The sequence below is a fragment of the Arvicanthis niloticus genome, chromosome X (assembly GCF_011762505.2).
Source record: "Arvicanthis niloticus isolate mArvNil1 chromosome X, mArvNil1.pat.X, whole genome shotgun sequence".
NCBI lineage: Eukaryota > Metazoa > Chordata > Mammalia > Rodentia > Muridae > Arvicanthis > Arvicanthis niloticus.
Genome location: NC_047679.1, coordinates 119,369,753 through 119,513,931, shown reverse-complemented (window position 1 = coordinate 119,513,931; position 144,179 = coordinate 119,369,753).

The following is a 144,179-nucleotide window of genomic DNA, read 5'->3' as shown; positions in this document are numbered from 1 at the left end:
TACAACATTATACTTTGGGTATTTTGAAATGAAAGAACACTACTTAGTAGATGATGGAATTACAAAGTGTTTCTCTGATAATTTTCACAGTAGTCACTGGACTGAAATCATCTTTTAAGACTGGATCTCTCCTCTAGCTTCTTTGATATCTCTAGAACTCCTCGGAGATTTGCCTTATCCATCTCAAAAACAAAATATTCAAGATTAAATATATTTGGATACATATTAACCATTGTGTAAGGCGAGGCCCCATCTAAAGCACTATAGTGGCCATCAAGAACAAGACATGTAAAAGGCAAAAGATATGGATCTCGTACATACAAGAAAGGCCATCTACCTACACCTAATTGCATCTACCAGAAAACAACAATGGTTCATAGAGAAAAAATATTCCAGTATTTTATCCATGCCTACAATACAGCAAGCAATAAGAGGGGCCAGTTCTATTAGCTATCTTCTCATTGTATTTTCTTATAAAAATCAACTTCAAGATAGGTCAACATATGGACTTCAAGGAATATTATCTACCTCTCAGCTCAGTCTTATTATCCCCTCATTGAGGCTCTGACTATTATTCAGTGAAGTGTGGTAGCTTTCTAAGTGCTATAGGCAGAATGCAAGTGAAGTGGTAGTGAATGATAGACTCTTAAATTTCACAACATCAGTGATATTTGTTTTATCCTTAGGCATGTTACAACTACTTGGAGTAATAACTGGTATAGAATAGACATTAAGAAAATAATAAAACAAAGTCCTGATAGTAGCTCACAACAGATAAAAGTTTAAATATTTATATAATCTAACAACAAAAAACAATAAATCTCACAGAGATGAAAATTCCCCTAACCCAGACATATAGTTCTTCATATCCATATTCTCTTTAGTATTGCCTCATAAATGATCTTCATTCATATCATATGTATTGTGAATAATTTTCTTTATAGTAAAAATTAGGTTTGAATCCATCATCTGTCATTGTTGGTTATTCTTCATGGGGTTGTGCAGAAATATTTGACCAAAAACAATTTAAAGGATGTTTTAAAAGGCTTAGTTTAACTTATGGTTTCAAGCAACAGTTCTTCATGGGAGGTGAAGAACAGTGTTGAGGTACCTCTGTTGACCTTGGTAGAAGTATAAATCAGTAGCTCTGAAGAACTGGGGATATCAGGAATTAGATAACAGCAGCTGGAAACCAAAGTAAGCATCACCTCAAGCCATGCCCCTACTTTTGTCTGATAGTGGCAACATCATCTTAAAGTTTCCAGTATCTTGGATGGAAGGCCACCAAGAACCAAATACTTAAATAAAAGCCTGAAAGGAATATTTAGATAAAAACACACTATACACACACTATTTGGTTAATGTCACATATTAAACCACTGCTGTTATGTTTCTACTCGGAAAAGAAACAACATCTTGTGAATATATGTATATTTTGCAATTAATGTTTTGAAGATGCTAAATTTATGAGTTCTAATTTTTGCCCTATAATTTATTAGTTAAACAACTTTGAGTCAGTTGTCTAAAGTCCCAGAATGCTTAAATCCCATCCCTTCAAGAACTACCAATACCATCTACCTAATCAGGTTATTAGGAGGAATTAGGAAATTATACTTTTAAAGTGCTTATTAGCCTTTATAGTAGGTAATATGTGATTAATCAATTAGTGCTATAATTATAATAATTAATATTAAGACTATTATTTAAAGATGAAGGAAAATGAAGATACAAAGTAGAGTTACTTATGTCAGAGGTTGAATAAATGATAGTCTAATGCAAAACATAAGATCCATTCTTAATATTTAATGACTGACAAGCACTCAAGATATAGTATTTAATCCAAACCTCTTTGATTGATTTGATAAGAACTGTTCTTTGAAATGTTACAGAATTCAATAATGAAGGAATCAACTTTTGGATTTTCTGACAGAAATTTTATTTCCTGGCTTGGTCCTTCATAGCATGGTCAGGTTTTCACATCGATAATTCAGGTTTGGTAGTTTATATGAGTCTAAGGAATGATGAAAGAAAAGTATTATTTTTACATACATTTTAGTATCTGCATTATGAATAATCCTTAGAAAATATAAATAAAATCTCCATGTGATACAACATCAAATGTGAAAGGCAGCATACTGACACATATATAAAGGGAAATTATTTATAGAGCCTGGGTAGAAATATATAAGCTAGTAAAGCATTGGGGTGAACACAGTTTCTCAAAAGCTAAAGGAAAGTAAAAGTATTATATTATCTAGCAATGTTTCTACTAAAGACATAAAGAAATAAAATAAGAACATCAAAGAGAGTCTCATACTATCATGTTTTTTTACTGCAGCTCTGTTCATAATACCTGACATGTAGAATCAACCTAAATGTCACTTCATAGGGAAAGGGAAATTTTTATGAGGAAAATCTGTATAGACAAATGGTATTATTTATGCATAAACTGTAAGAAAGGGTATCATTTGTATCAGCATGTAAAATCCAAGAAACATTATATCAAATGAAATAAGCTAAAAAAGTAAAACAAATGACACTCAAGCCTATTCTTATGACAAATCATCAAATATTGGTACCATAAAACTATCAAGTGGTTACCAGAAACAGAAGGTATGAGGGATGATAGAGATAGTGAAAGGTTGACCAAAGAATAAACAATTTCAGATAAATACAAATTTTGACTCTCTCCTATGTTACATACCTACTTCATTTCTCCTCCTTCCCTTCCTCCCAGATCATCCTTTCCACCACCTCCTTTATCCCCTAGATCCATCTCTCTCCCTTTTCCTTCAGAGACATGCAGGCTTCCCAGAGATATCAATCAAATCTGGTATAACAGGTTAGAATAAGCCATATGATGGCTGGACAAGGCAAGTCAGTGGGAGGAATGGAGTTACCAAAAAACAGACAAAAGAGTTAGAAACAGCTCCTGCTCCCACTGCTAGGAATCTCACAGGATGACCAAGCTACACAACTAAAATATATATGCAGAGGGCCTAGGTCAGTCCCATACAGGCTCCTTGGTTCAGTCTCTGTGAGACTGAGCCCTGTTTAGTTGATTCTTGTGAGCTGTGTTTTTATGGTGTGAAGTGGAAACTTCTGGTTAATTTGGAAAGTCAGTTATATCAAATGATGTTTTTGCTGGGACACACAGGTAAAGGATGTCATGCTAAAGGAGTCACATGAAAGAATGTTTTCCTGAAGCATACACAGGTGAAAGGATGTTTTACTATATCAAACATGTGAAACAATACATAATATTCAGAAGAAATATGACCCCACAGACAGTAGGAGCTGGAGCATTGGTTTGCTTTGCTCCACTTCACCATTCTTCACTAACAACACACATATATTGGTTTGCTTTAAATTGCATTATTGGGCTTTGCTTGTGGTGATGCCACAGAGAGAAACTCCCCTAATAACTTTTTGTGAGGTTGATGGTGCTTCTTGCTTTCACTACCTCAGACTGGTTAGTGAGCCATGTGCTTTCTCCTAGGTTGAACTGCCCTTGCTGGTTTGTGTGGGGTGACTGATGAGTGGATTGGACTGCAGTTACTGATTTGTATTTGGTGTTTGCTACTGTACTGAACTGTTGATATCTTGACAAGGAAGATTGGACTCACCCATAAAGAACTATTTCTAAACAAATATACTACCCCCATGACCTAATAACTTTTTTTCTACTACCTATGGTGGTTGGTGAACTAGAGAAGTGGTTGAAACCTTATTAAAATAAAGTAGGTTAAAAAATTTATACCTATAGTTATATCCTTGACCCCAATTACTCTGCCTAAAGTTTGGCTGTAGGTCTTTGCATCTGCTCCTATCAGTTGCTGGATGAAGCCTCTCTGATGATGATTATGCCAGGAACTGGCCTACAGCCAACTAATGTAGCACAACATCATTAGGAATCATCTCATTGCCTTTTCTCTTTTCTGTTCTTTTCTTTTCCCTCTTTTCCTTCCTTCCTTCCTTCCTTCCTTCCTTCCTTTCTTTCTTCCTTTCTTTCTTCCATTTTATCCCAGTCATGCTTTGTCCTATTATAAATCATTGGGTTATCTAACCTCTGGTTTCTGCTTTTTAGGCAGTGTCATGAATGAACCCCATATCATGACATGAGGCTCAAGTTGGACCAGTTATTGGTTGACTGCTCCCACAAGGTTGGTTGACTTTTACCCAAGTAAGCAAGACAAATTGTAGGTTGAAGGTTTTGTGGCTGGTTTGGTATATCAGTCCCTTCTTCACTGGAAGCAATCAGACTTGGTCAACTATGCTCATAGCAGCTTTATTCAAAATAGCCAAACTGGAAACAATCCAGACATCTCTCAACCAAAGAACGGATAAAGAAAATGTGGTACATTTACACAATGAAATACTATTGCACAGCTGTTAAAATCAATGACATTGTGAAGTTTGAGGGAAAGGGCTTTTTTATTCCATTTTCATTTCAGCTTTAGTCCTCTTCCATGTTTCTGTATGTTTATTTAATTCTCATCTCAAGTCCTGGATTTTCCTTATCATTTCCATCAGCCTTGTGTTTGTATTTTTTTTGACAATACATACCGTTACCTTCTTGGAGTTCAGTGAAATGATTATTCATGTCTTCCTTAAATTCCTTGAAATTTTTGTTTAAAAATGTGTGAACAGTCCTTTTAATTTCTGTGTTCCAGAGTTCACATAGGTAGTTCTCATATGAAAGTATTTCCATAGCATCAATTTGTTTGGGAGGAGATGTGTTGTCCTGATCATTAGTGCTTTGTTGTTTTTGGAATTGTACCTGGATTTCATTTTTAGGTTAGGTATCTTATGTGATAATCTGGATTTCCTTATTTTGGGACCATGCTGAAGAACCAAGACTTGAGCTTGGACCGAGAAATCTGGTGTATATGGTATTTTATTGAACTAGTTGATGGTGGCTTCCAAACTAAGAATCTGCATTTGTCCTGTGGTTGCAGATATGGGAGTGGACAGAGAAAAAGTTTGAGAGAGTAAAAGAGCCTCTCACCAATCAAAACTATCTCTTTACCAAAGCAGAATATCAATATAAAATTTAGCTATTGGGGTACAGATGGCTATATGTAGGTCTTGGAGGGGTTGTACTCAGGAACAAAGAAGGTGCAGGTCATGATGCAGATTGTGGTTTTGCTGATGCTGGTGGTTTGGGGAAATTGAAGGTAAAACAAAGATGTGTAACACTATTATTAAAGGGAACAATAAAAATGGTTTTGGCTTATAATGGAGTGAATTTAAGAGATTCCAGAGTGATTGATATTAAAACAGCTGGAAGAAGTGATGAGCAGAGTCTTACAAAGAAATAATTCTTAATACATCATTATACGAAGTAGACAATGTATAAACTTGGGAAAAGACTGAAATCGTGAGTCAAAAGATCAGAGTAAAGTCACTAATTTGTCAGAACATATAAAAAAAAGTTTCTAATGAAAGTTAAGTTGACCTGGTTAAAGAAGCCAATATTGATCAGATCAATGGTTAGCTGTGAGCATCTGCCTCTGGATATGTCAGACTCTGGTAGACCTCTGAGGAGATAGCTATATCAGGCCCCTGTCAGCATGAACTTTCTGACATCCATATCAGCGTCTACCTTTGGTGACTGCACATGGGATGGATACCAAGGTAGAATGGTCTCCAGACAGCCTTTCCTTGAGTTTCTGTCCCACACTTTGTCTCCATATTTGCTCCCTTGAGTATTTAGTTTCTCCTTCTATGTAGGACCTAGGCATCCTCACTTGTTCTTTCTTCTTCATGAGCTTCATGTCGTCTGGTAGTTGAATCTTTGTTGTTTCAAACTTTTGGGCTAATCTCTGCTTATCAGTGAGTAAATACCATGTGTGTTCTTTTGTGATTGGGTTACCTCACTCAGGATGATATTTTCTAGTTCCATCCATTTACCTAAGAATTTCTCAAATTCATTATTTTTAATAGCTGAGTAATACTCCATTGTGTAAATGTACCACATTTTTTTGTATCCATTCCTCTTTTGAAGGACATCTGGGTTCTTTCCAGCTTCTGGCTATTATAAATAAGTCTGCTATGAACATAGTAGAGCATATGTCCTTGTTATATGTTGGAGCCTATTCTGGGTATATGCCCAGCTGTGGTATAGCTGGGTCCTCAGGTGGTGCTATGTAGAGGAACTGCCAGACTGATTTCCAGAGTGGTTGTACCAGCTTCCAATCCCACCAACAATTGAGGAGTGTTCCTCTTTCTCCACATCCTCGCCAGCATTTACCATCACTTGAGTTTTTGATCTTAGCCATTCTGACTGGTGTGAGGTGGTATCTCAGGGTTGTTTTGATTTGCATTTCCCTGATGACTAAGGATGTTGAGCATTTCTTAAGGTGCTTCTTGGCCATTTGAGTTTCCTCAGTAGAGAATTCTTTTTTTTAGCTCTGCACCCCATTTTTAATAGGGTTATTTGGTTGTCTGGAGTCTAATTTCTTGAGTACTTCGTATATATTGGATATTAACCCTCTATCAGATGCAGGATTGGTAATGATCTTTTCCCAATCTGTTGTTTACCATTTTGTTTTATTTACAGTGTCCTTTGCTTTACAGAAGCTTTGCAATTTTATTATGTCCCATTTGTCAATTCTTGATCTTAGAGCATAAGACATTGGTCTTCTGTTCAGGAACTTTTCCCCTGTGCCTAGGTATTTGAGGGTCTTCCCCACCTCTTCTATTAGTTTCAGTGTATCTGGTTTTATGTGAAAGTCCTTTATCCACTTAGACTTGAGCTTTGTACAAGGGGATAAGAATGGATTAATTTGCATTCTTCTACATGCTGACCTCCAGTTGAACCAACACCATTTCTTGAAAATGCTGACCTTTTTCCACTGGATGGTTTTAGCTCCTTTGTCAAAGATCAAGTGACCATAGGTGTTTGGGTTCATTTCTGGATCTACAATTCTATTCCATTGATCTTCCTGCCTGTCTTGGTAACAATACAATTCAGTTTTTATCACTACTGCTCTGTACTACAGTTTGAGGTCAGGGATGGTTATTCCCCCAGAAGTTCTTTTTTTGTTGGGAATGGTTCTTGCTATTCTGTGTTTTTTTGTTATTCTAAATGAATTTGCAAATTGCTCTTTCTATGTCTATGAAGAATTAATTTGGAATTTTGATGGGGATTGCATTGAATCTGCAGATTGCTATTGCAAAAATATTTTTTATTTATTTACTTTTCATCCTGCTCACTACCTAATTTCTGGTCACCTCCTCCCACAATCTTTTACCCTCCTCCCTCCCCTTCTCCTCTGTGAAGATTGAAGCCCCCTATGTATCTCCCCATTTCAGCACTTCAAGTCTCTGCAAGGCTAGTTGTTTTCTCTCCTACTGTGGCCAGACAAAGATCACTTAGAAGAACATATTGCAGTTAAAGGCAATAGATTTAGGGATAGCCCATGCTTTAGTTGTTTGTGACCCTAATAAAGATCAAGCTGCACATCTGTTACATATATACAGGAAGGCCTAGCTCCAGCCCATGTATGACATTCTTTGGTTGGTGGTTCAGTTTCTGAGAGTCTCAAGGGTCCAGGTTAGTTGACTCTGTTGGTCTGCCTGTGAAGTTTCTATCTCTTTCAGTTCCCACAGTCCTTCCTCTTATTCTTCCATAAGAGTCCCTAAACTCCATCCACTGTTTGGCTGTGGGCATCTGCATCTGTGTCAGCTGCTAATTGGAGTATCTTTGAGGACAACATGTTCCTGTCTGTAAGTATAACAGAGAATTGTTAAGAGTGTCAGAGATTGTTGCTTGCCCATGGGATAGGTCTCAACTTGGGAAGGTTATTGGTTGGCCATTCCCTCAGTCTCTGCTTCGTTTCCCATGCCTGCATTTCTTTTAGACAGAGTTAATTTTGGGTTGAAAGTTTTGTGGGTGGGTTAGTGTCTCTACCACTCCACTGGGATTCCTGCCTGGTTACAGAAGGTAGCCTGTTCAGGTTCCATATCCCCAATCTTGTGAGTCACAGCTAAGGTCATCCCCAATGATTCTTGTGAGCCTCCCTTATCCTAAGTGTATGTCTTATCCTGGAGATGTTCCTGACCTCCTCATCCCCTAAAGTTGAAGATTTCCTTTCATTTTCATGGCCATCTAGCCTTATCTCCTGTCCTTTCCCACACTTGATCCTCAATCCTTCCATATGCCTGATCCTAACCCCCCATTTTCATGCCCACCCTCACTCTCTCAGTTCCATCCCTCTGTCTGCCTCTTATGACTATTTTATTGTGTGGAGCTTTATTAATATCAGCTCCAGGTTAAAGGAGAATGCTGAACTTCTTAAATATCTGTACATCTTCATCTCCAAGTACAGTTCCAATTTCTTTGGTGAATTATATGCATTCCAGATATATTCCATCTCTTCTCAAGGAAAAGAATTTCATTGTGCATCTTTCAGTCTGATTATATGCATTCTAGGAGGTCTACATTCTATACTTCTTAAAATGTTTTTATACACTATTATGCATAGAAATTCATGTCTATCTTTTTTATGAGTTTTGGCCACCATTTCCCCACAGTTTCTTCTATTGTAAGTATGGATTCATTGTATAGAATTATAATTGTAATTATACGATCTGTGTATACATGTATGATATGTATTTGTATTTGTTCATATTAGCCCTTTATTGTGCCCCCTTTCAGCCTCTTATTGACACCCTTATTCTTCCCAAATAATATCACAACTATGTTCATGTCTTATGATACATTTTATTCTAGATTATTCTATTTTGTAGTGTATACCCATATTATCCATCCTTTAGAGTCATTTATTTTATTTATCATAATAATTCTATGTCCACCTTTTCCCTATTAAATTATGTTTTTCTTCTCTATTAGTAAGGTAAATTCAATTGTATTTATGTACATATATATATATAATATTTTCTACATCAATTCATATGTTTTTAATAGCCATTCCATCAATAAATCTATTAATATTCTCTAGAGTTTTTGGTAGGTCTCATACATCAAAACATATAACCAAATTAATATTGGTCGAGGCTCAGTTTGTGAAATATTTGCCTAGCATATATAAAGAAGGCAATGGATTTAATCCCCGGGTATGGTGATATATGCCTATAATCTCAGAATACAGGGAAAATAGCAGCCTAATGATCAGAAATTTAAGATAATGTTCAGCAACAAGGTGAATTGGAGGCCAGTCTATGATGCTTGAGACCCTGTCTCAAAAATACATGTTATTAAGAAAGACTTAGGCAAACTGTGATAACCAGTTTCTTCATGACAGTCACAGTTTACACCTTTAACCCAGACTTCCTATATAATTCTCATATATTCCTATATTTTATGTTTGTAATATTCCTTCTAGAAACCACTACCATCTTTCTAAATTCAATGATGAATGACTACAGGACCTAATGTCATGTTTTGTGTTCTTCTGTGAATTGTTCTTTGTTTATGTATGCCATTAATTCAAGGACCATGTCATATTTATTTCTTGATGCCTCTTAAGAACTCAGTGCAGTGGAACAGATACAATATACTACCAGATGAATGCACACACACACTTATAGTGTCATCAGGGCTTTAGCAAAATGTACCAGTTTCCTATTTCTACTAACTACTAATTTTTGAATGTACACATATTATATTATGTTATATCTGAGGTCCCTAGAAATAAGATAAGACATATATATCTAGATGTGTCTGGTTGAATGTGTTACATATCAGTACTAGAGTTGCCAGATTATACATCTGTTTCAGGAAAATGAGTGAGAACCATCCACTTTGTTGATGTCAGGAGACCAGGGGATTTAAAAAGGTACAGGAAAAACAGACCAAACTTCTTCCCCCAATATTTACTCTCTTTTAGTCTTATCCACCCCCACTCTTCCTCCTCTCTTTACATCCCCTTCCTCCTCTCCTTCTCCTCTGTCTGTCTCTCACTTCATCTCTTGCTCCCAGAGACCTCACCATCAATTTCTCATTGTTTTTTTTTTTTTGCTCTTATTGCTCAATCTTCTTTTTTTCTGCTCTCATATATTTGTCCTAGTTATTTTTAGATCTTTCAATCTCACAACTTAGACAAACCCCACCTCCTCTGGATCTCAAGCATTCACATTTCAGCAGATGCATTATACTTTATTGATTTTGATTTTCTGGTGATTCTTAATATGGGATTTTGGTATAATTCATCATGTGTCTTCCCCACACATTGAAAAAGCTATGAAAAAAGGTTTATTCTATTGTAATCATTCTCAACATTATAGTTAAAATCTTAGTTCATAACTGATATTTAACATATATTTATAGAATAAAAAATGTGAAACAGGAGATGGTTTCTGATATAATAAAGCTATATACTATACTTGGTTTTAAACTCAAGAGGTTTATATATGGAAATAATATATAATTTATAATTGACCTATAATTTATAAATGGACCTGGGATATTTGTGAATATTTGCAGTTTTAATTATACAAAAAGTTATCAAAGAAATAATGGAGTAGGTAAAAGTGACAGCCATACTTCTACAAATGTGTGAGGCAATTTTTAAAATATTTTTCGACCTCTGAAAATTAGCCAGGGTTTGAAAGAAATCAGAAGAAATTTTATTCAACCCAAGAACTTACTTTTTATTAAATTAGAGATATTGGTGGCATTTATTTTGTCTTTCTTTCAGTTCTGTGATTGCCTCAGTTTTGAAATTAAGTAGCAGAAATAGTTGTACAGTTCTGAGAATTATAAAAATAAATATGATGTACCAAATATATGCCACTAAAACTGTTGCAAAAATAAAGATGCCCAAGTATATACCACTAAAATTATTACAAAAATAAGGAAGGCATATGAATGATCAATTTTTAAGAGGCTATAAATATGGGAAAGGAGTTAATGAGTTCTCTTGAGCTTGATGACAGTATGTTGAAATTAGAAAATGGTGAACATTACATGGGTATTAAAAGCCAACTAGATGTACCCCCTTGAAAAAGTGGTATTATTTTACATGAATTATAATTTTATAAGGCATTTTATAAGAAAGAGATAAAATCAAATTCCTTATAGTTGATAACCAAAAATTTCACAAATTTTGAAATGTCATATCACCTACATTATTTTGTAAATTCTCTGTTAATCTTAGGTCTTAGATACCATTAATAATAAATTGAAAAATGATTAATATCATACTTCCAATAACACTTAAATTTAATACTGAATTACAGTTTAAAATTCAACCCTTATATATTTCAAGATTTAATAAAATAATTAACTTGTTTGTATGCACACTCACCTATTGAAGTTCTGTGACCTCCACAGCTGTATATAAAAGTAAGTGTATAAACCTATAATACTTCAAATAATACTTGACTTTTAATAAACATTGTTTTAAAATTCAATACTTATATGTATTTAAAGTTAAGAAAAGTTAGTTCAAGATTTGTTAAAATATTTTTTGTCTACATACCTATTAAAGTTCTGTGTCTTCACAGGTGTGTTCTCAAGTAAGTGTACATGCATTTATAAGCCCCACACATATATATGCACTTCCACATATATACACATACTAATACACACACATGTGCACACACATGAACACAAAAATACATACACACACAGACTCATACAAATCATCCATATACTCACCACCCACATTCTAAGAAATAAAAATAAATAAGTTAAAGGAATGCAGATTTTTTTGGCTCATGTTGCAGAATTATAATACATTGTCAACAACTTTTACACTTTCATATCTGTGGCCAGGAAGAAAGATAATGAAATCTACTGGAAAGCAAAAACATTTACTAGATGGTAGCTAGGGAGCACCAGAAAGATACAGAAAGGAAAAGGACAAATAGAAGTATATCCTTCAATGATACACCATGTTATTTTGTTTCTACCTATCTGACCTCACCTCATAATATTTCTATGATCTCTCAATAATATCATCACATGTGAATCCATCATTACCCTTAATGAAATCCATTGATCAAATCAGAAACCTCATAACCTCATACACTTCTCCAAATTCCGATATCTGGATGACATTGAAAACCAAGCTTTCTATAGACAAAGGTTTAGGGTCATCCTCATTGACCAAACAGAAGTTTTGAAGTTTTAATGAATATATGAAACTTAATAAAATTTTATATGGTTGTGATAAAATGATTACTGTGATTAGGAGTTAAGTGTTAAATAATTAATATTTTAATCATATGCTAAAACAAGATTATAGAGTGGGCTAGTTGTAAATTAATCTGGGCCACCCACATAAAGATAACTATATGGGCCTTATTGCAGTACATCACATTCCTTTACTGACTAATGATCTGTCTTTATTTTCTTTTTTTTTTCATTGAAAAAGAATCTTCTCTCATATAATACATCCTGACCATAGTTTTCCTTCTCTCCACTTCTCCCAGCTATCCACCCTCATCTCCTCTCCCCTAGATTTACTTCCATTCCATTCCCCTTCAGAAAGAAGGACTCAAGGAGACAACAACCAAACATGAGAAAACTAGATAAGATAATACTTTCAAAACAAACCAACATAAGGTCTCTATCATAAAGTCTACTCAACTTAGTGATATACCAACTGTAACATTAAATGTTGTTGCAGCCCGTACTGCCCGTTCCGGTCTGAGGGTCAGGGTCTAGCAAGAGAGAGAGTGGGGATAAAGGGGAAGAGACGCGAAGAATGGTGACAAGACAGAGATTCTGATCAAGTCTCCTTTATTGAAGGGAATTCTGAGCTATTTATAGGCTCAAGGCGCGTGGATACCACGTGCCTTGCAGGTGTTGATATGACATAAGCCTTACAGGCGTCTATAGCGTGGACAGCACATGTACCGCAATGCCTTGCAGGCTTGGATAGCACGTGTGCCTTATAAGCATGTATGGCGTAGATAGCACGTAGACAGCACATGAACTGCAATGCCTTGCAGGCATGACTACCACGTGCACCTTGCAGCTGGGGGCAGTAAACAGCAACACAAAATATGTGGGATATCAGAGTGTGCTTCAGCTGTTGTAGGCTATTGAAAACCAAATCTTTCGTCAGGGTATATGATTCCAGATGGCTGCAAAGTTGATCTAGCCACTTTCTGCTAAAGTCGGCTCCCAACAAAATGTCTTCTGGATAGCAGTCAAGAATCGTCAAGATTATTGAGGCATGAGTAATCTAAGATAAAACTGATTATTCATTTTTATAAATTAATTAAACTCAAGGGAACAGAAAGAAGTCTTGTTAGGAAGAAAGCTTGTTTGTGCTAAGAGATATGTACAGAAGAATTATTTCACCTCTGATTTATCTTTTTATATATTTTAAGAAGTTATTATTATTATTATTATTATTATTATTATCCAAGAAAGTATTTATTCATACTGTAACCAGGCCTACCTCAAACACACAGAAATCTAATTGCCTGTACCTCCTCCAATGTTGGGATTAAAGGTATATGCCACCACTGCCCAGTAATCTGCAATTTATCTTAAAATATCACACTGTATTTCCTTTAGTTAAAATAGATTGTAAAATAAACATATAGAAGATCCAACATTTTCCTTTAAGAGTTTATATATGTGTAAGACATTCAAAGAAAGGAATTTAAACTGTTGTTATAGTGAAGCAATTTAGATGCTCTTTATTTTATAGAGTATAATGTAAGGATAGAATTGAGTGCCATCCAAATGACAGTTCAGCATCATGAACATTTTCATTGACTTCCTCATCTACCATAATTTATGAACATCAATTACATAATGGACTGCTTTGCTTGTTTTTATACAAATTACAATTTGAAACTTTGGCATTGATGCAACAAAGCCTTTTCTGCTGTGTAAGGATGATGGCCAGCCAAATGAGCTGCATAAAATTCCTTCATCAATCTGGAATGACAGGCACTAACTGAGTCCTTTTAGAAACTGTATCCAAGTGATTGGTAACTCACCATGTAGCCATGTACTTATTTGTTCACACATTTCTGGCCAGGCAGAGAACTCAAGGTTGAATTATTATGACAACAGACATGAAGCTCAGATGCTCAGGAATAAACAGTAACACCACTCATAGCATCTTTGAAGCATAGCACTTTTTGTGAAGCATAGCACTTTGAAGCACCTTTCTCATCCACAGCCAGTGCTTGGTTAACATATCACATATGTACTAGTATATCACCTTAATATATGTAAATCTTTAATCTTCAAATTGATTTTTGTCTTTGGCATCTCCTTAATTATACCATCATACAAAAACTCAGAGTGGCATTAAGCCCCCTTTCAAGTTGGTTTTTGATGTTGCTGTTCTTAAATAGCCCAAGAAATATGAATAAAAAGTGTCTCAGACTAGAACCTAAAATCATCATAGAAAACATATGCCTTGCCCTATGCTAAAACTGCCAGAATAGTGAGTTTTTTACACCATTTTTACTTGTATTTAACTTTAGTCCAACCACAGAGTATATAACACTGTCATATAACGTAGTTTCTGTTTGAACTACTAGTTCTTCTTTGATGCCTGAAAAAAAAAACCCAATACACTCTTCAATGTTTATCAAGAAACAATCACACTTCCTAAATTTTGAGTACTCATCTTGTAGAACCATCTGGTTTCTACTCATTCACACAGTAATGTGCATAGACAAAGACTTTCTTTTATGTTGGTTTCCAAAAGGATTAACAAGTATTATTGACATACATTGTATCTATGAATTCATTTAACACTCCGCACTACTTAGAAAGAAGATACTGTAGTCATCCCTGGTATATACATGAATACAAAGAGGCATAGGGAATTTGGGTAGCATTCACATATCACTCACAGTTAACATAATGTCAAAATCAGAATCACAACTTTGGTTGTGAACTTAATCACTACATTATACGAAGTCCTATTGTGCAGGTATACGCATTAGGAATATTTGCTCAAGACTGCTGCTACTCTTGTGATCTAGGTTAGACATTATTGTTAACAGCAGAGAAATAATCATTGTCTTTGTGGTACTTCATCTATCTTATACTTGAATTACCTATGTGGGTTCCAAGCCATTAATATAGACTTATTTTTATTGCTCAGTTTTGGTTACAGCTAAAACATTTTGTTTTTGATTTTGTTTTTGTAGTGACCTTTTATGAAGCTGCAAATGTCAACTACCAAAAAATTAATAAGATACTTCAAGTTAGAAAAAGCATGTTTGGCTCTCTGCTCCTCCCTGTTCCAGAGATCGCTGCATCTTCTTGTGCAGTACCAGCCTCGTCCCATAGACAAAATGGTGAAGGTCGGTGTGAACGGATTTGGCCATATTGGGCACCTGGTTACCAGGGCTGCCTTCTGCTCTGCAAATGGCAAAGTGGAGATTGTTGCCATCAACGACCCCTCCATTGACCTCAACTACATGGTCTACATGTTCCAGTATGACTTCACCCATGGCAAGTTCAATGGCACAGTCAAGGCTGAGAATGGGAGGCTTGTCATCAATGGGAAGCCCATCACCATCTTCCAGGAGCGAGATCCCGCTAACATCAAATGGGTGATGCTGGTGCTGAGTATGTCGTAGAGTCCACTGGTGTCTTTACCACCATGGAGAAGGTCAGGGCCCACTTGAAGGGTGGGGCCAAAAGGGTCATCATCTCTGCCCCTTCTGCTGATGCCCCCATGTTCATGATGGGTGTGAATCATGAGAAATACGACAAGTCACTCAAGATCATCAGCAATGCATCCTGCACCACCAACTGCTTAACTCCTTGGCCAAGGTCATCCATGACAACTTTGGCATCGTAGAAGGGCTCATGACCACAGTCCATGCCATCACTGCCACTCAGAAGACTGTGGATGGCCCCTCTGGAAAGCTGTGGTGTGATGGCCGTGGGGCTGCCCAGAACATCATCCCTGCATCCACTGGTGCTGCCAAGGCTGTGGGCAAAGTCATTCTAGAGCTGAACGGGAAGCTCACTGGCATGGCCTTCTGTGTTCCTACCCCCAGTGTGTCTGTTGTGGATCTGACATGCCGCCTGGAGAAACCTGCCAAGTATGATGATATCAAGAAGGTAGTGAAGCAGGCATCTGAGGGCCCACTGAAGGGCATCCTGGGCTACACTGAGGACCAGGTTGTCTCCTGTGACTTCAACAGCAACTCCCACTCTTCCACATTTGATGCTGGGGTTGGCATTGCTCTCAATGACAACTTTGTAAAGCTCATTTCCTGGTATGACAATGAATATGGCTATAGCAACAGGGTCGTGGACCTCATGGCCTCCATGGCCTCCAAGGAGTAAGCAACCCTGGACCGCCCACCCCAGCAAGTACACTGAGAGCAAGAGAGAGGCCCTCATTGCTGAGTAGTCCCTGTCCCCCACACTGAGCATCTCCTCATGTTGGGGGCCTACTTTTAGCAGAAAGTGGCTATCAGCTTTGCAGCCATCTTGAGCCATATACCCTGACATGAGACTTGGATTACAATAGCCTACAACAGCTGAGCACACTCCGATAATCTTGGTTTAGATACCTTGGGTGTGTGAGATTAAAGGTGTGTGAGAGTAAAGGTGTGTAATTTAGATGTGTAGAGATCAGAATTAGAGACAAGACCTAAGGGCATGATTAAAGGTGTAACTTAGAGGCGTGGCTTAGAAGTAAGACATATAAAAGGCAGAGACAGAACAGATCAGAATCAGACATTAGGGAGACACAGAAGAGAGAAAGAGACACTTCAGAGAGTACAACTTGGAGTACAACTTGGAGTAGGAATTAGGCATTAGGTAGCAGGCACTTGGAAGAGAACTTGGAAGAAATAACTTGGAACTTGGAGGCACTAGGGACTAAGAACTAGGGACTAGGGACTAGGAACTCAAGACTTGGGACTGGGACTAAGAAGAGAGACTGAAGAATAAACGGGACTAAAATGCACTCTGTCTGGTCTCCATTCTTCGAGTCTGTCCTCACTCTCTCTCTTGCTGAACCCTGACCCGCGGACTGGAGCGGCAGCTTGGGCTGGAATACAGTGGTCGCCCAAACTCGGGGCAGCCTGGGCCTCAACATTTTGCTCGGGCCTCGACATATTTTGGCCGACCGAACAAGGGATTAGTGCGGTTCTCAACATTTTTTGGCACCCAACATGGGGCTAGTGTGGCTCCCAACATTTTCCTCACAATTCTCTTCCCAGACCCCCACAACAACAGGAAGGAGCCTAGGGGGCCCTCCCTACTCTCTGAAATGCCATCAATAAATGTTCGCTACACCCCTCCAAAAAAGCATGTTTACAACTTTTTACTGGATTATGAGAAGTTTGAATGTATTTAATAAGCTGATATAGAATAAAACAAACAAAAATCATATACATACATTCACATACACTGTTTAAGTACAAACCAATATTAACATTTCTTGATATTGCCTAATGTGTATTGCTTTCCCTTTTATTGAAAACAGAATTATTTTTTATATAATATATCTTACAAGGATTTCCCTTTCTCTTCTCCTCCCAATTCCTCCTCTCTTCCCTTCTGGATACTCTCTCTCCCTCTCTCCCTCCATCTCTTTCTCTTGAAAAAATAAAGCCCAATATCTTACATGTCCACCCACTTCACAAAATGGAAACCATACCCAACAGTGCTTGGGTGAACAAGAACTTGAGTATAGATAAATCAGTGAACTAGGGATAATAATAATAATAATAATAATAATAATAATAATAATAATAATAATAATCTACTCAAAGAACATATCAATGAAATGACTCCTAATGACATATCTCATAGTATGTCTCATAGATCATACACTTCTTGCCCAACAGTTCTCTGAAAAGCTTTCTCCTGCAGAAGATAGAGAAAATTACACAGAGCCAGAGCCAGATATTATACAAAGAGTGAGAAACCTTAGAACATTCTGTACTAAACAGGACATCTCCAACAAATCTCTCCTTTCAAATCTCAGACAACCCTGTAAAAGAGCATAAAAGGGTGTACAAACCAGAGAGGATGAAGGACATCAAAAACACAAGGCCTTTACATCAGTATGACTGATGCACATGTGAACTTATAGACACTGAGGCAGCAGGCAGAGGGCCCACACAGATCAGTTTTACATTCTTAATGATGCACCTCTGTGTCAAAGTGAATATATAAAAATATGAAAATGCTAAAAACTTTAATTTTTGGAGTTTTGTCCATTCTTGGTTTGAAACACATCTTTCAAGTATTAATACAGTATAAATATTCATGCCTCAAAACATACTAACATTTGTTAATGAGGTAAATATTTTTATCCTTGACAGATATTTCAAAATTGTGAAATTGCTGTCATGGACTAATCATACAATTTAAACCATCATGTGTCTCAGGATTAATTTTTATTGTGTTAGCTTACAGTGAGATTATAACAAAGAATTTGTGATATTCCTATAATATACATCCATAGAACTTAACAATGTGAAAATATAAGACACACATGAATTACGGAGCATCCTACAAAATAATTAGATGGTGGTCTCAAAGTCTAATCATCAAAATACAAAGGAACATCAGGATTTACTCCAGACTGAACAAACCAAAGAGAAATGAAAACTGGATATAATTTGACCCTTACTTTTATTGGTATCATTATAAAGAACACTGTTGTTTTGATTTGTGCAGATTTAGTGGGACTCTATTCCTTTAGGTTGGAAATTGTTTTAGAATGTCAATAATGTAAACTATGTCACATTTCACAATTTAGAGATAAAAGGAAAAAGAGCCCTTCATATGAAATTGTACAGGATATTTGCTGTGAGCTTTGTACAGTGCTTGGGGTTCTGTAGATAGAAAGATAGTGAAAATACAGATTACACATAAAGAACAAGTGCCTCAAGAAGGAAATTGATCTTTGAAACTACAGATACTGTGATAAAAATATTACTTCCAAGGCAAAACAGCCAGGGATTTAATACTACTAACAACATACATCTCCTCCACTGTATCCAGGGAAGTTATTAAAATAACTACCTCAATTTACTTTTCTGACAATCAAAATTATATAAAAATTGTATCGAGTTTGTTGCAGAGATTAAAGAAAATGATAATCTAAAATAATCAGTAACATGGTTTCAGGCTCTCAGAAAGTAATAAATAACCAAATATATATATATAAATATTAATATTGAAATAATCATAATAAATTATTAATTATATTTGCTAATAACAAGAGGATAGTTGATATTTGATTATAACATAAACTTTGCACACACACACACATATATATATCCAAAGCTTAATAGGACCAGAAAGCAAAAGGTATTTGCTCAGGTTTAGAAGACTTGAGGAGAACTGAGGCTTCAGGTCTTCAAATTGTCCATCTTTTTTAAACAGCTTAATTGCTGTATATCTTAAGAAGAGCTTTATGTTTTTACCATTCATAGTTATCTTTTCTTTTACTTGTGGTTTATTCTTGTCTCTAAAAACAAACCCCAGTCTTTAAAAAAAACATATATTTGTTATCTTATTATTTATTAATTTATTTTGTTTTAGGTATTTTAGCAGCTTATATATTTGTGTACCACATGTGTGGCTTCTACCATTTGATTTCCCTAGAACTGGAGTTTTAGATGGTTGTCAACTGCCATTTGAGTGGTAGGAATTGAATATGAGTCCCCTGAAGAGCAACACATGTTTTTAATGACTGAAACATCCAGTCTTGAGGTCTGATGACAATTATCATCTCTCCTTTAGGTCTGGTACTTTTCCTTTGAATCCCATTCAGATGGATAGAATTATTAATACCTTGCTTCTGTTACTAATAACTTCTCACAATACAACACGGATTTTATTTTCTCTGTTTCTGGACCTAGAAGCTATGATGCTCAAATTAAGAGATACATACAACTTTGTGACTTCCTCAGAAATATACAGCTATGTCCTGTGGGTCCTTCCATGAATACTGTGTGTCTAAAACAGACTTGAACTTTATAGACATATTTTGCTAGATTCTTCAATTTAGGATAGTGTGATATTAAAGAGTATATGGACACATAGGAGATAATCTTATATAGATATACCTGAATAAGAGGCATTACAGTATTATTGATTAACTATTGTAAAAAGCACATCTACTTGTTCTCCATGTATGACTGCCTGTGTAGAGAAATATGTTGTTAGGCTACCTTTCAGTGTATAAGTTCAAGTTAGATACATTTAATGCACTTATCTGGGTGGATTCATTAAGGTATACATGTGTATAATATCAAATATATATATATATATATATATATATATATATATATATATATATATATATATGGGTTCTCTGCTGGGTTCTTTCTTCAAGGGTTCATAAGGCTAAGGTGTATATATGAATGATATGATATTTTAAAGACCATATGTTCATGGCAAAAACTGGATTTGTTTAGTTATAAAAATTTGCTTCCATTTATATATTTGTTGTAAGCTACAGTTTATTTTTAGTTGACAGGAATTGTCTTGAATAACTAATCTGATAATTGTTACACAAGAATGAAGCTTACTATCTCAAAGAAATCAGAAGAATTTATTGTGCTACCCATGTATTTCTGGATGCAGAAACATCTATTGAAGTATGGTCAGATTACTAGGGGTGACACCATAAAACAACAGCAACAACAATAACAACACCAACCTTGACTCTCCTTTTCAGAGAAGCCATGAACTCTGTCTATATAATTCCTCATACAGGAATGAGGGTTTATGAACCCTTTCCCATTCTATGCTAGAACATTGCTTTATTTGATTCTTTACAGGCAGTCATAGCTGCTGGGACTTCATGAAGTTTCTGTTACGTTACAAGACCCAGTTTCACTCCAGTCTTCCCCAGTTTCTAGCTTTCACGTCTGTTTGTTCTCTCTTTCGTGATGGTTCCTAAGACTTATGAATAAAATGTTGCATAGCATCCTATTTGTACCTCATCACTCCACAGAGACATAGTCTGTGCAAGTTGATTGGTTATGATTTTCTGAATTAGCCATCTCCTGCTCACTGCTCAATGACTTCTCTAATAACATGTGAAACTGGCAATAATACATGGGTATAAAAGGGTGAATTTTATACTATGTTGATTTAGTAGTAAGTTCAAACTTGGGCCTACAACTCCCCAACTATTTGTTCTGAAGCATATTTACAATGCTAGCCAGTTTCCTTATCTAGATGACACTCTAAATTCAATCATATAGTGGTACTTTATCCACATAACATTAATACTACTATTATACTCATGAATGCATTTTACCATGTTGGTAAATATTGCAGCTTACAGAGTTCACAGGTGATTGATAATGCTGAGTATTTTACTTCTCCAGGAGCTTGCATACATAGCATCTTCCCAAATCATGGGATCTAGCAAGTGTAGAGGAAATTTCTTTATCTACACCAACTTGATTTCTCTGTGTCCTGTGACCAATGTACATAGTATATAGTACATAGTACATATATTGCACTATGTACATATAGTTAATTTTTTTCAGTTGTAAAAATTTACTTCTGTTTATATGTATACAAAATGAGGTCTTGTAATATAGTACAAAGTACATAAGCAATAGGGTCTTACTGCCAAGTTCTGGCAATCAAGAGTACTAGCAATAGTCTCTATTATATGAGGAGGTCTCTGGACAGACTCTGACTAACACCTCAGGGTGAGGCACTGATCATTTCATTTGCAAAACCTTTATTTTCTTGGGTGAGCAAAAAACCCTGTATTGGTTAACTCAAATTAAATTTATTTGTTTGTTTTGCTTTTTTCCTTGTCTCTGTCTTTCTGTCTCTCTCTGTCTCTCTGTCTCTCGTTCTGTCTTTCTATCTCTGTCTCTGTCTCTGTCTGTCTGTCTCTCTTTCTTTCTGTTATAGCTCGTAGAACAGGTTTCCATATGAATTTTCAAAAGCCTTTAGGGTTAACTTCTCTCCCCCATTCCATTTCTCTGCCCCAACATTCTATCCGTATTGCCATTTAACCGTCCCTCTTCATTATCCCCCTTTCCCCACATATTGTGTGTTCTACTACATCTCTTCCTTAAGATATTTCTGTTTTCCACTTGAATTTAGACTTGAATATTTCCTAATTTAAATTTGACATTGATAAAACATTCTTCTTGATAGCATTTTTACCATCTAACTTACAGAAACACATAAGCATAGACTTAAATTAAGCAGACAATAAAACTGATCAATGCAGAAAAGACTGATATATGAAGGAAAAAAATAAGGCCAGGAAACAACATCTTAAGGTCATGAATTTAGATAGTAGCTATATTCAAGAATGCAAGAATATAAATGATGTATAGTCTAGCTCTGTAAAGGATACAAGCTCCTCACCCTTTTATTGGTGTACTTTGTCTCTATTGGAGTCTCTAACCTTGACTGTAAATCAGAATATATATTTTCCTTTTCCAATATGCTCCATCCTAAAATGGTTCTATGACTTTCTTTTATAAAGTGGAATCTGCTGGCAACATGTCATCTCACGGTGGGAAAAATGAAAATAAAATAGTGGCAAATTATCACACTCTCTGTGTCATTTTGAGAAAAGCAGTGATTTTAAATCTCTTTTTAACAAACTGTCACTTGTAAGACTACTTATATATTATTTGTGAAAGTCAATAATATTTTAATATTGATTATTTATAGGTTTAATGAAAAGAATTGTGAATTTCAACAATCCTGCTGTCATTATTTTGATAAGTATGATGAAAGAATAGGGACATTTTTCTTCATAACTGAATATATTTTGAATGCTTACTTTGGTTAAATGGTAAAAACACATCACTATACATATAAATATATGATTTTGCTGTATATTCATTAAATTATTCATTAATGTAAATGACATAAAAAAATTTATGATCATGAAGATTTGTTTGTGTGAATTTAATAGCCAAAGAAAGTGATTAAATAAAAAATTATATTTAATACATTACTAATATGCACATATGAACTTACAAAGGATAACATGTACCAAAATGAGATTTTTCTAAGATTGAAAAAAATCTGAAAATGTAGATTTTGAAAATTTCAAGTAATTGTCTTATTAGGCAAAGAAAATTGGCTCTTATAACTCAGGCTAAGCATTTCTATATTTCCATAGTATAATAAAACTTATGACTTATGGGAGTAATGTTAGCAAGAAGGAAAACAGAGAAGCCCCAGGCTCCATACTACTCATAGAAATACTAAATAGAATCCATCTGTAGACGAGAATGCTCAATGAAAATTCTAAGAACCTAGAAATAAACAAAACAAATAAAAAGAAGCAAAAAAAAAAAAAAACCCAAATAAGCCAAAACAAAACACGACCAATAAAAAACCAGAACAAAGCCATTCTTAAGCCACTTCCATGGTAATTATACCACCTTTATTTTAACTTTTCTCTTCCTCACACAAGACACCCCATTAGCCCTTGAGTAAAAGACTCTCCTAGTCATTAAAAAGTAACCTGGAAAACCCACTCAGCTTCTCCTGCATTATCAATTCAATAGTGGCACTTATGCTTCACCTCACTATACACATTAGAAAAATACACAAGGAAAAATATTTTAAACCTGTTACTTCCAAGAAAAAAAAAAGCAGAGTTCACAAATACCACCATGCATATCTTGGCAGTAGCATTATGTCTCTGCTGGCAGCTTTGTCTAATCAGAGAGACCAGCCAATGGCTCCAAATGTCTGCTGAGCCAAGTTTGAGATCCTCTATGGCCAACTACCAAGATCAGCAATTCAGGCAGGTTAGAATTCTTAACTGAGTCAGATCTGGCCATGCACATAAGCAAAATCCTTACAAAATTGTCAAGCACAGCCAATAGCCATTCCGGATGAAGAAAATGCTTAGAATAGTGCTGTAGCTTGTCATTTGTTCTACTCTGAAAACTAACTAGGAACCCCACCTAAAAGAAGGATTAGTTCATGACTGATGTAATCTTAACATCTAGCTGGCAAGTCCACTCCACTGTACAACATACCAGACATCTCAGATGGAGAAAGACCCTTTCCAGTTAGAAATATTTTACATTGCCACCCTAGATAGATGCTAAGCTTGCAACCCCAACTAACATTTATACACACTCAAAGGAGCATTATGCTACTCTAACATATAAAACAATACTGTTGTTGAGCCAAGCTCTTAGGATTAGCTGAATGTATATTCTAATAAATTATAGAATCAATAAGAATACAAACTACAACCTCATATGTCAACATGTATCTTGGTTACTTTTCAGGTCACTGTTATACAATATACAGAAAGACAACTTAAGAGAGGTGAGAATATTTTGTCCCAATAAAAACTTGTGTGTGTGTCTGTGTGTTTGTGTGTGTGTGTGTGTGTGTGTGTGTGTGTGTGTGTGTGTGTGTTTGTGTGTATGCATTTGAAGGACAGAGGAGGGCATCAGACCTTTAAAGCTGAAATTATAGGAGCTTGAGAATTGTCTGACAAAGCTACTGGGAATCACAATGAGGTCTACTAGATGAGCAGCAAATGTCCTTAACTATTGTTGACTCATGGCTTAAAGGCAAGTAGTTCACTATTACAGAAATAGATTACAATAGGATTACATGGTAGATGGACTAGAAGCTAGAGATTAAAACAGAAGTGATGCTACTCTACAATTCTTAACATTCATGTCCAATGCCAATTAATCCCCATGCCTTACCTTCATCACTTCCTAAATATAAACTGAAAAAAGATAATACCAGGGACATGCCAAAGTGGATGGGAGAAAGTCCATGATTTCATAATGCTACATAATAATCTACAGGAAACTAAGGATGCACATAGAAGGAGAAATGGTCTTCCAAGCAAAAAGCTTACCAAATGGCTATCCAATAACAAATGGTCAACACTGAAACATACATAGAAGAAATATCATATAGACTGAGAAGGTTATATTTAGAAAAAATACATATTTATATATAGACATATATGCATACAATAGAAAATCATAAAAAATGAGGCCACAAATTTGAGAGAGAGCAATAAGGGGAAAATAGGAGGGATTGAAAGGGCCCAAAGAATGAGAGAAATGTTTTGTTTATATTATAATATAAAAATAAGTAATTTTAGAAGGAATTAAGCTTTGTCTTCACAAAATCTTTATTTTATTCATGTATGAAATTATCAAATAGCAAATAACAAATAAATAATGCACACAACAGTAGATTGAATAAAGCAAAGAATAACTTGCAGGGGGAAAATTCCAGATATTTGATAATATCTGAAAACAATAAGTAAGCAAATGGTGATTGAAAAAAATGTGAAAAACCTTATAAGGTAGCTTCAAGACAAAAATATCATACAAAATAAGAATTATAGAAATTTGAATGATAAACGTGAAACATTTATATAAAGAAGATATTTATATCAAAACACATTGTGATAAAATTATCAAAAGTCAAAGAAAGATTTTTTTAAAGCAGAAAGGCAAGTGACTTGCCATGTACAAAATGATCCTGATAAAACTGTCAGATGATTTTTCCCACAGAAACTTTGAAGGTCAGGATAGTGTAGATGATTTATTATACATAATATATGATAAAACCTGCCAACCAAGAGTATGACACATAGGAATGTCCTGATTCCAAATGAATGAGAGGTATAGAGTTTTTATAACAAATAAAAACTGGTGGGATGTATGGACTCTTGGTTTACTTTACCATTAAGTTTAAAGAAATTATTTGTGCTGATATATAAGATGTTGACTACGAATCTAAAATAATGAATCATACTCATTCCTTAAAGTGAGTATATAGTAAAGCTCAGATTTTCAACTATTGTGACGAAGGTATATAATTCGACTACAAATTCATCAAATAATTTTAATTACAAGTATTTTTATGCATAAAGAATATATAAATATGGAAATTATAAAATGAATCTGACAGGGAGTAAATATATAAGAATTAGGTATGACAATAAATTACAGTTTTGGCATCTTAAACAAGTTATTTTATGTATAGTTTATGCACACCTCTGATAATCTCAAATGAGGCCTGTACTTAATACACATACAGATAAAATTAATAATTATCCAAAGTACAAGAGACATCAAAACACATGGGAAGATAGCCAGTAAGAAAAAATGACACACAATCATAAACACTTTATGAATTAAAAAATAGCCTGATGGGTGTTTAAAACTACAAAGTTTTACTCTATGTTTTATATAATATACTTACATTAGCTTAAAATATAGGCTTAAAGGGAAAGATACTTCATATAAATAATAACTAATACTTATAATAAACAGATAATTGATTATCAAAATTTATAACATTATAGTATTGAGATAAACATATCAGAATATTCAAATAGATTTATTTATTATATTTTATATGTATGAGTGTCTTATGTATGAATATGCATGTCTTGTGCCCTCAGAGGTCAGAAGAGGTAAGAACTGAAGTTTGGATGATGTGAGCTATCTTGTGAATGCTGGATACCAAACATGGGTACTCTAAAAGAACTATTTAAGTGCTTTTAATTGCTGAGTTCCCTCTCCAGCCCCATGTTTCACACTTTAAATATATCATTTATATGTGAAATATACATCAATACAGTTATGATAAATAACAAAAGAAAAATAAAATATTTGGAATACATATTTCATGATAATAAATATTAAATCAATCTTTTTATTTAAAATATATATTTTATAGTGAAATATTTCAAGTATGTAGACAAGTATACAGAATTATTGATAATGAAAATTAAGGACCCATAGAACAACTTTATCAAGACTTTATCAAGAACAACTTTATTTTTAACATTTTCTTTAGAAGTGTGTGTGTATATGTACATGTATATGTATATGTGAATTAAACAAATCTTATAAATACAGTCATGGATGTCTATAGAGCCATTTTATATTATGCTTTTTAAATAAATTTTATGATATTATAATGTAGTGTTATTATTTTCTCTTTCTTTTTTTCAAACCCTTTCATATACTCCTGTGTCTTCTCTGAAGTCAATGTTCTCTTTCCTTCTTCATTAATTGTTCTTACAAGCATATATGTGCATTTAGATATACATTCATAAGTTAAATGTGCTTTGTCTGTTTAATATTAATCATTTTCACATTTGTAGGGATGAGTATTTGGTACTGGGTAATCAAATGGTGTGTTCTTCTCTGGTTTCTCCCCCTCTTACCATCCCTTAGTTCCCTGTGTCACTTTTATTGTTTTGTAAGTTTTATGAGCATGTATATGTAGGCCTAAAGTATCAAGAGCTTTTCCTAATCTACTTTGGCATGTCCACTGTTATCATCCTTGTTCAATTTGTGTTTAGGTAGTGATAATGGTAAGAATACTGATATAGCTTCTGATGCTACTAGAAGACACAATCTCACAGCAAACTTCCTGATCTGGCTCTTAAAAATTTTACTGCCACCTGTTCATCAATGTTCCTAGATCTTTAGATGCTGTAGTGTTTTGTATGCAAACACATTGTATCAGATGTAAGCTATCTTGTAAACTGATGATAAAGTATTATTTTTTCCTTCTTTTATAGAGTTTATAAAGAAACGGGGCTAAGAATCTCTTTTTATACAGCTGTTTTCATGTATCTTCATTGAGTAAGCTTAAGAATTTTCCCATAGAATTATATTTTAAATATAATCACTTTCATAAAAAATAGCTGGATACAAAATTAATTCAAAAAGAAAAATCAGGAGAATTCTTATATATAAATGTCAAATGGACATAGAAAATCAGGAAAACAACATACTCCACAATAGCCTTAAACAATATGAAATATCTTTGGGTAATTGTAACTAAGCATGTGAAAGATTCTGTCCTGCCTGGAAAATATGCTGGGTCTATGGTGGTACAGAACTTGTGAGAGTAGCCAATAAATGTATAATTTAACTTGAAGCCCATGCCACACCAGAGGAAGAAGCCCATATCCTACAATATTTCGATGGCCAGGAACCAGAGACTGTATTGAACATACAACCTGAATGGTAAGGAACCTGAGACTGTATTGACCAGAGACCTATGATAGAACCAAACACTACTGGAAAACAATCAATGCAATTATTCCTAATAATATTCTGCCATTCTACTATGCTCACAATTTAGTGTGTTTTCCAATTGTCATCAGAGAGACTTCTTCCATCAGTAGATAGGAATGGGTGCAGAAACCCACAGCCAGACATTATGAGGAAAGTCTAAACTGGTGGTCCTGTCAGATCTCTCTTCTAGGACCACATAAAACTCCACTGAAGAGGGGGAGGAAAGATTGTAGGAGTCAGAGATGATGGAAAGCACCAGGAGAACACAGCCCTCTGAATCAACTAAGCAGTGTTTACATGGGTTCACAGAGAAGCAGAGTTTATATGGATTTACAGAGATTGAAGCAGTAAGCACAGGACTCACAAGAGAGTGCACCAGATCCTCTGCATATATTTTGTTATTGTTAGCTTGGCATTTTTGTGAAAGATGGTGTATATCTGATTTTCTTTTAGGACTCTTTTGCTCCTGTGTTGTCTTGTCCAGCTTTGATATGATGGTCTTTTCCCTTGTCTTTCATAACTTATTTTGCTCTGTTAAGTAGCTGTCTCCTGGAGACTTATTCTTTTCTGAAGAAAAAGGGAGGAAGAGTGGGGATCTAGGGCAGGAAGGAGATAAGGGAGATCTGGGAGGAGTGGAGGGAGGGGGAAGTTTGGTAGTGTGAGTGAAAATCTGTTTTCAATAAAGAAACAAAACTCCAGAAAATATATTTTATACATAAAAAAGTAATTCTTAATCTATTTGATATTATTTTTAGTTTGGAAGACTAAAATTAATTTTAGTTTAGGATACCCCAGGGCTTTGGACATCTTTGGCATATGGGCTGCCTTACTTACTCTTCTCGTAGAGTATTTTAGTATAAAATAGATGGCAAAGCAACATACAAACAGCTCAATAAATGAAGTTAAACAAGATGAATTAAAATATTCTCAATGCAATATATTAAACTGAATACTCTCTTGATCAAAATTTAGAAAAAACAAAACTATAAGTACTTGCAGAGTAGTACTTATAATATTAATATTTATGCTAAATTGGAAATATTTATATAGACAAAGATGTGGTGCAAATTCTTGAATATAAAAATACAAATAAATACAATTTCCCAAGTATTTTATTAATCAAACAAAAACAAAAATAAAAGTAATAAGAAAAAAAAATATAAAAATAATTACAGTTTGTTACTAAATTATTAGATACCATTTGTTCTAGTAAAATTAAGTAGAAATATAATAAATTTTGTTCATAAACAAATATATGTAAAAAGCATCTTAAAAGAAGAAAATGGGAAAAATTAAGAATTAGGAAACTTTGTAAAGTGCCCTTGTGAAAACTGCTTCCTGAGTCAGCCTAGAGAGGCCAGTGTCCTCAGAGAGGCAGACACCCAGCGGATCGGCACCCTTGTGGAAACCATATCCTGAGACATCCTAGAGAGGCCACCAACCTCAGAGCAGGGGACACCATACCCAGAGTCATCCTAGAGGAGCCATGGGACCCAGAGAAGCAGTCACCTTATCCCGAGACATTCTAGAGGAACCACTGCACTCAGAGCAGCGAACACCTAGTTGGTCTGCTCTCAAGAAGACACCTTACCCTGAGACATCCTAGAGGAGACACTGCACTCAGAGCAGCTGGAGCTCAGGATCACAGGATCACAAAGACATCTGGACCCTGAGGAGTTCTGACACAAGCAAGATAACTGGAAAGACACTCGCCAATCAGAACCAGTGAGAGAGGGTAGCACTAGAGTTAACCAAATGGTGAAAGGCAAGTGCAGGAATGTAAACAACATAAACAAAAGTTACTTGGCATCACCAGAACCCAGTTCTCCCACCATAGCAAGCCCTGAACAGCACATCACACAAGAAAAGCAGGACACAGAATTAAAATCACTTCTCATGATGATGATAGAGGACTTTAAGAAGGTCATAAATAACACTCTCAAAGAATTTGAGGAGAACACAGGTAAACAGATAGAAACCCTTAAAGAGGAAACATAAAAATCCCTTAAAGAATTGCAAGAAAACACAACCAAACAGGTGAAGGAATTAAACAAAACCGTCCAGGATCTAAAAATGGAAGTAGAAGCAATAAAGAAATCTCAAAAGGAGACTACCCTTGAGATAGAAAACCTAAGAAAAAGACCAGGGGTCATAAATGCAAGCATCATCAACAGAATACAAGAGATAGAAGAGAGAATCTCATGTGCAGAAGATACCATGGAAAACATTGACACAACTGTCAAAGAAAATGTGAAATGCAAAAAGCTCCTAACCTAAAACATTCAGGAAATCCAGGACACAATGAGAAGGCCAACCTAAAAATAATAGGTGTAGATGAGGGTGAAGACTCCCAACTTAAAAGGCCAGTAAATATCTTTAACAAAGTTATAGAGGAAAACTTACCTAACCTAAAGAAAGAGATGTCCTTAAATATACAAGAAGCCTACAGGACCCCAAATAGAATAGACTAGAAAAGAAATAACTCCCGTCACATAATAATCAAAACATCAAATATACAAAACAAAGAAAAAATACTAAAAGCAGTAAGGGAAAAAGGCAAAGTAACATATAAAGGCAGACCTATAAGAATTACACCAGACTTCTCACCAGAGACTATAAAAGCCAGAAGATCCTGGACTGATATCATACAGATCCTAAGAGAACACAAATGCCAGCCCAGACTACTATACCCAGCAAAACTCTCAATCAATATTGATGGAGAAACTAAGATATTTCATGACAAAAGCAAATTTATACAGTATCTTCCCACAAATCCAGACCTTCAAAGGATAATGGATGGAAAACTCCAACACAAAGAGGGAAATTACAATGTAGAAAAAACAAGAAAGTAATCTCTCAACAACAACAAAAGAAGAAAGTTACACAAACATAATTCTATCTCCAACAACAAAAGTGACTGGAAGCAACAATCATTTTTCCTTAATATCTCTTAATATCAATGGACTCAACTCTCCAATAAAAAGACATAGGTTAGCAGACTGGTTACAAAAGCAAGACCCAGAATTTTGCTGCATACAGGAAACACACTTCTGTGACAAAGACAGACACTACCTCAGAGTAAAAGGATGGAAAACAATCTTCCAAGCAAATGGTCCCAAGAAACAAGCTGGAGTAGCAATTCTAATGTCAACTAAAATTGACTTTCAACCAAACCCAATCAAAAAAGATAAGGAAGGATACTTTATACTCATCAAAGGAAAAATGTACCAAGATGAACTCTCAATTCTGAACATATATGCCCCAAATGCAAGGGCACCCACATACATAAAAGAAACTTTGCTAAAACTCAAAACATACATCACACCTCACACAATAATAGTGGGGGACTTCAACACCCCACTCTCAGCAATAGACAAATCATGGAAACAGAAACTAAACAGAGACACAATGAAACTAACAGGAGTTATGAACCAAATGAATTTAACTGATATATATAGAATATTTCACCCCAAAACAAAAGAATATACCTTTTTCTCAGCACCTCATGGTACCTTCTCCAAAATAGACCATATAATTGGTCACAAAACAGGCCTCAACAGATACAAAAAGATTGAAATAATTCCTTTCACCCTATCAGGCCACCATGGACTAAGGCTGATCTTTAATAATGACAAAAACAATGGAAATCACACATACACATGGAAACTGAACAATAGTCTACTCAATAATGGCTTGGTCAAAGGAGAAATAAAGAAAGAAATTAAAGACTTTTTAGAATTTAATGAAAATGAGGACACCTCATACCAGAACTTGTGGGACTCCATGAAAGAAGTACTAAGAGGAAAACTCATAGCTCTAAGTACCTACAAAAAGAAACTTGACAGAGCATACATTAACAACTTGACAGCACACCAGAAAGCATTAGAACAAAAAGAAGAAAATATACCCAATGGGAGTAGATTACAGGAAATAATCAAACTCAGAGCTGAAATCAAACAAGTGGAAACAGAAAAAAACTATACAAAATATTAACAAAACCAGAAGCTGGTTCTGTGAGAAAATCAACAAGATAGATAAACCCTTAGCCAGACTAAAGAAAGGGCACAGAGATGGTATCCAAATTAATAAAATAAGAGCTGAAAAAGGAGACATAACAGCAGAAATTGAGGAAATTTAAAAAAAATCATCAGATCCTACTACAGAGGCCTATACTCAACAAAATTGGAAAATCTGGATGAAATGGACAATTTTCTAGACAGGTACCAGATACCAAAATCAAATCAGGAGCAGATAAACCATCTAAACAGTCCTATAAACACTAAAGAAATAGAAGAAGTCATTAAAAGTCTCCCCACCAAAAAAAGTCCAGGACCAGATGGTTTTAGTGCAGAATTCTATCAGACCTTCAAGGAAAACCCAATACCAATTCTGTTCAAGCTATTCCATCGAATAGTAACAGAAGGAACACTACCCAGTTTGTTCTATGAAGCTACCATTAGGCTCATACCCAAACCACAGAAAGACTCAACCAAAAAAAGAGAACTACAGACCAATCTCTCTTATGAATATCAATGCAAAAATACTCAATAAAATTCTCGCAAACAGAATTCAACAACACATCAAAACAATTATCCATCATGATCAAGTAGGCTTTATCCCAGGAATGAAGGTATGGTTCAATATTTGGAAATTCATCAATGTAATCCACTACATAAATAAACTCAAAGAAAAAAAACCACATGGTCATCTCACTAGATGCTGAGAAAGCATTTGACAAAATTCAACATCCCTTCATGATAAAAGTCTTGGAAAGATCAGGAATTCAAGGCCCATACCTAAACATAGTAAAAGCAATATGCAGCAAGCCAGCAGCCAACTGAGCAATTAGACAACAAAAGGAAGTAAAAGGGATATAAGTAGGAAAGGAAGAAGTCAAAATTTCATTATTTGCAGAAGATATGATAGTATACTTAAGTGACCCTAAAACTTCCACCAGAGAATTACTAAACCTGATAAATAACTTTAGCAAAGTGGCTGGATATAAAATCAACTCAAACAAACCAGTAGCCTTACTCTATTCAAAGTATAAACAGGCTGAGAAAGAAATTAGGGAAATGACACCCTTCACAATAGCCACAAATAATATAAAATATCTTGGAGTGAATCTACCCAAGCAAGTGAAAGGTCTGTATGACAAGAACTTCAAGTCTCTGAAGAAAGAAAGTGAAGACGATCTCAGAAGATGGTAAGAACTCCCATGCTCCTGGATTTGCAGAATTAACTTAGTAAAAATGTTCATCTTGCCAAAAGCAATCTACAGATTCAATGCAATCCCCATCAAAATTCCAAATCAATTCTTCATAGAGATAGAAAGAGCAATTTTCAAATTCATTTGGAATAACAAAAAACCCAGGATAACAAGAAGTATTCTCAACAATAAAAGAACTACTGGGGGAATCACCATCCCTGACCTCAAACTGTACTACAGAGCAGTAGTGATAAAAACTGCATGGTATTAGTACAGAGACAGGCAGGAAGATCAGTGAAATAGAATTGAAGATCGAGAAATGAACCCGCACACCTATGGCCACTTGAACTTTGACAAAGGTGCTAAAACCGTCCAGTGGAAAAAGGTCAGCGTTTTCACCAAATGATGCTGGCTCAACTGGACCAGCACCCTACATGGTCAGCATGTAGAAGAATGCAATTTAGTCCATTCTTATCCCCTTGTACAAAGCTCAAGTCCAAGTGGATAAAGGACCTTCACATAAAACCAGATACACTAAAACTAATAGAAGAGAAGGTGGGGAAGACCCTCGAATACCTAAGCACAGGGGAAAAGTACCTGAACAGAACACCAATGGCTTATGCTCTAAGATCAAGAATTGACAAATGGGACCTCATAAAATTGCAAAGCTTCTGTAAGGCAAAGGATACTGTCAATAAGACAAAACGGCAACCAACAGATTGGGAAAAGATCATTACCAATCCTACATCCAATAGAGAACTAATATCAAATATATACAAAGAACTCAAGAAATTAGATGCCAGACAACCAAATAACCCTATTAAAAATGGGGTACAGAGCTAAATAAAGAACTCTCTACTGAGGAAATTCAAATGGCTGAGAAGCATCTTAAGAAATGCTCAACATCCTTAGTCATCAGGGAAATGCAAATCAAAACAACCCTGAGATACCACCTCACACCAGTCAAAATGGCTAAGATCAAAAATTCAGGTGATAGTAGTTGCTGCGAGGATGTGGAGAAAGAGGAACACTCCTCCATTGTTGGTAGGGTTGCAAGCTGGTACAACCACTCTGGAAGTCAGTCTGGTGGTTCCTCAGAAAATTGGACATAGCACTACCTGAGGACCCAGCTATACCACTCCTGTGCATATACCCAGAAAATGCTGCAACATATAACAAGGACATATGCTCCACTGTGTTCATAGCAGCCTTATTTATAATAGCCAAAAGCTGGAAAGAACCCAGATGTCCTGCGACAGAAGAATGGATACAAAAATATGGTACATTTATACAATCGAATATTACTCAGCTATTAAAAATAATGAATTCAAGAAATTATTGGGTAAATAGATGGAACTAGAAAATATCATTCTGAATGAGGTAACCCAATCACAAAAGAACACATATGGTATTTACTCAATGATAAGCGAATATTAGCCCAAAAGTTTGAAACAACAAAGATTAACTAACAGACCACATGAAGCTCATTAAGAAGGAAGAACAAGTGTGGATGCCTAGGTCTTACTTAGAAAGAGTAACAAAATACCAAAGGGAGCAAATAAGGAGAAAAATTGTGGGACAGAAACTGAAGGAGAGGTTGTATGGAGACCATTCCACCTGTGTATTCATCCCATGCAGTCACCAAAAATAGATGCTGATATGGATTACAGAAAGTACATGCTGACAGCAGCCTGATAAGGCTGTCTCCTTAGAGGTCCCCCAGAGTCTGACATACCCAAAGGCAGATACTCACAGCTAAACATTAATTAGATCAAGGGTTCCCAATGGATAAGTAGGAGAGAAGACTGAATGAGCTGAAAGGGTTGATGCCCCCATGAGGAGAGAAACAATACTAACCAACCAGAGGCCCCCAGGGTCTAAACCACCAGCCTAGGAGCACATTGGGAGGGACTCATGACTCCAGCTGTATATGTAGGGGAGGATGGCCTTGTTGGGCATAGGTGGGTGAGGAGATCTTTGGTCCCATGAAGGCTGAAGACTGAGTGGGGGGGTCTGAGTGTGGGGAGGTGGGAGTGGAGAGTAGGTGTGTTGCACCCTCATAGAAGCAGGAGGAGGAGGGTGGACTAAAGGGTTCCTGGGTGGTAGGGGGAATGGAGTAAGAGGATAAAATTCTAAAGGTAAATATTATATTCAAAAAAGGGGGGGGAGAAAAGTGGTTAGAAGCAGCATCTTTAAAAAAATGTCAGCCCTCTAAAAAAATTATCTTGATACTAAAATTTGTTATGAGAATTGTACATTGCAGAATACACAGCCTTGGTGTATCTATACATCAAGCAAGTTATGCAGACCTGCTGAAACCTATGAGGTCCTGGAATTCCATCTGGATGCAGTGAAGACACACCATTAGAGGCTTATCAATTTACTCCCCCCACCCCTCTTCCAATATTTCAATGCCCATGATCAGCTTGAAGAAGTTAATGAAGAGTCAGTGCCCCTATTCCTTGCGCTTGGGGACGAAGGTGGTTAATATTGGGCTGTCTTTCTAGGGAAAAGTAGTGATTTTGTGAGAATAGGGAGGATTAGCTAGGATTTATTGCATAGCCATAAGCTATTGGTAGAAATCTGTATAATTATTATCAAGATGAAGTTATAATTTCTTAAATGGTACAAAATTTACCTTGACTTCACATCTAAGGTTTTCATTGGTACAAGCTTCTTATTGACATAAAAGTGAGCTGAATATTGATACTCTCATAGGCATTGTGCCTATATAACACATTTAGGAATATATATAACACATTTAGGAATACAAGGCCTAGACCCAGTCCTTCTTTAACTTTTTCAACTGATTTGAGATGCTTAGCCTGTGAGTTAAGGGTCTATAGCAAATTCATGGCTTGGAGTTTATTGTTAGGGTGTTTTCTATATTTTATTTAGAAATAGTTGAGAGGAGTTAACAAACAACAATCCAGATTACCTTACATGGATAGTTGGTTTTCTAAACATCAGAAGTCTACAAAATTGACGTTATAAACATTTCTGTATTAATGTTCATTTTGATTAGAGACCTGTCTGCTCCTGACAGCATCCTGTATTGAATTCTAAGAAGAAATTGAGCATCTTTGGAGTTACTCCAGTTGTGGTGAGACAGCCACTAGGCAAAAATTGCCTCTTTTCATCTACAGACAAATTACTGTCCAGAAAAGGACACTCTTGCAGAATAGTCGACTGATTATATCTGCCTAGACAGAGTAATCAGCCCTTAATAATACTGCATCACTAGGTCTGTCAGATGATCCTGGGCCAGAAGGCTGAAGATCAGATGCTCCAACATTTTGAAGTATAGGGAGTGTCCAGGTGTTCAGCGGTCTTTATAAATTGGCTAAGTTTTAGAAGCTATGTTTAGTGCTTCCCATAATTTCAGTTAACTCAGTCATTCTGGATTTCTGACAGGGTTGAAAACTTATAGTCTCATAGCCAATCCCGGCCATTTACTTTAAGAGAAAAGATTTGAGTTGGATGGTTTTCAGCTGACATTCATTCATCATCATAATATTACTATTATTATTAATGGCCAGTATTATTGTTGCTATTATTATCATTAGCCTGTATTTCAGTATTTGAAATCATTTTGGTTGTTGTTGTTTCCTAATGTCAATACAAGTCACTATTATTCCTAGTTTACTATTCATTATTTTTCCTTTTTACAATTCAAGATTTACATGGAAAAAATTAAGTGATTGTAAATTATCCTACTACATATTAAGTTTCTGGTTTATGTGTTTTTTCCCTAATTTCAAAGTATAATTTCAGATGATAAGAAAGTTGTAACCAACTGAAAACAATGTTTCACATTTAACTGATCATACTTTATAAAGAAATTAATTACTAAAACTTGATGTGAGTAATAAAAATACCTGGACTCAGTACTGATACAGTACTTTTGGATATCAATAAGGTGACAAAAACTGTCCAAAAATATGGAGTATTATTAATTTTTAGTAGCATAAGTGCAACCACTTAAAGCTACATCATTAGAAAAAATAAGAGGGTTGTGACAAGGCACATTATTGGGATGTGCTAAAGATGCAGAAACAGGAGGATCAAAATTCTGATTCAAGCCTAAGCTATACCTTTAAGGGACTTGTGAGTTGGTTTAGCAGGTAAAGGCACTCAGGACCTGAAATCAATCTTCTAAACTACAAGGTGAATAAAGAGAATTAGCTCCTGCAAGTTGTCTTCTAATCTTCACATAAATGACATGGCATCATGTCAACACACACACAAACACACAAATACACATGGCCACAAAATAAATTAAAATGTAAATTAGAATTAAAAGGCAATAAAGAAAAATAAGTAAATAATAAGTAAAACAAATAAAAGTCCTATTTTACTTTCCAAACTAGCCAGTAGAATTTTTAACAGTACTTCATTAACTGTTCAGTGTAAGGATGGAGACGCAAATGTCCAAGCCTATTCTGAACCTTAATTAAGGAAAATAGTAAAGAGAGAGAGAGAGAGAGAGAGAGAGAGAGAGAGAGAGAGAGAGAGAGAGAGAGAGAGAGAGAGTAAGAGTAAGAAAACAGAGGAAGAGAAAGAGGTATGGGAGACTTTTTAGTTTTGACTCAGCATTTCTCCTTCTAAAAGGAAAAATAACATTCAGGAACAAATATATTTATACAAGAAATATTCATCATAATTTTCATGTTACTTTTAAGAATAAAAAATATGAAACACAACCGATAACCACTCTTATGGTAGTATTTAACATTGGTATACATTAACACTTCATATATTTAATGGTTGCAATATTTGTAAGGAATTACCCATGCTATAATTTGACTGAAAATAAAGCAAAATATAATTTTGTACACGAAGGGATAAGTTAGGTATAAGTTTTATGATGCCTAAAGCTTTAATAATTTTAGGTGAGAAACAAATTTATGAATATGAAATTACATTAGCAGATGAATATTTATAGTAAGTAGAGAAAATAAAAGTACTAGAAAATTTATAATGATAGCAAATACCAAAAATATATTGCTATTTCACAAACAGTTTTTCTATTTGTCCCCATTCGCTATCAGCAATGTCATTCAGAATGTTAAAGGTACTCATCCGTTTTGGGTAATTTTTGTTACATCTCTTTCCTATACAAGCCACTATGAACATGTTCTCTTTACTGACACTGTATTTTAACACCCTATAAACACAGAAGTTCTCATTATTTTAAATGATTTCTATTTCATGAAGTTTTTATAAGATACTTATACTATCTTTTTTATTTACAATCCAGCCGTTGCAATGCCTATCACCCCTCCCACAGTCCCTCATTCCATTCTTCCTCCTCCATATCGCCAATAGGATCCTCTTCCTTACCCCCACGAGACCTTTTCCCTCCCTGGGGCCTCAAGTCTTTCTAGGATTAAGCACATCTTCTCCCACTGAGGCCAGATCAGGTAGTTCTCTGCTGTATATGTGTCGGGGGCCACGGAACAACAAGAGTATGCTGCCTGGTTGGTTGCTCAATCTGTGAGAGATCCCAGGAGTAAAGGTTAGTTGAGATTGCTGTTCTTCCTATAGGGTTACCCTCTTTTTCTGCTTCTGCCATCCTTCCCCTTATTCACCATAGAGTTCCCGACTTCACTCCAATCGTTGATTGTAAGTATCTACAACTGTCTCAGTCAGTGGCTGGTAGGGCCTCTCAGAGGACAGCCATGCCAGGTTCCTGTGTGTAAGCACATCATAGCATCAATAATAGTGTCAGGCCTTGGTGCCATCCTTTATGCTGTTAACATTTCAATATATTTTATAACCATAATTTACGTCCATTATAACATGTAATGTATTGAATGATATATTTAATATATTATATATTAGTGCACTGTAGTGAACTGAAAGGTCTGCTACAGAATATTAGTCAAGATAAGTAGTTCAAGATGCCTTTGACTGTTTTTTAACCACTATTTCTAACACAAAGAGAAAGAAAGTTATTTAATCTGATGACTTGTTTTGGTAAGCAAATAATTCTAGTTTCTTTTTTTTCTTTAGTATCGAACAGTAGTTGTTCATTTTATTTATCATTTAATTTTAAATTGTCCTCCTTGAGTTTATACAGTAAAACAAATAATACATCAACATCTTATTTCTATTAATATTATTCTATAAAAGTGAGTTTCATGCTGGAAATGTAGTTCTACAGATAAAAGCATGGGTAAGTTTTGCAAAAGACCTGGGTTCTATTCCCTGTACTCATTTTGTGGCTCACCACCATCTTTATCTCCAGTTCCAGGAGATCTCCTGCCCCCTTCTGGCCTCTGCAGGGACCAGGCACACAAATATGCATTCAGACAAATCACCTGTATATAACAGAAATGTATTTCTATGCATAGCCTTACCCCCACACGTGAGTCTATATAGTGCTTACATCACAAACACATGAGATATCTATTCAGAGTTAAAAGATGAGTGAAAGAAGGAATACATGAGTAAATGGAGATCCAGTTGGCAAGAGAAGATATCCTGAGTCAATGCCATTTCGAGCTTTAGGAAATCGCTGTTTCTATAGTAATGAATTTTATGTAAAACTGGAAAATATCAGGTACAATATTTCATCTTAGCAGTGAGAAAAAGGAAGAATCCCAGATCCTGAAATACTGAAAGATGAGGGAATATATGAAACACAGAGGAGACTATTCATTGCTGGCAGAGGGTACATCACAGAAATGCATACGGACTGCTCAGAGTAGGGCAACAGGTGTAGGCAACAGACAGAATTCACCTCCTGCCTCCCTTTCTGCCTCCTCCTGAAGTTTAGGAAGATGAGGACTCTGACTTGAGGGATGATTCTAAAGTCAACCAACAGAATGCAGTGGGAATAGGGTCTCAGGAGCAAACATGAAGACCTTGAAGAGTATTGAGAATACCTCTGGAATTAGACATGGGAAAGAAGTATGTGTGCATATGTGCACATGTGAGTATATGTGTGTGTGTGCACATTTTGTGTGTATGTACATACATGTGTGTGCTTCCAGTATCTATTTCAGTTGTGCAACAAATTTTGTAGTGCCTGAAGATGAAGTATTAAATTGGGCAACCATATTCCGTAAGATTACCTCTTAGTACCTTGATGGGGAACAGTAGTAAATCTGTCTACTCATAGACTTTTCTGTTCTCTTTACCTCTGTCATTCCTTCATTCTCATTACTCATTTGAGTAACTGTTTCTTTACTGAAACAATTTTATCACCTTTTACTCTGATGAAATTCCATTTGACAGTTCTTGCCATTTTATGACTTACTGGAGTCTTGTTCCTAGCCTATTCTTTAAATATTATATTTCTTTTATTAGTTTCAAAGTTTTCAGTTGCACATTCACATTTGAACAATTCTTAACTGCATTTGGTACACACTGCTAGATATTGATCCACTCTGAGTCTTGGACATGTAGATGTCTGCTTTTACCAGCATTATTTGTTAAAGAGGCTGTCAGCACCACAACATATATTTTTGGAACTTTGTCAAGAAACAGATGGCTGTAGTTTTGTGAGTAAAATTCTATCCTTTAATTCTATTTCACTGGTATACATTTCTTTTTGTGCCAGTACTACATATTTTTCCTACCATTTCTCTTTAGTATAAATACATATCAGAAGTATTTTAAGACAAGGTGTTATAGTATCTCTAGCATTTCTCTTTCTGCTCAAGATTTCCGTGGCTACTGGGGTGTGTTTATAGTTCTATATGAATTAGGGGGAATTTTTTTTACTTCTGAGTATAATGCCATTGAAATTTTGATAGTAATTTCATTGCTTATACAGTTTTAGTTTACATGGCCATTTTCATAATTCTTTATTTCATGGACACAGGAGGGCTTTCAAACTTATACTGTGTATTATCTTCAATTCCATTTCTTCTTTTAATTTTTATCACAAAGTTTTATACTTTCAAATGGTTATCAGTACACACAACTATAATATGTAACAATTTCTTGAGTCTTCGTGGAGTAATTTTAATTAAAATAAACTAAGAGCTAGCCAAACAATTCCAATAGTATGCAATGTTCTTACCCTTAGCAAGAATTAATTACTTTAAGGCTGGCTGATTCCTCAAATAGCTATTACTTTGTCATATATAAAGCTCCTGACATTTAAGAAAGCATAAAGGGAAAGTTATTTAACTCCCTTTTACAAATGGCAGTTGTCCATGTGGACATATGTGACATTTAGCTTCATCATAGAGGGCTGTGACACACAAGTCCTTGAATTAGGAGGCTACATTTGGTGGAAAATGGCTCATCTTGGCTTGTATCAGGTTTAATTAGTAATACTACAAAAAAAAACCAACATCATTTATCACTTGAAACTGAATCTCTTATCTCAAATATAGGTAGCTGAAGCCATGCTGGCCATAAGTTACATCTTCTGATTTCTCTAGACCATTGGAGGTAGATATAGGGGAATTCTGGAAACTTGGAGGCAGAGTCAAGTTAATATAAGGATGATGGTAATTATTTCACTGTATTTTGAGAAGAGAAGCATGAGAGAACATGGAGATAGTTGTTCACTCTCTTCAGAAGAGACTTACCAAATCCACACCTGGGTGCCAGCACTAGATTTTCAAAAGGGTCAGTGGGAGTCAGTGTTCTAAGAGTTCCAGATAAAGATGCGTGAACTTTGCAAAACACTCTATCTATATAGTGAACTTTTTAAAGATTTATTTATTTTTATTTATTTGAGTATACTGTAACTGTCTTCAGACATACACCAGAAGAGTGCATCAGATCCCATTACAGATGGTTGTGAGCCATCATGTGGTTGATGAGAATTTGATTCAGGATCTCTGGAAGAGCAGTCAGTGCTCTTAACCACTGAGCCATCTCTCCAACCGGCATGAATTTTTTAAATTATAGTAATTGCTATAATATGCTATTGATACCAAATAGTAGGTTATGTTTGCATATGTGTAACAAATATAGTTTCTTTTGAATCTTGACAGATTCTTGTCCCTATCTACTTCTGTAGCCTGCCACTCTCTACATAAACTCCTAAAAATTTAATGTGGGTTATTTTTTTTATTTTTCTTAATGATGAATCCAAATATAACAGATAAATAAACACTTATATAAGAGGTAAACAAATACATTTTATTTTGGAGATTATCAAATAATCACTTAGATGATAATATTAAGATTATTTTTCTTAAAATTCAAAAAAACATGTTAATTATCAAGAATACTGTTTATATGTCAAGATATATATATATATATATATATATATATATAATTTATTTATAAACAAAAAATTTGTGTTTATATACCAAGATTTTTTAATCAATTCATTAATTGACAGGGAACCAGTCTGCAAATGAGTGGCAAAACCATAACTCAAATGGAGGCATAGATATTCCAGACACTATTATTATTTCATTAGTTAAGGTAGTTATATCAGTACTTAAAAAGAATAAATGAAAACTGCTCACAGATACACACCATGGTAACAGACACATAGGGGAATAAAGTGCAAGTCCACTGAATTGTGATATTTTATATCTAGATAATGGTTATGGTTTTCTAACATAGTAATTGCTAGAGTAGTTGACTAAGAGAAAAGAGCACTACTACTGGTCTTCATAATTTCACTAACTCCAGAGTGTAAAAAAGTATATTCAAGGAATGCTCTGTTCTATAGGCTTTTTATGTCCTGAACAATGCCAGGTACTACTGGAACTAAGCCACATTTAAAAGATGGATTCATGAACAAAAGTATCATCTAATTCTTTGTCACATTTAAAAAAAAATTCCTGTGGAAAATTGTGGTTTTATTTGCTTTTTGTTTGTTTATTTTTATTAAATCATTTATTTCCTAACTTGTAATTTTTATTTTCAGTGTTCTAGATGAGTTGATTAACTTTCTTGATAGACCCCCACAAAAAAGGATTTTAGAATGTATCAGCAAAATGCTTTGGTCCTGGCCTTCTTTGGAATTGAGTAGATTTATTGAAATTAAAACTATTTATCACGTTAATGCACTCCTGTCACGTTCAGTTAAAAAAAGAAACATTTTCTATCTTTTAAGAAAAAGCAACAAGGTAAAATAAGGCATCAACTAGTGACTCTAAAACGTTAATTCTATGGACAATGTTCACACTATATGGAAGACTTCTCAATTAAAGTTTTGCATTAAAACATGTTGCATTCTGGAAACAATAATTATTCATTAAGGCTCCAAGAGAATAGCAGTTTAATGCAAGTACAACCATTGGGCTATTTTTAAGATGTATAAAGGTGAAGTATAAAGACTGCATACTATACAATTTTGTTTTTACATTTTTTAAATTCTTTAATCAATGCCTAACCCAATTGTCATTAGAGAAGCTTCCTGCAGCTGCTGATGGAAGCAGAGGCAGAGACCCACAGTCAAAAATTGGACTGTGTTACATATAATTTTATAATCCAGACTTGTTCCTTTTCAAGAGCTACCCCCGCCCCCGTGGTATCTTAACCCCTTGTTGCTAGCTCCACTAGCCTCTAAGTACCGCTCAAGCCTCACTCAGCTCCCATGGCTACCTAATGATTTTTCCACAAACATTGGAAGCTTTGATCACTCTATACTGATCTTCAGACCATGTGGCTGGCGCTGGGACTTCCAGATACTGCCCTGTGGCTGTGTGTTAATTCTCTCTCTTGCCCACCTAAGTCGTTGCAGATGGAAAACACAAGACAGTCTTAATATTTAAAATTAGTCAGATGTCACAACCTCTGGGCACAGAATCTATTTTCCTAAACTCTTTAGCTCTCCTGATCAGGAATTGTCTGGTGGTGGAGGCTGCCACTGGTTATAATAGCCCCCAGGCCTACATGGTGTGTGTCTTCTCCCCTCCACAGCCTGCCTGAAAAAACTTCATCTATTTGGTCTACTTCTCTACTGACCCAGAAAACACATCTCTGTATCTTTGTCCAGTGATTGGCTTCTGCCATCTTTATTTACCCAATCAGACAATTTAGGGAATTTCCTTTTACAAGTTGGTGTATAAATAACCTCAGAAGAAGGTGAAGGAGGATTGTAGGAGCCTAAGGATTGAGGACACCAGGAGAGCATGGCCCAAGCAGGTCTCATGAGGCGCATGGAGAAGGAAGCACCAATCAAGGAGTCTGAACAGTTCTGCTCTAGATCCTCTGCATATATGTTGGTGTTCTTCAGTTTTCTATTTTTGTGGAACTTCTACAGGTAGAAGTAAGTTATCTCTGACTCTCTTGACTGTTCATGGTGTTCTTTCTCCTACTCAGTTGCCTTTTTCTGCCTAGCATTATTGCATTTTATTATGTTGTTCTGTTGATATCCCTGGGAAACTTGATATTTTCTGAAGGGAAACTGAGGAGCAATAGATCTGGGAAAAGTAGAGATGGGGGCAGAAGACTGAGAGGAGTGGTGGGAGTGAAGGCTGTGATCAAGATGTATTGTATGAAAGAAGAATAAACAATTAGAAAAAAATAAATGAAACAACAGCAAAGGTGGTTACCCTTGAAACTCCATATGCACATTCATCAAAAATTAAAAATTGGACTTCTGTAAAAATACTCTCTAATCTTTCCATATCACATACTACTTTTTAAAATACCAGTGTCATGTCAATGTATTTTGCACTTTCTCACCTTGACACAAGGCTGTCCTTTCTCCTTTGAATGTCTCACGTTAAATTTCATCCTTCCCAGTATGTTTTCTTTTTATTTTATAGAAATATTTCCATTTTCATTTTACTCTCTAATATTTAACCCTAATGTCTTACTTAGTTCATGTTTCTATTGGTGTGATAAAACACCAAAACAACTAGAGGAGAAAACATTTATTTCTGACTCAACTTCTACATCACAGTACATCATTCAATGATGCCCATATAGGTATTCAATACACAAACCAGGAGGCAGAAACAAATTCAGTTGTCAGGAAGGAGTGATGTTTACTGCCCTGCTCCCATTGTTTGGTTAGCCTACTTTCTTATAGCACACAGAACCACCACAAGAGCCCTGGTTTCAGTCTCCTGGGACCATTTTCTCAATTGAGTTTATTTCTTCCAAAATGACTCTAACTTGTATAAAATTGACATAAATTTAACTAAGATAGTTATTTTTATTTCAAAATACTAATCAGAACATTCATTGTGTATTCAGCCCCTTTTTTGTCTCTGTTGCTAGAACCTAGCTAAGTTCTACAATAAAAACGTCCTGATCTTGGCTCAACTGAATACAACTACAGATGATGATTACACTGCAGTGTTATAACTTCTTGTAAGCATGAACACAGAATACTATTCTACAGGAAATGTTCCTTTCATGATCTTGTCCTATCAGAAATCTTCTTAAAAAGATAATATATCTAGAGAACTAAGCAGTTAGTTGATGGTTGAAAGATTAAAAAGAGGAACAAAATCTCTACCAAAAATAAGAATAAGACAGAATAGAAGAAGTAAATAGAAAACAAACAAACAAAACCTGGAAGCCTGAACCCAGTATCATCTGTAACTAGACAAGGCTTACAACAGAGGGATTAGAACAACGACCTAGCCACAAAAACTTCTATCTAAAATTTGTCATGCCTGCAAGAGGTACTTGGGCAGAAGTGGTGCAGAAATTGTAGGAGTTGACAAAAAAAATGAGTATTCCAGCTTGAGACCCATACCATAAGAAGGAGCACACTACTGACACTGCCTAGAGGACCAGAAACCAGTAATAACCCAGAGACCTAGGATAGAGCAAAACATGACTGGAATCTAAAAAGGCAATGAAACCACTCCTAATTATATTCAGCTATATTCAAAGGCTGGCACATAGAATAATCATTCTAGAGGGGCTTCATTTAGCTAGTGAAAGGAGCAGACACATAGATATACAGCCAAACATTAGACAGAGTTAGAGGAGTCAAGGACATCACAAGAACACAGCTCATAGAAATCAACTAACACCAGAGATCATAGGGGCTTTACTGAGACTGAACTGCCAAACAAGGAGATTTCATGGGACTGACAAAGGCACTCTGCACATATGCTATTAGACGTGTTCCTTGGTCTTCTTGTAGGACTCCTAACATTGGCAGTGGAGCTGTCTGTGATTCTTTTGCCTGTTTCGGGACCCTGTTCTTCCTAGCGGATTGTCTCATCTAGGTTTAATATGCAACTTGATACGCCATATTTGGTGGATGTTCCTCAAAGGCCTGCTGTTTTCTGAAATGAAAGAAAAATGGAGGGAATAAAGGTGATATGTCAGGGGATCTAGGGACAGTGGAGGGTGGGGAAACTGCAGATAAGATGTAGTATTTAGGCTATGGAATACTCACAATAAGGGACTTATCATGACTTTTTGGGTCTTATCCAAAAGACCCAAAAGCAGCTGAAAGTCAGATGCAGATATTTGCACCCAACCAATGGACAGAAGCTGCTGACTCCTGTGGTTGAATTAGAGGAAAACCAGAAGAAGCTGATGAGGAGAATGACCCTGTAGGAGGACCAGCAATATCAATTGACCTGGATTACCAAGATCTCTCAGACACTTGAATAGCAACCAGGCAGCATACACCAGCTGATTGGAGGCCCCCAACACAAATACAGCAGAGGACTGCTGGGTCTGGACTCAGTCAGAGAAGATGTACATAACCCTCAAGTGACTGGAGGCCCCAGAGAATTTAGAGGTCTGATGGGGAAGAGGTAGAGGGTGGGGACATCATCATGGAGATGGGGGGGGGGCAGGGAAAAGGTATTGGATGTGGAACAGTCAGAAGGTAGACTTGGAGGGGAATAAAATCTGGAGTTTACAATTAAATGAATAAATAAATAAATAAAACATTAATTTAACCCAATGAAATAGAGTACTATAAATATAAAATTATGTACACACATTTTTACTTCCCTTGAGCTTCTTCTTGAGCACACTTTTCTTTTCTTGACATCATAAGTACTTCCAATGTCAGCAGTGTGATGAAAATGTATCAGAAATTGTGGTAGGTGATTTCTGTATGTTGGAATTCTAGCAAGAAATGAAATGTGTTCCCTTGACTTAGTTGGGAGGGAGTATCAGAGAATTATAAACTCCTTTGTCATTGAAATTAAATTTCTAGGATGACTAGAGGAAAACTGCAAAATCTTTCATAATCATTCTGAATCCATACATTATTAGGTCTTTACTTCAATGTTTTGCACTGATCCTGGTTGACTTGCTGAGTGATAATGCCTGTTATAGTATCTGAAATGTATGACATTGGGATAACATAGTAAAATGGGACTTCTTGATGGATAAAAAACAACAACAACAACAGAAACCAATCAAACAAAAAAAAATACAACCTATATGCAAAAGATTATGGGATTGCTTTTTCCAGTCTTGTGTAATAGAAAATCCTAAAGAAGATGTCTTGAGGAAGCATCAATGAAACTGGCAGACTAACAGAGTATCATAAAAATCAGAACATTTCATTTCTATAACACAAGAACCATGCTATTAGAATCCAAATTTTTTATTTCAAAATGGCAACACAGTGAGATGATCTTTCTGCTTCTCTAGTAATATATTAGTGATGAAGGAGTATGATGAGGCATTAGTAACTGCTTCTGGAATTACAGAGAACTAAGGAGGCTGCAACTTTTCATTTCTGTCACAGATTGCAAGCATAATCAAAATTTCAAGACAGTCAAAATGGCAGACTATTTGGAAATTCATCTTTTTAAAGTGGCATATACACAAAGAAATACATGCAGCCAAGTCCAAGAAATAGAGTAAAAGCAGCTGCAAAATGGCAAACCACATATCTGTCTGCTTAAGGGCAGCATTCATATTAGCTATACAATAAAAAAGCAAAACAAACATTACCGGAACACACCTTTGTTTTTATGGAGACACCAGAAAGGGATCAAAAAGATTCGGTTTGGCAACATGTGGTCCTGAAATCAAGCCTCAACTCTAAGATGTAAGAGATTTATGATCCCAGAAAAATTAGCTTATCTAAAACTCTCCTTTACCTTAAAATAAGAATGCTAATATGTGCATATGACTATGTATGTCATGTGTAAGATAGAGAAATCTGAATTCATATCATAGAAATAGTTGATAATCTATTACCCACTATAGAGCATATTCTATCTGACAGGCCAAAGGCATTACTGGAAAAGTATGTGGAATCACACATTGCAATCAGATTTTTCTTTATCAAGCAAAGAAAAGGATAACACATAGTATTTACAAACAAGAACACAACTAAGCAGTTAAGGAAGTAGAGCAGTAACTGGCAGGAGTAGAGACTATGGAAAGACTGTAGAATGAAAGGAACCTGCACCCTGGTTATATATTTCCGTTTGCCAACTGTAGACATATTCATATGTTTATAGCTCAGACTGCTGTAGATATCAGGACCCTTATGATCCTTCATCCCAAGAATGCTTACTGGGTTGTGAATCTGTGGGTGTGTTCTGTGCCTAGAGCCAGCCTCTGGTAAGTAGAGCTTTTGACACTCTGAGCTGGGAATAATTGGCCCCTATGGGGCCTTTGAGAGAACCACTTAGGGGAAGCCATTGAAAGTTGGGAAAGAGGAATGCACATAAAATCTAGGGGATATCTGATTGTTTTTGTGAATATTTACTCTTCATCACACCATGAATCCTGCTCAGAAATTTGCCCAATAAACATATTGACTACAGGTCCAGATAGCTTTTACTTCAATCAGGTAAAATGCCCAAATTATCTGTCATAATTCAGAATGGCCTTGAAATGGATCCACAGTTAATCTAGACCCCAGAATTGGCCAATATGTGCCTGCTGCCAGCAGAGCTGAGTAATGTGAGTTCTTTACCTCTGCATACTCAAAAGCATATCTGGCAGTAGCATAGATGAAAGCTTTGCAGCCCAAACTCCTGTTAGAATCTCCATTTAATCATTTGTGAACCTTAGCTTATTTACTTTAGGACAAGAAATCCCAGAGTTCAGTGAGATAACCAAAATATAATTTGTGGAGATCTCAGTAAGTGATATGAATGATAATGCTGTTATATGATATAATCTTTGAAAGACAACAATTATTATAGATTGATTTCCTATATGTAGGGATTCAATTAATCCACTTTATACTTTACACACATACTCCTGCCAGTTATTGTTTCACATCCTTATCTGCTTAGTTGTGTTCTTGTTTGTAAATACTATGTAGTATGTAGTCAACTTTGAGGAAGAGCATTCCTGAGCTTTATCCTTTGTTTGTCCCTCATCCATTGTTTTGCCTTCCAAAATAATATCATGCAAATCATATTAACATTATGTCACTTGCCTAAACTTTTTCTTAACTACACTCTAAATTCATTTATATAAATTGCATATTTTACATTAATTATTAAAAATAAGACTATCATATGTAATGTTGCAAAGCAAGAAGATTTATCTGCATTCCCACTCTTCAGAGAGTGTCAAAATTACATATAGCATTAGACAGGGTCAAATCAACTGTGTGCAAAGAACTAAATGGAAAAACTGCAAAGTTTATTTCAAGGACCAACACAAGTTCAAAAGACTATAATGTATAGTGACTAAAATCTCAATCTCCTATAGCAAGATATATGTATAGTATCACAGAGTAAAACGCTTTATGTAAATATCTTTACTATTTGAGATACATGCCAGTAAATTCAAGTATATTCTGTCCTACTTTCTTTTATATAACAGTTGATGCTGGTTATGAGTAACTAAATTGATACCTGACAATACGAAACAACTCCAGACATACTGTGAGAAAAACTTGCCCTGATCTTATTGAAAGACACATACTCATGAGCATGGGTGTCATTTTGTGAGTGAAGGCAATCAAGTAATAAATATTCTCTAAGAGCATGGAAATAGGACCCAACTATCTACACCACCTCCAAACCAGTGTCTGAAGTAACAAATAAGTTTCTTTGAGATAACATATCTGAATGAAACTCTGCAAACCACTGTTCCTGGTCTCCACACAGAATGTGATAGTCTCATATAATACTGCACAGACTAAAACAATGGAAGAATGAGAGCGAGTCATCTAGTAAAGTACCTCAATCTCACAACTACTATACCTACTCCAAAAGTTGCTACAGGTACAACGCCATCACTATGATTGAAATTCTTGCAAATACAATAGGATGATATGCCAAAGTTTGGTTCAGAAATGTCATCTGAAAATAAATTTTACAGCAGGTTTATTTTATTTTAGAAGACAATTTTTACTATCTTGGTGACAATTCTAGTAAATTATATCCTAGCTTTCTATGTCACTACCACAAGTGGTATCTATTTGGTCCTCTGCATCACAACTTACACTGCATATATCATGCTTCATAGAGTATTAAGCAAAAAAAAATTACTTCCCAGATCATTCATCTTATTAAGGTTAACATATTACTTGAGGATAGAGGACCAAAGCAACATATTTCTTTTAGATGTTTGGCTGGAAGTTGCTATCCTGTCTCTGAAGTTTGCCTAAGCTTCCCTACCAGCTGCCTTTTAAAGCTGACCATGTACATGTATAGAAAAAAATGGTCACTGTTTAACTGAATAACTCAGAGAGAGAAAACTTGGGGAGTGAACTAGAATCTTACTTAGCATACACACTACAGATATTTCTGTCTATCTCATTCTGAATAAAATTTAGCTCATTTGCTTTCATAGAATATTAATAAATGTATATAAATGGATGACACTTGGAGAAACAGAATTTATAATAAAAACTCTATTAAAACTAGTAGGCCATATCGTGGGTATATCATAATAACTGATATGTATGGAACACTGGAATGACAGTGACTAAGACAACCAACAGCCAGGCTTCAGAATGTATAAACATAATGGCATACTCACTTATACATATTCCTCTGTGTCTAAGCTCTTTCATAATTCTTTTGTGAAGGACAACACAAAATTTAGAGCAATTTACATGTATTTTTCAATGTTAGTGAAAAGAACTAATTTATCTCCGATATCTAGAAATATCTAGATATTTATAATATATATGTAGAAAGATAAATATAATTGAACTCTCCACAATATCTTAAGCTACATTCAATTCTATCTTGAAGATAATAGTTCTAAAACCACGCTTTCAATGTTTTTAAATATTAAAGAGAATTCCTCATGTGTACACATGAAGGTGAAAATGAAGTATAGTTGTGAGGGCTAATTGTAACTGTCCATTTGGCATGATCTAAAGCAATAAGAGAAGGAATTCTCAATGAAAAGTTGTCTAGATTATTTGAACCTGTGAGAAAAATCTATGTGTGTTTTTAAAATTGTATACCATTAGGAGCAGCATATTTTTTGGATAAAGAACCCTGGATTATAAAAAAGGGGAGAAAGTAAACTTAATACTAGTATTCAAGCAATAATGCTTTATTCTCTACTTCTGATTATAGATGCAGTGTGACTAACTGCTTCAAGTTCTTAATGACTTGACTTTCCCAAATTGATAAGCTTTACATTAAACTGTGAGTCAAATAAAACACTCCATGCTTAAGGTTCTTTTGTTAGAGCATTTTATTTTAGCAATGAGAAAATAAGACAAAAATACATAAAATAGAAGATTAAATATAGGTAAGCATGTTATTGAATATAATGAGTATCTGGGGCAACCATGTTACTAAATTATGCATTTTTATATTTATTTAACTTGTAATGAGGGCTCTTAAATATTGTAACACATATGTAGAAGTCAGAATACTATATGTAGAAGTTTATTCTTTCCTTCTGATATATGGGTTCTGAAGGTCAAAATTGTGTCATCAGGTTTAGTAGAAACTCTCATTCTTCCACTGACCCATGTCACCAACCTTAAGATATGTTCTGCTATTGGTGCCTACTATTCATATTTGATTTCTCAGATTGCTCATAATATTCTCAATAAATATGGTTTTTCAAAAAACTTTGAAAGGTAAATATAAAGAGGTATCAGAGACTCTGTGTTCAAGATAAAGTCACTGAAGCACGGTTGTCCTGTGCAATACCTAAGATTCTAAGCATAAGTAGTGATGGGTAAACTTAAATCTTTGCTTTCTGAAGCTCTTTTACTATAGAATTAAATCACCATTTGAAGTGTATTTGCATTCCATTTATGTAAATGAAAAGCCTTGGAAATGTTTCATAGTGTTGTAACAGAGAAAAATGCATTTAATTTTTAACAAGTTATGGACATGAAATTTAATCCAAAATTTTAATCTGATGTTGGATTCTACTATTCTAGTAAATTTCAGGATGACTTCGACAAACAGAAACACATGAACTATTTCTATAGTTAGTAAATACAAAACTTATAAGATATAAAATGTTTTAAATAGTATACATTGAAGATTTAGAAAATCGCAGCTTTTACCAATGATTAAATCGATTTTAAAGCCAATTAGATAATATACGAGATTATTTAAAAATAGTTCTCCAATGAACTCTGAATTATTTTGAGAATGAAAAGTATTTTCTATTATATTGAGTATAAAACATAAAAGGTAAGAGGGTAGCATGATAAAGGAATGATGAACTGTATTTTGGGAGGATTTTTTTCCTATAGAGAACTTTAATAAAAATGTTTTAAATGAATTTAATATTTCTACTTTAATTTAGGAAAATTCCATTATGAAAATCCTCCAAGTAATGAAGAAGATTAAAATACATCATGCATGGTAACAATCCAGGAAAAAATAATTGATTGGAAATGTGAACATTATACAAAATACTCAAAATATTCTAATGTGAATCAGTGGTACATGGTTAACATGTCCATACACTGAAACATGTCTCTTCAAAGAGTCAAATTGTTATGCAACAATAAATAAAATTAGCTATAATATGTTTATTCTGGTATAGATATTGTACCAAGGTTGTATAACAATAAGCAATGAGTAAATAACAATTGGGTTAATATTGTAACAGAGCATGTACAGTTTTTACACATTAGGTTTAAAATAATCCATAAAAGTATTCTAAACTAGGACAATGATCTCTACTATTCAATAATTGCCATTCATTTGCTATGCCTGTGTTATATTTATGTATCTGTATTATATAAACATATCTCCCCCTCAAATACTCAAATACATGGGGAAGTATATATAAATATATATATATATATACATATATATAATTTATTTTAATCAATTGTAAAATAAATGTGTAAATTTCGTAATGTTCTATCAAATTAGTTTTATATAAATGTTCACTAAAAGTGATAAAATCAGACAAGATCATTTACCAAATACAGTACTAAATCACCTTTTCAAATGTTGTTTTCATTTTACTATGTGGCAAGTACAGTGTGGCAGATGTGAGTGCCTTACAAATGTGACATTTTCAGGTGAAAAACCATAATTATTAGGACAATTCTCTATCTAAATTTACATTTTTCAGAAACCTTTTATGTTATCCCTATAAAAATTGCAGGGCACTTGTTGTGATATTATGTGTCCAAGTAATATAAGAAGCTTCATTGCTAACATCTCATCAACATGACATCTCAAACATGAGCTGAGCAAACAGTGAGCAACCTAAACATAACCAGAAAAGCCCAAGAGGCACAAATTATATGATATTTTAAATGGAGGGAACTTATTATGACTATCTTGCCTCTTTCATCCCATGATGAACACACATATGTGTATTTCAGACTTTTAAATAGGAAAAGGTATATTTTCATTTTATATAAGCTATTCAGTTTATGATATTTCATTGGAGCTAACAAAATTGGGTAAGACACCAGTGTTTATAATTTTATTGAATATTTTTATTAACATTTCAAATGTTATCCCATTTCCCTATCCCCCCCAGAAACCACCTTGCTATTCCCCCTCCCCCTGCTCCTATAAGCGTGCTCCCCCACCTACCCACCTACTCCTACCCCCCCTTGCATTCCTCTACACTGGGGCATCAAGCCTTCACAGGACCGAGAGCCTCTCCTCCTGCTGATGCACAAGACTATCCACTGCTACATGTGAGGCTGGAGCCATAGGTCCCTCCATGTGTACTCCTTGGTTGGTGTTTTAGTCCCTGGGATCACTGGGGGTTCTGGATGGTGGATATTGTTGTATTTTCTATGGGGTTGCAAACTCCTTCAGCCCCTTCAGTCCTTTCTCTAACTCTTCCATTGGGAACTCCATGCTCAGTCCAATGGTTGGCTACCAGCAGCCTCCTCTATTTGTCAGCCTCTGATATAGCATCTCAGGAGACAGCTATATCAGGTTCCTGTCAGCATGCACTTCTTAGCATGCACAATAGTGTCAGATTATGGTGATTGTATATGGGATGGATTCTCAAGGGGGGCAGTCCCTGGATGGCTTTTCCTTCAGTCTCTTCTCCACATTTTGTGTACCTATTCACTCCCTCCAGTATTTTGTTCCCCCTTCTAAGAAGGACCAAAGCACCCATACTTTGGTCTTCCTTCCTCTTGAGCTTCATGTGGTCTATGAGTTGTATCTTGGGTATTGTGAACTTTTGGGCTAATATCCACTTATCAGTGAGTGCATACCATGTATGTTCTTTTGTGATTGGGTTACCTAAATCAGGATGATATTTTCGAGTTTTACTCATTTCCCTAAGAATTTCATGAATTCATTGTTTTTGATAGGTGTGTAATGCTCCATAGTGTAAATGTACCACATTTTCTGTATTTGTTCCTCTGTTGAAGGACATGTGGATTCTTTTCAGCTTCTGGCTATTATAAATAAGGCTGCTATGAACATAATGGAGCATGTTTCCCTGTTATATGTTGGAGCATCTTTTGGACATACACCCAGGAGTGTTATAGCATGGAATTCCTCAGAGATTACTATGTCCAATTTTCTGAGGAACTGCCAGACTTATTTCCAGAGTGGTTGTACTGGCTGCAATCCCACCAACAATGAAAGAGTGTTCCTCTTTCTACACATCCTTGCCAGGATATGCTGTCACCTGAGTTTTTGATCTTAGTCATTCTGACTGTTGTAAGTTGGAATCTCAGGGATGTTTTGACTTACATTTTCCTATTGACTAAGGGTGTTGAACATTTCTTTAGGTGTTTCTTGGCCATTTGATATTCCTTAGTTGAAAATTCTTTCTTTAGCTCTGTATGAGTTCTTTGTATATACTGGATATTAGACCTCTATCTCTATCAGATGCAGGACTGGTAATGACCTTTTTCCAATCTGTAGGTTACAGTTTTGTCTTATTGACAATACCTTTTGCCTTACAGAAGTTCTACAAATTTTGAGGTCCCATTTGTCTATTGTTGATCTTAGAGCATAAGCCATTCGTGTTGTGTTCAGGAAATTTTCCCCTGTGCATTTGTGTATGACACTTTTCCCCATTTTTCTCTTCTATTAGTTTCAGTGTATCTGGGTTTTATGTGGAGGTTCTTGAGCCACTTGTGATTGAGCTTTGTAAAAAAAAGATAAAAATGGATAAATTTGCATTCTTCTACATGCTAACCTCCAGTTGAACCAGCACCATTTGTTGAAAATACTGTCTTTTTCTCACTGGATGATTTTAGCTTCTTTGTCAAAGATCAAGTGACCAAAGAAGTGTGGGTTAATTTCTGGGTCTTCAATTCTATTCCATTGATCTACCTGCCTGTCTTTCTATAATATAGCTTTTATACAATACAATATAGCTTTTATCACTATTCCCCTGTAATAAAGCTTGAGGTCAGGGATGGGGATTCCCCCAGAATTTTTTTGTTTGTTTGTTTAGAATATTTTTTGCTATCCTGAGGTTTTTTTGTTATTCCAAATAAATTTGCAAATTACTCTTCCTAACTCTATGAAGAATTGAGTTGGAATTTTGATGGGGACTGCATTGATTCTCTAGATTGCTTTTGGCAAAATGGACATTTTTACTATATTAATCCTGCCAATCCTTCTGTTTCTAATTTTGGAATATTTTGAAGAGTATTGATCTTAGGTCTTCTTTGAAGGTCTGATAGAATTCTGCACTAAATCCATCTGGTCCTGGGCTGGTTTTGGTTGGGAGACTTTTGATGACTACTTCTATTTCTTTAAGAGTTATGGGACTGTTTAGGTGGTTTACCTTATCCTGATTTAACTTTGCCACCTTGTAGAAGAAAACTAACAGGCCAGTGATAGAGAGATAAGCCAATACATTAATGAAAATTTAAAAAGTATTATGGTCTTGAGAAAGCTCAATTACTGATTGTCTTAAAATTATTTTGATAGTAAATTCTACCTTGAATTTAAAATTATCTTTAATGCAACATGATGTTTTGATGTAATACAAAGTTTTATTAATTGTGTACAATAGCCACTAAATATTCTAGAAACATTAGTCTAGTACATCAGATACTTGTTAATATACATGTACAAAATGATAATATATGGTTAATATATTGACTATAAAAATCAAAAATCCTCAGAATACACCATATAGTTTTTATTTTATTGTGATATGCTCATTAGTATATAATCAGTTTAATTATATAGTAATTAGTATTTACATTTATGCACTTATAATTATGCTAAGTATCCTGGACATTTTTCAGCTAAAATTTAATGTGTAGATGACATAAACATTTTATCTAAACAAAGCACTGAGCTGACTCTCTAGTCAGTGGTGTGGGACTGTTAGCTCGAGGGCATATGGGCTGGACCAGCCTGCAGCTGAAAGGCATGTGTATGTGTAAGAGAGAGAGAGAGAGAGAGAGAGAGAGAGAGAGAGACAGAGAGACAGAGAGACAGAGAGACAGAGAGACAGAGACAGAGAGACAGAAAGAAAGATAGAGAGAGGCCCCAGCAGCACCCAGTGGTAGAGACTCTTGGTTACAGCACTCGCTTGGCTTGCTTGGATAGCTTGCTTGAATTGGCAGCCTTCACAGCCAGAACTTAGAGAAGTCCTCAATGGGAAATTAAGCAGTGGCTCTGTAGTCTAAGGCCCCAAAGACAGGAGGAAGTCCATGGTTTTCAAAGTTTTATTGTCATGGCAGAAAGTGAATGTGGATGCACCCCCTCCCCCGGACCTCAGGGCAGACCTGAGTTAAATAGAGAGGGAGGAGGGAGGATGGTCTGGGAAGAAATGCTTAGTTTGCTATGCTCTCTGGCCTTTAGGTATCTCATTAATACGGAAATCTTTTGGGGCTGAGGCCTGTAGTCATGCCCTCTACCTTTGCTGGGTGACAAAAACCTCTCTCTGAGAGGGGTTGTAGAGGGCTGAAGCTAAGTGAAAGGAACCAGGGGCCCAGGAGCAAAGATAAACACCTGCCATCCCATTAGGGTCCAGGGTTCAAGGCCTGTGCAAGACCAGGTGCCCAGCTGCCTCTCATAGCCCACCACCCCACAACACCACTTTTTTCTTTTTTTTTTAAAAGAAGGTGTGTCACTGGAGTGACTATGTCATTTGTAGTAAAAATTTTGGATGAGGATGTCAAGAGAAAACACAGCATTTTGAGCTACAACAATTGTGTTTGTGTGTGATATTTGTGTATTGTCTATTCAATCTACTAGAGTATAAATGAAGTTGAGAATATTATTAATGATTGGATAAGGAGTGATAGATCTATCCTATTTAGCTTTACACCCTGAATGTCAAGAAAGTCTTTAATATATGCCAAGAAGCATATAAAATGTGGTTTAACAAAAGAACAAGAGAGTTGTATAAACATTAGCACTTTATTTCTGTGTAACAAATTATTAAATTTTTTCTAACAGGCAGAAATATTAGACTAAATGATGCATTATTTGGAGGATTAGAGAAAAAAAATATTGAAGGAAATCATAGAGTTCCTCTTGAAGCTGATGAGACAGCTCAGTACTTAAGAAAGATATTCTATTCCTGCAGAGGAACTGAGTTCAGATCCTAACACTCATACTCTATGGAAGTTCAGGGCCTTTGACACCATATGCAGTTACATGTTACAGATTCTCTCTCTCTCTCTCTCTCTCTCTCTCTCTCTCTCTCTCTCTCTCTCATCTCTCACACATATACAAACACTAATAAAATTAATGTGAAAACAGGTGTCTCATTTTATTATGATAGCAAGGACAAAAATATAAGAAGCAAAGTGAGAACGAATAACTGAGGGAACTGAGGGGATATTTATTTTGTATAAAAGGTACAGTTCTCTTATTATTGCAATAGAATAGTAAATTTTTGTCACTATAAAAATGTCAATTTCTAATCCATGGTATAAAAGAATCTATGGGTATGTTAGACAGAAAATGTAGATAATAGAGTTATATACAGATATAAAATATAGAGTATGATCATAATCATACCAAACAGTTTGAATTACTTGAAATATACAAACTGCTTCTCTATATAATGATTCCATTTTTAAAAATCTCATATCTTTTACCTTTAGTCATTAAATAATTTTCATTTAAAATAATATGATTCTTTTCTGGACCCTCTCTAAATCCTATATACAGGTCAAGACTATAATCATTCTAATATGTTTATATTTCTCAGAGTAAAGCAGAACATTGTTATTCAGTCATTATACATGATTCTCAGTGCATCAAAAGAGAAATGCTGGTGGGTATTTAGTTCCATTTTGAAAACTTTTTCTGCCTAAGTTGCAGGATATTTTGTACACATTCTGACTTCTCATACTTTGTCCCATTTTTCCAGAAAATTATTAATATTTAAATTTGAACTTATACCTTTCAGAGTACTGAGAACTTAAATGTGTTACAATCTGTATGCATTAATATCAAATTCTTTATAATTAGGGAAAACATGTATATTTAATAATACATATTTCATATGTCACTACACTGTCTAAGTCTTGCAATGATACCAGGTCCCTTGATAATCTCATTTTTTAATTCAAAATATATTAAAACAATTTTAACACAAAACATTATTTGTGAAACAGAACCCCCCCAATCTGGTACGAATATGGACCATATATTTCCAAATGAGACCATGAAACAGATCAGTTTGCTACTACTTTGAATTAATTTTCTTCCTTGAAGATACATTATTTCCAATTACATCATTAGTAATACTCTAGGCTGCTGTGGTCTCTAATGCATAATGGCTTGTGGTTATTCTGGGATATATGCCAATTCCTTAAGTAGCCTAGAGTGACAGTTATCAATGGTTTCTTATACAAATCATCCTACTTCCTATTTAAATTTCCTCATTCTCATATGCGTGGGATAAATGAATAGTTGTCTTCCCCATTTATTTGAGCAGTATTTGAACTTTGCTGACCTAATATCATTAAGACCAATTGTTCTCATTTAAGGTAATGTATTACAGGACATGTGAAATCAAGTAAATGACATATTCCTGCAGCATTTTTAGGTAAAATAATCAGCCTCAACCCAATGTATTTTGAGGTCAACATTATTCTGCAGATTTAATTAGCTCATTTAGGCTACAATTTCTTCATATTGTACTCTGAATGACCAAGATTATGTATTTGAAGTTGTATGCATAAAGGAGAATTTGAAAATCTTATTTGAAAAAAAATTGCATTATAGATGCACAGTTTGCAAAAGCCATATTTCTGTCCTATTTCAATATACAGGCTAGCTTTCTTTCATTTCAAATGAATAACTCTTCAAACATTTTTATACTTCTACATGTTCTTTTCTGCTGTCTCAATGAGTTCAGGTTTCACAAGGACTCATATGAGTGTTCTCATATGATCACTTCAAAAGGTACTTCAAAAACAACTTTTGTGTCATGAAATATTTCAAGTGAGGGCATTTAAAGGGAAAATTGATAATACAACTTATGTAGAGGATTTTATGTCCAACTCATGAAGCAGAAGCAAACCAAAGTAAAAGCCTTTGTGTTTATCTGTAGATTAAGTCTGTCATAATCCTTGAGAGAATAATGGTGAGGTGAACAGTAATATAAGAAATGATTTCTGGAAATTTTTATTTCATAGCTGATTCTATGTTTGTCAGATAGTGTCCTCTCTAATATGGGTAGGCAGGAATATGACCTGATATATCTCTATGAATTATAGTTTAAATTTTTTGGTACACTGGAATATTTGTATATCAGAAGAGATTTGTGATTATGTTTACTATTACCAAATCTTGTATTTATAATAACTTATGAAGTATTCTTATGGAAAAAAATAAATAGTTTTCATTTTCTCTGATGGGAAATGTCAATGTATAATAAACTCTGCTGTGTTACTGTCATCTGAAACCTTTCTCATCATACAAATGAGACAGACCCTAGTTTTCTTTTTGTTCATGGAAGTTTTACCTAGGGGCATAAGTATGCTAGGCAAATGCTCTTCTAGTGAGCTATATACCTATACATAACCTATTATTTTGATGTCTCTCACCTCTTTCACACATACCCAGCATTTTTCCACTTTTAAAAATACTTATTTAGTTCAACTTCTGTTTCACAAATACTGTTGTTTTTGTGGCCATCCCCAAGAGCAACATCAACTTATCATTGATAATACTCTAAAAAAAACTGAGTCAACTTTTCTTAACAAAAATTAGGTGGCAATAGCTCGTCAGCCAGAGATAATGCTCCATGCCCACCTTCGTTATCCATGTGGAAACTAGTGACATCTTACACCGGTCTTGTACATGATGTCACGAGCACTGTGCTGTTATATGTACCACTGCCTTGTTATGCAAGGAAAGAAATTTTATTTTAATAAATACTCCACCACCACTTGCTCTTAAACTATATTTTCCCTCATTTAGAATGATTCTTTATTAAGGGGTGTATAAAATAGATACCAAATTTAAAGTTAAGTACTCCTCAGTCTTTCAATCTCTGAACATTGACCAGGTGATGGTCTCTCTGTTTATCACCACCTACTTTAAAAAAAAGCCTTTCTGATAACAGCTAAGAGATACATTTATTTCTGTAAAAGTAAATTATTAGGCATTGGTTTAATAATTTATTCATTTAGCAGAATAATAGCAACAAGTTCTGCCCAAGAGAAGATGATCAATCTATTATATATACAGCTTTTAGTCTGATATCGATGGCATGCATGGTTGTGGTGTTTTGAATATGCTTTGCCCAGGGAGTGGCACTATTTGGAGATGTGGCCTTGTTGGAGTAGTGTGTCACTGTGAATGTGGGCTTTAAGACACTCATCCTGGCTGACTTGAAATCAATATTCTGCTAACAGCCTTCAGATGAAGATGTAGAACTCCCAGCTCCTCCTGCACCATGCCTGTTTGGATGTTGCCATGCTCCTGCCTTGATTATAATGGACTAAGCCTCTGAACCTGTCATTTAGCCCCAGTTAAATGTTGTCCTTATAAGAGTTGGCTTGGTCATGTTGTCTGTTCTCAGCAGTAAAACACTAAAACAGTGGTTTTCATGCTGTGTATTTGGACAAAAGTCCAATTAGAATATGTACAGGCACATTATGGGCCTCTCTCCTCTCTCTTCTCTCCATGGTGCTACTTGGTATGTTCTCAAGTCTCAATATAACCTCCCTAATGGAATGGAAGAAACTGCTTCCTGTGTGCTCATCTTTATCATCTAACTCTCAAAGCTCATCAGTAGTCTTTCATAAGTTTTCTTTCTAAATAATGGAGTCAGAAAAGAGTATGATTTCACAGGAAAATACTGGCTTTTGCTGGATACAATAAAAGAGCCAGACCACTGGTGTGGAACAAAAGTATGTCTGTTAAATGATGAGTGTTAGAACATTAATTTTCTTTACATGTTCATATTCAAAAGACTCCAGTTGCTCTGCAAGGAGAGAGATAGCCCTCACAATCAATGAATCAGAAGATTTCAGGAAAAACTGACTTTCAAATGACAGGCTTCCCATCTTCTTAACTTCTCTTCTTCCCCTTAAGTGTTTTTGTCCTTTAAAGGAACAGGTAATTCTCCAGGTTTTTCAGTCTGTGGAATCCCAACTATGCTCTATCCCTGCCTTCCACATTTTCTGTGGCCATTTTTGGATTTGTATCACTTACACTTACATCTCTCCTTTCAAATGAACAGTACAAAACAAACATTTTTTCCACTATTCAGTCTGAAAGCTTACTTCAATAGATCCTTAACAATCAGGCCTTCTTGAATTTCTCACTCAGTAGGATTGATATCTCTGGAATTAACTAACTGGGAATCCTCTTGTGTGTTCTCTTGGGGTTAGGAACCCAGAATGAACATTTGTTTTTTTCAGATTTACTTTCCTCTTTAGAGACAGTCAGAATTGATTTTTCCTCTTTTCCTTCCAGCAGTCATTTACCACTTTTATTTAAATATAATCAGTCTTCTCTGCAAGATAGAGAAAATAGAGTGGGACTTTGTATGCCATTAGCTCCACAGTTGCAAGGCCCTTCTTTTCACAGTGTGTTTTCCTACTGAAGTCAGCTATATTAAATGACAGCAACATGCTATAAGAAATAGCTCGCTCTAAAAATGCAAAAGAAGTATATTTGTGGAATAGAAAAGTGACTATAAAAACATTTTGTCTAAATCTGCATGGCTAGTGGTCATACAAAGAGAGCAGTTTTTTATTATTTTTTGGTGAAGTTATTGGAGCATATTATAACTTTTCCTTTAACTTTTTCTATTATCAAGAAAGACAGTTCAAGTAGTAGGTCCTAATATTTGTGACAAGGTGTAATGAAAGAAAAATGTATAATACATTAGGAGATGTTTTGATCTCCAAAATAAAAATTCTAGCAAGTCTCTTAGACTGGTCATGTTCAATTATTCTTTCATCTCTCAAAGATTCATGATGTTATTAATTTAATAGTTTTAAAATCATCTTGCAAAACATTTGTATACACAAGAACATATTATACCATAAAAGTATTTATTTAATGGATCATATATTATTTCTTAAAAATATCATTTTTATTTCTCTTAGTCTGACTCATAATTATTGATTTTTCTAGTGTGTGTTAAATATGTATAGTTCTATATCCTATGTCTATAACAATAAAGATGATTTTCCAACTATTACTTCAGTTGTAATGGAAAATGACAAATACTAAAAATAATGCATGAGGCGTAGTGACTGTACAAAGTCAACTAAAACAAGAGTAATTAATTCAAAGTATAAAGGTATGATCAAGAAGACATGACTTACAATTTTAATTAAGATGCTCAGAGCATTTCTAAGTATTGGAAATTTGAGTAGAGACAGAAAGTACATGAAGGAATAATGAAGTATGTGCATGTAAAAGGAGCATTCTCTGCAAAGGGCATTGATAAATAAGGTCCTAAGAGAACAGTACATACCACTTACCAATGTTTATGAAAGATAGAGTTCTTGTCTCAAGGTAATAAAAGAGATGCCTTATTCTTGAGCCAGATGTAAGTGACCATGGCCCAGGAACACAAATTTAGTTTACCTAAAATACCTTCTTCTAAGGAGGTAGCAATTTCATAAACTCCTTATGAAAGATTCATTATTTATAATTGTGTATATGTGTTGGGAGGAGTATCTCTGTATGGGTATTGTGCACATGAGTGCTGATGCCCATACAGGCATGAGGCACAGAATCACATTGAGGTTAGAGGTGTTTATGAGGTATCCAAGGTAGGTATTAGGAATTAAAGTGGAGTCCTCTAGTCATTCTTAACCAATGAGCAAAGTCTCCAGCCCCCATCACAAACTTCTTATACCAACAATTAAAAACTCATAAGATGACACACATTTATAATACATTGGTGTGTGCATAAGGTAAACAAGTCACAGTAAATCAGGGAAAACCTTCCTATATGACAGCATTCTTTGTCCTTGCATGGTAGATGCCTTCCAAAGAAGTAACCTTATGATGACAAACCAAATGACGTTGAGTCACTTATAGAGGAGGGCAATAAATGTCTACTATAAGGGCTAAAAATGACCCAATATACTTGGCTTTAGACTTGCAATATTCCAACCTCTCCAAATCATTGAAGTTCTAATCAGCCAGTCAGCCAGCTCAGATACCTCTTCTTTCCAGGAATTCTCATTCGTACAAAGGAAAAATAAAGAAATTATATTAGAAAATGAAGTCATAGCAGCCACTAGGCTATTAAGATCACAGTTTGAGGTAAGTCAAAAAATGTATAAAGATAGCTAAATGTCTGATCTAATGTTATAGCCTTATCTAGAAAAAGGTACCCTGATTGTCCACAGTTTATAGAATTGCCTTGATTTAAGAATACAGGTTTTACAGAATATACCAATATTAGCATGATTAGCCATAAAATACTTATTGGGGATTATATTGGGGTGGTTTTGATATAGCTAATGTAAGAGCAGAAAGAATATTGGTCTGTGGAATACTGATGACAAAAAAGGAAAACAATTTCTGAAAAGGTCAAGGGCTACAAAAGTTGTCTTTGTCAGCTTTAGATTTCTGGTGTTAAGCTTTAACATGTGACTGCCAAATGATCTCAACTAATAACTTGGCATTCATGGAATGTGCAGCTGTTAAGCCCTGTAAATTGTTTAACCATGAATACCTCATGGTTTCTCAGTCTTCTTCTGTTATTAAGACTCTAGAGTGAAATGCATGTTAAGAATATTCATTGAATGTCATTTAGGGAAAAGATCAATACTAAATATTATTCTGACAGAAAGGTACAAAAAATCTAAAATGGAAAGCCTTTTACCTCGAGTTAAATACAAAGCACTTTTCTGTGTATAAAATCAACCTCCTCTTCTGAGTGGATTAGAACACTCAATTGAATAGTTTGAAGTACTGCCTGCTTCTAAAGGCTAATGATGATCTTTATCAAAATATCTTTAATTGTATTGCAATAGTCAAAAATATTTTATTGTGAAATTACATTTAAATAAACTGTAACTTAGACTAATGAGATGACACATACTTAAAATATTCAAATAAGATGCAATTTAATTCTGGTAAGAAAAGTAATAGAAATAATTTTCCCTTAATAGCCAATTTTTTCCAATATTTTACTAATAAAATAATTTTATAAACTATCTTATTGGAGGCAAACATTGATGTCAATATTTCACTTGTGTATGTGTCTGTGTGTGTGTATGTGTGTGTTTGTGTATGTGTGTTTATGTGTGGGTGTTTTACCTCTTTGTGCTCCATAGTCCCATATTAATGTCTTATGATGAAGCCTTCCAGAGAACTATGAGTATGAGCCATGACAAAGCTGACAATATAAATGATATTGTAATACATGCATGTGTAAAGATCCTGCTATATTTTAGACACAGGAACACACATTCTAAAAGAATTTATGTTAGATTTTTCTCATGTGTAATTTTTCAATGTAATGCCATATGTGTTAGAATATTTGTCACATGTATTTCATCAATTAAGTAATTAGGCTATAGCATTATATTACATCTTCCGCCACTGGAATTGTGAGCTATTTTCTTTTAATTGCAATAAAGGAACAATGTATCAAGTTTATCCAATTAAGGATTACATTGCAAAATATTTTTGAGGCTTGTTTAAATTGTTTATTGCAAATTGCTTCTCAGGAGAAAACACTGCAATTATACGATTCAGGAGGAAGCACATATATTTTATGAATGCTATGTTGTCTAAGGGCTTATCTTCCTACTTCAGTTCATTTCAAGGGGTAAGAGATGGTTGTTTCTTAGAAACTTTCAACTTAAGTACCATGTTATAAGTTTCTCATATTGTTGTTACAGTATCAAACTCTTTAAATCCATAAATCCTTTCATTCTTGTGATATTGTTATATTATTTTATCTTCCACTTTGCTGTTTTAATGTTCTTCTCCAGACTCCTGACATTAATAGAGCTGAGTTGAGGGCACAACTTCAGCTCCTGACAGAGAGGTTTAAAATCCACTCTTACACATGAGAGTAAAAGTCCACCAAATTTACTTCAATTTAGGGAATTATTGTTTGATATTATAATAGTTCTCCCAGAAGTAACAGGAGAAGGAATTTAAATCAATACTCAGAAATGTCACAACCTAGAATTATTTGACAGAAAAAAATTGTAATTTCAAAGGCCATTTAAATAAACAATTTGTTGGCCACCAGATGGGAATTTATCAGAACAAGTTAAAGTATTGATATGAAAAAAAGCACAATTAATACATGCTAAATAGTATATGGAGTCTGACAAGAAAGACACCTCCAGAGGAGCCATTTTTTCCAACAATACAAAGACCACTTGGGATAAACCTATGGTTCAGAAAATTAATCATTCAAACAAATGAAGAAGAATGGTATTAAATGTTTAATTTTATTTTTCTAAATTAGTAAACGTAATTCTACAGTGATGGCAGTAAGTGAAAGTGGGGCCCCAACAATGCCATGCACATCCCGATAACACTGTGATTTACAGTTTGATCAAGATAGAGAAATTATGAATTACTGAACTTTATTTTTATTATTTGTGAAAAGTATATAAAATAGTCACTTGTGAGTGGTGATGTGTAAATTGAGAGCTGACATGTAATTGTCTTGTTTAACTCATTGTTTATTTTGTCAATGTTTAACTCATTGATGTGTTTTCCTAACTTTGATTATAGACCAAGTAAAATTTTTGAGAAAAAAACAATAAACAAACATTTAGAATTTTATATGACTTTAGATCATAGGTATATATGTTGTTTTCAAATAAGTGTTGGTAAAACTGGACATCCAGGTGGAAAATAATATCCACCCTTGAGATATACTATGTTATCTTAGTATGGAGACACTGGAATAGTTCAGTATTGTTCTGAAAATATAGCAATTACTTAACATGTGAGAAATTGATGATGTTCCCTCAAATTTTAAAGAAAAGAATATAATTGCACCTATCAATTTTGATATCCAAATCATAATTTTCATTTAATAAAAAGTATAAAAATAAGTTGTCACATATATTAAAGAAAATATTATTCATTCATAGAAGTTAATTATGAGCATATGATAAAAATATAGATTACCTTCAAATACAAAATTCTGAGTATTTTGTAGTTTTGTTTACATGACATAGTAGAATAGATAAGCCTATTGAAACACAAAGCAAATTTGTGTTTACTGAGGTATTGGTTGGTGAATGGCCATGGAATGAGGGGATAGGAATTTACTGATTACTGCATAAGAAGTAAGATGTTAAGTTAATGATCATGTTCTGAATCTTGATAACGGCAATAAATCTCCAAAATGGAAAAGTACTAAATGTAAGTAGATTATTAAAATAATGAATTATGTGCTGTATGAATTTATCTATATTAAATATTGCTATGTACATATATTTTAATTCTAGATATTTGTTTCTATTACAGCATGCTAAAAATATATTAATAAAAAAATTTCTAGGCTAAGTTTTCTCCATTGTAAGAATTTAATATAATTTACCACCAAATGAAAAACTGGAAAAGTTCTCAGCTAATTATATTATCAAAATTTGCAACTTTTAGCATCTGTAGCATATGTTGTGAGTCCTTCCTATACTCTGGGCATCATATGGAATATATCATCTTTATATGTCTATAATCTTTCACACATTGCTTACTTTTCTTACAATATATCCTCTAAACTTAAAAAAATTAAGATTTGGTTGGCTGGCTGTATAATGATGGCTCTTCATTTTTTTTTTTTTTTTTTTTTTTTTTTTTTAGAGATTGTAATATATTTACATCATGTTTCCCTTTTAAATTTTCTCCTTTCAAATTTTTCCTTATACCACTCCTTGCTCTATTTCAAATTTATGGCCTCTTTTTCATTAATTATTGATACATATATATGTACACATACTTATATGTTTAAACACTTTAGAACAATGTGTACTGATACATTTATACATACACGTACTTGTATGTCTAAACACTTAACTTGTTCTGTATAACGTTACACATATGCATGTTTTCCACATTGACCATTTGGTATTGAATAACCAACTATGTGCTCTTCCCTCAGAAAGAATATTTCTTTCACCCTCTGCACTCCTTAGTTGCCTGTAGTTCATTGTATTGGTGTGAGGTTTCCTCTTCTAAATCACCATAACTTTTGGTGGTATACTAGTTCAGCTTATGATTTTTATAGAGCCATTTTGGTGAGACATTATAGGTGTAGATTCTGACATTTTTTAGAAGATATACTTTCACAGCAAATTTCTGATTCCTCTCACTCACATTCTTTCTGCCCCCTATATTCCAGGGTTCTCAGAGCCTTAGTTAGATGCATTTACCTTATCTATTGGGACTGGTGTTCATAACTCTATGTTTTGAATGTGTTTTTCTGCAATGCTCTCCATCTGAAGCACAGTTTGTTTGTTTGTTGTTGTTTGTTTGTTTGTTTGATTAGAACTAAAGACTGAACTTATCTGTTGGAATAAGAGTAAGTATTCAGAACATAGTTAAGGGTTGTGCTACTTCAAGACCCATGGCTTTACTAGCCTGGGTAGCTGACTAAGTTTCCAGTACCAAGCAGCAGTAGGAAGATTGAGAACTATTGATTTAAGTCATGTTAGAATCAAAAACTCAAGTGACAGCTCACAATAAACATGGATCAAGGTACACAAGTATTGAAAGACTTATCATTCTTCAATTTTTATAGTTTGGCATCTTTCTCAAAATCCCAGGAGTATAGATTCACTGGTTCGCTTCTATGTCTTGTGTTATGCTTCATTATTGCCAAATTATTCTCCTTTTCCACTATGGCATTTTAATATGAATTTAATTAATGTACTATGATTCTTTCAGCAATGTCTATTAGATTGCTCATTTATTTACTAAGTCATTTTTATTTCTATTTAAATTTGATATTCTTCATATTTTGTAGAAAATAATCCTATCACATATATAGTTAAATATTTTCTTCCATTCCTTTTGCTATTTCTTTACTGTTTATTTTCTTAACATTTAATAATTTCTTGTTTGGGAATTTTTGCTCTTATTTTCTAACCTGTTGTAAATGAGTATATCTACAATAGAAATCAATATAACGATACTTGGAAAGCTGGAAATAAATTTGATAATGCATTACTAAAATCCATGCTACTTACAAAGTAAAAGTCAAAGGATGGCAGCAATTCTGACATGACTTACAACAGTGGTTTCCAACATTCCTAATGCTATAACCTATAAATGCAGTCCCTCATGGTTGTAGTGACTCCAACCATGAAATATTTTTGATGGCTCTTTATAACTGTACTTTTGTTACTATTTTGGATCACAAAGTAAATATCTGATATGCAGAATATTTGATATGAGACCCCTATGAAAGAATTGTTCTACTACTAAAGAGTTTGTAACCCACAAGGTGAGAACCAGTACTTTTAGAGGATTTCTCTCAAATGTGACATGAACATTTTAGATGCTGAACACTGATACTCATAGAAGAATTTATTCCTTATAGAAACTCTATAATTTCAGTTATAAAAATATTCTCTAGACTAACCAAATATTTTTTTGTTTTTACTTATTTATTGAAGCTAAAAACATTTTTTGTTGGCTTTATTTCTCCATTTGGAGCCCATGAGAATGCACATCAAATATATGTATATATATAGATATAGATAGATAGATAGATAGATAGATAGATAGATACAATGAAATCATGTTAAAAACAACTGATGTCTTATATTCAAAAACTTACAAGCCCATTCCATTTTTAATTCTGCTACTGAATACTGAAATAATGTCTCTCTCTGGAGAACCATCAATTGACAAGCACACAGCAACAAACTGAATACTTTATCTGTTCTTTGAGTTAATTTGTATTAATCAGCAAAAAATCAGTTAAAACAGTTGTTGCAAAACTATTTATTTCAAACAACTGCTGATATACTTTATGTTAAATATTCTAATGATTGTTTCCAAAAGAAGCAAAAACAATGGAGAGGGACAGGAAAGAAGTGCAGAGGGTCAGGAAATTAAATAGAAATATGTAGCAGTGTGGGATCGGGAACTAGAGGTAGTCACTAGAAAGTCACAGACATCTGGAAAACTAGAAGCTCTCAGAACCCAACTGGAATGAATTTAGCCAAAATGCCTATCAAAGGGGACATGGAACCTATAGAGACTACCTCCAGTAGATAGACATAGCACCCAGTTGAGAGATAGTGCCACTCAATCCATTTCTAAATTTTTAACCTAGGAATGTTTCTGTCCAAAGAAAAAGCAGGGACAAAAAATGGAGCAGAGACTGAAGAGAAGGCCATTCAGAGACTACCCCACCTAGGGATCCATCCCAACTGCAGACACCAAAACTCTACACTATTGCCTAATGCCAAGAAGCACTTGCTGACAGGAGCCTGGTATGACTGTACTCCTGAGAGGCTCTGCCAGAGCCTGACCAATACCGATGCAGATACTCACAGCCAACCATCAGACTGAGCATGGGGACCCAAATGGAAGAGTTAGGGGAAGGACTGAGGAGTTGAACTGGATTGTAATCCCATAGGAAGAAAAGCAATATCAAATAACGGGACGCCCCAGAGCTCCCAGGGACTAAACAACTAACCAAATGCTACACATAGAGAGACCAATGGTTCTAGATACATATGTAGAAGAGGATGGCCTTATCTGATATCAGTGGGAGTTGAGGCCCTTGGTCCTATGGAGGCTTGATGCCCCAGGATAGGGGGATGCTAGAGCAGTGAGGCTGGAGTGGATGAGTAGGTGGAGAAGCACCCTCATAAAGACATAGGAGAGAAAAGATGTGATGGAGGATTTGTGGAGGGAAAACCTTCTAGAATTGGGGCTATCAACTGGAAAACTTCTGTAAGTCAAAGGACATATAGCCAATAAGACAAATCAGCAACCTACAGATTGGGGAAAAATATTCACTAAACTCTCATCTGATAGTGGGCTAATATTCCAAATATATAAAGAACACAAGAAGCTAACCACCCAAAAACTCAAACAACCCAATTAAAAAATGGGGTACAGAACTAAACTAAGAATTCACAACAGGAATCGCAAATGACTGACAAACACCTAAAGAAATGTTCAAAATCCTTAGTCATCAGAGAAATGAAAATCATAAAGACCCTGAGATTCTACCTTACACCAGTCAGAGTGGCTAAGATGAACATATGTTGGAGAGAATGTAGAGAAAGAGGAACACTCCTCTATTGCTCGTGGGATTGCAAACTTTTACAACCACTGTGGAAACCAATCTGGAGGTTCTTCAGAAAATTGGAAATAAATCTACATGAAGACCCAGCAATACCACTTTTGGGAATATACCCAAAAGATTCTCCACTATGTCACAGGAGCACTTGTTCCACTGCATTCATAGTGGCCTTGTTTGTGATATCCAGAAGCTGGAAACAACCCATAAGTCACATGACAAAAGAATGGACACAAAAAATGTGGGTCATTTACACAATGGAATACTACTAAGCTATTAGGAGTGAGGACATTCTGAGTTTTGCAAGCAAATAAATGGAACTAGAAAATATCTTCCTGAGTGAGGTAACTCAGACCACCCAAAAAGATACACATGGTATGCACTCACTAATAAGTGGATATTAGCCAAAAAAAGTACAGAATATCCAAGATACAGTCCACAGAACTCCAAAAGTTCAACAAGCTGCAGGGCCCAAGTGAGAATGCCTCAAGTCCCACTTCGGAGGGAAAAGAAAGCAACCACAAGAGGGTAGACAGGTAGGGACCTGAGAGGGAAAAGGAATAGGGAGTGAGAGGGGAACATGATCTGGTACTGGGTGGGGGGAAATACTGAAATCCTTGAGGACCAGTAGAAAGAATGGAAACAGGCAACCTCGGGTGGTAGGAAGTTGGAGGCACCCTCCAGAATGTTACAGATAGCTTGGATGTAAGAGACTCTCAGGACTCAAAGGGAGGAACCTTAGATGACCCCACCTTCTTTGGAAAGGCAGGTCATCAAGTGAGGGATGAGGTTGCCATTCCACAGCCAAAACTCAGACCCTTAATTGTTCTTGTCTAAAAGATCTGCAAGGATTTAAATGGAGAGGAACCTGGAGAAAAGAAGGTTAAGCAACAGGCCCAAAGTGGAATCCAGCTCAAGGGGAGGCCCCAAGGCTGGACACTGTTACTGGGGCTATGGAGTGCTCACACAAAGGGACCTATCATGACTACCCTCCAAAAGACCTGAGGAGCAGCTGAAAGAGTCAGATGCAGATATTGTACCCAACCAATGGACAAAAGCTGCTGACCTCTGTGGTTGAATTAGGGAAAATCTGGAAGAAGCTGAGAAGGAAGATGACTCTGTAGGAGGACCAGCAGTCTCAACCTGGACCCCTGAGATCTTTAAGAGACCGGACCACCAACTAGGTGGCATACACCAACTGATATGAGGCTCCCAATACATATACAACAGGAGACTGCTGGTCTGGGTCCAGTCAAAGAAGATGGATCTAGACCTCAAGAGACTGGAGGTCCCAGGGAGTTTAGAGGTCTGGTTAGGTGGGGGTAGGGGGTGGGGCATCATCATGGAAACAATGGGGTTGGGAGGAGGTATGGGATGTGGAATAGACAGAGAGTGGACTGGAAGGGGAATGAAATCTGGAGTTTATAATAAATAATAAATAAATAAATAACAAAAGTAAATTATAAATGAATAAAATAATTAATAAAAAGAAAGTGGCAAAATATATAAACATGGAAAATCTGTTTTTATGGAACTTCATAAATCTTGGTTAAAAAAACATATCTTACACTGAATGAATATGAAGTCTGACAACAACAATAATAACAACAACAAAACGTTTGTTTGGTTTCTGTATTAAAGCAGTAACTATACTGATGTAATTTTAGGCCTAAAATCATACATATTAGTGTATTTGTATACGTCAGAAATTCGAGGGTCTTCCCCAACTTCTCTTCTAATATTTTCAGTGTACCTGGCTTTATGTGAAGGTCCTTTATCCACTTGGAGTTGAGCTTTGTGCAAGGGGATAAGAATGGATTAATTTGCATTCTTCTACATGTTGACCTCCAGTTGAGCCAGCACCACTTGTTGAAAATGCTGTCCTTTTTCCACTGGATGAATTTAGCTCCCTTGTCAAATATCAAGTGACCATAGGTATGCGGGTTCATTTCTGGGTCTTCAATTCTGTTCCATTGATCGTCCTTTCTGTCTCTGTACCAATACCAAGCAGTTTTTATCACTACTGCTCTGTAGTACAGTTTGAGGTCCGGAATGGTGATTCCCCCAGAGGTTCTTTTATTGTTGAGAATAGTTCTCGCTATCCTAGGTTTTTTGTTATTCCAAATGAATTTGTAAATTGCTCTTTCTATCTCTATGAAGAATTGATTTGGAATTTTGATGGGTATTGCATTGAATCTATAGATTGCTTTTGGCAGGATAGCCATTTTTACTAAATTAATCCTGCCAATCCAGGAGCATGGGAGATCTTTCCATCTTCTGAGATCTTCTTCAATTTCTTTCTTCAGAGACTTGAAGTTCTTGTCATACAGATCTTTCACTTGCTTTGTTAGATTCACTCCAAGATAATTTATTTTATTCGTGGCTATTGTGAAGGGTGTCATTTCCCTGATTTCTTTCTCTGCCTGTTTATCCTTTGAGCAGAGGAAGGCTACTGGTTTGTTTGAGTTGATTTTATATCCAGCCACATTGCTAAAGTTGTTTATCAGGTTTAGGAGTTCTCTGGTGGAAGTTTTAGGTTCACTTAAGTATACTATCATATCATCTGCAAATAGTGAAATTTTGACTTCTTCCTTTCCTATCTGTATCCCTTTGACTTCCTTTTGTTGTCTAATTGCTCTAGCTAAGACTTCCAGTACTATATTGAATAGGTAAGGTGAGAGTGGGCAGCCTTGCCTAGTCCCTGATCTTAGTGGGATTGCTTCAAGTTTCTCTCCATTTAGTTTGATGTTGGCTACTGGCTTGCTGTATATTGCTTTTACTATGTTTAGATATGGGCCTTGTATTCCTGATCTTTCCAAGACTTTTAACATGAAGGGATGTTGAATTTTGTCAAATGCTTTCTCAGCATCTAGTGATATGACCATGTGGTTTTTCTCTTTGAGTTTATTTATGTAGTGGAATACATTGATGGATTTCCAAATATTGAACCATCCCTGCATTCCTGGGATAAAGCCTACTTGATCTTGATGGATAATTGTTTTGATGTGTTGTTGGATTCGGTTTGCGAGAATTTTATTGAGTATTTTTGCATCAATATTCATAAGAGAGATTGGTCTGTAGTTCTCTTTCTTTGTTGGGTCTTTCTGTGGTTTAGGTATAAGTGTAATGGTAGCTTCATAGAATGAATTGGGTAGTGTTCCTTCTGTTTCTATTCGATGTAATAACTTGAAGAGGATTGGTATTAGGTCTTCCTTGAAGGTCTGAAAGAATTCTGCAGTGAAACCATCTGGCCCTGGACATTTTTTGGTGGGAAGATTTTTAATGACTGTGTCTATTTCTTTAGGCGTTATGGGACTGTTTAGGTGGTTTATCTGCTCCTCTTTTAACTTTGGTACCTGGTATCTATCTAGAAAATTGTCCATTTCCTCCAGATTTTCCAATTTTGTTGAGTATAGGCCTTTGTAGTAGGATCTGATAATTTTTTTAATTTCCTCTGTTTCTGTTGTTATGTCTCCCTTTTCAGTTCTGATTTTATTAATTTGAATGCTGTCTCTGTGCCCTTTGGTTAGTCTGGCTAAGGGTTTGTCTATCTTGTTGATTTTCTCAAAGAACCAGCTCCTGGTTTTGTTGATATTTTGTATAGTTCTTTTTGTTTCGACTTGGTTGATTTCAGCCCTGAGTTTGATTATTTCCTGCCGTCTACTCCTCTTGGGTATACTAGCTTCTTTTTGTTCTAATGCTTTCAGGTTTGCTGTCAAGTTGTTGATGTAAGCTATGCTTTGTGCTTCCCACAATTATAGTCAACTCAGTCATTCTGGATTTCTGACGGGGTTGAGAACTTATAGCTATTTACCTTGAGAGAAAAGATCTGAGTGTATGGTCGTCAGCTGACATTCATCCTAAAGCCAGGTTCAGAACTAAATGTTTTAGTTAGGAGAGATGACAGAGGTGCTGGTTAGTCAACAAAAGAATGGACTGGGTATTAGGACTATCTTGTACCTCACTGGTACACATTGGCATAATTATGCTCTAATTGTATTTTGAGAGAAAAGTTTCCTTTTAACAGGAAGGGTGATGTGTAGGAGGAGCTAAGGTGGGAGGAGTACTGAGAGGAAGAAAAGGAGTAAGAAGAGGAGAAGAAGAAGGAGAGGAGAAGCTAGGTGATGAAAGAGAGATAGAGGGGGGAGACAGGGAAGCAGATGTTCATGAATCTCCACCAGTCAAAGATAGTAGATATATCTAGGTTGGGTAGTGGGTTACACCTCTGATTGAACAATACCAAACTTATAAAGCCTATGATTAACATTTTTTTAAAAAATGTATAAATGCAAAAAGGAAAAGGAGACATGGGATAGGGGTTTTCTAAGGGGGGGAATGGGGAAAGGGGATGGCATCTGAAGTGTAAATGAAAGATCTAATAAAAATATATATAATAAAAAAAAAGAATATGTTACATGAAAAAAAAAAAAAGAAATTCGAAGTTTTGCTGTCCTTGCCTAAACATAGTGAGTATACTCTATTCTTGGCCCGTATATGTTACTAGTCTTTAAACATATGTTTAAACATATATGTATGCATATATGTTTAAACATATATGTACATGTACATATATGTAAACACATATGTACATGTACAGATATATTATATTTTATTTTATATATTTCATATATAATTTTATACCATAATATACAAAATGAATATATATGTATTAATGTTTTATATATAAATATACAAGTTTATATATATACATATAATTTTCTAAATAAAATATATATTAAGCATTTGAATCAGAAATACATTTACAAACTCCTTATAGTGGATTGTTATATAGTTAATATTCCTTAGAATTCAGGTGATATCCAGTAGAAAGTGAGTATTTGTTAACTAATGGCTTTACAGGTCTCAATTGTTCATACATACATCTCATTTTTCCTGCAAATACAATTGTTCAGCAAGTTTGACATTGTGTCTTCTAGATATATCAGAGGTTGCACCAATAAAATCTAACCAACATGATTCATTAACTATGAGCTGAACAAGGATGACACCAATGGACATACCAAAGTTGACCAGGAAAAATCCACAAAGCCTCAATATTGCACAAAGAAAGATAGGCAATGAGGAAAATTTGGAGTTGTAGACATGGTGTTCCATGGAGAAGAGCACATCTATTTCTTTCCCAGTGTTAATTGGAAAGCCCTGAAAACATACACAAATAACATTATATGGAATCAATAGGTTATATTTAAGAATGTGTATATATATACACACATGTATGTATATGTGTGTAAATACATATATTCATGCACATAATAACAATTAGTGATAAAAGAAACAACATGAAGGAGAATGAAGAGAGGTACATGAGAGTGTATGGAGGGAAGAAAGAGAAATGGAAGGATGTAATTAATCCAAAATAAAACATAAAAAGAATGATTAATGTGTGTTATATACAAATTTAAAGTGACAAATGGTTACAAATTGAAAAAATTAAAATATTTCTGGAACATTTTATATATATATATATATATATATATATATATATATATATATATATGTACATATATATATATATAAATGTCCATCATTGAGCAGTCCTGAGACATTACTGACTCTTTTGTTCTATGACAGTTTTATGAGTAACAGCTTCATTCAGTGAGCAGCAAAGGAGAACAAAAAATTCTTCCAAGATAAAGCAAATCACATTAGTATTTGGCTGCCTTAAAATTTCAAGGACTTCAAAAGTATTCAGATGCTCAAAGTACTGTCCTGACAAGGGCAATATTTCATGTTGTAAAAATTTGTATACATATTTTGTTTTTCACCATAAATTGTCAGTTCTTAGTGATGTTTGATAGAGAATGAAACTGTAGATTTCACCTATGCAATTGTTAAGAATCATTTCCAAAATTATGGGCTGAATGTATAAGAATTAGACAGGACTCATGAATTGCAGACCTATTTCATACATTAGTAACAGATTTTTCTCCCCCCCCCAAAAAATGTAAAAATTTCATCAGTCATACCAACAATTGTTTTCTCGATTTTCAGACTCTGACATACATAGTCATGTCATTCTTAATTTTTTGCTCTCCAAAATCATCTTCAGTTTTTTATAACAAAGCCCTCTTTCAAGTAAAGATAATATCTGAATCTGAAGAGTTTTAGTTGAAGTTAGCAAACATAAATTAGATATTGTCACAAGCAAGGCAGTGGTGCAGTTCTCATGTTTATACATTAAATAACCTTTCTTTTGTTGGTGGTTTAGTCCCTGGGAGATCTGTGGAGTCTGATTGGTTGATGTTGTTGTTCTTCTTATGGAGTTCCAAACCCTTCAGCTTCTTCAGTTCTTTTTCTAACTCCTCCATTGGAGATGCAGTGTTGAGTTCATGGGTGAAGAGGGAGTGGGTTAGAAAGTACCCTCTTAGAGGCGAAAAGGAGTGAGGTTAGGACTGGGGTTTTGTAGAAGGGATACCAGAAAGGGGAGCAATATTTGAAATGCAAGTAAATAAAATAAGCAATTAATTATAATAAAAAATATTTCTACATTTATTTAGAAGAGCTAAAATAAGTCCTAAGAGTGTCTCATCTACCCTGGGTCTCTGGTAATTTCTAGAGAGTCCTTCACCTTGCCTTCCATGAGGTTACTTATCTCCATTCATTCTCTTGTCCTTCTGGGCTTCTCTCCTATCTCCTCCTCCCATATCTGATCCTGTTCCCCTTTTCACCTCCCTCTCTCTGCTCCCACCCAGGTGCCCCTCCCTCTGCCTATCTTGATTATTTTCTTTCCCCTTTCTAAGTGGGACTGAAGCCTCCTCACTTGGGCATTTCGCTTGTTACATTTCTTAAAGTCTATTCTCAGGACTATTTGAAGGTGACTTTAGCCAAAATGCCCAACAGTGGGGAAAGGGAACTCAAAGAGTTCACTTCCAGTTGATAGACAGTTCCTCAAGTAGAGTGACAGGGTTACTAACCCACAGTCAAAATTCCTGACCCAGAATTGTTCCTGTCTAAAAGGACTGCAGAGACAAAAATGGAGAAGACACTGAAGGAAAGGAGGTCCGAAGATGGGCTCATCTTGAGATCTATCTCATGAGAGGATACCAAGGCCTGACACTGCTATGCTATGACGTGCTTACAGACAGGAGCCTAGCATGGCTGTCCTCTGGAAGGCTGTACCAGCAGCTGACTGAGACAGATGCATATACTTATATTCAAATATTGGACCGAAGTCAGGGCCCCATATAGTTGAGTTAGGGGAAGGATTGAAGAAGCTGAAAGGGAGGGTGACTCCATAGGAAGACCAGCAATATCAACTTACCCAGACACCAGGGAGCTTCCAGAGACTGAGCCACCAACCAGGAGCATACATGGTCTAGTCTGAAGACCCTGGCACATACATAGCAGAGGGCTGCCTGGTCTGCCTCAGTGGGAGAAAATGCACTTAATCCTTGAGAGACTTGAAGCCCCAGGGAAGTAGGACGTATGATAGAGGAGCTCCATACCTTGTCAGCAAGAAAAAGAATAATGGGATGAGGAACTGTAGGACTGGAGACCGAGACCCAGACAATAACTGGAATTTTAAAAAATAAAATAACTTTTAAAAAGGGCTAAGATGATGACACAGAAATACTGTGTACTTATACAATAATAATTCTTCATTTACTTTCAACATTGTTTACCACAAGCTCATCAAAACAAATAATGCTATTTTTTACTATAATATTTAAAATGCAGACTTCCTCATGATTTGGACTTACAGCTCTGGGATCATAAAATATTTTGCATGTGTTCACTAAAATATGTTTATTAGATTATAAATCCATAGTATAAAGTATAGGAAGACAATGATTAATGTCAGGTTTTCTAAGTCATGAATGGTTTATTCTTGCTCTAGTTTGCTTTTATTGCTCTGATAAATACCATGACCAATAATAATTTGGGTAAGAAAGCATGTATTTTCTACTACAACTCTCAAGTCACAGTCCATCACAAGTATAATCAGGAAGAAATTTCAAGGCAGGAAATGGAGCCAAGGCTCTGGAAAATGCTGCTTTCTGTATCGCTCTCCATGACTTGCCCAGCTATCTGTCTTATGAAAACCCAGAGTTATCAGTGCAGGGTTAACACAGCCCAGAGTAAACTGGACCTTACTACATCTATTAGCGGTCAACACAATACCCCACAAACTGTCAGGGCCATCTAATGGAGACAGTTTCTCAATTTGAGATTCTGTCTTTCAGGCATGATACAAGACAATCGCCTAAACTCAAGTTGACAACATTAAGCATTCCAACTTCATAAATGGATTAATGCTCATTATAAAAAAAAAACTAAAGTGTTTTGAATTTGGCAACATTTTCTCTTGCTGTTTTGTTGCACTGGTTCCATGAGATGACAAAAAGTGTATCCTTTGCAGGTATAAAAACCTAAACCTTGAATTCCCCAGTCTCCAATAGTGCACAATAATAATTTGTGCTGATTTTAAATCACTTAGTTTCTGGTGTTTTATTATAACACCATAGAATGCCAAAGGAAATACTTTTGGCTTAGTACCTGGGTAATTTCATGACATTTCAGTAATATAAAACCTGTGTAGTATGTATCCTACATAAAGATATTTTAGTTTATAGTATATATCCATCCTTAACTCCAAAAATGTAGAATAAGCACACAATATAAGCTTGGTATCAATATTTAATGCTGAATTGAGAATCTAAATTGAAGATGTCTACTTTCTTATTCAGAACCCTTATATGAAATCTACATCATGCTTCCTTTCCCGTCTCTAACCACAAACCTCACTTCTGTGTTTGAGTGTTGGATATTTTACTCATTTATGAGACAGAAATAACTGACAGAAGCAAGTTAAGGAAGAAAGGTTTGTTTTGGTTCACTGTGCACCTATATTGTCCAGCATGGCCGAAGAGCCTTCAAGACAGAAAATTGAAGCTGTTGCTCACATTGCATATCCAGTCAGGAGGAAGGAGATACAAGCTGGTGTTGACCTATTCTCACTAACTTCAATGGGCCCCTAGCCTATTAGATGTTGCTAGATCAATTAATCCAATTTTTAAACTCTGTCAAAGACATGGCCAGAAGTTTGTTTTTCCTGTGACTTAAAATCCCAAAAAGATGGAAAAATCACATGTCACATCACGCTTCCTCTCATCATGCTTAATCACTTGTTTCTGAAGCCAATCATAGTGTAGGACAGTTTGGGTAGCAGTAAAGTACATATACACAAACAATACCAGGGACATGTTTATGGTTGTGATGTGAATTTCCATTATTCAATGTTGGACTATAATGGTAAGAACATTGTTTTGTGATGTGATGGAATAAATTCATAAAAAATTTGTACTATATGAAAAATAAGTCACAAAATAAGCTTTAATTTTCAAACATTATACATTGTTCATTATTCCCCTCAACTAATATCCTTTTGAATATATTTGTTCCTTTTTCTCAATGTAAGTTTCACATTGAAAAGAAAATATAGCAGAATTTTGATCTGTTTTTTCTGCTAAATTTTCATACTAAATTTTCAAAAATTTAACAAGTGTATACTTTGTCTCATGGTACTCTTTTATGATCCTTATATTCTTTCCATTATATATCTATATCCATATCCATGTCCAATCTCTATCTCTCTATCTCCATCTCTATATTGTCTATATCTATCTCATCTATATCTATATATCTATATCTATCTATATATGCATATATATATAAATTTTTCTTATATAAAAATTAAACAAAATATTTTACATAATCAATATATGCTTAGGACATTTATTACTCTATTCATTGAACATTCTATTGCCACCTACCTTGTAGTTTCAATGGTTAGAGTAGGTTAATTATTCTTCAGGATAATGATCATAAGGAAACTTTTAATAGAGAAAGTCAATATTTTATAAAGAAATATGGGAAATGGTGTATGTAGAGAATGAAGGAGCACAGAGCCTGTTACTTGGTGAAAATCATCAATTCACTATTGAACTAAGTAATAAATTTTAGGTCAGTAGTCTCAGGAAGACACTGGCAAGTGAAGATAGCTCTGTAAAGAAAAGAGGTGAAAGAGTTATAGCTTGAAGGGTATTACTGTACAACAATAAAACCTTTAGATTTTCTTAAATAGGAAAATTGATTAATAATTCTTTAAAAGTTTTATCTAACTGAAAACTAGATTTGAAAGTAAGAAGATTGTGAAGGCAAGAGGCTACAACAAAAGAAACTATTCCTTGTGGAATAGTTCACACAGTAGATAATACCAACATAAATGACTTTTTTCTGATACTAATTTATAAACCATCACCATAATGATTTTGATATTCAGAAGTTAACAGATATGTTGGATGTTTAATAACTGGAGGGAGGGGAGATTTTTGGTTGCCAAAAGACTATCAAAGAGCTTTAATTTAACAAACACCTGGCATTGTAACTAAGGCTAGGGTTAAAATTCTGAGAACTAAATCTCTAGTGAATGTGTCTTTACTTGCTTATTTCTAGTATAACCATTTGGAACATTTTATTATCAACTCTAACTCTCAAGCAAAAAATACTTTATAAGCTTCAAGATGAAACAGAGCATTTTTGGCTACATGAGTGACAATGGAGTGGTTTTGGACTTATGAAAAGTGAAACTAGAGTATATTTATACTATAATGCACAAACATAGTAGCAAAATAAAAAAGAAGTAAGATTGTTTGAACTGCCTCGTTGTAGTTAACATTATAAACAAGAAGGCAGTGTGCTTTGGGTAAAACTTTATGTGGTATATGTCTTCTCATATACAATGTATCTTAGCAGAGTTGACCCCAAATGCATCCTAAACAAGCATATATAAACAAGCATATATATATATATATATATATATATATATATATATATATACACATATATATGTGTGTGTTTGTATATATATATATATACACATATATATATGTGTGTATATATAATATTTTCAAGTGGAAAGTTATTACAACAGAATATAGTAATAATAAATATAAAAGTAAGATCACAGATATATGTGAATTATTTAAGTAACATGGTAGTTAAGTTAAGCAAGTCAATTATTTAAAGATAACATTCTTCTGGATATGACATAGCAGTTGCAGTCAATTACTTATGACACTGTAATTACTTGCAAAACGTTGTGCATGGGTAAAATCTCATGAGGACCTTCTCTGATCAGTAAGTAGCTGTTGGGAAGTGAGATGGCATTTTTTCCAGTGGTGTAACTACTCATAAGTTGCACATGCTCAAGTAACTAACTTCCCACTCATGATTATACAAAAAAGCATAATTAAACATAGTAGGTCACATATACCAAAAGATAAAAATGAAGAAGCAAAATTTGGTGGGAGGAAGGGTTTCATCAGGAGATATAAGTGAATAAGAGAAGGTACTGGGAACAAAGAAAACTCAAATTCATTATATGCATATACAAAATTTCAGAAAGCTCATTTTCTGGCTCACAACTGTGTTTGAATTCCCAGAGGCCTGCCAATACCAGGAATACACATGAGACCTGTCCCCACCAATTCTTTACCTGCCAGGTCCCCTTGGGGCAAAGCCCAGCAGCAGTATGCTGCTCTCTATCCCCTTGAAGTCCACTTTTTCATCCACAGTTCTCCCTGCATTCTCAGAGGCCTGCTGGTATGGAGTGCAACCAGGTTAGACTCTTCAGTCCAATCCCATGCCAGCCTGGTCCCCTGAGGCAAACCCAGCAGCAGTAAACTCTGCCCTATCCCCTGAAGACCATTTACCAACCCACTGCTCTACTTATATTCAAAAAGGCCTGCTAGTACCTGAGACAAACAAACCCAGGTCCTTTGCTTGACTGGTTCCCTCAGGGCACAGCCAGCAGCAGTAAACGGTGCCCTGTCCACTGAACTCCATTTTATGTTCCACAATACCACCTGCATTGCCAGAGGCCTGCCAGCACCATACAAAAACACACTGCTAACAATCAGCATAAGAGTGCAGTCAACAAGAGACAAGGCAATAGAGCACCATCAGAGTCAAGATATCCTCTTAGAGGATAAACCCTGAATACTCTAGCAGAGCATGAAAATGACCTTACACACAATCCAGTGAAGACAATGGTTGCCTTTGAAGAAGAAATTAATAAATTCCTTAAAGAATACAGGCTAATACAATCAAATTGATCAAAGAAATGAATAAAGTTGTTCAAGACCTGAACATGAAAGTAGAAGCAATAAAGAAAACATGGAGGGAATCTTAGGAGGTGGAAAGCAGACACAAGCACCACTATCAGAATACAAGAGATAGATTTGAGACTCAGAGTGTAAAGATGTGATAAAACAAATCAGTACATCTGTTAATAAAAATGTTAAATCTAAAAAGACTGTAGCACCAAACATCCAGGAAATGTGAAATATTATGAAAAGACCAAACCTACAAATTTTAGGAATAGAAGTAAAAACAGATTTCCAGTCCATCATTTTGTTGACTAACCAGAACCTCTGTCATCTCTCTTAACTAAAACACTTAGTTCTGAACCTGGATTTTTTCTTGGCTTTAGAATAAATGTCAGCTGAAAAACATCCTCTCTAATCTTTTCTCTCAAAGAAACAGCTGGGATTGGCTATGAGACTATAAATCTTCAACGCTGTCAGAAATCCAGAATGACTGAGTTAACTGAAATTATAAGAAGCACACAGCATAGCTCATAAAACTTAGCCAGTTTACAGAGACCACTGAACACCTGGACACTCCCTATACTACAAAATGTTGGAGCATCTGATCTTCAGCTTTCTGGCCCAGGATCATCTGACAGACCTAGTGATGCAGAATTATTAAGGGCTGATTACTCTGGCTAGGCAGATATAATTAGTCAACTATTCCACAAGTGTGTCCTTTTCTGGAGGGTAATTTGTCTGTAGATGAAAAGAGGCAATTCTAGCCTAGTGGCTGTCTCACCACAACTGGGGTAACTCCAAAGATAGTCAGTTTCTTCTTAGACTCCAAGACAGGAAGCTGTCAGGAGCAGACAGGTCTGTAATCAAAATGAACATTAATACAGAAATGTTTGTAACATCAATTCTGTTGACTTCTGAGGTTTTGAAAACCAACTATCTATGTTAGGCAATCCGGATTGTTGTTTGTTAACTCCTCTCAGATATTTCAAAATAAAATATAGAAAACACCCTACCAATAATCTCAGAGCCATGAATTTGCTACAGGCCCTCAACTCACAGGCTAACCATCTCAAATCAGTTAAAAAAGTTAAAGAAGGACTGGGTCTAAGCCTTGTATTCCTAAATGTGTTATATAGGCACAATGCCTATGAGAGTAACAATATTAACCTCATTTTCACATCAATAAGAAGCTCGTACCAATGAAAACCTTAAATTTGAAATCAAAGTAAATTTTGTACCATTTAAGAAATTATAACTTCATCATATTAAAAATTATACATATTTCTACCAATAGATTATGGCTATGCAGTGTATCCTAGCTAATCCTCTCTGTTCCAACAAAACCACTACTTTTCCCTAGAAAGACAGACCAATATTAACCACCTCAGTCCCCAAGCCCAGGGAATAGGGACATCGACTCTTCATTAACTTCTTCAAGCTGATTATGGGCTTTGAGATATTAGAAGAGGGGCAGGGGGAAGAGTAAATTGATAAGCCTCTGATACTGTGTCTTCACTGCATCCAGCTGGAATTACAGGACATTAGAAGTTCCAGCATGTCTGCTCAGCTTGCCTGTTGAGTAGATACACTAAGGCTGTGTATTCTGCAATATACAATTCTCAAAAAATTTTAGTGACAAGATAATTTCTTGTTTGAATTCTGGAATATAGTCTTCTGGTGGCCTGCCTCTGCCATATCTAATCCATATAATTCTGGGAGTTTCTATGAGGGTGTGCTCAACCATCCTCCCATTCCTGCCTCTCTGCTCTTGAATTTCCCAACACTAGGGAATTCAAACTTTCAGGCACCAAGGCCCTTCACTTCTACTGATGCCTAATCCCTTACCCCATCCTCCCTCCTCCAATTACTATGAGGGTGTGCTCCACCATCCTCCCATTACAGCCTTCCTGCTCTGGAAATTCCCCAACACTAGGGAATCCAAACTTTCAGGCACCAAGGCCATCCATTTCTACTGATGTCTGGCAAGGCCACCCTCAACTACCTATACAGGTGGAGCCATGAGTCCCTCCCTCTGTGTTCTTGGGCTGGAGATTTTAGAATGGCTACTCCAGCTTGTTTCTTAGGACCATTTGCTTGAAAATTGTTTTCCAGCCTTTTATTCTAACGTAGAGTTTGTCTTTGTCACTGAGGTGGGTTTCCTGTATGCAGCAAAATGCTGGGTCCTGTTTAAGTATCCAGTCAATTAACCTATGTCTTTTAATTCAGGAATTGAGTCCATTGATGTTAAGAGTTATTAAGGAACAGTGATTATTGATTCTTGTTATTTTTGTTATTAGAGGTGAAATTATCTTTGTGTGTCTATCTTCTTTTGGATTTGTTGGAAGAGGATTACTTTCTTGTTCTTTCTAGGGTATAATTTTTCTTCTTGCATTGTAGCTTTCCCATTATTATCCTTTGTAATGTTGGGTTTGTGGAAAGGTGTTGTGTAAATTTGGTTTTATTGTGGACTATCTTGGTTTCCCCATCTATGGTAATTGAGAGTTTTGCTCAGCATAGTAGCTTGGGCTGGCATTTGTGTTCTTTACTTGCTTATTTCTAGTATAACCATTTGGAACATTTTATTATCAACTCTAACTCTCAAGCAAAAAATACTTTATAAGCTTCAAGATGAAACAGAGCATTTTTGGCTACATGAGTGACAATGGAATGGTTTTGGACTTATGAAAAGTGAAACTAGAGTATATTTATACTATAATGCACAAACATAGAAGCAAAATAAAAAAGAAGTAAGATTGTTTGAACTGCCTCATTGTAGTTAACATTATAAACAAGAAGGCAGTGTGCTTTGGGTAAAACTTTATGTGGTATATGTCTTCTCATATACAATGTATCTTAGCAGAGTTAACCTGGTTGCACTCCATACCAGCAGGCCTCTGAGAATGCAGGGAGAACTGTGGATGAAAAAGTGGACTTCAAGGGGATAGAGAGCAGCATACTGCTGCTGGGCTTTGCCCCAAGGGGACCTGGCAGGTAAAGAATTGGTGGGGACAGGTCTCATGTGTATTCCTGGTATTGGCAGGCCTCTGGGAATTCAAACACAGTTGTGAGCCAGAAAATGAGCTTTCTGAAATTTTGTATATGCATATAATGAATTTGAGTTTTCTTTGTTCCCAGTACCTTCTCTTATTCACTTATATCTCCTGATGAAACCCTTCCTCCCACCAAATTTTGCTTCTTCATTTTTATCTTTTGGTATACGTGACCTACTATGTTTAATTATGCTTTTTTGCATAATCATGAGTGGGAAGTTAGTTACTTGAGCATGTGCAACTTATGAGTAGTTACACCACTGGAAAAAATGCCATCTCACTTCCCAACAGCTACTTACTGATCAGAGAAGGTCCTCATGAGATTTTACCCATGCACAACGTTTTGCAAGTAATTACAGTGTCATAAGTAATTGACTGCAACTGCTATGTCATATTAATATTCTTGGTTGTATCAGAACTGTGTTGGGTGTGTGTTACTACTGGGGTTAGATCTGGGGCCCAAGATCCGCTCAGTGCTCAGGCACAGACCAGAAGGAACCAGTGCTCCAGGCCAGGAGTGACTTCCTGTGTTCTAGTGGGTCCCAGTTACTTCTTTTTTGGGGTGGGTGTTGCTGTCTCCTTACCTAAAATACTGCCCGGGTTAGAGCTCCTCAGAGACCTGCTTCCTCTGGGTTCTGTGATATTGGGGCAGAGCTGCTTGCCTGGGATCTGCCCAATGTTCTGGCTCAGACTGGAAAGAGGCATTCATATTTGTAAAAGAAACATTAATGAAGACTAAATCATACCTCAATACCCACAAATTAATATTGAGAGAGTTAAACAGCCCACTCTCACCAATGGACATGTAATTGAGCCAAAAAAAAAATAATGAAACTGATATTTACAGAATATTTGACCCAAACATAAAAACATATATATTCTTCTCAGCATCTCCTGGAACCTTCTCCAAAACTGACCATATCTTGGGTCACAAAGCAAGCATAAACAGATACGAAAGAAAGAAAGAAAGAAAGAAAGAAAGAAAGAAAGAAAGAAAGAAAGAAAGAAAGAAAGAAAGAAAGAGAAAGAGAGAGAAAGAAAGAAAGAAAGAGAGAGAGAGAGAAAGAAAGAAAGAAAGAAAGAAAGAAAGAAAGAAAGAAAGAATCTGTGTATCTAATCAGATCAATATGGATTTAAGCTGGATTTCAGAAACAATAGAAGTTTACAGACTTATGGAAACTGAACAACTCAGTGACCACTGGGACAAAGAAGAAATTAATTAATTAATTAATTAAAAACTTTTTGAATTCAATGAAAATGAAGGCAAAACATACCAAAACTTATGGGACTCAATGAAAACAGTGCTAAGATGAAATTTATAGCACTAAGTGCCTTTGTAAAGAAATTGAAGAATTCTCATGCTATCAACTTTACAGCACACCTGAAAGCTCTAGTACAAAAAGAAGCAACCACACCCAAGAAGAGTAGACACCAAAACATGATCAAACAGTGCTGAAATCAATAAGTTAGAAACAAAGAGATTAATTCAAAGAATCAAAGAAAGCATCAGCTGGCTCTTTAAGAAAATCAAGAAGATAGACAAACTCTTAGCCAATCTATCTAAAAGGCCAAGATAGACAGACTATTCAAATTTTAAAAATCAGAAATGAAAATGTAGACATAATAATGGGATGCCTAGGAAATCCAAATAATCTGTAGGTCATATTTCAAAAAACTGTATGCCACAAAATTGGAAAATATAAATGAAGTGAACAATTTCCTAGATAGATACCACTTAAAGTTAAATTAAGATCATTTACACAATTTAAATAGACCTGTAACCACTAAGAAAATAGAAGCGGTCAACTGAACGTTTCCCCACCAAAAAAAATCCCAGGACTTGATAGTTTTAGTGCAGAATTCTACCAGACTTTCAAAGAAGAGCTAATGTAAATACTCCTCAAATTCTTCCATAAATTGAAAACAGAAGGAACACTGTTAAACTCATTTTATGAGGCTATAGTCACCCTAATACCTAAACCAAAAGAAGACTCAACAATGAAAGAGATTTTCAGACCAATTTCCAGTATGAAAATTGATTTTAAAATACTCCAAGTATTTTTCTCCTAATAACATAGAGATTAGATATCTGACCAGCTTTTGTGCCATTTAATGCTTGTCATAAATAAGAAAAGTTGAGTGTCTTTTATCTAAAAACTAAATGATCAATGGTGGGGTAAAACCCTAGATTAGGATTAAAATATTCTACAACTCAGAAACCAAATTCAAGAAAACATCAAAAATATTATCCAACATTATCAAGTAGGCTTCATCCCATGGATACAGGGAAGGTTCAGCATATAAAAATCCATCACTATAATCCTCCATATAAAATCTGAGAAAAAAAACCACATGATCATTTTTCTACATACTGAGAAATCCAAAACTCCTTCATGGTAAATGTCTTAGAGAGATCAAGGATATAAGGAACATACCTAAACACAATAAAGGCAATATAAATTAAGCTAATTGCCAACATCAAATTAAGTTGAGAGAAACTTAAAGCAATTTCACTAAAATCAGGAATAAGACAATTCTGCCAAATGTCTCAGTACATATTCAATATATTATTGGAAATTTTAGCTAGAACAATAAGATGACTAAAGGAGATCAGGGGATACAAATTGGAAATGAAGAAGTCAAAGTATCACTATTCCCAGATGACATGATAGTATATATAAGTGACCCCAAAAAGTATATCAGAGAACTTCTACAGTTGATAAATGCCTTCAGCAAAGTGGTTGAATACAAATCTAACTCAAAGAAATCTGTAGTCTTCTTTTATACAATGATAAATTGGCAAAGAAAGAAATTAAGGAAACAACACATTTCACAATAGCTACAAATAAAATAAAATAATCATAAATCTAATGATGCAAAGGAAAGACTTGTATGAAAAGAATACAAAGTCTTTGAAGAAATAAATTGAAGAAAATATCAGAAGATGAAAAGATCTCCAATGATCATGGATTGATAGGATTAACATAGCTAAAACTGCCATCTTACCAAAATATTCAATATAATTTCCATCAAAATTATAATACAATTCTGTATAGAACTTGAAAGAATAATAGTCAGCTTCATATGGAAAAAAACCAGGATGACTGCAACAATCTTATACAATAAACATCCTTCTGGGACTACAATGATCTTTGATCTCAAACTGTAATACAGAATAATAGTAATAAAATCCACGGGGTGTTGGCATAAAAACAAAGAAGATGATCAATGGAATTAAGTGGAAGACACAGAAAAAAATAACAGAAATAAACAGCTACAGACAGTAGATTTTTGACAAGAAAAAGCATACAATGGAAAAAGAAAGCATTTTCAACAAATGGTGCTTGCCCAACTGTATGTCTGAATGAAGAAGAATGCAAATAGATCTACATCCATTCACAAAACTCAACTTCAAATAAATAAGAAAGCTCAAGGTAAATCCAGATACACTAAATCTGATAGAAGAGAAAATGGGGAATAACCTTGAATACATTGGCATAGGAAACAACTTCCTTTACAGAACACCGACTCAGGCACTAAGATCAACAGTTAATAAATGGGAGATCATGAAACTGAAAAGCTTCTGTAAGAAAAAAGATACTCTCAAATGGACAAAGGTGCAGCTGATAGATTGGGAAAAACCTCAACCTACTCTACATCTGACAGAGGGCTGATGTACAAAATATATAAATGAACTCAAGAAATTAAACATCAACAAACCAAATATCCCAATTAAAAATGGTCTAAACCAAGAACTCTCAACAAAGGACTCTGATGTCTGAGAGGCAATTAAAGAGATGCTCAACAGCTTTAGTCATCAGGAAATTGCAAATCACAATGACTGTGATGTTACATCTTACATTTGTCAGAATTTCTTAAGAAAAAAAAAATTAAGCCATAGCTCATGTGGCAAGAATGTGGAGTATCGGGAACACTCCTACATTACTAGTGGGAATATGCACTTGTAGAACTACTTGAAAATCAATTTGGTGGTTTCTCAGAAAATTGGCAGTAGTTATCACCTCATGATCCAGCTATACCATTCCTGGTAATATTGTTCCACCATTTCTCAAGGACACTTGCTCAACTATGTTCTTATCAACTTTATTTGTAAGAGCCAGAAATTGGAGACAATGTAGACTATAAAGAATGTTTAAAAAATGTGGCAATATGCATAATAGAATATTGCTCAACTATTAAATACAATGGCATTATGAAATTTGCAGGTAAATATATGGAACAAAAAAAGATCATACTAAGTGAGGTAACCCAAACCTAGAAAGACATGTAATGTATGTACTCACTAATTGTGGGGAGCCAACAGAAGGTGGCTATCATCCTTGTAGCCATCTTGAGCCATATACCCTGAAAAGAGACTTGATTGCATTAGCCTACAACAGCTGAGCACACTCTGATAACATCTTGTCTTAGATACCCAGGATCTTCCCTTGGGTGCATGAGACTTAAAGGTGTGTGACTTAAGGGCGTGACTTAGAGATCAGATTTAGAGACAAGACCTAAGGGCATGATTAAAGGCATGACTTAGAGGCGTGGCTTAGAAGTGAGACATATAAAAGGCGAGAGGCAGACAGAAAAAAATCAGTAGACATTAGACACTCGGAGGAGTACAACTTGAAGAAGAACTTAGAAGTTGGAATTAGGCATTAGGACAGTACAACTTGGAACTAGGAATTAGGATAGAGAATACAACTCAGTACAACTTGGAGTCAGGAATTAGGCACTGAGGAAGAAGACACTTGGACTAGAGAACTCGGAAGAACTTGGAATTAGACATTAGCCACTTAGCACTTGGAAGAAGAAACTTAGAACTTGGAGGCACTAGGGACTAGGAACTAGGGACTAGGAACTCAAGACTTGGGACTTGGAGAGAAGAAGAGAGACTGAAGAATAAACGGGATTGAAACACACTCTGTCTGGTCTCTATTCTTCGAGTCCATCCTCACTCTCTCTCTTGCTGAACCCCGACCCATGGACTGGAGCAACTTGGGGCAGTGCGGGCTAACAAGTTAGCCCCCAAGGCTTTTGGCAGTGCTGGTTCCAACACTGACAGAACAGTCTGAGACACTCGGGCCCCCAAACATGGGTCAGCTCAGGCCACAACAACTAATAAGTGGATATTAGCCATAAAGTACAATATAACAATGCTACAATCCACAGACCCAAAGAAGCTATATAACAAGGAGACCCCAGGGGAGTATGTTTGAATCTCAATTGGACGGGTAAATAAAAGACATGAATAGTGGAAGGGAGGAAACCTCCTTGTAGGGGAACAGAATAGATCAAATGTCAGGAGAACAGAGGAAGATAGAACTGAATTTGGTGGTGGGGTAATCTCTGGGATAAGCTTAAAACCTAAGAAAATGGAAGCTCTTGAGTATCTAGGAGGCTGACCTTAGCTAAGACACCTAGCATTGAAGATATGAAGCCCTAAATGTCCACCACCTATAACAGGCAAGACTTCCAATGGAGGGATGGAGACACCAACCCAGCCAAACAACAGCAAAAACAAGCAAGCAAACAAACAAACAAACCCAAAACATTACACCCACAATTTTTTCTGCCTGAAAGATGTACAGGGATAAAGAGGGAGCAGAATTTGAGGGAATGGCCAACCTGTGACTGGCCCAACTTGAGACCTTTGCCATGATAGAGAGCATATCCTTGACACTATTAATGACATTGTTCTATACTTTCAGACAGGAACCTAGGATAACTGCCATCTGAGAGGTGTTACCCAGCAGGTGATTGAATCAGATACAGAGACCCACAGCCAGACATTATGTAGAGCTAAGGGAATTTTGTGGAAGAGGAGGAAGAAGGATTGAGGGAGCCAGAGACAGCAAACACACCACAAGGAAAACTAGGGAATAAATTAACTTGAGCCCATAAGGGTTCACTGAGACTAAGCCAGCAAGCAGAGAGTGTGTATGGGATAGATATAGGTTCCCTACACATATGTAATCAATATGCACTTTGGTATTCATGTGAGAACTCTAACAGCAGCAACAAGAGCTCTCTAGAACTCTGTTGCTTGGACTTTGGATCCTTTTACACTAACTTGACTGCCTTGTCCAACCTCAATAGAACTAACCAGAACCCCCAGAGCTACCGGACACTAAGCTACCAACCAACAAGTACACATAGAGGGACTCATGTCCCCAGCTGCATATGTACCAGAGGATGGCCTTGTCTGGTATCAGTGGGAGGTCCTGTGGAGGCTTAATGTCACAGCATAGGGGGGATGTTAGGGCAGTGAGGTGGTAGAGGGTGGGTGAGTGGGGTTGCACCTTCATAGATACAGGAGGATGGGGATGGGATAGGAGATTTGCAAAGGGAAAACTGGGAAGGTGGACATTTGGTCAAATAAATAAAATAACCAATTAAAAAGAGAGGGAAATGAAGAAGAAGATGTACCTAATCTTACTGCAACTTGATATGCCAAGGTGGGTTGATATTAATGAGAGGCCTCCTCTTCTCTAAGGAAAAAGGGAGGGTGGTGAGAAGAGTTGAGAGAGAGGGACTCAAAGGAGAGGGGGGAAGGAAGTGGCAGTCAGTAAAGAATTAATTAATGAAAAAATAAACATTTAATCAATAGATAAAAACCTTTAGAAAATACAAACAAAATTAAATTTAAAAATTAACAACCCACAGTTTACATTTATGCAGGATATATATTTACATAAAAGTTTATTGAAGAAAAAATTATGTGCAAAATGAGACCAAAAATATTTTGCAAGAAAATATTACAGCTGTTTATCTGTAAATATCTTTGAAGCAAAAGATATTGGTAAATATAAGATATGTCTCTACATGATACCTTGCTCTTTCCAAATAGTCAAATATTTGCTTTATAGTTTATTAAGAGCTTTGGCTTTCAAATTTAATATCTTGACCTTTAAAATGTTATGAAAAGGCATTATTCTTTTTGATAGTCTAATTTCTCATTAGTGGTATAGGAAAGTAATTAGCATTTAGTGTTGTCATGAGGAGTAAATGAAATTAGAGGATGAAGACAAAGAGTATATAACAATGAATTCATTCTAAAACTTCTATCTTTTTGTCTTCTGCAAATTTTCTTAGGTTACAGTACATATTCATTTATTTAATAAATAGCTTAAATCAACATTTAAAAACTTATTGGTATTTTTAATACCAATTATATTATAAATTAAATAAAATATAATATTAAATAAAATTATAAATATATGTTCAGAAACTCAAGTATATGCTTGTGTCAATATTTTTATAGAATATATTGCTAGAGGTTCAACATTTGAACAAAAGATAGTGTACCTTTTCAAATCACATTGCTTTTCTTAGTTGTCTTTCAGTCTAAAGGAACAATTTATAGTCACCAGCAAATGTGAGGATGTTCGATACCCCCAGGATCTCTCTAAGTTTTTTGAACATGGATCATGGAAATCCCTTCAATTTTTTTTTTTTTTTTTTTTTTTAGTATTGGAATAAAATTCTTTCCAAAATTCTTTTAATGTGCATTGTACTGCTGCTAAACCCTGTTAAGCATTTGTGCTTTATACTTTGCATTTTGCTCTAAATTTTTTGTTGATTTTATTTTTTGCCTTAGTTGTTTCTGTCTGTCACTTCTATACATAGAAGTATGTATAAATTAAGTATTCCTTTACATTTAAATACATTGAAACAATTTTCTCTGATCTTTGCTCAGTTCATATTTTTTAGTACACAGGTGATATATTTGAGTGATTCAAAAATGGGGTTGTAAAAGTACCTCAGTACAACAGCACTTACTGAGATATCCATTGCTGTGGGTTCAGTCCCCAGTATCAAACAGACACTTCAAGTCATTTTTTTACTATTTGCATTAAGAACTATAAATATTTCTAGTTCATTGAATTTTATCTGTATAATGTTAACAATAAAAGTCACAATAAACTTTATAAAATATACTAATATTGCTTTCTATGTAATATATTTTTGTGATGATAAACTGAACAATTTTATTATAAAAAGAGTTGTTCGTTCATCATATTCTTGGCATCAACAGAGCAGTGAGTCAAATTAAATACCAAGGAATAATCATTTAAATAACAAGACATTTATTAAGAGAGAGAAAAAAAAGAACTTCATATAACTGACCCTGCCAAAATTGACACTTTGTTTTTTATAATTTCAGGAAAGATTTTTTTCTCTACCATTTTAAATGGTATTGCAGTACAGACACCTAAAATAGTGTTCAACCATGAGCCCTCATTTAATTCCACAGCATCCTTTTATTGAGTACTTAGTGCTGTCATGAGCACTATGCTAGTAAATTCAACTAACCCAATAAACATGGAGAAGAAATTATAATGCAACAAATAAATTTTAAGTGTTTATAAATTTTATATAATATGCATTTATTATTTATTTTGAAGAAAAATACAATATAAAATGTACCTTACATGAGCATAGTGCCACCTTTAATCCAAGGATGTAGAAGACAGAAGCAGAAGCAGATATAGCCTGTGAGTTTGAAGCCAGCCTGATCTTCACATTAAGTTTCAAGACAGCTTGAGCTACATGAGAAGACATTATATCAAATATATTGAATATATGCATATTACATATATATTATATTATATATGAATACACACAATCAGCATTATTTACAATACCCTAGAGATAATCTTTTCAAATGATTTAAGTTCCCAATAGTCTTAAGTGGCTGGTATTGTTAAAATATCCAAAAGAGATAAGAGCTACACAGAAAAACCCAGAGTCAACTAAGCTGGACCCATGGGCTGTCAGAGACTGAAACACCAAACAAAAAGCATACAAGGGCTGGACCTAGGTCCCTAGCACATATGTAGCAGATGTGCAGCTCAATCCTCATGTGAATCCCTAACAACTGGAACAGGTGCTATCCCAAAAGCTATTGCTTGTCTGTTTATCATATATTTTTTCTTGTTCATGGGCTCCTTTGTCTGGCCCCAGTGGGAGAGGATATGCCTGGCCCCACAGAGACTTCATGTGCCCAGGTGGGGGGATATCTAGGGAAGCCCCTACCCTATCAGAGGAGAAAGGGAGGTGGGGATGAATAAAGAATTATAGGAAGGGGTGACCAGGAAGAGGGACAGTGAACCGGATGTAAACTGAATAAATAAAAAAATTAATTAATTAAAAATATTTACACTTTTCAGATATAAGGTATAGAATATATGAAGGGAAATTCTGTGTATCACACATCAAATAGAAAGCTTAGTGCATGCTAGAATACATTCAAATGTTTTCTTATTTTCATCCAATATATATGCTATATTTATTTTATGACTTAAACTTTTTAAAATTGTAATTTTAAACCCTTACTTTATAATGAATCAGAGTTGATTTAATATGTAGCTCACATAAAATATTCATTACCTTCATTTTCCGTGCCTTCCTCTAGTAGACTTCCTGCTACAGCTTTTCTTAAAAGTTCTTAAAAACAATTTTCTATTTGAATATTTATAATTATCTCCCCTTATCTAGTTTTTAGGTCCCTATATTCTTGCATATTCCAAACATAGATAAAAGTACTATGTAAGTAAAAACTTAATTTCAGTACATTATTAAATGTCATGTTATTTCTGCAGGTGGGAACATTGAAAATTCTCAGAGTTAGTTTATGTTTAAAAAGAATTATAATAACCTATGACAGATATAAAGTAGAGAAAAAAATGTAAAGAGCAGATTTTTGACAATCTGCCTGGAATGAATAATACAAAAATACCTAAATATGCCATATAAAAGAAGTCAAAACTATTTTCGTGGGCCATTTATAGTGTTAGAATAGCACACTATTGTATAACAACCAATAGAAGAGATTGGCATTTATAACAACTAAAATCTCATTAGTTAAATTAGGCTCAGTCATTGTTCCACTAACAATGACATCTGATTAAAAGTTGTTGCTGATATGACAAAAGGAGTGTTCTTAAATAAAGTACATTTATTTATACTATATAAAATGGTGTAGCAAACTTTAGCATTTTCTTGTCCATTTGTATGAAAGATAATATAAAAATAAAACCTAAATTTGCCTGACAACTTTAGAGATATCTAATTTTTTTCTGATTTTATCTAATTTGATCTTTGTGGCAGGAAGCAGTACCAATTAAGAAAAATAAATACTGGCCAGAAAGTCTAATATTCTTTGTTTGTTTGATGTGATAAGACTAGTAGCTGTAGAGTTACATATAAGTATGAAATTGACAGGGAAAAAAAGTAAAAGAGATTTTTAGACTTAACATTATGACTGAAAATATGCTACTGTTAACCAATTGTCTATATTTTCCCCTGATAAATGAAAAATGCATCATCTTATAATGATATCATTCCTTCTATGATATTTTTATTCTGAAATGCTTGCTCTGTTCTTCCAACTGTATTTGTCTTCATCTGTCAAACAGCTCATTAGTTTTCAAAATCAGGCTCAAATGTCAACTTCTTAGTGTAGTTTACCCATGTATATCCACTGAGACACACTACTTGGTAGTTATTAGTTCTACATTCAGATACATTTTCTAATTTAAGGTTTGCCATCTATAATCATTTAAAACTGGGTAAGAGACTTAGTTCTCTAGAATTTTATTTTTTTCAGTGACCAGTGTAAGAATTACTCATATATATTTTCTGTTAACAAATTTTCTTAAGTAAAATCACATGGAGTAGGTTTTATTTAAAATAAATTTTTATCAAATTCACTATTCAGTTTGAACAACAGAAAGAATTTTGAGTCTCAACTTCTGATTTGCGTATGTACACATATATATGCAGATAAATGTAATTACATAGGAAACACTATTATGTAAGTCTTGGATATCTGAGAATGAGTTTCCTTTTAATTGTTTTGCTATTGTTGTTGTAGCTGAATCCTCCTTTGCTCATTCTACCTTTGAGGTGGGACAAAGTTAGAAAACTGAATGGGTAAAAGAAAATGTAGAAGTACAATGGCCAGAAAAATATTTTACAAAGATTGTTTCAATATTATGAATCCATCTTCTTATACATAATTTAATCTACAAATAACTAAATGGCATAATCTTGGTAATAGACATTTTGTTTGGGGTATACTAGTACTTGAGATCAATGACCTTGCCTTGTGAATGTTAGGTAAGCAATTTACAAATCATTCATATTTGTTCAAATCATTTGTTTGTTTGTTTGTTTGTTTGTTTGTTTTTAAGACAGAGTTACTCGGTACAACCCTGCCTGTCCTGGAACTCAGTCTGAAGATCAACCTGGCTTCAAACTACCAGAGATCTGCCTGCCTCTGGCTCCCAAGTGCTGGGATTAAAGGTCTACATCACCACTACTTGTCCTAGGTTGAGTTTTAAGCAGTAAAAATCACTGCACACAATTATATAATGATTTGAAATTTGTATGAGAATAAATAGATGTTCCTTACAGTGCAGTTTAATTTAGTTGGTGCTTTCAAATTATGATGGAAACTGTAGAACATAAAAAAATAGTAAAAGGATAAAAGTTCTGAAATGTTCAGCTCTGTTACAACCATTATCACTGTTACTATCCCCACTTACATTCACTCCATGTAATATTCTAAATTCAGGGCAGTTCAGCTCCACATAGCAAAGAATCCAGTAATGAGTTGGGAATTTTCTAGTACTTTCTTTTACCCATTGAGTTTCCTAACTTTTTCCCAGCTCAAGTCTAGAGTGAGCAAAGGAGGATTCAGGTACACAATTAAATTAATCATTTTAACAAAAGCATGATGACATCTAGAGAAGAGCTCTGTATAGATAGTTCAGCCTGCAAGCACCTACAGACACAAGCATATACAGAGATACATGCATGCAGACATAATTAACATTAATAAAAATAAATCTTAAATTATTTAGAGACTAGAAACTAAGTAGATAAGTTAAAGATGTGCTAAAGACAACACTGCAAAGAAGCTAGCCACAGAATCAGCTGCTATTTTCTCCAAATAAAAACCTCTGAAAATTTTCCATACCATACTCAAAAAATTAGTTTAAGTAAATATGTATTACTATTGAAACAATAAGTAAACTTGTATTAGTTATATTTCTGTTGTGGTGAAAAAACACTACAACCATTGATAATTGGTTAAGAATGAAAATTCATGTCAGGGGATCATGGTAGCAGAAGCAAAAATCTTAGTTCAAAGCGTCAAATAAAAACATCAAGAGAAGAGAGAAGGGAAGAGAGAAGCAGAGAGAGGGAGAGAGACAGAGAGAGAGAAAGAGAGAGAGAGAGAGAGAGAGAGAGAGAGAGAGAGAGAGAGAAGAGAAGAGAAGAGAAGAGAAGAGAAGAGAAGAGAAGAGAAGAGAAGGAAGAGAGGGAAGAGAGGGAAGGAGGGAGGGAAGAAGGGAAAGAGAGTCACAGACTCACACTGGGTCAAACTCACCCCTTCATACTTCCTCCAGCATGCCCCTCCAACTACAGCTTTTCATACAGCATCATAGTGAGTACTCTATGCACTCACATATGTGAGCTTATGAGGGACATTTCTCATTCAAACCACCACTAAAATTTACTAATATTAAACACTAAGAATTTTATTGTCTTCTGACATACACTGCGCTGTCTTGGATATTAATGAAATATATGATATACACAATATTCTTATAGCATTGTGACACATTAAAAAGCAAAATAATCATTACAGGCAAGCAATAGAAAACAGACTCAATAGGTTGCATTTGCATATATATTGTATTTGTACTTAAATGTAACAATAACAATAAAAACAAAGAGGCCATATATTTGTGAGAGAGTAAGGAGTGAACACAAGGAGATGGTTCAAGGGGGAGAGGAAGAGGAAAACAATGTAAACATTTTAATCAAAATGTATATTTAAATAAAAATCTGAAAAACATTCATTATAGCACATTTGAAGTATATATAAAGATAAGGTCAAAGGATATTCAATTCAGTCTGCAGTCTGCTATTCAGGAAAGTGAATCCTTCCCGGTTCCCAATTAGAGATTTATAGATTCAATTTTTTCAACCTTTTGCATTTGTTTTAAAATAAGGTGTCATGTAGTGAATTTCTCCTCAATTTTCCTGCTAGCAAAGTCTGAATTATACTCCTATACCTACTACATATTAGTACCACTATACCCAGTTATTTTCATTAGGTTTCAATAGTATATACTGCTTTGTGTTAAATGTGTCAAAATACGGTAAACATGTTAAAATATGTTAAAATATTTCCTATCTGATATCTACACATTTATTGTAAGTATTTATGAAAATACTACTCTTACTTAACTTTATATGAGCATGAAATACATTCCTCAAATTGAATGACACTTCTTCCATTCTTAGCATCCCACAATATACTCTTCCAATCCTAAAGGTAAATTATATATTAGTAAAAAGCAAACATTTTTGTGGCTATATCTACTTTTGTTTCTGGTACTAAGCACAACTAGAAATGTATACATTGTTAAAACCACATTTCTGCTTAAGAAATCCATATATGGAATTCAAATACATTTTAATAATTATTGTCTGCTTTATAAGAATATAGTTTTCTTTCATGCATAAATTGACAAAGCTTTAGATTTTTCCTGTCATTGACAGCATGATTTTTGGAATGTCACAACATAAAGAGTATATGATACACAGGGGTGTCACTATAAGGATAATGTTATTGTCCTAATTTTATCCTGGCAACACTTGGGAATCATATCAATGAATACAGATGTACGAGGCTAAAGTAAGATAATGCACATAAACCAACTTGTGAACAGATTTTTCAAAAACCTGTTTGTTCATATCACTTAGGGAATAACAAGATGGCTTTGAAATGTAAAATTCCCAGTGATCTCAGTCAACTATTTTAATTCAGGCTTAATAATTATTGGTACTCCCTGTTCATCAGAGATTGCTAGTTAGAAACAAAAATACGAACAACAACAACAACAAAAAAAAAACCAATAGACCAGTTCACCATAAAGATGTCAAGATCATTTGTTCCTGGAGAGCAAAAGTAGAGTATATTTTCACATATCCTTCTCTATTCATCTTGAAATATAAATTTAAGTAATGAAATACATAGAAATTATATCTATAAAAGTTAATTGAATTTGGCTCCACAAAATAACCATTACTTTCTTGGTGTTGGCCTGCTAAACTCATGCCAATATGAAGAATGTCATAGTTTTCACTGACAGCACCATACCTCAACTGGAATTGTGATCATACTTTACATAAAGGTAAAATCAATAACTTCAATGTGTAGTAAATTCAATCATTAGCCAGTAAAGTGCATGTATGCCCCAAGTGTATATATAATATATATGCATATATACATACACATATATATTATATTATACATATAATATATATATTACATATATATATATATAATTTTATTAATATCATTATAAATGGAAAATCACAATTTATTGACCAGTGAAAGAAGTTTACTGAAAATATATATACAAGTAACAATATACGTAATTGTATAACTGATGATGTAATATTTAAATATTTGTGTGTATGTGCATATGTGCATTCTGTAAAATGTTGCTTTTATTTCGTCACAGGAAGTGATGAGATGAGAAGAGATGAGAGCACACAGCTTAGGCTGTGCCTAGAGTATTTCTTTCTCTGATCTAAACACTCCTAGCCTAATCCTAGAAACTTCTACCATCCAGAAAATTTAGTTTTCCAAGCTGACTGATTAAATCGAGTTTCTCTCCATTTCTGACTGATTTGCTTCCCCTGGCCTCAGACTAAATTTGTCAATATGTTCTATTCTTCTACTTTCTTTTCATTTTCTACCTCGTTCTGTCTTCACTTGTGTCTAGCTTGTTCTCTTTGCAGCCTGTCTCTGTAGAACTGTCTAAGTAAAACTGTCCTACACACATCACACACATCAAACTATACCACCTCTCTCTCTCTCTCTCTCTCTCTCTCTCTCTCTCTCTCTCTCTCTCTCTCTCTCTCTGCTCTAAGTATTCTCTTTCCTGTGTTGTTCATGTGTGAGTTGGGTATAGCTGATTTCTGAGTCATTCTGTCAAATAATTCACTGATTTGTCACTTTCCCTGCCAGTCAAATAGACATCACTTTCAAGCATGTCTGCTTCTTTCTACACATTAATTTTGCCTTCTTTGTTAGGGATTAAAAGTGTGTACTTGCCAGGCAGTGGTGGCTCATGCCTTTAATCCCAACACTTGGGAAGCAGAGGCAGGCAGATTTCTGAGTTCAAGGATAGCCTGGTCTACAAAGCGAGTTCCAGGACAACCAGGGCTACAAAAACTCTGTCTTGAAAAACAAAACAACAAAAAATCAAACAAATAAAAACAACAAAAAAATACAACAAATAAACCAAAAAAAACCAACAACAAAACAAAAAATACGTAGTAAGGGAACATCTGTATTCCAGCCAGATCATGCTGTAATCCAGTGCATGTCTGTGTTCTGACTAGACCACAAAGACCTTTGGATATGATCCCTTGCCAGAGCAGCCATATTTCTGGATTAAAATTTCTGTACAGCATTCAATAATAATTAGTCAAAACAAAATAATATTATTTTAAGGAGAACTGGAAGAAGTATATTGCCCACTCTTGTCTTTATCTCCCTCTTAGGGTAACCAGGACTGTTGCAAATATGTGGCTAGGCTGAAGGGAGAGAGATACATAGCCAGATATGAGTGGGTATAGGCAGGGTCTTGGTCAGCTGTGAGATGGTAAAAAAGACCCACACCCAGGAACAGCTTTAGGGAACTGGTTCACTTTTTGAAGGAGAAGCAAAGGCTATTTAAGCCTTTGCTAGCTGAGTAGATGCTATGGGGTGAGTGACCATCATTGGTCTGAACCAGGGTGTTAGGGATGCCTCATTTGCATGAGGAAAATTCCAGGTGCTGCCAGAAATGACCTTAAAGGGAAAGGAAGTTTAAAATGGCTACAAGCTATGTGATCTCCTCTGGTGAGGCAATAGTTGGGAGTAGAGGGCTATGTGCACTAGGACATGCAGTATCATGTCCATGCAGGGAGGACTGATTGATCCTACTCCTGGCTATCTCAGGATAAGATTCCTGGGGCTTCAACAAACATCAACCCTACTCTTGCTCCAACCTCACAGCTCCCTGTCCCTACAGTATATGAGAATTTTTTGAGTGAAGAAAGGGAAAGAAGAGATGTAATTATATCATAATCTCAAAAATAAAAAATAAATTTAAAAAAAATGCATAAGATCATTTCCTTCTCACTCTTTCTATATCTCTGCATCTTTGAATCTCCCCCCTCTCTGTGTGTATGATGAGAGAGAGAGAGAGAGAGAGAGAGAGAGAGAGAGAGAGAGAGAGAGAGAGAGATATTGTCAGTCCACCTGGATTGTGAGCCTCTGTATACTCTATCTCTGACCATATTCTAGTATAGTTTAGAATTGCTGGGATAACAGATACCCACATTCAAGTAAACTATTTGTGAGTCCTGGGGTTCAGAACTCAGATATTCCACTTGTGCAGCAAGCACTTTGCAAGCTTACCCAACCTGGTATTTTAATATGTCTTCTTTTATCATTTTAAAAATCTAGAGAGTAATTGATATTTATGTGCTATGTAATTTCAACTTGTAATTTCATATTTCATATTCTCAGTACTTACTCGGTATGAATGGCTACCACACCACAAAATATATATATGTTAAAACATTCATGATATCTTTTATAATTGTTATTACATGCATTTATACACACACACACACACACACAACACACACACACACACATATATATATATATATATATATATATATATATATATATATATATAGTGTCATAAGTGGATAAAGGATCTTCACATAAAACCAGATGCACTGAAACTAATAGATGAGAATGTGGGAAAGAACCTTGAATATTTGGGCACAGGGGAAAAGTTCATGAACAGAACACCAATGGCTTATGCTCTAAGATCAAGAGTTGACAAATGGGACCTCATAAAATTGCAAAGTTTTTGTAAGGCAAAGGACACTGTCAATAGGACAAAATGGCAACCAACACATTGGGAAACGATCTTTATCAATCCCACATCTGATAAAGGGCTAATATCCAATATATACAAAGAACTTAAGAAATTAGACTCCAGACAACCAAATAACCCAATTAAAAATGGGTTATAGAGCTAAACAATAAATTCTCAACTAAGGAAACTCAAATGGCCAAGAAGCACCTAAAGAAATGTTCAACATCCTTAGTCATCAGGAAAATGCAAATCAAACCAACCCTGAGATTCCACCTCACACCAGTCAGAAAGGCTAAGACCAAAACTAGGGTGATAGTAGATGCTGTCGAGGATGTGGAGAAAGAGGAACACTCCTCCATTGTTGGTGGGGTTGCAAGATGGTACAACCACTCTGGAAATCAATCTGGCGGTTCCTCAGAAAATTGGACATAGCACAACCTGAGGATCCAGCTATACCACTCCTGGGCATATACCCAGAAGATGCTCCAACATATAACAAGGACATATGGTCCACTATGCTCATAGCAGCCTTATTTATAATAGCCAGAATCTGGAAAGAACCCAAATGTCTTTCAACAGAGGAATGGATACAGAAAATGTGGTACATTTACACAAAGGAGTATTACTCAACTATTAAAAACAATGAATTCAATAAATACCTAGGTAAATGGATAGAACTAGAAAATATTATCCTGAGTAAGTTAACCCAATCACAAAAGAACACACATTGTATTCACTTACAAATTAGCCCAGAAGTTCACAGTACTCAAGATTCAATTCACATATCACATGAAGTTCATGAAGAAGAAAGACCAAGTTTGGGTGCCTTGGTCCTTCTTAGAAGGAGCAACAAAATAATCAAGGGAGTAAATATGAAGACAAAGTGTGGGACAGAAAGTGAAGGAAGGGCCATCTGGGGACCATTCCACCTAGGTATGCATCCAATGTGCATTCAAGAAAGTTAGACACTGATGTGGATGTCAGGAAGTGCATGCTGACAGGAGCCTGATATAGCTGTCTCCTTAGAGGTCTGCCAAAGTCTGACATATTCAGAGGTGTATGCTCACAGCTAACCATTAAACTGATCAAGGGGTTCCCAATGGAGGAGTTAGATAGAAGACTGAAGGAGCTGAAAGGGTTTGTGGCCCCATGAGGAAAGCAACAATACCAACTAACCAGAGCTCCCAGGGTCTAAACCACTAGCCTAGGAGCAAATAGGGATGGACCCATGACTCCATCTGTACATGAAGGGGAGGATGGCCTCATTGGGCATAGGTGGGAGAGGAGATCCTTGGTCCCACGAAGGCTGGACATCGTGTGTGGGTAAATTCGAGGGTGGGGAGGTGGGAGTGGGGGGTTGGTGGGGGTACATCCTCATAGAAGCAGGAGGAGGCAGGATGGCATGGGGGTTCCTGGGCAGGGGAGAAATAGGGTAAAAGGATAACATCTAAAATCTAAATAAAATATCCAATAATAAAAAAAAGAAATAGTGACATTTTATTTACATTTAAGAACAAAAAGACAGAAATGAAAGATGGAGTTCAATGCTGATATAATAGCTGGTGTATGTGAAGCTTTTATAAAAATCTACTTAAATTCTAAACTCAACAGTACAGTTGTTGCTTTGGCAAAACTCCACAAATGAAAAGAGTGAAGAGAATCTAAAGACCAGAGTCATAGCAGGTTTTTGTTGTTGTCCTGTCAATCTTGTTTTAAGGTATCTATGGATCTAAAATATATATTTGATTTAGTTCCTTTGCACAGGTGAGATACACATTAAAAATAATAATTCCAAAATAACCTTGGGACAAATTTATTTTTGAGACATTTAAGCAATAAAATATTATAACTTTTTGTCTAAAAAGTGACCCTATAATTTAAGCAGATCAATAGCTTTGGAATGTCATGATTCTAATTGCAAACAAAAAAAATATAAATGAGCCATGACATATTTTCTTATTTACTATACATGTTATCCCATTAGTGTGCCTACCATTTGTTAGAAAACCTACTTAGATTTTTTTATGTGTGGTGTAGTGACAGTACATTGGTTCTTGCCATGAATTTCTTGTTCTCTTTTGGTAGATTATAGGGGTTTTTTTTACATGAAATATATTCTGATTATAGTTCTCTCTTCCTCATCTCCTCTAAGATCCTCTTCATCTTCCTTCCAAAATCTGGAATCACACACTTTTTTCTGTCTTTCCTTAGAAAATAAACATGTATCTAAGAAATAACAATGAAAAAAATAAAATAATATAATACAAGGACAGACAAAACCAAGATAGCAAGAAACACTCAAATGAGCAGAATAAAAAGAGCCAAAGAAAAAGACCAAGAAGCACATGTAGACACAAATATATACATTTGCACACACAAGAATCCTATAAAACACAAAACTGGAAGCCATAATATATAAGCAAAATGCCTATAAGGTTACAAAAAATGTCCCCAAATATTATGAGAAAAAGGGGCCTAAAATCCTTTAAAGATGCCATTGGGGTTGTTTTCTGTTAGTCATCTATGGCTTGTTGTTGGGTCTTCCCTTAAAAGTGGTTTGTATCCCCCAGTAAGGCTCCCTTGGATAAAATTAATTTTCTGCTTGTGGGTGGTTATTATTTGGACATAGGTTCTCGGTTAGGGTTGGGTTCATGGATGACTTCTCTCTCAGCACTGGGACTCCATATGATACAGATCCATGTAAGTCCTGTGCATGCTTGCCACAGACTGGTGTGGTTATATGTGCATTTTTCCTACTGTATTTATAAGGCCTAGTTTTCTTGGTGTCCTCCGTCCCCTCTGACTATTGGATTTTTTCTGTCTCTTCATCTACAGGTTTCTTTGAATCATAAGGGGAGGAATTTGATGGAGTCATACCATTTAGGGTTTAGTGTTCTAGGTTCTTTCACAATCTGAACACTATCAGACTGTGGGTCTCTATATTTGATCACATATTCTTCAGGAAGAAGCTTCTCTAAGGATGGCTGAAATACTGATACATGAGTATTTTAGCTGCACAGAGTAGTATTTGGATTGCCCCAACTATAGGCTTATCTAGTTTCAAGTTCGTGGCCACCTGAGAAATATCAGGGATGGGTTCAATCTCATAGAATGGACCTTAAAGCCAATCAAATAATGGTTGGTTAATATCATGATTTTTGTGCTACTATAGTGACAGCATATTTTTCAGCCAGGGCACAATTTTAGATTCAAGGATTTGTTGCTGGGTTAGTGTTTACCTCTCTTTTGTAGCATGCAGAGTGCTTTTTATACCCATGAACTCTAGTCCATATGGACACAGACCCTAAGTAGGCAACCGCTTGACTTTCCTGTGTTCACGATGGATTGTTGAGGTATTATCTTCATCAACAATAGATCATTAGCATCCATTTTCTAGCAAGCAACCAATAGCCTTAGCAGTAGCTTAGGTTGTTTGGGGGTTCCATAGAGCCACTTTGGCCAACAATAGGATTATATATAACCTATTCTTAATGACTGAAGTTTCATTTGGTAATGAGAAATGTCCAGTCGAGGCTGTTTCCACTGTTGTTTGTCAATTTCACTTAGATAATTCATTGTTGCCCTTCAATGCCATCCTTTGCTACATGTGCAGCTGGAGTCATGGTTCCCTCCATGTGTACTCCTTGGTTGGCGTTTTAGTCCCTGGGAGCTCTGAGAGGTTTTAGTTGGTTGATATTATTGTTCTTCCTATAGGTTTGCAAACCCCTTCAGTTTCTTTAGTTCTGAATACCTGGCTGGCATGGATTTCAGTTTTCCAGGGAGTGCCTACAGGACTTGGCCAGCTGACAAAAAGATGAAGGCTGTAGGAGAAAATTTTCATGATCTGCTAGGATGGGGGGAAGAGAAGACCAGGTTACAGCAAATGGCATCCTACAGAGCTGAGAATAAGAATAGGGGATTGGAATTGGAATACATGGGATCATGGCAATAATGATTACCTATTTGATTCTCTGGCTGGTATGAAGTTATATTTTCTGTTTCTGTTTTGTTTTTATTTTTAACATTTTTTTGGACTAGAAATCTGTGAACCTACAATCTTCTAAGTCTGGATAGACAGGAGAAATGCTGTTTTTTTTTTCTCAACACAGTTATAGATCCACTACATAGTTGCTAAAATCTCTTGAGGTTTCTCTGAGAAAGGGAATTATTTTCTAAGATAGTAAAGTCCATTCAGAGACAGATGAAATCATGTAAAAGAAAGCATACTGACTTGAAGTTTATGAATATTTAATAAGCAGAATAAAAATTTAGAAACTAGATTCTACCTGCTTTTCTTAGTCATTTATCAGTTTCTGCAAATCAGAGGTTTACAGAAAAATATTCCAGCTGACCAGTTATTCTACTGTGGGTGCTAAACTGAAAGTCCACTCAACTATGTTGATAGTTGTAGATTGAAACATTTCTGTAAAGTATACCTTTCAAATCCTAATCACAAATCACAAAGATTTTATTATCATGAAACATTAGTTAATGTGGAATATACCATGTAATATTTATTCTTCTACTCTTCTGTGACACTAGATGCCTGCTATTTAAAGGAAAAACACAACTGAAATATGGTTTCTTTCCTAGTCTCCTTTATTCCTCAAATATAGTTCCTGAAATTTAATTCAAAGAACCATGGGAAACTAAGCTACAGATAAAGCATAATTTCTTCCTACTGTTATAATGCATGGATTTCAAAAGGATGTATCTTCTATAGATTTTCCAGGTGAATTGAAATATAAAAAGTATGAAATAAGAATATCCAGTTTCTATATAAAAATATAAGAAAGTGTACTTTCAAAAATGAAACAAAAACTGGTTTATAATGCAAGGCCTGTGGGACAGGAATAGAAATAGCTGTAGCTTGGGCTGTACAGAAGCAGGTGAATAATAAATCCTTGTAGTAATTCAGTCAAGCCTTGTTTCAGGATGACAGTCCTCCATAGTTTCCCTTGTGGTCATGGATATACCTAGAACATCCTACTGTTTCTCATCACTTAACATGTAGGTAAAAATCATTATAAATTAAATCATAAAAATAATGCTGAAGAGAAAATGAACAACTATATCATAATACACAAACCTTTAGATAAGTGGTGACATTGTTGGATTTTGAAGAATACATAGGTTGACAAATTGCAAACAAATTCATTCCACAAACTCATGCACGATGATAGGTACGATTATACAAAATAAAATGTATAATGCACTGTATTTCCAGGAATTGCATGTTTACTGTAGAGTTTCAACACTGAAACTTGTATGTGTTCAAGATCCTCTTGGTCAGCACTGTATTGTCCATTCTGCTGTGTTCCAACTGGTCTTCCATTGTCAATCTCAAAACTTTATTATCCAACTAATTCCATCAATCCTTTCCTCCTTTGATTTGGATCTCATATTCACTGGTTACTTCAGAATATACTTTTTCCTTGACACAACATTAGCTGTCTCAGACATAAATCAAAAACAGTACTCTGATGAGATTAAGTCATACATGCCTGCATCAGAAGAAAAGAGATGTATGTTGAAAAAATACATTAAGGGAAGATCATTAACTGTTTAAAATATGATACTGAATGTTAAGCTAACAGTAAATGTTAACTTCTGTTTACTCAACAGAAATGTTGAGTTTACTTGACAGATCATTTAAAGTAGATGACATAAGTCTGTCAAATATTCTTTATATTTCTATGGAGACACAGAAACCACTCATTAAAACCAAGGTCATAGATAATTATTTATATAAAACATAGAAAAGCAAAATGTATAGTAATATTGGCACTAGGAAATAGCTGTATTAGGTAATTCTTTGTAATGAGTGATTTATGATCAATTGAAATACATGCAACTCTATCCCAGAATTGGTGGTAAAAATAAGTAGTCCCTGTGACTATAGATGTGGCTTAGAACAAGCAAAGAAGATAGATAGATAGATAGATAGATAGATAGATAGATAGATAGATAGACAGACAGACAGACAGACAGACAGATAGATAGATAATAAAATCTAAGCATTATAATTCTTGTCCATAATTTCACCATTCTTGTGACAGGGACATTTGAATGAGAAGTTCAAGATCCTTAATGACTATGTAAAAGAATTCTAAGTTAGGCTGAGTCACAAGAATCCCTGTATGAAACAGCAACAATTTTAGTAGCAACAATAAAACAAGAAATTATATTTTGAATAATGATAATTATGAAATAATTTCTCAATGTCTTCATAATTCCCAAATTTGAGACATCTGGTTTTATGTGCATTTGATCATGAAAATAGTGATATGTTGTCTAATAGGTTTAAGGAGCACTTTCCCTGTGCTCAGTTGTTATTATAAATTTAAAACTTATAAAGAACAAATACTATATACATAATTGAGTGGGCTTCTCACCAATAACCAAAGTAACTTCTTTTTAACAGGTAGAGACCATTACACAAAACTACAACCAATCAAAATACAGAGATGTGGATAACAGTCCCAGTTGATACATCTACAAAACAATTCCCACACCTAGAGTTCAGGGAATATTGCAGAAGAAAATGAGAAAAGGTTTTAAGAGCCACTGAATCAGAGAGGTTGATGTGAGATTTTTTCTAGTAATATTAAAACTTATCCCATTAAAATCTCACCAATATGATTGCTTGTACATGAGCTGAGCAAGGAAGACAAGAGACATGCTAAATTAGACATGGGCAAATCCCAGAAAGCATACCAATTGATTATCTAAAACTTAATGATCAGCCCTGAAAACATATTCATACAAGTTACCAACTAAGCAATTTTTATTTAGGAATATGTATATGCATATAAGTGTATACATGCATTAACAAGTATTAAAATAAGGATGATGCTAATCAATGTAAACATTTTTGAGGGATTATGCCTAAATTAACATTACATTAGGAAACTGATTAAAACAGATTCCTGTGAGGCAAAGTTGTGTGCACTTCTTGAGATGGTTAATCTGAATTGTCAACTTGCTCCCAAAGACCAAAGGAGTCAACTAACCTGGACCCCTAGGAACTCTCAGAGACTGAGCCACCAAGAAAACAACATACAGAAGCTGGAAAAAAGCACATGACACATATGTAGCAGATATGCAGTTCAGTCTTCATGTAAGTAACCCAACAACTATAGTAGAGACCCTCCCTAAAGCTGTAGCTTATCGGTGGTATCAGTTCTACAACAAAGCATCCTTGTCTGGCCTCAGTAGTAGAGGATGCTCCTAATGCAGCAAGACTTGATGTCCCAGAGTGGGGGGATACCCAGGGGTCCCCCTACCTCTCAGAGGAGAAGGAGATGGAAGATGTTGAAGTGACTCTGTGTGGGGGAGAGAATTTGGGATGTAAATAAATGAATAAATAAATAAACTCAAGATGCTACTGAAATTCTACTTTGCATAAGTCTGATATGATATTTCTATCAAATGCTGAGAGGATAGATTCACTCTGAATATCAGCAGCATTGTTCCATAAGGTAGGGGTCTTAGAAAGAATACAAAAGGAAAAAGTAGCCTGCTCCCCTCTCTCAACTTCCTTAACCATGCCTCCCCTGCTAAGATCTACTGAACTCTCTGAATCTGTTAGCCAAAATGAATATTTCTTCCCCCTAAATTGTTTCTGTCACGTATTGTAGCCATGATGAGACAAAACTGTAACTAGTATAGTTTCTCCTTAAATTGTTTCTGTCAGGGATTGTGGCCACAGTGATAGGAAATTTAACTATTACTGTTTCCCTTTCTTAGAAAATCTGTCTCCATTAAATTGTTAGAATGTGACTAGTACTTTCCTTCTTGTGAATGTCATCACTCACTGGCCTGTAAGGTGTACGAACCCACATCTATTTAATATGCCTTTCAAACCACTGTATGATGCAGAATTACTATTTTCATTTTAAATATAAGGAACTTCAGCTTAATGATATTTCATTACATGCACAAATACACATTGCATATATATAAATAAACCTTGCTCACTCTGGTTCACCTTTTTAAATTTTAATGTATTATGCTGTGAGAAAATCAAGTTTTATTGAACCCAATTTTAACCCAGGACATACAAGAATATGAAAACAGGGATATAAATAAAAATAAGCATGAAATTGTATACTTTTATGAGGAGAAATTATTTAAATTTGAAAATTTAGAAGTCTATTCTGGGCTATTTACTAACAACATTTATATGTAAATCTCTTCCAATTGCCCCCTGGGTTGCTCCTGTAACACAAAACCTCTTTAGCTCTGCAACTACCAGAACTCCAAAAGACTAGTCCAGTTATGAGGCTCTGAAGTTTAAGAAGCATGTGCTCACAATAAACCTGTGGTAAGAGATATTCATAACGAAGAAGTTTTGGTGTAACATCTTTATCTCTGCTCCAGTTTCTTGTTCAGAGTCACCTAAATGAAACGTGTTTCCTAGGGACAAGTTACTCATCTAACTGACACCAGGCTTCAGCTGTTTTCTTTTTCCAGCAAGAGATGCCTGCAATGATTGTAAATGCTATGGGAACATAGTTTCAATTGTCTGTCAGCCATAGGGAAGGGCATAATTTATTTTCAAGTAGGTTTAATCCATTCTGAACAGTTACAACTTCCCTAACTACTCTTATTCAATACAGTATAATAGTTGAATATAGTCAGAGAAAGAAGGCAAAGAAATTAACTGAATGTAATATAAATAGGCAGGTAAGAAGTCAGTTTGCTTCTATTTACAAGTGATATGACCATAGGCTTTGAAAACTGCACTGCATAAAATCTTTCATATCTCATGAACAAATTTAGCAAATTAGCAAGGAAAACAGTAGCTCTTTAAGACAGCAATTATTGTACTGAAAACAGAGGAATGGTAAGAAACAGACGTTCCTCATGGTTCAGTAATGGGCTTAAAAAATAGGGAGCAACAAGAATAGTGAAAGTGGGATCCTAATGACATAACACTACTCCAAAATATACAATGTGGGCATGAAAAGAATCTGAAATAAACAATAGACGAAGAATGATCTGAGACAGGACTCTCCTGAAAATTTTCAGTTATATCTCAAGGCATGATTGTGGTGATTTATCTCTGAGTTATATTATTCAGTTACCTAATGTGTTCTACTAATTATGACACTGCTATAGACAAGACAGGGAGACAAGTTGAAAGCATCATTCTATGCCCAGTTCTATGGGACTATAAATAAGATCAGCCACTGCAAACTGTACATCAAAGATATTTTTCTTCTTGTCATTATCTTGTTCATTCATTCAAACTTTTGTGAGCAAATATTAATCTAAGGCATTCTACCATTCAATAAGCATAAACTATTGAACAAGCTAAATGAGGTTTTACATCTGTGGAATGTATTATTCTTGGTGAAATAAAAGTAAATACATGAATGATGTAATAATTTTCCATTGCTGTAATAAAAACCATGACAAACAACAGCTTTGGTGGCAGTTGTGGTTTAAACATGTTGGCCTATAGGGAGTAACACTGTAACGAGTTGTGGCTTTGTTAGAGGAAGTGTATCACTGTAGGGGTGGGCTTTGGAGGTCTCCTTTTTAAAATTTTTATTGGATATTTTATTTATTTACAATACAGATGTCATCCCCTTTCCCCTCCCTAGAAAACCCTATCCCATTGACCCCCTCCTTTATGCTTGTATATCATTTTGATTACATGTATTTATTAAGGTCAGGTCTAGGCTGAGGGTCTAGCAATAAAATTGATGTAAATAGTCAAGGAACAAGCAATACAATAAACACAGATAGTCAAAGAAAATGCAAGGCATTAAACTTAATTATGTGAATATTCCCCTGATCACTGTTTCTAAGGGCTTATCAGGATGACCAAAGTATCTAAGCCTACTTCCCTATCCTAGCCCAATGTCATTTTTATGTCTGAAGCCTACATCCTTGTTCTAGCCTAAAATTTAGATTCTTGTCTAAAATTACTTCTTTGTTCTAGCCTAATATTTAGGTTCCTGCCTGAGATTACTTATTTGTTCTAGCCTACAATTTACATTCCTACCAAAGACAAGGAAGTAGGCTTCAGGCAGTAATCTGACATTAAGCTGCAGGTCTCCTCCTATGCTCAGGTTCTACCTATTGTAGAAGAAAGCTTCCTCCTACCTGCTGGAAAATACCATTCTCCTTCTGGATGCCTCCAGATCAACATATAAAACTCTCAGCTTCTTCTCCAGCACCATGTCTCCCTGGATGCTGCCAAGATTCCTGCCATGATGATAATTGACTGAACCTCTGAAACTATAAGCCAGACTCAATTAAATGTTGTCCTTATAAGAATTGCCTTGGTTATGTCTCTTCACATTAATGGAAATCCTAAGACAGAGGTTAAGGGTTTATTTGGGTTATAAATCTTGATCATACACCATCGTTAATGAATCCAAGGCAACAGCTAAAGCAGGACAAGAATCTGGAAGCGAGAACTGATGCAGGGAACATAGAGAAACTCTGCTTACTGACATGCTCTGTACAGCTTACTCAATTTTCTGTTTTTACAACACAGGCTATCTGCCCAGTATCCTGGATCCTCCCACATTATCAAAAAAAAAAAAAAAAAAAAAAAAAAAAAAAAAAAAAAAAAAAAACCAACAGGCTTTTCTATAGGTCAATTTGGTGGCCAATTGGAAAAAGATTTGACAGAATGAGTCAGCAATAGGATACACCAACCCTCATGAGGACAGGACAAAGGCTACTTAAAAGCAGTGAAGCAAGAGAGGTGAAGTTAATGTTGTGTTCAGTTGAGTTCAGTGCAGTTCAGTTGAGTGCAGTTGAGTTCATGCAATTCCACTTGGTTCCATTCTATTCATTCAGTCAGTGCAGTGAAGTTCAGTTCATGGAGTTCAGAGGCAGTTTTTCCAAACAGAGCAATTCAAGTTGACAAAAACAGGCTACAACACAAATGGTTAAATAAATGAATAGATGATGAAATAAATAATAGAAGTAAGCAGAAGCTGAGAGAGGCCAATTTGAATCTTGCATATAGCTCTTATCTTGTCCTTTCATTTGAGGAAATAAAACCAATATTTACAGCAATAAAAACCCAACTCACACATATAACTAGAAGGCACTTCACATCCTGGCCCATGCCTGCATGCGCACAAGTCCTCCACCTTCCCATCTACATTCTAGCCACAGGAGCATTCCAAAGAGAACCCAATTTCCTCTCATATCCCTCTGTCCCAAATGTTTTTCCCCAAAATATTTATGTGGATAATTCAGTCTTATGAGCTGTGTGTTAGCAAGAATGTCACATCTTTAGGGAATTTTCTCTACTGCTAAGGTTAAAATAGTCACAATCCAGAGTCAACCAGTCTCTATATAAGTACTTTTTATTTTTTTAACCTTCATAGCAACTACAACTCTATAGATTTCTGACTACTTATAATTTTGCTTCACCATTTGTTTACGTATTTAACCTCCATCAAAGCTCTTCAAAATACAAAATAATAATTACCTCACTATCTTTTATAGCACTCATGATTATGTACGCAAAGTAATGAAAGTCACATTACAATAGAGGTAACTGAACAACCCTGTTCATTGGGAAATTACTCATAACATGTAAGAAAAGTAAATGCAGAAAAGAAGGTAGAAAGGGGATTATCATATTTTTAAATAACCCCACATTCTGTTATATGAATATTATCTTATCTATATGGAGTATGTTATGGAAGATGAAGGAGATCAAGCAGAGAAGAAAATGTGTGGTGAAGAAGGATAAGGGGATAGACAAGGTTACAGTTCAGTTTGGTGTTCTTGCATATTTGGTATTCTATGCTCAATGCAGAGAATGAGAGAGAGAGAGAGAGAGAGAGAGAGAGAGAGAGAGAGAGAGAGAGAGAGAAAGAAAATTAAAAATTATAATTTTATAAGAATTCTTCATTTATACTATAAATGTACACTAATACAAAATAAAATTTAAAAAGTCATGTAAAAGAAAATTCTATATGAATGCTAAGTAGGAGTCATATCTTACAAATATAGGTGTGAAGCTTCATATTTCAATTTTTGCTTGTATTTTGCATTAATATATGAAAAATAATATAAATTCTATACATATTTAAAAACTAATTGAGTAAACGTTAATGATCTGAGAGCCAACATGCAAAAACAAACAATAAAATCCCCAAACCTTAATTTATATAATTATCACATTGCAGATTTCTAAAATCTATCTTTACCAAGAGAAATTCCAAAGTATGGGACAGGGAGAGAAATTATATTCCCATGAATAGAGCAAAGTAACTGACAGAATATGTCCTCTAGTTACCTTAGAAAATAAAATAACCCAGCAAAAACAAAATCAACTCATTTAAATATCATGGATTACCTAAAATAAATCAGCAGCACAGTACATTAAAAGTTAAGAATACAAACAAGGAATTAAGAATTAAAAGGAGAAAAAAATCACAAGCTTATTCTGCATGTTAAAATTCTAATATCTAAAATGAAAGATTTTCCAGAAAGTTTTGCAGTAGCTTTGAGGAGGCAGAAAAGAAACTATTGATGAAGATTAGACTATTTTGTGTCTTAGGAGTCAGTAGGATAAGGAATGAAGAACTAAGGAACCTGTGGGACACCATCAAGTCAATCTTTAAACTGCTGAAAATCACAAGTCTGTATGTGAAGAAACCCAATTAACTCTAATTAGGACAGCATTTGATTCTGTAAAACATTTGAAACCCCCACCCCACAATGTTTTGAAATCATAAAGAAGAGAATACCTTTTTATACAAGGAATCCTATATAAAACTAACTGCCAGTTTCTCAACAGTGCACATAACGCAGCTTACCAAATAAGATAGTAAAATAATATAATAATAAATAAATAATATATGGAAAATTCTCAGGAAAAAAAGATTTCTACTGAGAAAATTTTGTCACTCAAACTCTTCTTCAGAAATTTCAAAATAATCAAAAGCTGGAGTTTATTACTAGTAAAACCACTCTATATTAGATATATAAGGTTAGAATTAAAGGACACACATCTTAAAGCTCTACAAGGAAACATAACTTCTGGCAAAACTAACTTCATAGGTAATATGCAAGAGTCAATACTATTGTTATTTCTGGCTTGTAATCCAGAAATAGTCTTCAAAATTTTAAAACCAGAGCATCAAATAATAATAAATAGTATAATAAAGCATAATATTCAAAGATGTAATTTTTAATATTATGTATCATGATCTATATAGTTTGGGTCCTAGAATTTTGGCTAGCGTCAAGAAGATGAAGAAGATATGAAAGACATACAGACATATATAAAATCAAGTTAAGCTCATATGGGGTTTTTAACCACCACACATCAGAACTTATTTAACCACCACACATCAGAACCATCACACATCAGTGCTTATTATGTAGATAATAAACACAAAAGTGGTTGACTAGTGTCTATGGGATCTCTGTTGTCAATCTCAGGCTGTAAAGATTCACCAAAGAAGGAAATCCCAGTTGCTAGACTTTTCCTTGATCTGGTCCATGGCTTCAGGTCATACACAAGATGATGATAGGAACTGTTATATCTAATTTGTTTTCTCAACAATTAACAATGTTGTTCTACCAGTGATTAAATAATTAAAAATAGTGGTGAATACAGTTTATTCTAGTATGTAGATTTTAATAGTAAGTAGTTTTTCTGCCACAATGTGAAAAACAAATTTTGTTTAAGCATACTATTTATTTCAGAGACTTACTTTTTATAAATAGAAAAATTTAAAAGATATTGTCTGAGTCATACAAGACACACACAGTCACATACATAGAGACACACAGGCACATACATACACATATACATATACACAGGCACACATAGAGTGAGACAGAGAGACAGAGACCCAGAGACAGACAGACAGAGACAGACAGACAGACAGACAGACAGACAGACAGACAGATAGGTAGATAGATAGATGGAATAGAAGTCTGAATGTCCATGGAAAATTCAATAATAGTTTAAATCTATGAGGCCTTTCAATACCTCATTTAATTTAATCATCATATATTTATTTCACAGAATATTCAGTTTTAAATAATGTCCAGTACTACATTTGTCAATTTACTAGAAAACATTTATGGAAAGATCATTGTCTTAAGGTAAATAATTTTAACCATTCAAGATCCATTTTATTTTTATGAGCACCTGCCTACAGTTCAATTGCCAAGTCTGAACTTGTGCTTTATTTTTTGTTAGGTTTTGCCACATTTTTATTAACAACTTTGAAAGCTTATAGAATCTATAAACATAAAAAAAATCTAATTAAAATGAAGTAATAACATTTGCCAGACTGCATTTTTCTTATCTCATATGAATTTTGAAGCATACTGTGCACAACTATATAAAAATCTGTATTATGAGAAAACACACATTTGCTGTAGTGATTACTTCTTCAAAAGACAGATTCTGGCAGCAGCAGGCACTCACACTTTTGAAACATTCTCATAGAAATTTTACTCTAATCATAATGTAAAACTTTTCTGGAAAGAAATTAGATTTGTTATTTAAAATCCTACTCACATTTATGAATAAGAAATAATGTTTACATTCAATGTAGTTCGTGCTAATTGTAAAGATATGTTTTATATTTAAATTTGTGATTTGTATTAAAAGTCAAAAGAAATTGTGGTTTATTTAATCTAGATATTTTAACTGATTCCCCATGGTATATCATATACTATGCTAAACATTGAACTCGTCACAAAATATAAATCACAATCAATGTTTGTTTTCACAAGGCTTATTTCATAAAATATTATGAAGAGTCACATGAATAAACAATATGCATGATCAATGCGTCATTGTAGAAAATATGAAGTAAAATGAAGGTGAGAGTAGAGAAACAAATCTTATTTCAGGGCCAGAGAACGATGTCACAAAAAGGGCAGATTTTCTGAGATTTGAAAGATAAAGTATTCAAAGTAATGTAATATTGGATACAAGAAGAACACGTTTAAGAATTAGAAATAGCATGTCCATTAGCTTACAGATGTACAATAGCAAAACAACATACTTCAGCAGAGACATTGATCTGTTGAGTGAAAAAAAGAAAGTGAAACTTCAAAATGTCAAGATCCAAATCTTGTATGTGTCTTTATAATATGTTGCAGAAAGTATTGGGGGAAAAAAGCAGCTGTGCAGCTTGGCTCTGGCTCCCTAGTCACTGCCATGTTCCTGCTCTAAGTTCCCATTCTTATGGTGGCACTGGCAAGCCAGTGCTGCCAACCTGGGACCCACAAAAATTTGGCATGGCTGTTACCTCCGCCAGTCAGCTCCATGGACCCCATGGCTCTAAACATGGTCCTTAGGATCAGAGCAGAAAATAACCACCATTCTAGCTGTACCCAGTAAAAATGAGACTCTTGATGCTTAAGATTATCCAATAGATTTACATATTAGCAAATTCTCAATACACATGTTGCCCATACAATCAGAATTGTTAACCCAATATCTAACCCTTTGTTATAAATTACTACCCAAGACTCCTAGACACATGCAATTTTCGCCATCTTACTTCTTCCTCTCTCTTCCTTCTACCTTCCTCCTCCCAACTCCCAGCTCCACCTACTTCTTCTACTGCCCAATCACTGAGCTCCACTGCCAATACAATGGGCAGAAAAAATCCTGCCACAATAGTACATTAAACTATTTTCTGCTGCTATTTGCTTTTTTTTGCTGAGTTGGTTTGGTTTAGATTAATGATTCTTGATTTTTTTCTCTGATTCATTCGTCATTCAGTAAAATTTAATATCCATGAGTTTACACATTACAGTTTTGTTTGCTGTCCATTTCAAATTTTATTGTACAATGGCCAGATAGGACATATGAGATTATTTCAATTCTTCTATATTTGTTAAGAGTTACTTTATGTTACAGCATTCAGCTTATTTTCGAAAAGCTTTCCTGTGTTGACTAGAATGTATATTCTTTGGTGTTTGAGTGGAATTGTATATATATATATATATATATATATATATATATATATATATATATATGGTATGGTTTATATAAAAGTCATTTATTTTGATATTTTTCTATTTTGTTTTTTAAATGATCTATCTACTGGATTCTTGTCTTTTATAAAGTCTGTAATAAAATGTGTTCTTTTAAGTTTTATGTCCCAAGGTCCCATTATGTAGTTATCATTAGAGAATAATTTATAAGTCTACTAGACTTTATGGGAGACATGTTGCTTTGTTAATTCATGAGTTTTGATTCTATGAAATTTTATGTTATTCTGGACTTTATGATTTTACTTATATGTCTGACATGATCATTTGGCTTTCATTATATCGGAACAGTAAACTTGTACTAGGTCAGGTAAATTTGTAGGATAAGCTGTTTAAATCACTCAGGGAAGTGTGTCATCCAAACCACAGGTCTAGAGCTCAACATGGAAAATGGGGGCTCATAAATGAAGAAAATCACAGCCATAGATCTGAATATAAGCTTTGGGTTTTTTCAGACTATAGAGAACTGGGTGAAGGAAGAAAGGGAAAGAATGTGTTAGTCAGAAAAAGTGGCTCACGCAAAAAAAATGTTTGACAGTTCTAAGTTTGGAGCTTGGGCAGTGTTTTTGGCAAGTTACAGAAAACAACTGCATCATGAGTAAAGATAGTAAAAATATTTAATGTATATTAATTGAATTATTTAATAAAGTTTATTAGACGTAGTTTATATGGAAGGAGTTTGTAGACAGTAATTACAGAATTATAATAGTGTCTCAATTTGTCTGAGTTATACAGTTTACTTCATTTTTTAAATTAATTAATTAATTTTACACTCCAGATTTTATTGCCCTCCTGGTCCACTCTCCTACTGTTCCACATTCCATACCCCCTGTCTCTATGAGGATGTTCCCACCCTGCACCCAACAAGATGTGTAAGCTCCCTGGGGCCTCCAGTCTCTTGAGGGTTAGATGTATCTTTTCTGACTGAATCCAGACTCAGCAGTCCTCTGCTGTATTTTTGTTGGGGGCCTCATATCAGCCGGTGTATGCTACACGGTTGGTGTTCCAGTGTCTGAGAGATCTCAGGGGTCCAGGTTAATTGAGACTGCTGGTCCTCCAACAGGGTCACCCTCCTCCTCAGCTTCTTCCAGCTAATATCCATAATCTTTGAAAAAATACAAACATAGATTGTGAGCTTCTCTCTAGATATTTTAAAGTATTTATCACTCCAATAGTTATGTGGCATTATTTTTCAACTGTCCTTTATTAAACACATGATTCCTTACACATATGTATTTTTCTTTAAAAGATAACGAACTGAAGTGGTAAGAATATAGACATGATCATATATGATCAGTATGCACATGTACATGTGCAACATTGTAAAAATATGTAAAACATAGAAAGTAAATATCTTAATAATTATAATGAGAGTATCTCTTTACTTGTTGTATTTGTGGTTATAAATTTATGTGTAATATTGTCTTTGCATTGGTAAATAGAAACAATTTTACTATGGTGAATTAAGTTTTTATACAGCTCTTATGGTATTCAAGTATTTAACTAAAAATACTGGTGTTATACTTAACAAGAAAATTGGCAAACAATGATCTTTCTCAAGTCCTTATTCAGCTTTGTTATCAGGTAATGATAGTTTTTGCAGAATTAGAGTAGAAGCTCTATTTGACTTCCTATTTCATGGAACAGTTTGAGGCATATTAATGTTATTTAATAAGGATTATAAAATTCATATAGATATATTATTTCATTTGTTAGGAGAACATGAATTGATACTTCAATTCATTATTCCTTATTGATCAGTTTGAGCTTTATTTTAATATTGTTTCAATTGTTATGTATAATGTATGTCCAAACATTGGTGCTTTTGTTCAAGACTTTCAATTTGTTGTAGTATTATTTCCAAAAGTCTGATAATTCTCTGCATTTCAGTCGTATCTATTATGATATCCTCCTATATACTCAATCAGGAAAACAAAGTTATTGCAAACATCTCAGCTAAGTAGAAATAAAAGCAATAGTAAATATCAGAAATAAAGGGAAAATTACAATGATAGAAGAATTGATTAGTCCCCAAGACATACCAATCTCTCAATAATGAAATAAGTAGCCCTGAAATTAAAAACTAAAACATAAAACTCAACCAAATTTGCCTACTTGATATTTAATTATTCTACAACACACATTTATTATACCATGCATAGGGACACGCTTCCCAAAAATAAATAGAAACACTTAACAATTGTATGATGCTGAACTCATCCCAAATTAAAGTTATTCAAAATCAATGTAAGAGTCAAATACAATGAACATAAATATAAATGTCATTTAAAAATTTAGCATATCCAAATCTGCAAACATACAATTTTATATTATTATCAAGTGGATTTTGTGCCAAGGAAGAAAAGTGTTTAAATATTAGAGAATCAAAACATGAGGCTGTCAAGACATCTCAACAGTTAAAGTCATTTGCTGTCCAGTCTGAATACCTGAGTTGGATCATCAGGACTCATATGTTAGAGAAAGAGAGTCAAATTCTGCTTTTTGTTCTCTGACTAGTATATATTTATCACAGCATGACCACAACGCCTCCTCATCTCCACATAAACAATCTGTCTAAATAATAGAAAAGAAAACCATGTATTTACTACCTTAAAATAATAAAAAAAATTAATTTAGCTTACACACAAAAAAATCATTACACAATTTGGAACAAATTTTTTCTCTAAATAATTGCTTGAAATATACAGATTAAAAAGTTTCTAGATCTTAGTTGATATATCTAGGTTGGGTAGCGATTTACACCTGTGATTGAACAATACCAAACTTATAAAGCCTATGATTAACATTTTTTTAAAAATGTATAAATGCAAAAAGGAAAAGGGGGCATGGGATAAGGATTTTCTAAAGGGGGGAATAGGGAAAGGGGATGGCATCTGAAGTGTAAATAAAATATCAAAAAAAAAAAAAGTTATACATCAGGGCCAGTTTCAGCTCAGGAGTCTATAGACCCTGTAGTTCATACTGTTGGTTCTAACAGCTTTTCTTTTTTCCTCTCTTTTATTGGATATAATATTAACATTTCAAATTTTATCCCCTTACCACATTCCCCCCACCACCCAGGAACCCCTTATCCCATTCCCCCTTCTGCTTCTATGAGGGTGTGCACCTACTTACCCCCCACTCCCCCTCCCCACCTTCAGATCCTCCACCCCCACACAGGGTTCAGCCTTCATGGGACCAAAGATCTCCTCTCCCACCTATGCCCAACAAGGCCATCCTTCCCTACATATACAGCTGGAGTCATGTGTCTCTCCATGTGCTCCTAGGCTGGTGATTTAGACCCTGGGGAGATCTGGCTGGTTAGTATTGTTGCTCTCCTCATGGGGCCACCAACCCTTTTGGCTCCAGAGACTTGAAGTTCTTGTCATACAGATCTTTCACTTGCTTAGTTAGATTCACTCCAAGATATTTTATATTATTTGTAACTATTGTGAAGGGTGTCATTTCCCTAATTTCTTTCTCAACCTGGTTATCCTTTGAATAGAGGAAGGTTACTGATTTGTTTGAGTTGATTTTATATCCAGCCACATTGCTAAAGTTGTTTATCAGGTTTAGGTGTTCTCTGGTGGAAGTTTTAGGGTCACTTAAGTATACTATCATATCATCTGCAAATAGTGAAATTTTGACTTCTTCCTTTCCTATTTGTATCCCTTTGACTTCCTTTTGTTGTCTAATTGCTCTAGCTAGGACTTCCAGTACTATACGAAATAGGTAAGGTGAGAGTGGGCAGCCTTGTCTAGTCCTTGATCTTAGTGGGATTGCTTCAAGTTTCTCTCCATTTAGTTTGATGTTGGCTACTGGCTTGCTGTATATTGCTTTTACTATGTTTAGGTATGGACCTTGAATTCCTAATCTTTCCAAGACTTTTAACATGAAGGGATGTTGTATTTTGTCAAATGCTTTCTCAGCATCTAGTGAGATGACCATGGGTTTTTTTTTCTTTGAGTTTATTTATGTAGTGGATTACATTGATGGATTTCCGAATATTGAAACATCCCTGCATTCCTGGGATAAAGCCTACTTGATCTTGATGGATAATTGTTTTGATGTGTTGTTGGATTCGGTTTGCGAGAATTTTATTGAGTATTTTTGCATCAATATTCATAAGAGAGATTGGTCTGTAGTTCTCTTTCTTTGTTGGGTCTTTCTGTGGTTTAGGTATGAGTGTAATGGTAGCTTCATAGAATGAATTGGGTAGTGTTCCTTCTGTTTCTATTCGATGGAATAGCTTGAAGAGGATTGGTATTAGGTCTTCCTTGAAGGTCTGAAAGAATTCTGCACTGAAACCATCTGGCCCCGGACATTTTTTGGTGGGAAGATTTTTAATGACTGTGTCTATTTCTTTAGGCGTTATGGGACTGTTTAGGTGGTTTATCTGCTCCTCGTTTAACTTTGGTACCTGGTATCTATCTAGAAAATTGTCCATTTCCTCCAGATTTTCCAATTTTGTTGAGTATAGGCCTTTGTAGTAGGATCTGATGATTTTTTAAATTTCCTCTGTTTCTGTTGTTATGTCTCCCTTTTCAGTTCTGATTTTATTAATCTGAGTACTGTCTCTGTGCCCTTTGGTTAGTCTGGCTAAGGGTTTGTCTATCTTGTTGATTTTCTCAAAGAACCAGCTTCTGATTTTGTTAATATTTTGTATAGTTCTTTTTGTTTCAACTTGGTTTATTTCAGCCCTGAGTTTGATTATTTCCTGCTGTTTACTCCTCTTGGGTATATTGGCTTCTTTTTGTTCTAATGTTTTCAGGTGTGCTGTTAATTTGTTAATGTATGCTCTTTCCATTTTCTTTTTGTGGGCACTTAGAGGTATGATTTTTCCTCTTAGTACTGCTTTCAGGGAGTCCCACAAGTTTTGATATGATGTGTCCTCATTTTCATTTAATTCTAAAAAGTCTTTAATTTCTTTATTTCTTCCTTGACCAAGTTATCATTGAGTAGGGCATTGTTCAGTTTCCATGTGTATGTGGGTTTTCCATTGTTTTTGTCCATGTCAAAGACGAGTCTTAGTCCATGGTTGTCAGATAGGGTACAAGGGATTATTTCAATCTTTTTGTATCTGTTGAGGCCCATTTGTGACCAATTATATGGTCTATTTTGGAGAAGGTACCATGAGGTGCTGAGAAGGAGGTATATTCTTTTGTTTTAGGATGAAATGTTCTATAGATGTCAGTTAAGACCAATTGGTTCATAACTTCTGTTAGTTTCATTGTATCTTAGTTTATTTTCTGTTTCCATGATCTTTCCACAGCTCAGAGTGAGGTTTTGAAATCTCCCACTATTTTTGTGTAAGGTGCAATGTATGCTTTAAGTTTTAGTAAAGTTTCTTTTATGTATGTGTGTGCCCTTGCATTTGGAGCATAGATGTTCAGAATTGCGAGTTCCTCTTGGTACATTTTTCTTTTGATGAATATGAAGTGTCCTTCTTTATCTTTTTTTGATTACTTTTGGTTCAAAAACTATTTTTATTCGATATTAGAATCGCTACTCCCACTTGTTTCTTGGTACCATTTGCTTGGAAGATTGTTTTCCCATCTTTTACTCTGAGGTAGTGTCTGTCTTTTTCACAGAGGTGCATTTCCTGTATGCAGCAATATGTATCCTGATTATGTATCCAGTCTGATAGTCTATGTCTTTTTATTGGAGAATTGAGTCCATTGATATTAAGAGATATTAAGGAAAACTGAATGTTGTTTCCTGTTATTTTTCTTATTGGCAGTGGAGATATGTTTGTATAGCTACTTTCTTTTAGGGTTGTTGGAAGATTACTTTCTTGCTTTTTCTAGGTTGTAGTTTCCCTCCTTGTGTTGGAGTTTTCCACCAATTATCCTTTGCAGTGCTGGATTTGTGGTGAGATATTGTGTAAATTTGAATTTGTCATGGAATATTTTTGTTTCTCCATCAATATTGATTGAGAGTTTTGCTGGGTATAGTAGTCTGGGTTGGCATTTGTGTTCTCTTAGGGTCTGTATGATATCGATCCAGGATCTTCTGGCTTTTATGGTCTCTGGTGAGAAGCCTGGTGTAATTCTTATAGGTCTGCCTTTATATGTTACTTTGCCTTTTTCCCTTACTGCTTTTAGTATTTTTTCTTTGTTTTGTACATTTGATGTTTTGATTATTATGTGGCGGGTGGTATTTCTTTTCTGGTCTTAACTATTTGAAGTTCTGTAGGCTTCTTGTATATTTATGGACATCTCTTTCTTTAGGTTAGGGAAATTTTCCTCTATAATTTTGTTGAGGATATTTACTGGTCCTTTAAGTTGGGAGTCTTCCCCCTCATCTATACCTATTAGCCTTAGGTTTGGCCTTCTCATTGTGTCTTGGATTTCCTGTATATTTTGGGTTAGTATCTTTTTGTATTTTGCATTTTCTTTGACAGTTGTGTCAATGTTTTCCATAGTATCTTCTGTGCATGAGATTCTCTCTTCTATCTCTTGTATTTTGTTGGTGATACTTGTGTCTATGACTCCTGATCTTTTTTTTTTTTAGGTTTTCTATCTCCAGGATAGTCTCCCTTTGTGATTTCTTTATTGTTTCTACTTCCATTTTTAGATCCTGGATGGTTTTGTTTAATTCCTTCTCCTGTTTGGTTGTGTTTTCTTGCAGTTCTTTAAGGGATTCTTGTGTTTCCTCTTTAAGGGTTTCTATCTGTCTACCAGTGTTCTCCCTAAGTTCTTTGAGAGTGTTATTTATGTCTTTCTTAAAGTCCTCTATCATTGTCATGAGAAGTGATTTTAATTCTGAATCTTGCTTTTCTGGTGTAATGGGGTGTTCAGGGCTTGCTATGATGGGGTAACTGGGTTCTGATGATGCCATGTAACTTTGGTTTCTTTTGCTTACATTCTTGTGCTTGCCTTTTGCCATCTGGTTAACTCTAATGCTGCCTGTATTTGCTGTCTCTGACTGGAGCCCGCCTTTCCGGATATCTTGCTTGTGTCTGATCTCCTAGGGGTCCAGATGTCTCTCTGATCTTCTCCAGCTGTACTGAGTAGAGTGGTACCTCCAGGATACCTCATGATATGGTGCCTCCAAGGTAGCAGTCTAGCTAGGTTTCTGCTGTTCAGGGTGCAGTGTCTCCTATAGGATGTCTCAGGATAAGGTTCCCATGTATCTGAGTGCAGTGGCTCCTCTAGGATATCTCAGGATATATTGTCTGATGCTCTGAATTCAGTTCTTCCTCTGTGGCTCTGGGTTGAGTGGACCTTCCAGAATGTCTCGGGCAGAATCCAGGGTCCACACAAGAGCAGACTGGGCAGAGGTCTGGACCAGGCCTCAGAAACAGGAAAGGGGCAGAAAGGGAGTGCTATTCCGCAGGGGTGGGGTGTTGGGTATCCTCTGGAATCTGGGCACTCCCAGCACCTAGTTATTGGCTTAGGACAGTGTGTGGGTCTTCCTACCTATGGTTGTGGGATCCCTGGAGCTTCCAAGATGTCTCAGGCGGAATCCATGGTCTACACAAGAGCAGATCGGCAGAGGTCTGGTCCAGGCCTCAGATCTGGGAGAGGGGCGGAAGGAGAGTGCCAATGTATAGCTTTTATGGTACCAGAAAATATCATGTAATTATTCTACTACAAATAATTCAATTCCAGGACATAGTTCTACAGAAATGTGCATGTACATGCAACAAAATAAAATTCAAAATATTGAATATGGTGTGGTATAATCATTATAGATAGTGTAGTCAATATTTAAAGTGTTATAGACATTAGTCTAGCAAAACAAGTAAAAATTAGTAGTACATCCATAAAATGAACAAGAGTTAAATTATGATGGTGTGTATTACAAGTAACATGGGAGTTTGAAACAAAGATATTTTGACAAGACTACTTCTTCAGAGGATTACAAAAGAAGAAAATGGTGATGTTGGTGTCAATAGTTCCTGTTCTCTTCCTTAGGTTTTCCATATCCAGGATTCAGTTTGTGTTTTCTTTATTCTTTCTATTTTCATTTTCAGTTCTGGAACAGCTCTATTCATTTATTTTACTTGTTTATTTGTGTTTTCTTGAATTTCTTCATTTTCTCTTTAGGGGTCTCTATCATATTCATAAGTTTGGTTTTAAAGACATTTTCTTTATCTATTTTTGTTATTTTATTTATTTACATTCCAGTCATTGCACTCCCTTGGTCCCCCCACGCATAGTTCTAGATACCATTCCTCCTCCCTCTTGCCTCTGAGAGAGTGCTTTCTCCACCAAGCCTCCCTCTTCCCTGGGGACTCAAGTCTCTAGAGGAGATACATCTTCTCCCATTGAGGCTTGACCAAGTAGACCTCTGCTATATTTGGGCCAGAGGCCTAGCCCCAGCTTGTTTATCATCTTGGTTGGTGGTTCAGTCTCTTCCTGGAATCTGGGTTAGTTGAGACTGCTGGTCTTCCTATGGGGTCACTCTTGCTCTCCCCTTTGTGCCCTTCCCCCAGGCCTGAGCAGGCCTGTAAAGTCATTTACCACAATAGACCAAGCAACAGTAGGACCTAGGAGATGCATTGCATTACCAGCCTTGGCACCTTGGAGCCTGCTACCTGAGCTAAGAAGAATGGACTGCCTGCTGAGCTAGCCTTGACACCTTCTGGACTGCTATCTCCTTGCCCAGCCCCTGGGCTGAAGGGAGAAGAGACTCTGGGGGGTGGGGCTTTGTCTTGGCTCCAACTCTTCCCGCCCATTTCCCTATTCTCAGCCTCTCTTACAGGTGAACCCAGTTCAATTGTTGCTGCTGGTGGCAACACCCTTCAGTTTCTTTGATCCATCCCCTAATTCAACTATAGTAGTCCCTGAAGTCAGTCCAATGGTTGGATTTATGTATCTGTTTCTAACTCAGTCAGCTGCTGGTAGGACCTCTCAGAGGACAGTCATGACATGCTCCCATCATGCATGTCATTTTGAGACTAAGTTACATCATTCAGGATGATACATTCTAGTTCTATCCATGTGCCTGCAAAATTTATGATGTCCTTGTTTTATGCATCAGCTATGTTGGAATACCCAAGGCTTACTGCAGTAGGAAAGTTGGGTTCTGATGGTACCATATTATCCTGGATTTTGTGGATTGTGTTTTTATGCTGTCCTCTAGTCATCTGAGTTTAAGGTAATTATAGGTTCTTGTGCCAATTTCTGTGTGTATCATTTTTGGATGGATAAACTAATGAATCTGATAGTAACTTACACATAGAATTTCTTATATTAATCCAAGCACAGGAAAATTTTCAACCAGGCTATGTGCTTGTGAACCTCATGAAGTAACTACTAGAACTTCCCCATCACATAGGCACATTAGAGAAAAGGCGGCTGAGAGGATAACAACTTGCCCAAAGTCACAAATCCACTAGGTGGCAGAACCACCTTTACCAGTCCAGAGACATTTACTGTGTCCAAATTGTTCTTTATTGCACTCTGTTTAGTTGGAAAAGCTTCTTAAACTTAGTATGATCCAATAAGTAATCCAGTTCCTGCCTGATACCATGCTCTCTAATGATCACACCTATACCATATTCTGTCTTTAGCATCTCTGTAAGTGATACAATGGAAATACATGTTGAATCCCAGAAATTAATCTGATATAACACTCCAATTTTACCACAATTTTCAATTATAGGTAGCACTTGCCACATTAAATTATGACTAATTTACACTGCTAAAATTTTCATTAAGTATCATGTACTTCAAATAAAACTGTATGTGTAGATTGTGGCCAATTCTAATACCACCCTATTCTATCATCAAGGAAATATTTTCTATTATTTCTAATATTAAAAAATGAATATTCTCTTTTGCCTGCTCTTGGGACTCCTTTCCTCCTATTGAGTTGCCTTCTTCAGCCCACTATGAAGGCTTTTCCCTTGTATTAGTGCTTTCCTGATTTATCATATTTTATTGTTTTCTCTTGGAGGCCTGCTCTTTTCTGAAGGGAAACAGAAGGAGAGTGAGTATGGAGGAGAAGGTGGGTGGTGAGAGTTGTAAGGAATAGGGGGAGGAAAAACTAGTCTGGTTGTATTGTATGAGACAAGAATCTATTTTCAATGAAAATAACAGACATTAATATTCTTAAGTTTTGTGAAGTATATCAATTCTGAACACAATCTTACTATACTTCCCATGGGTTCCATTAGCCTAATCTACTAAAATAAGATAGAAGTACAGAAAAAAAATCTTTTTTTATTCATAAATGAACACAAATGGAGATATACTAATTAAGATTATACAGATTAAAGAGAAATATAGAGCTTAAAAGCTAGGACACAGATGGTTATAATGATGATACTTTAAGATATTTGTGGCAGACTTCTAGTTCATACTTGTACCACCAGCAGCATCTAGGAATAGCTTGTGCTGTACCCTACCCAACAGCTGTGCCTGCTTCCCAAGAGTCTGGCACTAACGTGACACACACAGTCTGCACCTATACCAGTGGAGGTTATATGGAAGCTTGCTAGGAACCCCACTCCAAAGCTCTGCCTGCTTCCCAAGATGCTAGCTCTAGTCGAACACACAGGAAGCCTGCTAAAACCTGAGACACACAGCTCCACCTGCTTCCTGGGAAGCCTGGACCAACATAGGACAATCAACCAACACCAGAGACAGTTAGATAAAGAACGGAAAGGACAAGAATATAATAAAAAGAAGGATATACAGTATGGCACTATCAGAACCCAGCTTGCCTAGTACAGCAAGCTTTAGATATCCTAACACACCTGAAGAGCAATACTGTGACCTTAAATTCCATCTCATGAAGGTGCTAGAGGCCCTTATAGAGGATAGAAATAATTCCTTTAATCAAATACAGGAAAACACAATCTAACATGTAGAAAGCCCTTAAGGAGGAAAATATAATCCAACAGGAAAAAGAAATTAATTTAACATTCCAAGGCCTGAAAATGAAAGTAGAAGCAATAAAGAAAACACAAATTGAGGTGACCCTAGAGATGGAAAACCTAGGTAAGAGAACAGAAACAGAAACTCTAGATGTAAGCATCTTCAACAGAATACAAGAGATGAAAGAATTTCAGACACAGAAGATAGCATAGAAGAAATGGCTACATTCATCAAAGAAAATGCCAACTGTAAAATGTTTCTAAATCAAACATCAGGATATATGGGACACTATGAAAAGAACAAACATAAAAATATTAGGAATATAATAGGGTGAAGATTTCCAGTTCAAAGGCCAGAAAACATCTTCAACAAAATTATAGAAAAAAACTTTCCTAGCCTAAAAATAGAGATGGTCATAAATTTAGAAGAAGCTTAAATAACACCAAATAGATTGGATAAGAAAAGAAAAATCTTCCTGCCACATAATAATCAAAATGCTAGATGTGCAGAACAAGGAAAGAGTATTTAAAATTGCAAGGGAATGGGACCAAATAACATATAAAGGCAGACCTATCAGAATTACAACTGATTTCTCAACAGAGACCCAAAAATCCAGAATATCCTGGACAGAGCTCATGTAGATGCTTTGTAGACTCTAAAAGACAACAGATAATGTCAGCCCAGACTACTATACCAAGAAAAACACTGAATTGCCATAGATGGAAAAAACAAAGATTGCAAAAAGATTTTTACTAACCCTACATTCCTCTCAACAGAGGAATCTCTCTAACCAAGAAACACTTAAAGAAATGCTTAACACCCTTAGTTGACAGGAAAATGCAAATCAAAACAACCTTGAAATTTTACTTCACATAAATTAGAATGGCTAATATCAAATACTCAAGAGACAGCACATCGTGGCAATGATGTGGAGAAAGGGGAACATTCAGTCCATTGCTGGTGGAACTGCAAACTTGTACAACCACTCTGGAAATCAATTTGGTGGTTTTTTTAGAAAATTTAAGTAGTTTTATCTAAAGATCCCATTATACCATTACTGGGCATACACCCAAAAAAAAAAAAATGCTCCAGTATACTACAAAGTCACATATTCCTCTATGTTCACAGAAGCTTTATTCCTAATAGCCAGAAAATAGAAACAACCCAGATGTCCCTCAACTGAAGAACAGATACAGAAAATGTGGTACATTTACACAATGCAATACTATTCAGCTATTTAAAAAATCATGAATTTTGCAAAGAAATGGATTGAGCTAGAAAATATCATCCTGAGTGATGTAACTCAGATCCAAATGGTCATGCATTGTATGTACTTGCTGATAAGTGGATATTAGTCATAAAGTACAGAATACCCATGATATACCCCACAGACACTAAGAAGTTAAAAAGAGAAATAACCAAGCAAGTGTGCTTGAGTCACACCTAGAATTGGAAACAAAGTAATCATGGGAGACAGAGGGAGGAAGGGAAAAGAATGGGAGAGAGGTGAGAGGAATATGCAGACAGGATCAGATGCATGGAGAGCCAGGCGAGAAGCCTAAAGGCCAGGGGAATGAATAGAAATTTGCGGCTGCCAGGACTTGTGAGGGATGTCTAGGAAGTCTCAGATAGCTAGGATAAGGGAGGTTCCCAGGAGTCAATGCAGGTGATCTTAGCAGAGATGCCTAACAGTGGGTACATGGAGTCTGAAGAGGCTACTTCCTGTAGCCAGGTAGGACTCCCAGCGGAGGGATAAGGACACCAACTCACCCACAAATCTTTCAATCCAAAATTTATCCTGTCTAAAAGAAATGCAGGGATGGAGTAGAGATGGAAGGAAATTCCTACCAATAATCAGCCTAACTAGAAATCTATTCCATGGGCAATCCCAATCCTTGAGATTAATAATTATTGCAGACAGAAGCCTAGTATAACTTCTAGGCTTCACCCAGCAGCTGACTGAAACAGATACCCATAGCCAAACATTAGAGATCTGGGCCACTTATCGGAGAGATGGGAGAAAGATTCAAGGCCCTTAAGTAGATTAGAACCCCACAGGAAGACCACAAGTGTCAACAAACCTTGACTCCTGGGAACATTCAGGATCTGAACCACCAACTAAGGGACATACACAGGCTGGAAAGAGATCTCCAGCCACATATTTAACAGTCAGACAGCATATGCTTCATGGCTGCCTTGTCTGCCCTTGTTGGGAGATCATGAGCCTAATGAGGCTGAGACTAGATGTGCCAGAGTAGGGAGATACCTACAGGAGGGCCCAGCCTCTCACAGGGGAAGGTGACAGCCATGGGAAGAACTCTATGAGGGAGGGACCAAAAGGGGAAACAGCGTTTATGCTGTAATTAAATAAATTAATTAATAAAAAGAGAAAAGATATTTTTTGAATAAATAGAATTCTGTAGCACTACTATAAAATTTAGTTTTATTTTGAAACACTTGGTTTTTGTAAACTCTATCCTTTTTGGCATCCAAGAGAGAGTAGATACATCTAATGACTTAGAATATAGATGTTAACTGATAAATTATTTATGAAGATTCATCTATAAATTACACTGATAGTTTTCAAAACAGTATATTCTTTAGTTGGATAGGATACATTGAGGGTTTTAAGCAAAGAAATGGGAACAAAATGATACAAGAATATAAATGTTATGGATCCCTAGAAAAGTGTTCACATTCTAAGTTTACAGTAGTATTTAAGAACATGAGTATTTGAGGATGCCATGTTGCTAAATATTTGAAAGCTAATAAAAGATATGTATATGATAATTGTTATTTTCAAATGTATTAACATTGGTAGCTAAGATTTAAAGTTAGGGATGAATGAAAATGATAATAAATCAATAATGCCATGTCATGAGAAGAAAGCTCAGAGTCTGTTTGAATTCCTGATATTTTATGTCTCCAAAATTCGCAATTCCATCTAAGAATGAGGATCCAATCAAGGGATACAACTGGAACTCCTTTTCAATACTTCTTCTTTCAAGCCTTCTTCTATGCATTAGAACTGCAACCATAGCACAGCCTACTGTAATCTTTTACTGCAGAAACATGCTAGCTTTATAAATTTGAAATTTAGATATGTATTGAGATATTTTAAAGCATTGTTTTCATTTATACTGTCATGGTTTATAAAATGTGTCACTTCACAGTAACTATCCATTCATTTTCAGAATATGCATGCATTGATAAGTGCTAATGAGTTGCAGGATGCTAAGCTTTGTGAAATATTGCTAGATGTGTGTTTTCCCTTGTCCTTGTGTATTCATTTAGTAACAAAATAAACCCTAATTGCAGTACTGTGAACAATCTAATAGGATATGGTAATGGGCTTTCATAAATTATGGACATATTCAATTAAAAATTGTACCAAATAGATTTTTATGATGAAATAATATAATTATTTTACCAAATGCCAATGCATTCTCACTAAAACAAAGTACAATGGGGCTTATAATTCATTGACAATTAAATAGCAATCAATGAAGAAATGTATAATAGTGTCTATAAAACACATTTTACTAGGCACGTGTATGATGCAAAGACTGTTGACTCTAAAAAATGATAATTAAAAAGGAATTCTATAGAGAACATATATTAAGTTCTCTATGTAATTAAATACTCATAATTAGTGTATAGACTTTTTTTCAATTTGACTATTGATAACCTTTTATTGATTGAAAGAAAGTCAAATACTTATTATTCAATGCTATTGATGCTCCCCAAGTTAATACAGGTGTTTGCAAATATTAAACGGGAGAGGGTTTTCATAGTGATTAGACTATACCACACTTTACAGAAGAAAGAACATAACTGAGAAGCTAGATGTGAGAAGCCTTCTTCTATGCACAAACCTTCTTGAAGAAAAATTCAAAATATAAAAAAATTTAAAAATCATGGCAGCATCTCTGATAGGAAAAGAAGCATTTAAGAGAAACAGTAAAAGTTAACCTCTGCAGTCATCTATTTCACTGACTTGGAGCAAATAATGAATGCAGCAGAAACATATATAAGTGCAGCAAGAACTTAGGGGGTCATCCTAAAAGAATTTTGGACAGAAATTGCTGTGAATCTTTGGAAAAGAATGATAAGTTATCTTTTCCAATATTCAGTGGCAAGATAATTAAGTTACCACAGTGGAAACATTGCACATTGGAAATAAAGTCCACAAGGAAAAACAAAACCAATTATAGGGATAGAAACTTTCCAGTGACTGAGAAACTTTTATACCCTGGGCACAGGTGGAAGCTTTCCATACAATCTATCCATTTCAAGTAAAAAACTAGAATGCTAACAGGAAATTACTGGTAAAGAGGAAAGAATATGTCTTATCTGAAAAAAAATCTCAGTTTTGACCAAATGCTTACAGGAACTGATCATGTGAAAAAATAAAACAAACAACAACAACGACAACAAAACACCTGGTGCTCCCATGTGATGGCTGAAACAATCAGAGGAACTTTGTTTTTTATTGTTTTTAATAAAACTTGCTTATTTATTAATTTAAAATCACAAGCTTTAATAGTGCTTTTTACCAAGTAAATTTTAATGCATACCAATGATAATAATTAATATGACTTCATATTTTGATTTAAAATATACAAATGATTGCTTGGGGAGGCAAAATCAGCATTCTTTGGGGATATGGCCCCTAAGATGTGACTACCCATGTTCTACCAGATGGACATTCAGTTACATAGATGCAAAATCAGTAAGTTTGGAGACAAGTAAGAGTACATGTGGATGGGATAGAATTTTAGGGGACAGAAATGGGTGAGGTTAATTAAAATGCATTATATACATGTATTAAATTCTCAAAAAATAAAAATGTATCTTCACTGATTATTTCATTTAGTCCCCACATATAGGTATAATATTTTTGTGGACTGTGTTAGGGTTATCCTTCTCTTCTTTAAATACTGATTTTTCTTCTCTCATATTTGTTTTTATCTGGATAGGGCATTGTAAACCTTAGATTAAGAATCTCCTTCCTTAAGTTTATGTAAACAATTCTTACCTTTTATTCTCCGCCTTCCTAATAAATGCTGATCACCCAATGGCTTGGCAGAGCAGAGAATGGGTTGGGACATCTGCCAGCCATGAGAACGAGAGAGGAAGTGAAAGAGGGAGCCAGAAAGGAGATTTTAGAAAAACATCAGGAGAAGAGTAATGGACAAAAAAAAAAAAAAAAAAAAAATGCAAGTAAGATGGGAATACTGTCCGAGTGGATTAGCTTGGAGGTTTAAAATGGACTAATAATTGTTCAGTTTTTGGCTCAAGGCAGTTTTAATAAATCTTAATCTCTCTTTGTGGTTATTGAGAAAATAACTGGTTAAGAAATACAGCTGTCATATTTATTAACTGCTTACATTATATTAAGTAATTCATTTTACACCCACAAATATGTTTTTTAACCTATGACTATTCTTCTTGACCCAACTCTTCTGCTGATCTGTATAGGTACCAGAAGTTAAGCTATATGTCATTTCAGGTCTGCCTGAATCTCACCCATTACTTTTGTTTTCTACTATGGTGTTTCTCTGATGATGTGGTGCAACACAATTGGTACAATTGGTAGTGCAGTAGTTTAGTATGTCATGATATCATTGTCAGGTTTTTGGAATAAAATATATCCTATTCTGTCAAATTTGAATTTCATATCAAACATGAAGAATCACTTAGCACAAGCAGGCTATCCATGATACTTAATATATGCTTACACATTTAAAAGTTGTTACTGATATGGCACACAAACATAGAAGAATTTTCTGTTTTCTATATGCTTTTCAGATATGTTAGTATATCCAGGTCTTGCAGTAGTAGGTGGCATATTACCCTGGCTTTTGTTGGTTGTGTTGTTGCACTGGCCTTTAGTCACTTGATTTTCTCTGGTGTTGGCTGACCTGCTAATTCCTGGTGATAGTAGGCCTCTGAAATTGCATGTAGAACTGGTTATCTCTAATGAGAGTAGGCCTCCGGTTGTCCTGGGTGGCAGCAGTCCGGGAGCATGGGAAAGCAGGCAGAGCTGATGTTTTTCTGTTTTTTTTTTGTTGTTGTTGTTGTTGTTGTTTTCTGGGTGACAGCAGACCTCTAGGGAAGGCAGGTAGAACTGTTGCCTGGGGGATGGGATGCTGATCCAAGGTTGCAGGCAGGGTGTGAACCAGAAGGAAGATGGAACTCTGAAAGGATAGGGCAGAAAACATGGCTGCTAGGCTTCTTGGGGTCCCAGAAGGCAGGGAATTGGAATACACTTTTCTCATCTGGTTGTCGCAGGTGGCAGCAGGCCTTCTAGGAATCAGGCTGAGCTGTGGCCCTGGAAGTGGAATGCAGATACAAGATTTGAAAAAAATAACTATTTTAAAGGTATTACTTCTAGCCCACAAATTCAGTAACTAAAGTAGTTTAGATCCTTTAGAGGTCTTTATGGACAGTTTCGTCAACATTTCATATTTCAGACACAAATTACCCTGCCTCTATATTTAGTTTTTGTTTTCTCCTTCCTCTTGGCAAAGGTAAAAATCATGAATGCATGTACTCTGAAAAGCCCCTCTTCTGACCTCTAATCACTTGTACATTTTTAATTTTTAGTAAATATTTGCAACATGAATATTGATGAAGAATTTACTTCAGAGAATTTATGCTTTGTTTTTGTTCCCTGTTGCTGTAATAATATACCCCATCAAAAGTTACTTAGGAGAGAAAGTATTTATTATATTTAATTCTAGTTTAAAGTTCATTATAGTTTAAAGTTCATTATAAGAGGGAAGTCACAACTTTAGATATTTCAGTAACTGCTAACATTACATTCATAGTCAAGAGCAAATGGGAATGAATTAATGAATGCTCACTTCACTGTCTCCATTAATACAATCCAGGAAATGGTGCTACCTCAAATGGATGAGTCTTTCTACCTCATTGAGGATAATGAAGACAATCCCATAAAGACATCCTCACATACCACCTGATATAGATATCCCTTAAATGAGACTCTCTTTTTATGTTATTCTATATTATGTCAAGTAGAAAATTAAAAGTAATCATCATACCTTCTAATTTTTACATAATTGCTGTTTATATTCTCTCTCTCCCTCTCTTTCCCTCTCTCTCTCTTTCTGTCTCTGTCTCTCTTTCTCTTTCTCTCTCTCTGTGTGACAGAGTATGTTTATGTGTGCACATGCATGTCTGTGTGTGTATTTAGTGTATGTGGTATATATGACAAAATTCAAAGGTACCTCTGTCTGTGAATGTACATGTAGACGCCAGAATAGAACATCTGGTTTCTTCTATCACTCTCTACCTTATCTCTGCTTTATCAGCTTGAGAAAGAGTCTCCCCATTAACACAGAAGGTCACTGCTATGGCTCTCCTGGCTGGCCAATGTGCTTCCAGGATGCTACTATTTCTGCCCCTTCTGGCTTTTACTCCAATGATGGAACAACAAAGTCAGGTCTTCATCCTTACAGAACAAGCACTCTTATTCACAGAGCCATCTTCTAATTCCTATTGGCTTTTCCCATAACATTAATCACTTTAATTTTGTCATCAACATGCAATGAAATTACCTGTTATGTCAGTACTATTAATTCCAATTTTGTTTCTTATGGACTAATATTCAATCTAAGTACTTATCAAATTCAGGTTCTTATTAATTTCCCAACACTGAGAAGAAGCATCTCTCTGATTATTTCTTCTTATTTTACTTTGTTTCATCTACATCTAAATATGAAAATTGTACATACTAGTCCTGTTACCCCTGGTTTTTCTTAGACAAGGAAATTACTAACAAGTTATCTGCTGAAAAGCTTTGTGTTTTCATGTTTCTTTTACTTCTTTTATTGGATATTCATCAAATGTTATCCCCTTTCCTGGCTTCCCCTCTGTAAACCCCTATCCCATCCTCCGTCTCTATGCTTCTATGAGGGTGCTTCCTCACCCACCCACCCACCAACCCACTCCCACCTTCCTGTCCTGGCATTTCCCTATACTGGGGCATCAAGCCTTCACAGAACAAAGGGTCTCTCCTCCCACTGATATCCAATAAGGCCATCCTCTGCTAAATATGCAGCTGGAGCCATGGATCCCCTCCATATTTACTCTTTGGTTGTTGGTTTAGTCTCTGGAAGCTCTGGGGGGTCTAGTTGGTTGATATTGTTGTTCTTCCTATAAGGTTGCAAACCCCTTCAGCTCCTTCAGTCCTTTCTCTTACTCCTCCATTGGGGACCCTGTGCTCAGTCCAATGGTTGGCTGCAAGCATCTGCCTCTGTTCACATGGGATATTAAGGTTGAAAGTATATCCCTTTCTCACAAATACCTCTTTTCTGTGGTTTTATTCTTCTTTAAAGCAAAAAAAGCTTCAGTTGTGCTTATTTCTTTCCTCTGCATATAGAAAAATTATAGAATCAGTTGATTTTTCAGAATCAGATATAATTCCCTAAGTAACTTCATCTTTTGATAATAAAACATTTAAAATTTTTCCTAATAAATTTTATGTAATTATAAGATGTGTATGGATATAATTTACTTTGTAGTTAATATGAAATGTTTATAAAACTAAAATGATGAAGATATTAAATAATAATATGGAAACCTACTAGTTCCTATGAAATTTTTTTAAATGGGAAAAGGCAAAAACTTTCTGATTTGATTTAACACCCATTCCACAAGTGTAAACCCAATGTTAAGACCATGAAGCCCCGGCCTGCACCTGGAGCAGCCCTAAGGCTTCAGCTTTGCACCCAACCCCCCAAAACCCAGTGGAGGCTGGACTCCTAGGAGTTCTAAGGCACCCAGGAGTGTAGCTGAGTAACCACATCCGCTCCAAAACTGGGACTAATTTGGGACCCACTGGGAACCACAAACTCCCTCAAGGCCAGTGGCACAGGACCCTTCATCTCTACACCTATTCCTGGAGTAGCCCTAAGGCTTCAGCTTTGCACCCAACCCCCAAAACCCAGAGGAGGCTGAACTCATAGGATCTGTAACACACAGGAATAGGATCATAGATTCACAGGATCTCAGGAGCTTGGGCACACCAGGATTTCAGAAGCTCAGAAGCAGCCTGACTCCCAGGAGCTATCACAACTTGGGTCTCAGGATCACAGGATCACATGGACAGCTGGACTCCAAAGAGTTCTAACACAGCCGGGGTAACAGGACAGACAAGCTCCAGTCAGAGATAGTAAGTTCTGAAGGTAACACTAGAAATAATCATTGGTGAAAGACAAGCTCAAGAACATAAACAACAGAAACCAAGGTTATTTGGCATCATCAGAACCTAGTTCTCCCACCAAAGCAAGTCTTGAATACCCAATGATACCAAAAAAGTAAGATTCAGATTTAAAATCATTTCTCATGATGATGATAGAAGACTTTAAGACAGACATAAATACCTCCCTCAAAGAAATACAAGAGAACATATGCAAGCAAGTAGAATCCCTTAAAGAGGAAACACAAAAATCCCTTAAAGAATTACAAGAAAACACAGCCAAACAGGTGAAGGAATTGAAAAAAAATTCAGGACATAAAAACAGAAGTAGAAACAATAAAGAAATCACAAAGGGTGACTATCCAGGAGATAGAAAACCTAGGAAAGAGATCAGGAGTCATGGATGCAAGCAACACCAAACAGAATATAAAAGAGAGAAGAGAGAATCTCAGGTGCAGAAGATACCATAAAAAACATTGAAATACCTGTCAAAGAAAATACAAAATGCAAAAAACTCCTAACCCAAAACATCCAAAAAATCCAGGACACAATGAGAAAACCAAATCTAAGAATAATAGGTATAGAAAAAGGCAAAGATTCTCAACTTAAATGGCCAGTAAATATCTTCAACAAAATTATAGATGAAAACTTCCTAACTTAAAAAAAAGATGCCTATGAACATACAAGAAACCTACAGAAGTCCAAATAGACTAGACCAGAAAAGAAATTCCTACCATCACATAATAATCAAAACACCAAATGCACAAAACAAAGAAAGAATATTAAATGCAGTAAGGGAAAAAGGTCAAGGAACATATAAAGGCAGACCTATCAGAATTACACCAGAATTCTATCCAGAGACTATAAAAGCCAGAAAATCCTGGACAGATGTCATACAGACCCTAAGAGAACACAAGTGCCAGCCCAGGTTAATATACCCAGCAAAACTGTCAATTACCATAGATAGAGAAACCAAAATATTCCATGACAAAACCAAATTTACACAGTATCTTTCCACAAATCCAGCACTACAAAGGATAGTAGAGGAAAACCACCAACACAAAGAGGAAAATTATACCTTAGAAAAAACAAGAAAGTGCTCTTCTTCCAACAAAACCAAAAGAAGATACCCACAAAACATAACTCCACCTCTAATAACAAAAATAACAGGAAGCAACAATCACTTCTTCTTAATATCTCTTAATATCAATGGATTCAATTCCCCAATAAAAAGACATAAATTAACAGACTTGATACTTAAAAAGGACCCAACATTTTGTTGCATACAGGAAATGCACCTCAGTGACAAAGACAGACACTACCTAAGAATAAAAATCTGGAAAACAATTTCCCAAGATGTTCCCAAGAAACAAGTTGGAGTAGTCATTCTAATATTGCATTAAATCAACTTTCAACTAGAATTTATCAAGAAAGATAAGAATGGACACTTCATACTCATCAAAGGAGAATCAACCAAGATGAAATCTCAGTTCTGAACATCTATACACTCAATGCAAGGGCACCCACATTCATAAAAGAAACTTTACTAAATCTCAAAGCACACACTGCACCTCATATAATAATAGTGGGAAACTTCAACACCCCACACTTATCAATGGCCAAATCAAGGAAACAGAAACTTAACAGAGACACAGTAAAACTAGGAGAAGTTATAAACCAAATGGATTTAGCAGATATTTATAGAACATTTCATCCCAAACCCAAAGAATATACCATCTTCTCAGCACCTCATGGTACCTTCTCCAAAATTGACCATATAATTGGTCAAAAAAACAGGCCTCAACAGATACAAAAAGACTGAAATAATCTCATACATCATATCAGATAACCATGGGCTAAAGCTGGTCTTCAATAATGATAAAAGCAATGGTAAGCCCACATATACATGGAAACTGAACAATGCTCTACTCAATGATAACTTGGTCAGGGAAGAAATAAAAAAAGAAATTAAAGACTTTTTAGAATTTAATGAAATGAAGACACATCATACCAAAACTTGTGGGACACAACGAAAGCAGTGCTAAGAGGAAAATTCATAGCTCTAAGTACCTACAAAAAGAAACTGGAGAAAGCACACACTAGCAGCTTGACAGCACACCTGAAAGCTCTAGAACAAAAAGAAGCAAATGCACCCAAGAGGAGTCGATGGCAAGAAATGATCAAACTCAGGGCTGAAATCAACCAAGTAGAAACAAAAAGAACTACACAAAGAATCAACAAAACCAAGAGCTGGTTCTTTGAGAAAATTAATAAGATAGATAAACCCTTAGTCAGACTAATGAGAGGGTACAAAGACAGTATCCAAATTAATAAAATCAGAACTGAAATTGGAGACAGAACAACAGAAACTGAGGAAATTTTAAAAAATCATCAGATCCTACAAAGAAAAGCCTATACTCAACAAAACTGGAAAATAAGGATGAAATGGACAATTTCCTAGGCAGATACCAGACACCAAAGTTAAATCAGGAGCAGGTAAACCATCTAAATAATCCTATAACCACTAAAGAAATAGCAGCAGTCATTAAAAGTCTCCCTACCAAAAAAAAAGCAAAGGACCAGATGGTTTTAGTGCAGAATTCTATCAGACCTTCCAAGAAGATGTAATACCAATTCTCTTCAAACTACTCCACAAAATATAAACCACTGAAGGAATACAACCCAATTCATTTTATGAATTGAAATAGAACAATAAAATAGAACTTCAGACCAATCTCCCTTAAAAATACCACTGCAACAATACTCAATAAAATTATTGCAAACCAAATCTAAGAACACATCAAAAAAATCATTCACCATGATCAATAGGCTTTATCCCAGGAATTCAGAGACAGTTCAATATACAGAAATCCATCAAGGTAGTCCACTATATAAACAAACTCAAAGAAAAAAAAAAACATGATCATCTTACTAGATGCTGAGAAAGCATTTGACAAAATTCAACATCCCTTCGTGGTAAAAGTCCTGGAAAGATCAGGAATTTAATGCCCATACCTAAACATAGTAAAAGAAATATATAGAAAGCCAGTAGCCAACATCAAACTAACTGAAGAGAAACTTGAAGCAATCCCACTAAGATCAGGGACTAGGCAAGGCTGCCTACTCTCTCCGTATCTATTCAATATAGTACTGGAAGTCCTAGCTAGAGCAATTAGGCAACAAAAGGAGATCAAAGGGATAAATTTGGAAAGGCAGAAGTTAAAATATCACTATTTGCAGATGATATGATAGTATACTTAAGTGACCACAAAACTTCCACAAGAGAACTTCTAACCCTGACAAACAACTTCAGCAAAGTGCTGGATATACTATTAATTTAAAGAAATCAGTAGCCTTCCTCTACTTACAGGATAAACAGGCTGAGAAAGAATTTAGGGAAATGACACCAATGGCTTATGTCCTAAATTCAAGAATTAACAAATGGGACCTTATAAAATTGCAAAGCTTCTGTAAGGCAAGGGACACTGTCAGTTGTACAAAACAGCCAACCATAGTTAGGAAAAAGATCTTTACCAATCCTACATCTGATAGAGGGCTAATATCCAAAATTTAGAAAGAACTCAAGAGATTAGACTCCAGACAATTAAATAATCCTATTAAAAATGGGGTACAGAGATCAACAAAGAATTTTCAACTGAGGAATATCAAATGACCTAGAAACACTTAAAGAAATGTTCAAATTTTTTTCTTTTTCACACAAAGGACTATAAAACTATTTATTGATCACTGTTCACCATTATTTACAATAAAGTAAATATATAGTTGGATGATATTCTGACACTACATATTTACTTTTCTGGCTTATTGAACCAGAAGTCAAATACTGAAAAGATTGATCCTACCAGTAAGGAATGAGTAAGGGTAAAGAAAAGGCATGCAAGTCATTAATTGGTCTTAGCAAGTTTTGTTCACTCACTTAGTCAGTAGGTCTTAAATTGCCAACATTAGCTCTAACTATGATTCTATTTCCACATCAAACAGATTACATGAATAATAACCTTTTTGCACAGATTTTAACTTTCTACAAAGGAGTGGTTCACCAGGGGAACCTTTAAGCAACTGGCTGGCGGGACCTTCCTCTAGAGTGCTGGGATTAAAGGCGTGTGCCACCACACTAGGCCCAAGTTTTGCTATTAAATCACACTACTACTTTGTCTAATTCTATTTTCTGAAGGTGGAGTTGGTCTGGAGAACATTCTGTAAATAAACTACTGTATTTACATGATAATACATCAATTCTGATGTGGTTGCTTTTAAACTATTCAATAAATTACCAAATCTGCTAAATCTGAAAGGTTATGGTTTCAGGAAATTTTCCACAATAACTGAATCTCATCAACTTGTGTTTTCATCTTTAATTCTTTTGAGTATTAAAAACAAGACAAAACAAACAAGTTATGTAAGTGTTTTATGCATACACTACATATAAACAAAAAAAAAAAAAAACCCAGAATGGTCCATCTTTAGTCATTAAGAAAATGCAAATAAGAAGAACCCTGAGATTTCACCTCACACCAATCAGAATGGCTAAGATTAAAAACTCAGATGACAGCAGATATTGCTGAAGATGTGGAGAAAGAGGAACACTCCTCCATTCTTGTTGGAATTGTAAGCTGGTACAACCACTCTGGAAATCAGCCTGGTCATTCGTCAGAGAATTGGACATAATATTACCTGTGGATCCAGCTATACCACTCCTGGGCATATAACCAAAAGATGCTCCAACATATAACAAAGATACATGTTCTACTATGTTCACAGCAGACTTACATTTAATAGCCAGAAGCTGGAAAGAACCCAGATGTCCTTCAACAGAGGAAAAGATACGGAAAGTGTGATA